The 144,179-nt window shown below is 44.5% G+C and overlaps 2 protein-coding genes across 3 annotated transcripts in view; one reads left to right on the top strand and one right to left on the bottom strand.

Annotated features, from left to right (window-relative positions):
• Positions 1–5,697, top strand: part of BMP10 (bone morphogenetic protein 10) — a 7,646-nt gene extending 1,949 nt beyond the window's left edge. The window contains exon 2 of the mRNA XM_004742104.2: positions 3,022–5,697. Coding sequence (XP_004742161.1) covers positions 3,022–3,962 — 941 coding nt within the window. The 3' untranslated portion in view covers positions 3,963–5,697. The remainder of the gene's footprint in view (positions 1–3,021) is intronic.
• A 29,829-nt stretch (positions 5,698–35,526) lies between these two features.
• ARHGAP25 (Rho GTPase activating protein 25) lies at positions 35,527–121,035 on the bottom strand. Of its 2 annotated transcripts, XM_004742099.3 has the most exons (11): positions 120,560–121,034; positions 79,176–79,375; positions 72,609–72,696; positions 67,875–67,991; positions 53,737–53,944; positions 48,313–48,445; positions 44,718–44,791; positions 43,522–43,643; positions 42,640–42,836; positions 39,361–39,893; positions 35,527–36,373 (listed from the first exon to the last, which is right to left on the bottom strand). In XM_004742099.3, exons 1-11 carry the CDS (start codon positions 120,618–120,620, stop codon positions 36,166–36,168), a joined length of 1,941 nt encoding a protein of 646 aa, XP_004742156.1. In that variant the 5' UTR covers positions 120,621–121,034; the 3' UTR covers positions 35,527–36,165. The 2 variants fall into 2 exon arrangements, with proteins under 2 accessions (XP_004742156.1, XP_004742159.1); XM_004742102.3 differs by lacking the exon at positions 67,875–67,991 and having other exon boundaries at positions 120,560–121,035.
• Positions 121,036–144,179: the final 23,144 nt, after the last annotated feature.

The raw sequence follows: 144,179 nt of genomic DNA, 5'->3' as shown, positions 1-144,179 counted from the left end.
AGTAGAGTTTACAAAGGGTCTTATTACAGGAGACCAGCAAAAGCCGGAACGGATCTGTCTGTGGACACCCCCGCTGCTCGGGGCTCTGCGGGTCTTCAGGAGGAGTGCTCAGCCCCAAGGACATGGATCCTGAGCTGGGCTGGCACTAATGACTGTTCTTGACTTTCTTTTGACTCTATGGGTCTGCACAGTGCAACTGCCTAGGAGACGAAGACCAACCCCACCTTGCCCCGCCCCTCCACCCCCAATCAAAACCAAAAAAACCCCTCCTCCCAATCTAACTAATCAGGGGAAAGCAAGTAGACTTCTAAGGTAGAAAAAACATGACTTTAATTCCTACCACTTCTAACTTCACTTTGTCATCTTGGGGAAGTCAGTCCTCTGCATTGAAGCTTGATTTCTTCTGGTGTAAGATGAACACAGTAGCAATGAATGGTCTTTATAAGAAACAAATGAAACAGTGTTTGCAAAACACTGGCATATTTAAATATGCTCAACAAACATCAGTTCCCTTGCCTAGAATGCAACACCTTCATCTACTACTTTGTATAGTTGCACATACACAGTGAACTTATTTTTTAATAGCTTTATGAAAGTATAATTGACATACAATAATCTGCAGGTATTTGAAGTATATAATTTGATAGGTTTTGGTATTTATAAACATCCACTGAAACCATTACTACAATGAACACAGTGAACACAATCATCACCACCAAAAGTCTCCTTGTGCTCCTTTGTAATTAATCTCCTCTTCCCATGACCATGAGCTTTCATTCTGCACTTTTCTCATGCATAGAGCAACCAGTCTACTCCCCCATTTTTGGTCTCATGCTCCCTGTCCAAGGAGAGGAAAGTCTCTCTATTCTTATAAGAGGGGACAACTCTCAAGTGACTTGATGTATTAAGGACCTATGCTATTCCCATAAATCAATTTGATCTTTTGTGATGTCCAGAATCATCGACTAGTCCATATGTTGAAAACATTGCCTCTGTTTAAGGTATCCCAGTAGCTCGGAGGCATTGAAGGAATTTAAGCTGGGCTCCCTGCCAGCATGGTGACTCTTTGCTTGGGGAGACCCATTCATAAAAAGAAAACTGAAATGTAAGGATGTAAATGGCAAAGCTTATAGGAGAGATATAAAAAATAAATATCAGAATCACTAAATTCTACTCCTGAAACCACTATTACACTATATGTTAACTGACTAGAATTTAAATAAAAATTTTTAAAAAGAGTAGATATTTAAGTGACCCAGAAGGCAGTGGACTTCTAGATAGGGAGGTGAAGAAGGGAAAATCCCACAAGGAGGGGTCACAACCAGAGAGGTGGAAGGGAGGGGAGAAGGCTTTCCAAGAGTCAGAAGCACAGCTCCAGAGGTGTGGTGTACAACAGGGCAAAGGAATGTTTTGGCAAATGGTGAAGATATCAGTCTACTCTAAATAGGAGGGTTTACAATTCCTTTAACCTTTCAAGAAATACAACTTGTTTGATTACAATGTTCCAGGGACTCTAGGGGATGAGTGGGAACTATGGATAGATCAAGAGGGTAAGGCCTCTTAAGAATCATGCTAGAGTGTTTAAATTCATCTCATTGACCAGTATTTCCCACTGGCAGTGTAGGAGATGATTTTAAGCGGTACCCTACAGAGAGAAAACTGTGAATCATGTAAAATTATTATACATTTTCATTAATGTGGATCAGAAAAAAATCCACATGACAACCACCTTAATCCCTTCATTTCATGAATGTTGTTGCTTAGGACAAGCCTACAAGAGACATTAAAGAGTATAAAAAATCATATAAAGCTAAAGAAAAATATTTAAGAGTACAACCTGGAGAAGGGACCCTACTAAAATAATGAATTAGGTATACAGTTGAGAAAACACTGCCAAAGATGACAGGGAACCCCTCAATTGGGTGTCCTTAGCACTCTGGTGTCATGGAATTTGGATGGATGACAAATGCCCCCAGGCATAGTCTTATGTTTACCAGGGGCAAGGGTGCAGAAACCCTGGGCACCTATAAATTCTTATGTAGGAAGTCAACGTGATAATATCTGGAGATGCATGTCTGAGACTAAAGGACCTTATTTCATAAACATTCTGAGTGATTCTTATGTGCTGAACTCCATGCCAGTTGCTAAGGGTACAAGACTAAAACAACCCATCTATCCCAAGGTTCATTTTCTCCCATTCCTCCTTGTTGAAGTCCACACACCCAAAATTCAACTGCTGTGACACCCTTGGTTTGTGGCATCTTGTCGGCCTTGTCAGACATTGGTGTCAGAGGAAGAGTCAGCAAACTCTTTCTGTAAAGGGCCAGACAGATAGCAAATATTTTGGGTTTTGTGGGCCATTTGTTGTCGCAACTCTGACACAGCAGTGCAATGGTAGCCACTGACAACATAGAAATAAATGGACCAGGTTCTGTTTCCCTGATCCTTTATTTCCAGACATAGGTGGCAGGCTCATCGTGGCCCATGGGCTATAGTTTACTAACCCCTGATCTACATGGGGGTCTTTAAGGAAGACCAGTCCTCAGCCAACCATGTGGAGAATCTTCACTCATATGAATGCAGATACGGAAAGCCATGAGCTGCTTATCCCTTAAAAGCTTCCAAAAAAGAACAACCACCCCACCTCCCATTTGATGGCCTTTTACTGGCTAGGGTAATTGGGGGCTTGCCTGCACAGTCTCCAGAGTCCCTCCCAGCTCTGTAGTTCTGTGGCTGATAAGTGAAACCAAAGCAAGCAAGACTGGGAGAGTTTCTCCCATTCATAAGGCAGCCGCTTTCCATCTCAGCCTTGGCAGCTTAAGTCAGTTTAGCATTCTGCCATTGACCTTTCAGTATTTTCTGTCGGAAAATGGTAACATTGTGTTTATTTTCACTGATGGTCCCCCTCGTTCCTCTGTATCAAGCTTCCCGCACAGACAGGCCCTCTTATTGCATAAATAAGCATCTATTTTTCTCTGTGACACACTACAAATCTGATTTTTGTCTTTTTTTTCCCCCCAGATCTGTTTTCCCAGCCAGCCAGTTTTAATGGACTCCGAAAATACCCTCTCCTCTTCAATGTGTCCATTCCTCACCACGAAGAGGTCATCATGGCCGAACTCAGGTTGTACACACTGGTGCAGAGAGATCGCATGATATATGATGGAGTAGACCGGAAAATTACCATTTTCGAGGTACTTGAGAGCAGAGGGGACACTGAGGGTGAAAGAAGCATGCTGGTTTTGGTGTCGGGGGAGATCTATGGCACCAACAGCGAGTGGGAGACTTTCGATGTCACCGATGCCATTAGACGTTGGCAAAAGTCAGGCTCATCCACCCACCAGCTGGAGGTCCACATCGAGAGCAGACATGATGGAAGTGAGGATGCTGGCAGAGGACAACTGGAAATAGACACCAGTGCCCAGAATAAGCATGTCCCCTTGCTTGTCGTGTTTTCCGATGACCAAAGCAGCGAGAAGGAACGGAAGGAGGAACTGAATGAAATGATCGCCCATGAGCAGCTACTGGAGCTTGACAACTTGGGCCTGGACGGTTATTCCAGTGGGCCAGGAGAAGAAGCTTTGCTGCAGATGAGGTCAAACATCATCTATGACTCCACAGCCCGCATCAGAAGGAACGCTAAAGGAAACTACTGCAAGAGGACCCCGCTCTACATTGACTTCAAGGAGATTGGCTGGGACTCTTGGATCATCGCCCCACCTGGATACGAAGCCTACGAATGCCGCGGGGTTTGCAACTACCCCCTGGCAGAGCATCTCACACCCACAAAGCATGCAATTATCCAGGCCTTGGTACACCTCAAGAATTCCCAGAAGGCTTCCAAAGCCTGCTGTGTGCCCACTAAGCTAGAGCCCATCTCTATCCTCTATTTAGACAAGGGCGTCGTCACCTACAAGTTCAAATACGAAGGCATGGCAGTGTCTGAATGCGGCTGCAGATAGAAGAGTCCCGGCTTATTTAATAACTGTAAATGTGTACATTTTGTGTTCCTATTTAATGAGATTATTTAATAAGAGTGTACAGATCATAAAGGCTCGCTGCCTTAGGGAAATGGGCAGGTCAGTTTGTTGTATCAAATGCATATTTTGCTAATACAGTCTCATGCCTTCCAATCAGTTTTTTTCTTTGGACTCACCGTTTTCTGGCAATGCCACGTCCAATAGCAAGTGGCAACCCTCCCCCCAAATTGTCCTCTATTTTTATTTGAAAACAACAAGCCCCAAGCAGAAACAGCGTGTTGGATGATAGATATTTGTGTCTGTATATGTGTACATAGGTAAACTTATAAAACTCTTTTGGTCCCATAGAGGTAGATCACACTCACACGTGTGCATGACTCAATCAAGTATGTATATATTAAAAACCAGTGGTACGTTCTCAGTCAACTCTTCTCTGAGTAGGATTTATGTGAAGATAATTAGCACCAAGAATTTCACCCTCCTAGGAAGGATTGCATTTCCTACATACTATTGGATAGGTAGGTGTAGCATTTATCAGTTGAGTTTGTGCCATAGCTCAGAGCTGCAGGACCAGGAAAGGGACAATGCATGTTTGAGGGAAGGGGTTATTTGATACAGAAACCAGGCAGTGGCCTGAATCCACCATAGCAAGGGATGAGCCCCATCGACCACCACTGCGCTCTAGAGGGCAGCACCTGGTCAAGAAAAGAAAATAGGGGATTTCATGATGTTCCTGAGGTAATAGGACTGCAAGGTCAAGTGTGTTGGCCTTTACTGCTGTGGAGGGTAGAGGAGGCGGGAGGGCGCTCGCAGGAGAGGAGGGAAAAGGATACAGATGCTGTCCTGGGATGTGTGTGTAAAATTATAAGCAGTTTTAACTGGAGAATTAAGTCTTTTGGACAAAATAAAATTACCCGAGATCAAGAGGAGGAAAATCAGAAGGGATCTGTCTGTTGGACTCTTCTTAATATTTTGCTTCAATTCTTACTATTTCTCCCCTGCCTCTGCACCACTGTTTTTGCTTCTTTCCACCCCTCTTCTTCCCACTTCCTCTCCTGCACCAGTGCCTCGTATCCTTCTCTCATTCCTGTGTCCCATTTCTTCACCGGTCTTCATTGACTTTGCTGTGGGTTGGGAAGGGAACCTGAAAGCATTTGCTATCAGGATGAGTGGAATTAGTGCTCTGATTTTTAGATTTCCTCCCAATATCTAATTTGATTTGATTTATGAAATATTTTGTTCATGAAAAATACTTAAATATAAGGGAAAAAAGTCCAAAAGGATATTTCTAAATGAATGAATGAATAAATAGACACATAAACAAATGACTCCAAAGCTAAGCCTGAGTTTTGAATCAGATTGGCGCCATGGTAGAAACCTTGTAGGCTTCCCAATCCCCCCATTCTCAAATCTTCCCAGTTTGGAACTGGCCAGGACTAAGGGACTGGGAAGCGTTCCTGATGGGGATGGTCCAGCGGGTTTGCCGGCAGTTGGCTCGTTGGAAGGACATGCGGAGGTTCTGGCTCTGATCTTAGCAGCCGCCAGCTCCACCATCCATGCAAGGTCACGGGCTTTGTGCGGGAAGAACCAGAGCAGTGCAGTTCTCAAACTGTTCGACTCTTCCAGGCATCTGACACTGATGTTCACAGTTCTAGGGATGCAGTTTCCAGAACATTGTCCCCCACTCACCCCATTGAATGCTTCCTTAAGAAGTCTTGCATTTTTTTTTTTTTTTTTTTTTTTTTTTTACCCTGGGAAACCATCAGCCTCCCTTTCACGAAACCTCTTGGGGTTATAAACTCCACTGGAAAACAGAGGTAAGGGAAACTATTTTGAAGGACATTTTGCCCAATTTGGACCTCTGCTCTGTACATCCACTGTCCACTGATGTCCAGAGGGCAGATCCTAGGAATTCAGTGCTCCACAAAAGTGCAGTTTCGACCATCAGTGAGTATACAGTCATTGACAACCTGAGATGGCCACGCAGCTCGGAATCATTCATTTATGAAAAAGCCTCCAGATAAAATGGCATATGCATGAGTGTGTATGTGTGTATGTATGTGTGAGAGAGAGAGAGACTGGCTTTGGATAGCCACCCTTAGAGCCCTCAGTGGGGTGTGGTACATCATTTCTATCCACGGTACACAGTGGGTGCTCAGTTACTCTATGGTACTGCTTCTCCTCTCTAAAGGACGCTGTCTATAATAGACATAAAGTAAAACCTCAGCTGAGCACGGTCGTTCTGGTTAGATAAAAATCAAGCAAAATCTTCTTTCTGTGTAAAATACGTACGACAGTGATGTGCTGGTAAATGCTTTATGGCCAGCCATCTTGATTTGTAGATTTCAATGGTAGATTTATAGATTTCAATGGTAGATTTATAGATTTCAATGTTAGATTTCACCAGAGCCTCTTTCAAACAATCCATGTGATATCAAGTGGTTTGCAAAATTCCTGAAAACCAAGCAGGGTGCTCTCAGGAGACATGTGTGCAGGCCCCCTGCTGCTCTTAGCAAGCTGATGTTAGAATACTAGAATGTGCCAGGCCCTGCTTTCTGAACGCTCTCTGCCGACATGGCCAGGTTTTGGGGAAAACCTCATGGCAAGCACTTAAAATCATTCTTCTGTTAAAGGCATGTGAAAATCTAAAGCCACATACTGGTTCTTCAAATGTTGCTAGTTGCATTGTTTTTCATCAGAAATGCAAAGGCATAAACCATAAATAGGGGACCCCTGCTCCCATCAGGCTCCTTGCAGTGTGTCCGCACCTCTTCTCCATCACTGTGTTAACGTGAAGCCATGAAATTGTCAGATCCTTAGGAAGTAGGAGTCACTGGAAGTCCTCTCTGGTCATAGACCTTGGCTGCATGCCACACCTGTCTTTTTTACTCTTTTATGGAAGAATTATCATCACTGAAGTTGACACACCTAAATGACTCTCGAGGAGGACTGTAGCAGGGGGACTTCGACAGCCAACAACTAAAATATTCATGTAAAATTTCTAGGCTTCTTACTATTTATTGATGGATATATTTATTTTTGTAATATAGTGTAGAATATCAAATATTTTATTTTTAATGTTTGTGATTCTCTCTTGAATACAATAGTGCTTTTCAAATAATGCCTTCCTTAGAGTATGGCTCCTTTACAATTTATGGCCTGTATTTTCATCTGTCTTTTTGCACCAGAATTCCCTGTTACTTTAAGAGGACTTGCAACAAGCTTGCCATCACTTTGTATATTTGTGTCTTGTAGGCATGCTGTGAACCCCCTGGCGTATTTACTCCTTTGTAAACAGTAGAGTTTTAAGTGGATAGCAGAGTTTTAACTGGATAGGTAGTTTTAACCGAAGTATAGGCCTCCCAGAAAATAATCAATAGGTTGTCATTATTCCGTGAGAGGCAAATATTGTCAGGCTGTGAGGGGCTGTGATTGCGGGTCAGTGAGTGGAGGCGGAGTTTAACTGGGGCTTTTCATTCCCCAAACTAGGTTCTTCCTCCTGACTGTACCCATTGCCACCAGTCAGAGACCCAGTTAGACAATCCATTTGTCATTAAACCAATGACTCTATAAATATTTTAAAAAATTGTTAATTTAGGGATTCCCAAGGGACTTAGCCTCAGAATGCTTGATTCTTTCCCTGTGTATAATTTTTGGTCCAAGAAATTAATGGCAAATACTTTCCCCCAGAACTGTTAGTACATGTTTTGGCTTTGTTTGGAATCTGTATTCTTCAAGTAAATCAGATTTATACAAACAGGAGTTTTACATATTACTTCTTACTGGACCCATCAACAGCCTATAAAGCCCAGATGCTTGGCAGCAAAGCCATTTATGAGTTGTCTGTCACACAGAAAGAATGTCCCCTTTTCTAAGGGAGGTGGACCTTTCCAGAGTCACTGCGGGCCATGCCTCACCCTTTGCAGTTCTGGTGAAAAAAGAACATGGCTGAGTCTGCATTTTCTCACTCCTGATGAGGACATTTGGCTTCACACGTTTGGTGGAAGGAAAGTAGGGAATGCTGTACATCAGCTGCATAAAAGGGTGTTTCAGAGCATGGAAACGCCTCAGTAAGGCAACAGCCTCAACTAGGAATGACTGTTGTGCTGGGCATGCTTGTCTCACACATGTGCGCTTGTCTTGTGTGTGTGTGTGTGTGTGTGTGTGTGTGTGTGGCTTGATCGCATTGAGGAGGTGCACATGGTCCTGCCTACCCGACCAGCCTCCACAGATGCAGGAACCGCTGAAACCACAGTTCCCCACAGCCAGCTAAAGCATGCACATTTCTCTTGCGTAAACCGTGTTCATCATTTATGTCCAAATTTCTGTAATAATGACTAGACTCAAAGGAAGATGGAGATATTTTACACTGTATTCATAAACCAAATGTGTACATTGAGTCATTGTGTTAAATAAAAATGGAAAAGTTATTTTGACAATAATTATTTGCAGCTTATTTTCCCTTAAGATGAAATGTCTTTTGCACTACCCCCTACCCCTACCATTTTTTTTTTCCACGTTTTCGTCTCACCTTAAATCCAGGTGGACTAAAATTTCTTCTATATTAGGAGAACATGGTCTGAAGAAACAGTGTCTTGGCTTTAGCCAAGAAAACAGAGAGTGAGCTTCTGTTATGTGGTTCTCCCATTTCACACAACTTTCTATAAATCTCATGAATGCAGAGACGAAATGAGCTCTTCTTGGTCCACAACCGAGAGATATTTCTTCGAATTTAGAATGATGCAAATGAAAGAGAGATTACTTTGGGAAGCCCATTTAAGCTAAGTTTCATTGAAATTTGATCATTGAACCTCATAGAATCTCAAGCTAGAACAGACTTGTAAACATATATTTTTAAAAAGATTTTATTTATTTATTTGACAGACAGAGATCACAAGTAGGCAGAGAGGCAGGCAGAGAGTGAGGAAGGGAAGCAGGCTCCCTGCCTGCCGAGCAGAGAGCCCAATGTGGGGCTTGATCCCAGGACCCTGTGATCATGACCTGAGCTGAAGGCAGAGCCTTTAACCCACTTAGCCACCCAGGTGCCCCCGGACTTGTAAACATTATTAATTGCCCCCCAGCAACCCACCAAAGTACTTTCAATCTTTTCTGCAAATATTATTAAAGAGAAGGGAATGCCTTACCTTCTTAAAGGCACCTGTTATAGTTTTAGAGGACTCTGCCTCCATGATACTCTATCTGGTGGCATAGGTCACGATGTGCTCAAGTCACTGCAGGAGAGACAAAGGTAAGCAGAAAGTTACGGGGAGCTCTTCCTTCTATGGAATTGAAATGTTTGCTCTGTCCCTTGTAACAGTCCAGGTCACAACTCTTAGAGTGACACATACACATGGAATCCATCTTTATGACAGCCTCTCAGCAGGCAAATAGCTCTCCTGGCCATCTGGGTCAACTGTTCCCATTTCCTGCAATGGTGTGCCTCTGAGCACACAGCCAGACACAGTGAACTCCCTCAGCCAGATGGAAACAGGGAGAAGGTCTGCACCTGGACTAGACCTGCCCCCTGAGTGGGTAGCAGGCATGGTGGACAGATGGCCCCTGCTGCCTGTACTGGAAGGAAGTTCATTTCTATGGCAGGATGTAGGATTTGAAGGCCATAGAGACAGAGCCAAGTGAGCTAAAGTTCCTTCTATTGGACAATCAGTGTGTACCTCTTTTGGGGAGATTCTCTGATGTCCTGGCTGGCAGGCTTTATCTGACAAGAGTGTCAGCAGAGAGCACAGCCCTTGTCCCTCAGGGTCAGGAGAACAGATGAGGCCTACACAAGAGTTTGAGTCATGGAGGAAAGAGAACTGAGAACCCAAGGTGGAGCTCGGGCCAGGGATGGACTAAGAAGGCCTGGAGAGCCGTTCTTCCGACTTGATTTTGAATTCTTTAGCAACCTATTCATTCTGTTCTGTAAATAATTCCCTCTGTGGTTGTCTCTCACAGGGTGATGCCTGGACCCATTCTCCACATGTGGTCTAACCTGAACATGGCGGCACGGGACCAGCCACTGTTATTCCAGGAGTTTATTAACTGAGACAGCCTGGGATTGATTTGGGGGAGACATGGCTGCACATCATTTTGAGGGTTAATGTGCTTACACAGTGAGAGAAAATATCATTTTCAAAACTTGGGTTATGCAATGAATACAGTTTCTGATAGAGTTCCTAATGTGAATTGGTCTGGATGGTGTTGCAGGAAAATAATGCCATGAGACGGGATGCATGTGACTCCAGTCTTATGGATGGGAGCCCACTTTTGCACCAGAAGTGACTATTTGTAAATAAGGGGCCTATTTGGAGAAGGTGAGAGCTTGTTAACTTGGGTGGTTATAAATGGATTATGCGATTATCTCCAACTCACTCACCCGAGCTGTCAGTTTACAGGAACCAGCTCCTGCCCTCTCTCAGCCTTCCTCAGACCATCAGCACAGATCCAAAGTGCTCATCTCGTTCTGAGGAGGAAGCCCCCAAACACATGGACACCTCGATCCATGCTTACTCTTAAATGTGATTCTGAGACTTACAAAAAATTCAGGCCATTCAGTTCAAATTGAGACTCTTTGGTGGGAGGCAGGAAGCACCATGGTCAAATCGGGAAAATTTTCACTCATAGGACACAGGGCCAACTTTCTCACACCAGATGGGAATGGTGCTAGAAAATTCGGTGCTAACACCTGACAAGTGTTCCTGCCTAACACGCATAACCTAACCTGACCCCGAACGCGGAAACATCACATGAACCCATTAGAAGGACATGCTACAGAGTGACTAGACTGTACTCTTCAAAAACGTCCATGAAAGGCAAAGACCAGTGGAGAAACTGTTCTAGATTAAAAGAGAAGAATAAGATGTGACACCTAAATGGAACGTGTGATCCTGGGCTGGATCCGAGATCCCTAAAAAATGGCCAAAAAAGGAAATTATCTTTTTGTTAGACTCCCTCAAGCTCAGTTGGGAGAATGTCCAACTGTATCAACTGTAGACTCTCAAATGACACTTGCTTTCAAAAAGCTTCTGCATGGTTATTGCTCTTTTTCTTTCGGAAGCTGCGAGAGGTTTGCAAAGGAGGAGTAAGTAGGTTTTTGCCCAATGCGATGTTGAAGAAGCAAGCAGATGGCATGAAAATGAGACCTTTGCCCAGTACGCAAACTCAATGGCAGGAACAGAGCCAGGGGTGTTGGGGGTGTGTGTGTTGGGGGTGGGGACACACTTCATCAGTGTGGCAAACCTGACGTCAGTACGAGCCCTACAACAACACGTTTTCCTGAAATAACCAAGCTCAACACTCCACTCCCTGAAAAGAAGCATGCTTTTCAGGCAATAAACCATCTGTTCCCAGTGTTTAGAAAACGGATCTCCAATCACTGGTAATTTAAACTTCCTTATACCCCAGTTCAATGCTTGATAAGACAAGAGTGCTAACAAGATGGGAACTGAGTTACTATATTAAGGAACCCAGACAGAACAAAAACCAGCCCTCTGTGGTTGTTTTGTTTATACTGTAGACCCATCTGTTTTAATTAACATAATATTTACATGAGAGCAGCTCCTGGTACAGCATTTGCTGCGGTGGTTGGTGCTGTGGTTTGTTCTTTGTTTTTATGAAGGTCCTGCCAAAGCATACTGAGACCTTGCCTGAATAAGGGAGATATGCAGTGGAATCCTGTCACAGCATCCTAACTCTCCCCCCAGGCCAGGTGCACCTGCTGTGTGGAGTTGGGAGCCAAGTGTCAGATTGCCAGAGAAAGCATAGATGTCCAATTAAATCTGAATCTAAGATAAGCAATCAATAACTTGCTTGGAGTAAGTATATCTCAAATAGTGCACAAGACAAATTTATACTAACAATATGTTCATTGCTTTTCTGAAATTCAGATTTAGTTGGGTGTCTTGTGCATTTATTTGTTAAGTGTGGTAACCTAAGTGGGCTCGTGCCCAGCAGGCTACAGGAGTGGAAAGAGCCAGAGGAAAATAAAGTAGCCGTCCTTCCGTTCTCACGTGGGCTGTTCAGAGGATCCTGAATCAAGCCTAAGAGGGTTCATTTTTTTTTTTTTAAAGATTTTATTTATTTATTTGACAGACAGAAACCACAAGTAGGCAGAGAGGCAGGCAGAGAGAGAGAGAGAGAGAGAGAGAGGGAAGCAGGCTTCCTGTGGAGCAGGGAGCCTGATGCGGGGCTCGATCCCAGGACCCTGAGATCATGACCCAAGCTGAAGGCAGCAGCCCAAACCACTGAGCCACCCAGGCGCCCCAAAGAGGGTTCATTTTTGAAGAGCTGCTCTGAGACTAGAGGTTGAAATCTACTTGACCGTGATACTTACTATATTGAAAACAGTAATAGTACCTAACATGTCAACCTCCCCATCCCCTGAAAATCTTACCTTTAAATCTTTTAAAGATTTCTTTATTTGTTTGAGAGAGAGGCAGGGGGAAGGGCTGAGGGAGAAGGAGAGAGAGAATCTTAAGCAGACTCCCCACTGAGCATGAAGCCCAACCTCACAATCTTGAGATCACAACCTGAGCCAAAATCAAGAGTCCGACGCTTAAGTACCGGAGCCACCCAGGTGCCCCGAAAGTCTTACCTTCAAAGGTTCTCTTTTTCATATTGACTTTGCCTGTTTTAAATTTTGTTATATTCATAAAAACAAAATTGCTGGAGAAAAGGACATGCACATTCAGAATATATCACTCTGAGAGAAACCAGCAAGTTCATCACCAAAATGTTATACAAATTCTGCTTTATTAGCTGTATACAAGATACTCTTTCTCTACAGTTTCCAGTATTCAACACTACTGCTTTTTTTTTTTTTTAAAGATTTGATTTATTTGACAGAGAGACATAGCAAGAAAGGGAATACAAGCAGGGGGAGTAAGAGAGGGAGAAGTAGGCTTCCCGCTGGGCAGGCAGCCTGATGTGGCACTCGATCCCAGGACCCTGGGATCATGACCTGAGCCTAAGGCTGACGCTTACCCACTGAGCCACCCCGGCGTCCCACTACTGTTTTTCTTAATGGATGCTGCTCTTGTTGAACTGTGCCCCCAAGTTCATAGGTTGAAGCCCTAACCCTCAATACCTCAGAGTGTGACCTTATTTAGAAATGGGCTCTTTAAAGAGTTAGTCAGTTAAAATGAGGTCATTAGGGCAGTTCCTAACCCAACATGATTGTTGTCCTTATAAAAAAGATAGATTGAGACAAAGAGATAGACATAAACATGAGGTGAACACCATGTGAAGACAAAGGCAGAGGTCAGCATGGTGCATCTTCAAGATAAGAATTCTAGTGATTATCAGCAGACTACCAGCAGAGAGAGGCGTGGACACGATCTTGTATCACAGCCCACAGAAGGAACCAACTTTGCCGACACCTTGATCTCAGACTTCTAGCTGCCATAACCATGAGATAATCCATTTCAACTTGTTACAGCAGCTGTAGGAAACCAATACAGATTCTAAGTACAATAAATATGAATACATTGAAATTTACTTCTGTAATGATTGGTGAATTTGAATATATTTGCTTATATTTTTTGACTAATGCCCTTTATTCTTTCAATAGACTTCCCTTCTTTTACCCATTGTTTATATCCTCCTAACTGATTTGTTGGCATATATTACACTGTATGTACTGTGTGCAATTAATCCTTTGTTATATGCTGTCAATAGTTTTCCTGTTTGTTGTACCCTGAACTTGGATTTCCTTCGTGAGACTCAGATTGAGTCTTTGTTCTTCCTCCCCACAAACATAGGAAATGCATGTCAAGCTCTCTGTGGGGCAGTTTGAAGCTACTTTTTACTCCATTTCAAGGGTAGGACGGGCATTCTTCCCCTCCCTTTAATTCCAAAATGCAGATACTATCCAAATGAATTCATCACCACAAAATCACATTTTGAATACACATAGGCATAGAAAATATTTCCTTAATAGGAACATTTGTTTCTTAAATTAAGTCAAATTGTGATAGGTTTTAAAAACTTGGTGACTCAACATGGCTAAACATCATGCTTAAGCTAGAGCTGTAACCTTCTTTCTGTTCTGTTTATTAGATTTTAAATGAATTCTAATTTGGAATTTTTACTGTTTGGACAAAGGAATAACAGAAAAATTAAGCAACTTAATTAAAGTCAACTAATTAGTCAGTGGCAGAATTAATCATTAAGACCTAGGTACTGCAACTTCTTATGTTGGGATTCAACCTAACAGGCAACCAAGATGTTTTTAGTGAACTTTTACCCTAAGGTTTGCTTCAATACTTGGGGTTGTTGTCATTGTTGTTTTTAATGAGCAGAAAACAAACAAAAAATTCCGGATCCTAATAGACTATCTTCTATATTTTCCAAAATTTATTAACATATTTGAGCAAAAGCCAGATTTTAACAAATAAAGACTGCCAAGCAATATTATTCATTAAGCACAGATCTACATAATGTCATTGGTTTGAGGAATTGCAAAGTGAGAAGCAAAGTGCTTTTGAAGCAACCCAGGAACATGGTGTTGAAAAGCTACATATGGAGTGCAGGAAAGGTTGGAGGCAGGGCAGATTCCCAGGGCAAGTACAGTAACCAAGTCCCGTGATCCATCACCTTTCGGTTTGTTGCTTTTTGCCATGACAACTGCTTATCTTTGGTAGATGTTTTTGGATCCACCGCTGAAGGAGGCGGCTTTTCTTAACTGGATTAACAAATGAAGACCAAGTATGAAGATAAAGCAACAGAGCCAGAGATTTCTGTATTGAGGATATGAAAGGATACGATACAACTCTTCTTTCTGAGATCACACAAGTGATGTAAAAAAGACACAAGTAGAGAATACTGGTTTCTCTGAGCTCTTGTATTCACAAGGAAGATGCAGTGAATCAATCACATTCAGCTAATGTGAGCCCTTTAGAGCTATGACTAGTGCTATTGCTAGCATAAGAACTTAAAATTGGTAATAGAAAGATCAAACTGTTGGCCTCTAATCCTTGCACCCAGGCAAATTAGAACAACCTTGAGTCCCAGAGCCATATTTCAGACTCTGTTAGGCCACCCTGAGTTTGTGTGGCCATCTTGTCATTCTGGACAATAATGGTAGAGGCACTGGGACAGCACTCACCCTTGTCTTCGTCTTATACCACCAAATGATCCCACCCTTCTCTAGAAGTGGTCTAGAATGAGGATGGCAGCCCCCAGGTCCAGGCAAGTCACATAAACAGTGAGGCGGCCTGGAGACATAATTATTGACATTATTGTTACGACAATGACTAAAAGAATAGGTGTTAGTATCAAGCACACCAGCTCTCAACTGGACCTGTTCACAGTGGCACTGGTGCAGGGCCAGACAATGGTTGCCATGGTAGAGTTTAGGCCCATGGGGTGCCAGATCTTCCAATTTTTAAGATGAGCTAGAAATCTGGAATTGCAATTTGTTTTAATGCTTCCATCTGATTCTACATTCTGCAAAGTACAAATAATGTATCTCTGTGTGCCAGATTGGGTCCACAACTTACTTTTCTGACCTTGAAGTTAGTTGAAACACAGAGAATCACAACCCCCCAACTGGGTCTCTGACATTCCCCTACCGAGCCCAGAATTACAGCAATTGTGTCTAGAACTGGAAATGTTCCTCATGAGGCTCATTCTCTCTATTTGACTGTCACCTTCTTCTCTTAGTTAAGAAGAATGAGGAATTGGGTTGGGTGCTTCCTTGCCCCCTCAGACCTGGAGAGTTTACATCTGCTCTTTGGTGATGCAAAGTCAACAGCATCTTTAGAGTCCCCAGGAGAGGAGCTAAGGTCTGCACTTGATCCTGGCATTGTTCCTACAGCTCAACATTACAATGGGACTTTCTCCAACAAAGAGGCATTCTATTCCATTAGTTCTTGGTCTACATCAGAATCATCTGAGGAATAATTTTTGAAAAAGTGTCTGGTCTTAACCCAGGAGAATCAGATGTAGTGAAACAGGTATGGTGTAGGGCAGCAGTTCTCAAATGTTTTGTCCTCAAATCCCCTTTGCATCCTTAAAAATTACTGAAGATACCAACAAACTATATGTGGGTTCTATCTATTTATATTTACTATATTTACTACTTACAGTTATTATAATTTTAAGTAAGAATATTTAGATATGTTTTTATTAATTGATTTTAAAATTAATGAGCCCATTCCATGTTAATATAAAATAACATATTTTGTGAATAACAAATATATTTTCCAAAACAAAATTGATGAGAAGATTGGCACTGCTTTACAATTTTACAAATCCCTTCAATGTCTGATCAATGTCTGACTTAATAAAAGACAACTGGGTTGTTCTATCTGCTTCTGCATTCAATCCATTGCAATAGGTTGTTTCGGCTGAAGAGATGAAGAAAATTTGACCTCCTACAAATTTGGAGTTTAAAAAAGGGAGACATATTTTATTAGCCAGTTCAGATAATTGTGGATATTCTTTGATACTATACTAAAACTCAGTGAACGATAGTTTCTTACATGTTAGTGGCAAAGTGAAATCTGAAATTGTATTCATGAACTCTGTACTTAATTGAAATCTATTGACCTTTCTGCAAATTTTTTTGGCCTCACCATTCTGGATGCCAGAAGTTCAGAATCAAGCAGAATCGGAAGGGTTGTTTTCTTCTACTTTTAAAAGCATTTTTTTTTAAGTATAATTGATACACAATGTTACATTAGTTTCAGGTGTGCAACATAGTGAGTCAGCATCTGTCTGTGTGATGCTGTGCTCACCACAGTGAACTGCCACCTGTTCCCACACAATGCTATTACAATATCACTGACCATATTCCCTATGCTGTAACTTTTATTTCTGTGACTTCTTCATTCCATGACTAGAGATCTTCTTGCACTTTTAATGGCTATCTCACCTAAGAATAATTCTATAATATTTGTCATTTGGAAAATATTTGTTTACAGATGTACTAAATGTCGACACACTTCATTATACATATACATCATCACATATCATATAGCTTCTGGAAAACTGCATTGTACCCTCCCTGAGAGAATGAAAACGAGAAAAGCAAGTATCTTGGATTGTTGGGAAAGATGGCTTTGACCTCTACGGATACTCTGGTGAATCAGGAAGAGACCTTTTCTAGAACTTTCCAGATCTACTATAGATAGCGCTACAAGCTAGCTAAGTGACCTTAAAATTTCCTCAGTTTTCTATGACAGTTTCTCAGTTTTAAAATGGAATTTCAGAACTCGAGTTGGTGTTTATTAGTGAGGCACCATTGGCATTCAAGGCAGAAAAATGTGTTGTTGTGAAGGACTGTCCCTCGTGTTATGGGATAGTTAACATCTCTGCCTCCCTCACTATACACAAGCTGTACCCCATCTTCAATCCTTGTAACACCCAGAACCTTGATGAGAACCCTCTAGGGGGCGTTATTGCCTCCACTTGAACTAAAGGAACTTCAAGAATTCGTAGTCTCTGATAGTGGGTAATGCTCCCACTTGAGCAGCTGACCTGCAGTGTGGGAAGAGAGAGCTAAGTTTTCCCTAGACTACCAAACTCCAGAGAACCTATAGAAAGCCATGAACATATCCCTTGGCCAGCTCTGCCCTCTTTCTGCTCCTGAAGGAGCAGTAACTCCTAGAGGCTGAAAGGCCAGCCTGCCTGCCTCTTACTTAAGCCCTCAATGCCTCTGTTTCCTCATGTGCCCAGTGAGAAGAATCAAGGCACGTACCTTACAGACTTACTGTGAGAATTAACTGTGTGAACACACACAAATTACTTGGAACAGTGTGTCGCAGTGGATAAAGAAGCAATAAATGTCAGCTAATGGGGTTACTAAGTAAAAGAAGGAAGCCCAACTCCCCTCTGCTGAAAATTTTGGGTTGCCTTTGAAGTTTTGTTCCCCTTACCCTGTTACATTTTTCTGTTCTTCTCTCATAAGGCTGAATACAAAACTGCCTTTATCCTACTTTTCTGTGAGCACATGTGCAGTTGGTTTTCAGAGGGGGAAACACCATGTTGATAACCCTGGAGGGTTTCCGTGAAAAGCTCTCAGGCTGCTTTCCTGAAGTTCATTCTAAGTAAAGGCAAAGCAATTTCCAGAAGCCCAATAAAGCGGGCACACCAGAATTTGGGGGGACTGGAACACACACTTTTAAATGGGGTTGATCTGCAATCGTCACTGTTGGCAACGAAAATCCCACATAAACAGGCCAACATGGAAACTCCTGAGATTTTTAGCTTTGCAAATGAGCAGTCAGAAGAAAATTCCAGGTTTAAAAGGGACGCTGCCTAGTCAGGACTTTACCACAGTAAGCATTTGGACAAGGTTGCGAGAGGAAGCCTGGGGGTCGGATCGTCTTCCTCTTCCTCCTTCAGAAAGACAGAGATTGATTTACCTTTAGCACTCTGCTCTTTGCAGAACCTCCCCCCTGGGCTCCAGAGAATTGTATTTTCACACAAACAGAGAAATGAGGGTAGTGGAGGAATAAGAAAGCATAGGCACCTACCTCTAGGGTAAATTGCGGCCCTATTTGTGACCTGACTTCTGGCTGACTCATGGAGCTCTGAGAGCAGAGTTCTGACAGACATGCACACTCCGTCAGCATTGCAGAGATAAGGGGAAGGTGATCTCACAGCAAAGCTTCTGTGTGTTTGTGTATGTTTGTCTCTGAATAAACATTCTCTGATAGAGCTTCTCGGTCTGTGGTTCTCGGGTCTGTTCCTAAGTGGCCCGAACACTTAGCTACTCTTTCCTCAGGATTCTACTAAAGACCAATTTAAGTACTTGGTGGGAAAGGTGCATTTGGGGTCTTTTCCAACTCTGCAGATGTATAGATTTATGTGTTTGTAGAGCTAGAAATGGCTTCAGAACTCATCCAGTTGGACTCTGTTTGGCCTGGAAACTTCCTGGATCAGAAATTGCAGGACAGGACAACCACAACCCTTTCTACTACTTACTCCAGGGTTCTTGAGATTGGGGTCCACGTGCTCCCCTGGAGCTATGAGCCATGTGCACGGTGCACACAAAAGGAACAGGCCACAACTTGGGGTATCCTCCTGGAGATTCAGTTTGACCCTTGAGCTAATACATAAGCAATCTTCATACCACACGTGCCACTATTCCTATTCCAGGTATCATCTGCTCCGCAGCTCCCAGAATAGCACCCAACCTAGTGGGTCATCAATCAATATTCACTGAGTGAATGACTGTTATAAATACAATATGATACTTTATTTAAAAATGTAGCTTACAGCAGCCTTAGAGACATGTCAGTGGAAATACCTGAGAAACCACAGTAACACTAAAACCAGGTGTCTCAAAGAAGCAGCTAGATTGTGGCTGTGTGCCACCTTTGAAAAATCTTTCTACATGTTACTGAAATCCAGTGTATTTTGAAATCAGATGAATACGAAAATCACTTCCTTTGTTTCTCTCGGTCATAATTCCTGCCCTTCCCACTTAACTGCATAATATTTTAAAAGATTTTTATTTACCTTTTCTTACCACATCCCCAGGGAAGCCTTCCATGACCCCCTAGACTGGGTGAAATCCTCCAGTTTTATGTTTTATTGAAACCTCCCCTCCTCCTTCGTAGCATTCAGCACACTTGATGTGTGTCTGTCTTCCTGGCTACACTGTCAGTTTCCTACATGAGGCATGGCTCGTTGTTGCTCTTACTCAATGCCTGGTATCTCTGAGGCCTTGACCAGAACCTAAAACACGGTAAGGACTCAATAAATAGTGATTAATAGAAACAGAATTGAATTTTCTAAGCTACGCATATAGTGATTGAAGATGCCTGGATTATCCTGCTCCGATCTAGAAACAATGGTGCTCGGCTTGTCAGAACACCAGTGGCTCACTTCATACCGGATACTAGACTGTGTCCCGCTGCCCCAGCTGCAGAAGCCAAAAACAGATGCAGGTCACTGACTCTTCTGACCCAGTGACCATTCACTGTGACCCAGGCTATTTTGGTTATCTCTTTCATCAATGTCATTGATGCCCAAGATTGTCCTATTTCCTAGTTGAGAATTATTGGAGGTAGGGAGGGAGTCCAGGAAGGATTTGAGGAAAGGAGAAGATGAATTCAAGAGATAATTTTGTGAGGAAATGGATGTGATTGGAACAGAGATTGCGGTGTGGAAAACCCCAAACAGTTCAGTATTTTGTAGCTTGGATGACTGGTTGGAGACACTGCTGACAAAGAATGATGAAGGAGAGGAGAATGTCTGAATGGAAAACCAAGAGCTATGGTCTTAAAATATTGAGTGTGAGACCCCCACTGCTACAGTGGGTGTGTCCAGGGTTGGGCAGAGCTGGAGACTTCTACTGGAAAACTGCCAGCTCCCACCAGCTGGCTGTTCTGTTCATAGTCTACTACCTGGCTCTCTACCCAAGATCTCAAAGTAGAGACCTCTGCATTTTCTCTCTTGATAAATGAACTTTGGATCAAGTAGGGCAGTGACCGTGGCAGCCTCAGTGGGACAGACAGGTCAAGCCACTGGACTTGGCCCAGCCCCAGTTAAAGATTCATCCCTGAACATGACCCAGAGAAGACAGGGGTTCCAGCACTATCAGGGTTAGCTCTGCTGGTGGTGTGTTAGGAGGTGGAACACAAAAGTGAAAATGTAACAGAAATACATGGGCATTTGTCAATCTTGACAGAAAAATGGACTCTTGTGAACAATTTTTATAGATACAGACATGCCTGGCACATACATGATAGTCAAAACATACTTAAAATTCAATCCAGAGCTGTGTTATTGCATATCTTTCCAAAATCTAATTCTCTATATTTTTTTGTTATTGTAGAAAACTCTTACTTCATGCTTACCAGTATGATTAATATCACACACATACACACACACGCGCGCGCACACACGCTTAGGTGGCAATAATGCAAAAGGCTTTTTTCGGTGAGATGGTGCCTGCTGGTGACAAGGACTGCATGCTTCTTGGAGACTACTGGTTCTTCAGGGCTTTGAGACAAAGCACATTTTCTTTAAAAGCCCTTCCTTTTGTAACTGCTGGAAGCACCCTTTGGCATTCCATTCTAGGTTTTAGAGCAGGGGCCGGACCCAAGGGAACTACCTGCCCTGTAACCCATGTTGGGATGTATGTGAGGCTCACTCCAGCCCAATGCTCCAGACCCACTGATTAATGTCCCCACCTCCATTTACCTATCCAGGTAGGGATGATGAACTTGGAAAATATTATTTCCTCAATATTCCCTCTAGCAAAGAGAAATATTGTCTGCCATCATGGAGTAGTAGACAGGACATGATATTTTCCTTTTCTAAGAATTTTTTTTTTTTTTTTTTTTTGGTGTATCTGCCATTCAGGTCCTGCACAGATGGTTGTAGAAGGCAAGAGGATGAGGGGCCCCGAGGATGTCCAGACCGCGGCTCTCATCTGGTTACTTCCATACAGATCACCCTACAGTGAATTCAAGCAATTAAGTCTCTATGTAGGTAAAGTACCTTGGCGCTGAGAGGCCTATGTGCTCCCAGATGACTTTACAACTTCTCTGAAAAGAGCCACTGACTCTTAAGAAGAGAATTTTTGCTTCCTTTGCCTTTACGTTTCTAGAAACTTCCAGCTCATTCGGGACTGCCCCATGGAGAATGACATCAAAATGCTGGGATTTAATGGGTCTCACCTGCCTGCCTCCTGCTTTTGGCATTGGTAGCTATTACTTGCTTCTAAGTAATTTTCCTGTCTAGTAACCAAGTTTTTTCTAGAAGTTCCCCCTTTTGGCCCAGAGTGTTAGCACAGAGCACACTCAGCCTGAATTCAAAACTTGGTTGTACCTGCAAAGGCAGCGAGATGCTGGGCTAAGGATGTGGCCTCGCCCAACCTCCTTCACACCGATTGTTTGCTTATGCGTTGTGATTTAGTGAAATAGGAGTGACTGTCCCAACAATGTCTCCTTCTTAAGATTTTCTTATTAAATGGAATGATCTGTGTAAATTGTTCATACATCTAATGTACTGTTACAGCTTACATTTTAGCAATAGTAATAAAAATATTAGTTAAATATTTATTAGTTAAATAATAGTTAAAATGGGGCGCCTCGGTGGCTCAGTGGGTTAAAGCCTCTGCCTTCAGCTCGGGTCATGATCTCAGGGTCCTGGGATAGAGCCCCGCATCAGGCTCTCTGCTCAGCAGGGAGCCTGCTCCCTCCTCTCTCTCTGCCTACCTCTCTGCCTACTTGTGATCTGTCTGTCAAATAAATAAATAAAAATAAAATCTTTAAATAATAGTTAAAATGATAGTTAATCACGACAAATTACCTTTTATCAGCATTACCTTTTATCATTATTGTCATGACAATGACTAAAAGAATGGGTGTTAATATCAAGCACACCCGCTCTCAAGCCTTGTGTCTACTGCTTGCCATCTTCGCGCTCTTTTCCTCCTGTACAAATATGAGCAATGATTGCCCTCAAAAGACTGCCAAGGGGATTCGGTAAGGTCAAGTTAAAAAATAAAGATATGATAGCTTACGGCCTGGCTGATAGGAAAGTGTTCAGTAAACTGTGGGTTGCTCGAGAAGAGAGCTCAGTGGCTGAACTCTCTTCTCTTGAGGACGAAGTTCAGTGACTCTATTTCTCTGACAGGGACTTTCAGTTCATTTTGATCTATCTTGTAGGTAGAGTGACCGGGCACAGAACTGTGATCCTGAGGCCATCAGTCAGTTAACCAATGCTGACGGAGCCAGAGGCTCCCACACGTCAGTTCATGGGGCTCTTGCTTTCTCAATAAGGGCTTCTCTCATTCCTGTGCCAAAAGAACTATCGAATGGCACCATTTATTGAGTAGTTAAGTCCAAACAATCTAGTAAGTATTTATTTATTTAATAATTTAGCACCATTCAGAAAAAAAAAAAATGCACCTACATTGAAACAAAAACAGTACTATTTTTAAATTTACTTTTCAATCTCCACAGTTAGGAGCAGGCTGTGCTCTTGTTGGCCATGGCGTGCTTTCCCAAACCTTGGCATAACCTTGGACCCGCCACTCTGGTTTCCGGTTCCACACTGATTTTGTGCAACTCATGTCTTTTGTCATAGCAACAACCAAAGGCCAAACTTCAAAAGATCTGATGTCATCAAAAGGAATGCAGATGATTTCATGTTGAAACTGCACACTCTCCAGCCGGCAGTCTGCTCTGGGTGTCATGGTTGTTGAAGATCCCCGTGTTCCCCTCAGAAAGGTAAAACATTGTGGTGCCCTGTGCATTTGCTGCAGCCCCTGGGGCAGGGTGCCTCACCACACAGTTTGGGAACTGCCATTCGAGAGAATCGGTTGCTGTGGGCCAAGAAGTCCGCCAATCACGGGATCTGATGCATGAATCAGATGGACACAGTCTGAGCCCCATGATTCTTACAGGTGAGTGGATGAGACCAACATTAATCAAAGAATCTTACCCCAAAATGCATTATTACGCACTAAGGGCAGTGAAATGAAACCAGCCTGTTCCTGGCTGGACCTTGTTCTCAGGCCCGAGAGAAGAATCTGTCCTCATCTGGTTCTCAGCAGGTGTTTCCTTTGGCAGCTGCAAACCCAGAGTTGTACTCAAGTGCTGTCCTTCCTAAACAATGACTTGGACAGAGAAGAAAACTAGTATGGCTAGAGCTGGGGAATTAAAAATAACAATGTCGGCCTTAATGAGATGAATCTGGTGTGCTCAAGGATGCCCATACTTACCTCAGCAACATCTCCTTATCCCTGGTTCTCGGGAAAGATATTCAGAGGGGACTCTCCAAGAAAAATCACTTTATTTCAACAAGGCTTTTGCTAGAGATCCTACAGGTCGGGACAGGGTGCATGTCTGGGCCTCTTAGGATGGATGCCTTTTGTCCTGGTCCTGGACAGGCTGGAAGCAGGTTATTGGACATCTTGGACCTCTGTACACTGGACCCTGGCCCTCAACTCTAGAACTGTAGTTTTTATTTTTTAAAGAATTTATTTATTTATTTAAGAGAGACAGAGAGAGCACAGTAGGGGGAGCAACAGAGGAAGAGGAAGAAGCAGGCTCTCCGCTGAGCAGGGAGCCTGATGCAGGTCTTGATCCCAGGACTCTGGGACCATGACCTGAACCAAAGGCAGATGCTTAACCAACTGAACCACCCAGGTGCCCCTGAACTCTAGTTTTTAAACTCACAAAGTGTAAGTGGGGGAAGGCCCCAAGTCTTTCTTACCAAAATAATTGTGTGAAATAATGACTCCCAGAAGATAACACTGCAGGGGGTAGTTTTCACCTGAGCCTCTCAGTCCCTAGTGCCAGGCCCACCAAAGTATCTGGCCCATTTTTGGGTTGATGGAGAGACATGAATCTAGAGCTCCCACTAGTGGCAGGAGAGAGAAACCAACATTGTTCCACTTGCCTTTCATTTCTTCCCTTGTTCACACTGAGTTTAATTGCTAGGTTGATGGTCTACAAGAAACATTAAAAAACACCATCTTCACTTTTATGGGGACATTTTCCCAAACACTGTCAGTTTTCTATGGACCTTCATGGAACAATGGATGCTTCCAGGCTTTCATGAATGCTTCATTGTTGACCCCAAAAGCCTCAGCTACTAGGAGGGAAGTGTAATAAATCACCTCTTCTTCCTAGATTTGCTTTTTCTCAGGGTCAGAGTGGTGAGATTGGCAGGGGTAGGGAGCAGGCAGCAGGCAGGGTCAAGGAGACTGCTCAGCCTTGCCAGAGTACAGGGTGCAAATCCACCTCTAACCCAGTTACAAGGGGCCTGGTGCTGCCACAAGGTCCAGCCCAGGTCACTGGGGGATTAAACAGTAGTTTGGACCCAAACCTTTGCAATAATAAAGAATGCACTATTGTCTGACTCGTCTTCACAAACCCACCATCGTAAAACCTGAGAGAGCATAGGTTCAGCATTCAGGGTTCCTGGGTCAAGTGAGATACTGCCTCATTACAGCTAACTAATAAAAACATTAATAATAATTATAGTTTAATACACAATCAAATTTCTCCTCATCTAAAGTCACGTTTCCTCGCCCCTATCCAGTGTCCTTCTCATAGTACCCATGGGTCAGCAAGATTTTAGAGTACTGATGTTATTGACCTTCTGTGATAGAACATTTAAAACAGGGGCACCTGGGTGGCTCAGTGGGTTAAAGCCTCTGCCTTTGGCTCAGGTCATGATCTCAGGGTTCTGGGATTGAGCCCCTCATCTGGCTCTCTGCTCGACAGGGAGCACGCTTCCTCCTCTCTGCCTGCGTCTCTGCCTACTTGTGATCTCTGTCTGTCAAATAAATAAATAAAATCTTAAAAAAAAAAAAAGAAAATGTAAAACAAAATGCAGCAATAACCCTGGTTTCAAGTTTGAAGATATTAAGATATATACAGATTTGCAGAAGAGATTCTGAATACAATGATCTCTCTTCATTAGAGATCTAAGTGATGAGCTTATTTTGATGATGAGTATTTTGAGCTTAATTGTGCCTTCTTCTGGAGTCCCAACCCCCAGTATCTCAAAACATTAATTATTTACAGAGATAGGGCCTTTAAGAGGTGATTAAGGTAAAATGAGGTCATAGGGGTCATTGATCATAATCCAATATGACACCGTGTCCTTTTAAGTAGAGTAGATTAGAACACAGACACAGAGGAAAGACCATGTGAAGACCCAGGGAGAAGGCCGCCATCTGCAAGCCAAGGAGAAAGACCTCAGAAGAAACCAACTCTGCCAACACCTTGGTCTCAGACTTCCAGAATGGTGGGGAGATAGTTTTCTGTCGCTTAAGCCATCCAGTCAAGGGTACTTTGTTATGGCGGCCCTAGAAAACTGACACATCAAGGTTGGGAGTTTTTCATCACCAATGGTGATGCCAAAGTCAAAGCAGTAGCACTGAATAGAGTAGAACTGGGTTTGAAATTCAGGTAATTCTCTCTCTGGGGACTTTACATCTATGGTGAATGTTAGTCATTGTCCACCATGTGGGGCTGCTTTGAAATGATGACTTTCAAAATCATAATTTAAAAGGTTATTAAAGAACATTTAGGGGAAATGGTTTTTTGTTTTGTTTTGTTTAAAAAACTGCTTTCTAGGTGGTGTGGAGGAGGGAGGAGGAAACTTCTGTGTGCATCTTGGACTCTTCGAACATCTGCCCCAGCACATGAGGCTTCTGGTTGGAAACATCAGTCTGGTTTCGGCATTTCATCCAGATGTTTACTCCATGCCAAGTGCTCTGGTGTGAACATGGTTCCTGGAAAGCAAAAGCGCCATCCCCGGGCTGTGTGAGCACATGCCTGCATCAGAAGTTCCTCATGGGCACACTGGGTCAAGGACTGGAAACTTCCTCTTGTGATTTTTACATGCGTCAACAGCTTGCTTTCTCAGGCTGCATCGGGAGGCCCAAATGCCTTCACTGGGGGCCTGGACCTTCATCCTCAAGCCCCAGGTACTCAGAGGAGCTGGGGAGAAAGTCTGCCTTGCTGGGAGACCATGGCCGGGTAGCGAGTCTTGCTGTGAGAGCCAGCATATCAACAACCACATGGGGCACAAAGCCTGCTTGAAGGAGAATTCCTTGTTCTGGGGGGGTCATGAAGTGCAGTGGTATATGTTACTACTACTGAGTAGTAGTAATACTATTCTAATACTCAGGCTACTGGCTCATGTGTGTGCACACATCACCCCACTCGGTCCTAATGGTCGTCTTGTGTGGTGGGCAGCACACGTCTCCCACATTATCCCAGGTCACAGGTGAGGAAGGTGATGCCTCACAGGGTGACCATGGAGGAACACGAAGACCAAGGGTGTATGCATGCACAAGCGTCCCATGTTCTCTAAGTGCCCCCAACATCGAGCGAAGGTATTTGAGCTGGTGCTGCTGCCAGCAAAGGTTTATAAGGCAGAGCGGTGTGGCAGCACTGTAAGACGTTTAGGACCCCTTGAGGTAAATAATTACAACTTTGGAACGACTCCTCTGAGATAATACTCCTGTTTAAACTTGACTGGTACCGTCCACCACCCAGACTAGCGAAAGGAAATCATTTTAGAATGGGAAGTTTCAGCCTACTTGTTCTCTCCGTTACTGAATCTTTTTTATATCAACTCTTTTTAAAAATTTATTTATTTATTTATTCAAGAGAGAAAGAGCGAGAGACAGAGCATAAGCGGAGGGGGAGGGGCAGACAGAGACGCAGACTCCCCGCTGAGCAGGTAACCCAACTAGCGGCTCAATCCCAGGATGCCGGGATCATGACCTGAGCCAAAGGCAGATGCTTAAACGACTGCCAGGTGCCCCAATATCAACTCTTTTATCTATAAAAAGAGCTTCTCATCTGCCATAAGTAATATTAATAATAATGACAGCTTCATCTACTAATAAAGAGCTATTTTAAGATGGACTTCTTGGGAAATCTCTTGAGATCTAAGAACCCTCTTATCTCCTCTGTCTCTGAGTTCCTTGGAACAAGGGTGGCATGCCTGACCTTCCTCCTCCTCCTCAGGGTGCTCCGCTGCCATTTCTGCCCCACTGTGACCGTCTGTTGGAGAGTCCCCTGGCCACCTCTGGCTCCTTGGAGTAAGCTGAGTCCTGTTCACTTTGGGCTGTCAAGGCCCTGAGGTTCTGAGTTTAGTGAGCTGACTGTACCTTCGTGTGGAGGAAAGGTCCCCCTTCCTTCGGGTGAGAAGTCAGAGCACATGGCTCAGGGGAGTACAGAGGGGCTGTGCTCACCCCCTTGGCTGTACAGCTGCACATGGCAGAGGCAAGCGGTGCTCACCCCCCATTCCTCATGGTGAACTCCCTCTCCCTTTTGACCCTGTCTTTGGGGTCTTTGGGGACCATTGCCCCATCCAACCCCCTCCGCCCCAAGCCAGGCCTTTAGTTCAGTGACTCAGGACCATGCCTCTGCCTTGCCCTGATGCTCTTCCCATCAGGTGTGAACTTTCTTACGCCCTCGCCTCCCTCCGCACTCCACCCTGGTTTCTAGTAAATCTGTTTCCCGTTGGCCCCATCGGCGTGGTTATTCATACGTGAAAGCGGACTAATTTGTCAAAAGCCAATTTGTCACAGGAGCATTTCACCCAATTACTGGAGATTTTCTGAAGTGTTAGCGTTGCCCTAAACCTGCCCCAGCTCCATCTTTAACCCTAGAAACTGTCAGAAAAATGTTTTCCTCTAAACGGGAGACAATGAGCAGAGCCACAGTCAAAGGCAGGAGCAAAAGCAGAAGCAAATTGCTTTGCTGTGAAAAGGGGATGCTGCTATCTAGCTGTGAGAGATTTGTTAGGATTAACTCTGTTAATACAAATAAAGCACTTAGAACAGTCTGGCAGAAAATATTCAGCGCCCCATAAATGTTAGCCATTATTGCTGTCATGATCATTGTTAACTTCAAATTTTACACATGCATTTAAATTATAGGAACTAAACCATATGCTAGATGAAAAATAAAAATAACGACTTAAATGGGAATGCTGGGAAAGAAGATGGATAGCAAGAACTAGGACCGACTCAGTGGTCCATACATTTGGTCTCGTCATTTACCTGTGGAGGGGGAAAAGGGCTGGAGACTGAGTTTAATCACCAGTGCTTGATGCCTTGATCAACCGTGTCCACGTAATGCCACCTCCATAAAACACCAAAGAATGAAGTTTGAAAAGCTTCCAGGTTGGCAAATACATGAACATGTGGCCCGAGAAGCTCCAAGCCCTCTCCCCATATTTTGCCCCAGGCACCTTTCCATCTGGCTGTTTCTGAGTTATATCCTTTTACAACAAACCAGTATTCTAATAAGTAAAATGTTTCCTGAATTCTGTGAGCCACTCTAGCAAATTAACCAAACCCAAGGAGGGGTGCAGTGAACTTCTGATCTGTATCCAGCTGGCCAGCAGCATAGACCCCGATTGGCATCTGAAAGGTTGGGGCAGGAGGCGTTTGTTGTAGGACTGAGCCCTTAAACTGTGGGGTCTGATGCTGTCTCCAGGTTGATAGTGTCATAGTGGAGTTAATCACTTGGTTGCGTTGGGAAAAACACAAATTGGACATACTAATTTCAAAAGTGTTCAAATGAAAAAAAAAAGATCTCTCAGAAAGAAGATATTAACTATGAGTCTAAGCAAATGGCTTAACCTCTTAAAGCCTCCATTCCCTCATCTGTAGAACAGAGGTAATACTAGAAACTTCCTCATAGCTGGCTGTGAGAATTAATAGAGATATTGCAAGTAAAGCAGAGTATTTCATGCTTAGGGAACAGGAAGCCCTCAACAAGTGCATTTTTTTAATGTCCTTATTCAAGTGTAGTTCTTCTAAAACACTCAAGGGCAAGAGGAAGACTAAAGTGTTGCAACATTTTGCTAAATCTTGGGTTCAGCTTACATGTGCTGCAGATATCATTGTAGACACAATGTAAACACAGTAAAGCTACCATTGGCAACACAACTGTCTATATTATCACTGCACAGAGATCAGCTTTCTCAAGACTGGCATGACCGCTGCCAGATGCTGTGTGCGCTGCCAGATGCTGTGTGATTTACAAGTTTGTGCTTGTCCAGTAACCCTCAGATTCTTTGGGAGATAGATTCCAACACTCTCGGAAGAGCAAGAAAGACATACTAGGGTGACTGTCAGTGACTACATAAGTAGCATGAATGGCAAGACACACCACTGATGTGTACCTACTTGACTTCAGCGGAGTCTGTGAAACCCAACATAAGAAATCTTAATGAACATTATGGCTGGAATTTTGAGGGTATGAGTTTCACATTAATAAATGACCAGCATTTCAACAAGGAAGCAAACTCAGTATGGTGGAGCATGGTGTTTGCTTTTTCTGACTGGGGTTGGATTTCCACTGAAGGTAACATCCAGCCTGAAAATAGACACAATACCTAATCCAGACCACCTGCTTCCTGGTGATCAGTTCAAGTTCCCACAGAATGTGTCTGATGTCTACCCAGCCAGCTGAGCTAGACCGCGTGTTCCCCCAGCTTTTTCCCTAAAAGGACACTGACAGGCAAACCGCTGCCCTCTCTCACAGTCAGGAACAAGTGACTTCGAAGGGAAATGAGGGCTTTGTATCTTAGCTAAGAATCAGGAATGGTGAAATGCAAGAGGCAGCGGGCAAGTCTAAGTAAGTGCATCATTACACAGGCCCTGCTTCCCAAGGAGTCACGTATTGATCCTTGCTCCACTCACCAGTCCCCTGGGAGTGCTATGGAAGCAATCAGACCGCACGAAGCAAGCTGAAGATATTCTGTGCCTTACACTCAGAAGCTGCAAGCCTCTGGGCAGAATGAGCTCTTTCCGCCTGTAAACATCCACAGGGCAGAGCCTGTATTTAACTTACGACACGTCTTAAGTTGAGGAAAGGATGGGAATTGTGTCCGTATTTCCTCCCACCAACACCACCCCACTCATGCAGACTCCCTAAGGTTTCTACGTGGACTAGGAAGAGGGTTTTTACTCTCTCTAAAAGGACTCATGGGCAGTACGTCCTTCAAAGTTATCCAATAAGCCCACTTGAGGGCTCCCTTTCAGCTCATGCAAAGAGATAAGTTGTCTCTAAATGGAAAAGAGAGTGAAGGATGTGAGAAGAGAGCCAGCAAGGGGGTCTGAGACACTCCCTCTGCAGCACTATGGAGCCAGACACTCTTGGGGGACCCCGATCCTGGAGTTACTCCCACGAGAACTTTCCAGTGTAGAGCTCACAACGTGGGACCCTAAATGGGGTAAAGGCCTGGCGTGGTTTGTGGCCGCCAGCCACCCTCAGGACGAGCAGGCAGGTGTGACTCGGGGCAGTGGGGAAGGCATCTGCCTGCTGAGATTTCTCCACGTTGATGCTGAATCAGAACAAAATGAGGGGCCCTTTCCTGGATTTGTACCAGTATTCTTTATATTTAAAAAAAAAAAAAGTCCTTGGAAATTTTATTTTAGTTCATCACCACTTAGAGATAGCTTTCTATTCTACATTCCTTCCCCACATGGGATCAAGGCCGACATAGCATCGAACGAACTGGATAGACTCGGGCCCTCGCTCTGCTACATTGAAACCTCAATTTCCGTACCTGTGAAATAAGTAGAGTAGCGCGTAATCCAAAGAGCCTATCACGTCACGTACAGAGTGCTTGGCACAGCGTCTGACAGAAAGCAAATGGTGTTTGTTGCTTATGAATGATAGTTAGCAGTTATGATATTGATGGTGGTACTAATTAAGGACAGAGACCGGAAAAGGAGGTCTGAGGGCCAACTTTGACCAGTCTTCAGGTTTGCTTGAGGGCAAACCAGCTTTGCAGGCTGCTACTTAAATCCCCCTTTCCCCTTTTAGGGCCCTGTCCCCACACCCCACCTCAGACTGTGTGCTCTGTGCTCCCCCCCACCAAACTATTCCCTCCACCCACAACCATCTTACCCACCCAGGCTCTCATTCTCCCATGACACAGCTCTTTGCTTGGAACCAGGTAACTAATATAAAGATGGTATTAATGATTAATGGAGGCTTCATGGCGGTCTCCCAGATATAACACATTCGTGGTTAATTTCCCAAAGGTTCCTGATAGAGCTTTCTCAATCTGAGTTTGAAAGGAAGATGGTTTTAATCAGAGCCATGCTTGGGACTCTTTTAATGAAGCTGTCAACTGCTGACCTTCTTAAAGCAAGTTCAGAGCATTCCCATATATAAAAGAAATCTCAGGCTCCTTGAATTTGTTCATGTCTAAACTACTGTTATATTGAGATTTTTTTAGTAACAACTTTGGGCTCAGTTTTACTCTTCTGAAAAATGGGTATGTAATGAAGATCCATTTTACTTTCTCTTAAGCATTTCTTATTCTAAATGAGTGAACACAAGATAAACCAGCAAGTAGGGAGGACAGAGAATGTGTAGTGTTGACTGGGGATAGAAAAAAGGAGTAGCTAGGGGTATCTGGGTGGCTCAGTGGGCTAAGGTCTCTGCCTTCAGCTCAGGTCATGATCCCAGGATCCTGGGATTGAGCCCGAATCGGCCTCTCTGGTCATCAGGGGAGCCTGCTTCCCTCTCTTTCTCTGCCTGCCTCTCTGCCTACTTGTGATCTCTGTCTGTCAAATAAATAAATAAAATCTTTTTTAAGAAAAAGAAAGAAAAAAGAAAAAAGGAGTAGGTAAAAAAAAAAAATCTTTAAAAAAAGGCGGGGGGAGCAGATCGCTTAGTTGGTTAAGGGTCTGCCTTCAGCACAAGTCAGGATTTCAGTGTCCTAGGGTTGACCTCTGTGCCAGCTCCTTGCTCAGCGGGGAGTCTGCTTCTCCCTCTCCCTCTGCCCCTTCCTCGACCCCCATCCCCCTTCTCCTGCACACACTCTCTCTCTCTAATAAAAAAAATCTTATTTAAAAAAGGAGTAGGTAGATTTAATATTATCATTCATCAGGACTTGTGTCAAACTTAGCAGTTTTAGAACCATATTTAACAATTCTGTCTGCATATTAGAATTAACCGGAAGTTTTTTTAAGGAAAAAATTCTTAGACTCCACCCCCCCACAAAATTCTGATTCAGTTGACATGTTGACATGGGGTAGGGTTTAAGCATCACAATTTTTTGTGTAAATCTCCTTAAGGTAATTCTATAGTGCAGCCAAGACTGAGAACCACTGTCTTAAAACAGCATCAGTCATATAAAGTAGGTGGAAATGGCATCCTGGGAGCCAAGCGTTGGTTGTGACCGAAAGGTGAGGCTGGGTCTCTATCCCGGACAGACTCCGCAGGTGACATTCAGTGGGTTTCACCTTGTGGTCATGGCCTGGGGGGAAGAACTCCCCGACAGAAGTGGAGAATCACTAGATAGTGGGCTAGAGGAATCCCTGAGTCCCCTAACTTTAATCCTCTTCTGCACTGATATGTGAGCACCGGCAATTCAGCTTGCCTTCAGGCTGCAGTTTCCCTAGCCCTTAAATGAACAGATTAGATAAGATAAGCCCAGGGGGGTTTCTAAGTTAGTTTCTGCGCCTCCAAGGCAAGATGCATCTAGGCGTGGGCGTTCTCCACGCACCCCTCGTCTGAAGCCACCCTGGAAAGCTTACAGATCCACCGGCCCTCCAACTCCAGTTCTTCTGCCGCCGTCCAAAGGCCGGCCTGGCTTCCTCCAGCAGTAGCTGGAGGAGACCTCCACCCTTGGGGCCTCGTCCAGCGGGAGGAAAGCCCAGGTGCAGTTCTTGTAAAGGCAGCGTGTTTGAATTGCAGGGGCGGCCTCTAAGTGATCTCTCTGGTCCCCGGCAAGCCGCGGCCTGACCACGGACGGTATCTGCAGAGGAAGTGGTGGAATGTGGAAGTTTACACGACGTCCGTGTGCGCACATCCCCTGTCTTGAGCCCTGGGAGCCCGGCCAACAGCCGCAGTTCCTTGGGGCTCCTCGTCTGCCCATCTCCACAGCCTGGAGCTCCCTCAGAGTCTCCAAGCTTTGAGCTTTTTAAAATGGAATGACTAGGCTGTTGAGCAGGGCTTAAGGAATTGAACAGAACAACAACAACAATGTTTGGTGCTTATATCCTTTGCCCAGGCTCTGCGTGAGGAGGGTTCCACTCCAGGCCTCAGACTCTGACCCAGATTCACCAGAAGGGAATTGCTGTGGTCTCAAGGTTTGCGCCCCGACCCCCAATTCCTGTGTAGACATTCTAACCCCCAGAGATGAAGGCATCAGGTGGGTGGCATCCTCCTGAACGGGATGAGTGATGGAAAAGAAACACCACCGAGATGGCGAGCCCCTCCACCATGTGGGGAGGTGGGAGCCAACAGAACACAGATGACGCAGGTCTGTCTCTGTGAGCTGCTTTCCAAAGACTGGCTTCGGAATCCAGACCAAGCCGAGAGCTTTCCCATGCTCTGCCTCACACGGAGCCTTTGGGGCACAGAGGCCAGTGGCATCAGACCCCAGATCTTTGCAAGCCCTTCTATGCCCTCACAGGGTCTACGGTATAGAGAAACTCCTGCTTCTTGTATTCCCCTTTTATGGACAGCGGCAGAGGAGGAAGCAGGGCCCCTCCAGCCAGCCGGTTGCCCCCTCGATCATGAGGAGGAACAGCCACTCCAGTGGCTGCTGTGTTCTCTCATGGCCCTGGTGGAAGGAATAGAACAAGAGGTGTCATCTGGCCAGGAGGAGCTTGGAATTCGAATGCAGCCCTTCTGCTCAGCCTGAGTGCCTGCTCCGAGCCCCAGCAAGGTCCTGCCACACTGACCTCCAAACACAGACTTCAGGTCCTCCTCTTTGCACCTTCGAGCAAATGTTCCCTTTAGAATTCTGAGGTTACTTCCGTCCTCCGCTTGGTTTCAGCCCCTAGAGGGTCAGTGTGAGGAACCTACGCCCGGCAGAACTACAGACTCTCCTCGGTGTAAATTAGGTGTTCAACGAGTGTCTCCATGTTTGCCTCTCTGTAATTAGGAAACAAGCCCCAGGAAATCAAATATTTTATTGCTTTACTTAATGAGGTGCCAAATCACCCCCTTTCCTTTTCCCCCCAGTCTTCTATAAACTCATCTCCCAGAGAATGTGCTGGGTCTTGCCCCTGCCCTCCAGCAGTCTGGCGGCTGGTGGTGGGTGTGGCAGGACTAAACCACACTGACCCTCCTGTCTGCACCTTTTGCTCTGTGGGTCATGTGTCATGGCCACAGGGAGAGGGACAGAAATAAGGAGAGCAGAGGAAACAAAGAGAAGAAGAGAAAACAAAAGGATAAAAAGGAATAAGGGAGGAAACGTGCGCCGGGTTACTCTCATCGCAGTAACCTTTGATCTCAAACCTCTGAGGAAGCCAGGTGGCTTCAGGAGTTCAGGTAAACGTGTGGCAACAATGGGATTGACACCTGGACACCGAGCACAGGGAAACGTCTGCTGGGAAATCGGACTGGTGGCCTCCAGAGCACAAGGCACCTTGGAGAACATCTATTTATATGTGTTTCTGTCTCATCCTTATTCAAAGTCTGTCCTGTGTGTGTTTTCGGATATGTATGATAGAGTCGTGTAGTAGTACCTGTATGTGATTTCTAAGTAAAGCAATCTATTAGAGGGTGTCTGCTCAAGTATTTTCTTCCGATGGAGTACATGGTCAAAGGAGCTTGGCGATCACCTGATTAGAACAATGACAAGTGCCATGAAAGAGCCCTCTTTCCTACTTAGTGAGGCGTGGGGCCTCACCAGGGCCCTCAGCTAGGCTCCTTAATGTAGGAGGAGAAATCAGCTGTCTGCTCAAAGGCCCCTCTCCCAGCTGTTCTCTAGGGCCTCTGGTCCCTTTCAGGAGTGAAATCGTTTGCATTTCAGTGAAACAGGATATTATCGTGATTATTGCTATCTAAAACCCCCAAACCAGCCTCCAAGGAAGTGCCACCATGGGGAGAAGGCCTCTGTTCACAGGCCCACAGTATACAACTGTGGCCATGGAAAGGCAGGACCGGAATCCAGCCCAGGCCCTGCTCACCCAGCCATGTGCCGGGAGAGGAGTGCATCTGCCTCAAGGAAGGGGCACCTTTTACTAAGGCTCTCAAACGTGTCTGTAAGGTTTACCAACAGCCCTTTCTTTCTTTCCTCCTTCACTCTCTCTTCTTTCTTTCTTTCTCTTTATTTGAATATGATTTCTCATCAATTTTGCCTTCATAAATACAAAGTTTATTGCTCACTTTGTCTTAGTCTAATAATAATTTTGACTTTCCAGCCCTAGAGAGTGGGCATCATGGAAGGGGGTACAAAATGGGGCCTTGGTCAGCAGGTGAAGCCCCCAAAGCACAGCTCACCAGCTCACCACAGGTGAGTACAAGAAAGCTAAATGTCATTTTCTGTCCCTGTGTCTCAAGGCCATCATGAGACCATCTGATTAGATGAATTGTTCCCCAGAGGGGGAAAAAAAAAGAACTAATGCCTCAGTCCAGCCTTGGTTGGGGCCAGTCTATTGCCAGGTCCTGGGATGTGGCCTGCTTCAAATGTCTCCATTGGACATAGTCACCCAGCATGGAAAGTTCCATTTCACTCGGCCTGAGACTACAGTGGAATAATGCAATCCTTTTGAATACAGCCACAGAGGTCATGGATGTCCTCACACGTCCCTGCTCACCCTCATCTTCCTGCCAATTCCATTGGTTTATTTCACCAGGAAAAGTGATATTTCTCCTCAAATGCCTTCTCCCTCCTAGGGAGTAATTTTGCCTCTCAGTCATCAGGTAGCACCGAGAAAGGGAGTGTGTTGGGTGAGCCTCTGTAGGCTGCCTTCATGGTATGGTTGGAACCCTCAAGCATCAGCTTTGGGCTCTTTCATCGATTTGACAAATTCTTTGACTTCTTCTTCCAGGGCCTTGTTCCTCCTCTCAACATCCTCCCGGGAGCGCTCCACATTGCGGAGGCTGATTTCCAAGGCTGCAGATTTCTTCTTCTCCTTCTCCAGTTCTTCATTGAGCCTCACCACCTTGGCCCAGACATCATAATTTTCCTTCTCAAGGCTACAAGGAAGGAAATAACAGAATGAAAGAACGGGGCATGAGCTCTAGACTCTCCCTTCACCCTTGCTCACATACTATCCATTTTCCTTTGTACCTCCCAAGTCCTATATCCAACTTCCACCCCCCACATGAGGACTTCCCAGTAAACCTGAATACCCAGGGCATGTCTGAGCCCCCTCTTGACATTTTTTTTTTTTTTTTTGACAGACAGAGATCACAAGTAGGCTGAGAGGCAGGCAGAGAGAGAGAGGAGAAAGCAGGCTCCCTGCTGAGCAGAGATTCCCCATGTGGGGCTCGATCCCAGGACCCTGGGATCACGATCTGAGCCAAAGGCAGAGGCTTTAACCCACTGAGCCACCCAGGCGCTCCCCCTTGTCATTTAACACGATCTTATAACATCTTCTGTGTTGTTGTTTTTCATGTTGTTCTATGTTTTGTATCTTCTATTGGATAATTAAGTATTTGAAAGAAGGAACCACTATCTATATCATCTATATCTATATCTATATCTATATCTAAATTTTTTTTCCACCTCCACAGTGCCTTGCACATGTCCTGCAACAGAAATGCTGATAGGAGGTTGAAGCTCCATATTCCAGATTCCCAACACCTGTGCACACATGACTGCCTGCCCATCCTGCTCCCAGGGAGAGTAGCAGTGCTGCCTTCTCCTCTTAAGACCTCCTCGGGGAGGAGATTTGGAGAACTTCAGGAGCTTCCCTTTGGGAGCAGGGGCCATGGCAGCCCCACCCTCATTTCTGAATCTGCTCCAGGTGAAGAATCTGTTGGGTATCTGAATTCCTGGAAGTTTCCCTGTTATTAGCCCAAACCTTAGTCTAGTCACAGGTGCTCCCTGCTCTTCCAAGCCTTGCTGAATTAACTCCTACGAATGAGTACAATGCCATTTTTAAGCTCAGAGAGGAAATTTCAGGACTGTGGGGAGATTGTTTGATTGGAAATTTGCTTCAGAATTTCACTCTGTGAAGCGTTACCTCCTTGTCCAGCACCCAGTCCCCACCCCAAATGGCCTATTTTTTTTTTTTTAGTAGAAACCTGAGTTCCCATTTGACCCCAGCCTGGCTCCTGTCTTCAGGGGCTTCGGCTGATTCTCCAGGTAATGGCCCTTCTTTGGAACCTTGCCTTCCCCTGCCTATCTCTTCCTACAGCTAAATTAGTCTCGTTCCTTCTGGCCCTCTCTTACAAATCCAGTTTTCTTCTCCAAGGTTACACTTGCTTCCATCTTGCTTTGGGAGAAATCTCAACTGAGAGAACTGCTGCTAGATTTTGACCACTGCTGCTGGTGGAGAGGTGGAATCTGGGTGGGCTCAGGAGCCTGACTGACCCGGTTCAAATCCCAGCCCTACTGATGATTAGTCGTGTGCCCCCAAGGAATCTTTTTATACTACCCGAGCCCCCATTTCTTCTGTATAATTATCTATCTCACAGCATTGCTGTGGGGATTACATGAGAAGGTGTGTCTGAAACACGAAGCTCACAGCAGGCGTTATAGACTGTTAAGTCTCCTCTCTCTGTTGAGGATGGGGGACCCCTCTGATGGGTGAATTCAGAGGACTTGGTTCCATGCAGGAGGAAAGGCCCCTCCATGGCAGCTGGGCTCGCCCTACCCTGCCAGTGACATCACGTGACAGCGCAGTAGGAAACTCCTCTGGGACGCTTACACCACAGACAAGATGGCACTTGAGGGTTGTCGTCCTACAAATTACTGATTTCACGTCCTTAGACAAAGGTTCTCCATTTTGCTTTTAGACGGGCAGCCCTCTATGTAGGAAACAAGGAATCAGGGCTCACAAAGTCTTCCTTTCATGTGTCTGAGCCTTAATGGACTGAAAAAGTACCCATAATTTGAAAGCCCCACTAGTTCGCATTTTACTACGTCATGATTTGTGTTCATATGGGCTAAGCTGGATTGAGCTTACGTTCATGAAAAGTCAATGGTGTGAAAAAGATTTCAAGAAAATAGTTTATCTACCCCGGAGGCCACATTTTGTCCAAGCACCTTAGGGATGTGCATGACAGTTGTGGCAATAGCCTCCGTGTTGGCCTTCCATTCACCTTGGGGCGGGGGGGGGGGAAGGTGAGCTCAGTGAGAAGCCAGTGATTTGGTGAAGGTTTAGTTAAGCAGATCTGGCTGGAAGCTCTGCCTCACACAGGCTTTAAGGTGGCTGGCAAGGCCTTCTGCCCTCATCTGCCCTCTCTCCTATCAGCTATTCCCCACTGTTCCAGCCCATTGCCACTCTTCCAATGCCCGAACAGACTGACCTGCTCCCTTCCACACCCTCTGCATCTCTACTTCTCCCTACCTGGCTTGTTCTTCCCCCACAAATGCCCTCATCTCTTCAGGCCTTTGCCCTAGTGCCACCTTCTCAGTGAAGCCTTCTTGACTATCCTGTTTAACATAGGAACCCACTTTTTGGACCTCCCAAACTTCTGCCCTGCTTTATCTTCCCCATAGCATGTTCCAGCATCTAACATAGCATATATTTTAATTACTTATATATATATTCTCTGTTTCTGATAGAAGGAAAACTCTATAAGCACGGAGACTTTTGTCTGTTTTGTTCAGTGCTCTTCCCCAACAGCTGAGATGGTGTGTGGCACACAGTAGGTGCTCAGTAAACATTTTCAGAAGGGATGACTCCCATTTCTATGGAAAAATTTAAAGTTCCTCTTAATTTTTAGAGCATGTTGACCCTTAAAGAATCATGATTTGGAAACTGTTTAAGCTGCATAAGCTACACACTTCACTTTTTCATGAATTTAACCTAAAACTTAAAAGAGTTTTTACTACCGCAGTCATCTCATCATTCCCTCTACCTCTTTCCTCAATTACACCCAACTGCTATAGATTACTGCATTCTCTAAACTCAAGATTTCTAACATCACTTCTTCAGCAGAGGAGAACAATTTCTGTTGCTTCTGAAAATGGAAGCTGAGTGATTGCCCAAGGCCCCTCACAGGTGACTTACTTTTTAATCTGTTCCTCATACGTTTGCTTCTGTGTTTCTATTTCCTTTTGCAGCTCCTGGACCACCCTCTGCAAGGATTCAAGTTCCTCTTCCCCAGAGTTCTTTTTTCCAGGCCCAGTTTCAGAGGTGGAGCTGGCAAGAGTTTCTCTCTTGGAATCACAAGCTTGGTAAGAGCTAGCAGCTGCCTCATCCCCAGGGGTACAGGGCGGGGCAGGGACATTATCGTAGGTGGAAGTCCGCTGGGAGTCTGGGCAGGGGGGCACGCCTTGAGACATCGTTCTCCTGTGCCCTTCCCCGGCCTTTACCTCTGAGGAAGGTGACCAGAACTCATTTTTAAAGATCTCCACTTTGCTGCTGTTGGCACCTTGAAACGCTGATGTCAAGAAGCATTTCCGATTAGGGAGTGTCTGAGTCCTTTTCCGTGACTGCAGCTTCCAATCACCTAGCTTTTCCCTGGGGGCTTTACTGCTCTCTTCCAGAAACCCATCATTCGGCCGTTGTCCGGTGGGGCTGGTTGTGTCCGAGTCGCTGGTCTAGAAAGAAATGGCCATGGATGTCACATGGGTTTTTACCATGTGTCAGGTTCCCAAGATAAGGATTAGCAACCTGAAAGAAAGAATCTCCAGGCTGCACACCCGTGAAACTCTTAATGAGAAGACCATCTCTTAATTCATCACATTATTGATTATCTGCATGGTGTTTTTTTTTTTTTTTTTTCCCGAAAGGATATTGCACTGAAAGGAACTAACTCATGCTCTAAAAATCAATTGTCTATTAGTGGTAAGAGAGTCTTAAAGTAGGATTTTTTCATAGCTTTAGGATGAGGAGGCTTTTCTAACTAGAACTCAAAATCCAAAAACCATGAAATACAACTGTGATAAATTTAACCTACGTAAGTTTCCATGACTCCCCAAATTAAAAAGAACAAAAATAAAACAAAGAAATCACCATAAATAAAATAAAAAAAGAAATGACACACCAGCAAAAACATTTATAATACATATCATGGACAACGAGCTACTCTCTCGTATAAAAAGCTCATAAAAATTGACAAGAAAAAGACCAACAACCAACATAAAGATGGACAAAGGATAAGATCAGACCATCCACAGACGGAAAGAAAAATGCAACGAATCCTTACACATAAGAAAAGATGTTCAACTTCTCTCATTGTTTAAAAAAAAAAAAAACCAAATCAAAATTAAAATTACTGAAATATCAGGGTGCCTGGGTGGCTCAGTTTTGGACTCTGGATTTCAGCTCAGGTCATGATCTCAGGGTCATGAGATCAAGCCCCACCTTGAGCTCTAGGCCCAGCTGAAGATTTCCTCCTCCCTCTGTCCCCCGACACCCTCTTACATATATACTTATGCATTCACTCTCTCTCTCTCTCAAAAAAAAAAAAAGTGAAATATCAGTTCTCATCTATCAATAATACACCTCCCCAAATCTGAAAATACATTTTGTTAGTGAAACTATAAGGAAACAGGCTCTTTTGTGCATTGACGGTAGAAATATAAAATGGCACAACCTCTATTTGACAATTTTAATAAAAATTACACATAAATCTACTTAACCTCTGACTCAGCAATCCTTATTCTGAGAATTTATCCCAGAACTACATCTACTCAAGTATAAGATGAAGCATGGTCAAGGTTATTAATTGCAACCTGGTCAGATGAGGGGTCTATCCATGTATTGACATAAAAATATCTTCAGGATATACTCTTACATGGAAAAATGCAAGATAAAGAGTAGATGTATGTGTGTGTGCGTGTGCACGCTTGTGTGTGTGTGTGTGTGTGTGTGTGTGTGTGTGTGTGGAGAAAGAGAGAGCAAGAGAATATATTTGCATAAAAAAGTAAATAATTTACATTCATATCTGTTTGCATAAAGAAACACTGGAAGGATAAATACGAAGCAAATAAAGGTGAGGAAGGATGGAATGGATGGAGATAGCAAAGGAAGCAAGATTTCTTAATACATAGTTTTTCTCATTTTAATTTTTTTGAACCATAGATATATAAATTAAAAAGAAAAAAAGAAGATAAACAATGAGCCCTAAAATCAGAAAATCAAGGCCTAAGCTCTCCTTCTAATCTCTCTATCACCTGCTTCCTCGACCCTACCTGGAGACAGAAGCCCTGGGGCCTCAAAGTGAGCGCTAGAACTAAAACCCACTCTGTAACACCCTAGTGCTGCCATTTTCCGCCCACTGGTCAACCTCCCTGAGCCTCCAGTCCTGAAAAACAAGACGTGGATGACAAATTCTGCCCTACAGAGTTATGGTGAGGACCCCAGAGGTGACCTACTTATGTTTCCCATCACAGTGTCTGCCCATAGCTGCCCATACTGTTACAATAAACAGAAACCTATCAAATAAGCATAACAATGTCTACTCCCAAGGACCGCTAATTGGATTTCATTGTATGAAGTATGAGCATTTCTAAATATTAATTTGAGGGTGTTGGTAAAATGCATCATGTACAGACATCACCTAAGAAAAATCATAACTACTACCACTACCTATCCTTTTTTCATACTTTTTTAATTATCCTCAGGATTAACAGTACTATAGACAACTTCATTACCAGGTCAACCAGAAACTTTAAATTTATCTCTTGGTCACATAAAAAGAATCAAGCTGCTACAAAAAGTTCATGGCTGTTTTTTTTTTAAGTATTTGTCTCTAAAAATACATAAAAATATTTGAACTTTGTAAATTATTGGCCTCAACTACTCTACATTTCAGAGGTTGCAGAGTTTTTTGACATTGGGAATGTGAGCCACGACCTTTTAGTACAAATGAGGGGAGTGACATTGCTGAGACAGCTTATCAGGGAATGAGAAATATTACATGAACACATCACAGAAATCACGTTTCATGGATTAGCGGGAAACCAGTTCTCTCTGGACTTTGACCTGGAATTTTCAATAACTCTTGCTAAAACCCTTACAATGTGACATATAATTTCCCCTATTGAACTTTCCTGGACTGTGTTTGGAAAGGCTTCCCTTTTAGAGTGGGCTTTAGTGAGTATTCTCACTGCTTAGTCACTGGGAAACTGGCACACGTATCACTAACCCCACCTCTAGGATGCCAACAGAGACTAGATTTTGAAAGAGGTCAGCTTTCAAGATGCATTCAAATGGCTCTGTGTCCATTGTCATGGCATCCTCTAAAACTGCTCAAACCTCCACCCCAGACTAGCACTTACATGGAATGACTTGGACTAAAGGAAGAGTTAGAGGGAAGGAAGAAATTTCTCTGCACCTTACCACATTACTGAAGCTCTCTGTCCTAGAAATTGGAGGGTCTTCAGTGGCATCCCAACCCACAGAGCTTCGAGCTACTGGAGGTTTCTTAGGGTCATTTTTCTGAGCAGGGGGTGACAGGGGTGCATCCTTGGACTTGGGGAAGAGGACTTCGTGGTCTCTGATCATCATGGTCATCACTCTTTGGATCTGAGGAGTCCCTGAAAGAAGAAAGAGATTTGTAGACCTGGACCATGGCAAGAGGTGGGCAGTCCTCACAGTCTCCACCCAAGGGATGTCTCTAAATTTGGCTCTAAAACCACAGGGCCCAAAAGGTCAGTCTTTGATCAGAAACTAAGCAATACAGTAGAGAAAATGAAGACATCTTTCTCCCCTGATGTGGTCCTCAACATGTCATCTCATTTCTTATTGCACACACAGTAAATACGTGCCAGGTGTACTGCCTTCCCAAATGCATGGCAGACATCAGTACTCTATGCCAGCACTTCTGTTCACCAAATCAAGACACAGCCACAGAAGCTTTTTCAACACAACTTCACAAGTAATCTTTTGTGAGTTATCTTATACAATCAAGCTTGCTTTCTCTATTCACTGGCAAACTTGCTTTCTCTGGCTAAGGTTATTTAAAAGTTATACAAGACTAAAAAATACTGTTTTTGTGCTAGCCTTTTGTACTGTGTGACCACTGGCTCAATTTTTCACCATTCTGCTCAGCTGAGATCTGGAAAATGGACATAACTTCTGCCCTGCTCCTTTCACGGGGCTATTTCACAGTAGGGACAAGGGAATCAACTGAAAATGCTTGGAAAATTGCAGTGCCCTTTGATAACTAGATAATTGTTGTCACTTCCTCTGCACCTGCCTTCCCCACGGGACCAGCTATACCTCTCATGATCACAGCAGGGTCTTCGACCTTCGACCTGATGAGATTCACACCAATCACGGTAGCCAGGTTATCGACACTCATCTTGTTAACACCACAGTTGAGCTGGATTTCATGTAGGAACCTGTGGGCAGCCAGGAAGTCCCGTAGTAGGAAATAGAAAGCTGCCAGAAGGAAGCACTTCCAGATACCACAGAGATCTCAGAGATGGATCCCATCTCCTTCTTTCTAGTCTCAGGAATGGGACTATGATTACAGTGCCAAGCATCTCAATTCTCAGTGGGTAATCAACAGCTAGAAAGAATTTTTACTATAATTCCACCTAATGGAGGCATGAAGCTCTCACCTTCCTTATTAAAAAAAAAGCAACAACCACCAAAAAAAAAACCTGACAATATTGGCAAAGGAATTTCTAAATACCTTCTCCAAAACTATTTTTAAATGGATAGGCTGAAACAACTTAAAATTCCAAATACATAGAAACTACCAAATAAATGGTGGTGTTTTCAAACGAGGAAACATTATGGAATACCATAGTCATTTATAATTCTATTTTATGACATAGGGAAATGCTCAAAATATAATATTAAACCAAAACCAGTAGGATACAAATACATACAAAAAATTGTTCCCCAATAATTTATATTGATATATGTAAAGATCTTTCATAGAAAGAAAAATATCCAGAAGGAAATATGCCCAAGCAGTAATAGTGACTTTTGCTGAGTGAGGACACTATGTATTATTTTTATTTCTTATTTATAGTATGTTGTATTTTTCTGGTTTCCAAATCAAGCATGTATCACTTTTATAACCTGGATACTACAACATGTTACGTGTTGCCATGAATGTCTCCAGGACACTAAATTATGGTCCCAGAGTCGGGAAGATGGGAGATACTGCTAGAAACATTATAAGGATTTTGGGTGTTCCTGCATGTCCCAGGACTCCAGGCAGCCCTGGGGCAGGCCTAAAGGAGGAAGCATGTTCACTTTGCTTGCCAATCAGACTTGGAATGGATCCTTGAAATTATCTTGTGGATAAAGGGAACTACTTCAGTGCTGCATGAATATGGCTGACCTTCCCAAGGTCTGGACCAGAAGCTGTGAGTTCAAAGAGACCCCCTTTCCTCCTCTAACTGGGCCTTTTTTTTTTTTTTTCCTGATACACCTAGAAAGTGATGCCAGGGGACTTTTACCTGCATATGTAGCTCAGGAGGCTATAGTTGTCTCGAGGAAGGATGGACAGCTGCTTCACCAACTCCTGCTGAGCCTGGGAAGAGATTTTACACTGTAAACCAGCCTGCTCCCTTTCCAGCAATGAGACTCTAGAAGATGGGGAACATAACTGATGTATCGGTACAGAAGCAGCATGGGCAGTCACTCCTGTTCCATAGTTTTTGTGTGTTGTTTTTTTTTTTTTAAGAAGTTTTCACTTTGAAATAATTATAAATTCACAGGAAGCTGCAAAAAAAAAATAGTATGGAGAGGCTACGGATATTTTTACAGCCCATTTTTAAAAATTTGTCATATCCTCTTCCCCAACTCAGAGCTACTCTAAGGCAAGCATGATTTGACAACTCATACTCTTTTTTTTTTTTAAAGATTTTATTTTTATTTATTCGACAGAGAGAGATCACAAGTAGGCAGAGAGGCAGGCAGAGAGAGAGGAGGAAGCAGGCTCCCCGCTGAGCAGAGAGCCCGATGCGGGACTCGATCCCAGGACCCTGAGATCATGACCTGAGCCGAAGGCATCGGCTTAACCCACTGAGCCACCCAGGCGCCCAACAACTCATACTCTTAATAATTGTTTGCTTAGTGAATGCTTGAGATCTAACACTCCAGTAAAGAACTGGATCATAACCAAATACCCCAAGCTATTTGGTATTTAAAACCAAATACCCCAAGAGAAGAGAAGTGAAAAAAAAAATCAGTAGTGAGAGAATAAGGAAGTTTCTAAGAAGGGTTTTAAGCAATATGGCCTTGCTGAGACCTGCTGGGACACAGGATAGGCTGACTAATCTGGGGGCTGGGGGACAGGTAAAGGTCAGAATGTTCTAGCTCCATGAGACCATCATACAAGGAATGCATGTGCCAGGGAGGGGAAGGAGAGAGAGATTTTCTTAGTTCTTTTCATCCGCAGCTGCCTGTAGTGTCTGTAGTCATTGCCGATAACGTCGTGATTATAAAAGCGCGTCAGTTAACATGAGACACACGTCATGATTATAAAAGTGCGTCAGTTAACATGGGACACACAGGCTCCCTCAACCCTGAGCAACTCTCCTTTGCACCCTAAGCCCTGTCAGCCTGCGCGCAGTGACTTGGTGCAGACTCTCTGTATCCAGGATGCTTGCTTCATACTGGGATTCCATCCTCTTCAGTTTAACAAGCCAATTCTTCACAAGGCTGATGTCCTCTGCCCTATCCAGATGAACATTACCCCAGATTAGAAACTTAGAGATGTTGAGATGGAGGAAAGTTGGGAGAAGCAGGTCCTAAGTGGGGAAGTTCGGTGGGCGTGGTGGGGGGGGGGGAGTCTTACTGTCAGATCTGCATCTGTGTACCTCCTTTGTTTTCCCTGCAGCCAGGGGCTGAGAGGTTGCCTGGCCTTTCTAGCCAACTTTTAAACCTCATTCCAAAAAGCGTTGTTGCATTTATTCTTCTCCCCACTTAAGCCCCCATGTTGCATCGCCACAAAGAGGAGCTGATGTGCCTATATTAATTAAGATTTGTCATGTCCTCGTTTCACCCCCCACAAAAAAAGTCATAAATCCTGCCCCAAATCATGCACTCAGCTACTCAATTTAAAGTGGTTTGAGGGGGCGCCTGGGTGGCTCAGTGGGTTAAGCCGCTGCCTTCGGCTCAGGTCATGATCTCAAGGTCCTGGGATCGAGTCCCACATCAGGCTCTCTGCTCAGCGGGGAGCCTGCTTCCTCCTTTCTCTCTCTGCCTGCCTCTCTGCCTACTTGTAATCTCTCTCTGTCAAATAAATAAATAAAATCTTTAAAAAAAAAAAATAAATAAAGTGGTTTGAGGTATTTGATTATAGTCCCATTGTGCATTGGATTGTTACATCCCAGGAAGGTTGACACCACGATTGGCTTTATTTGCGTTTTGTTGCTGAGGAAGATCTGTATGAGATCACGCAACCTCACTTTTGGGTCGGAAAATAGCTACAACAGCTCCAGCGTATTTGCTTCACCTGTATCATCTCTTTCATTTCCTTATGTTGAAATACAAAATCACCTTTTTTCTTGTGCCAGGATCCTCTTAAATGGTGAAGCTCTTTGCCCTGAGTTAGGAGAGAAGTTCTCATAGTTTACTCTTTCTACCCGGTCTAGGGTACCATTGTTCTGTGGTTTAAAAATGACAACCGGGTGTGTGTGTATGTGTGTATACATATAAAATATATATCATGATATATGTGATATAATGATATGATGATAATGATATAATATATTATCATATGATACCTTATATAATATATTATATATAATATAATGATATAATATATAATGATATATACCATTATATATATGTGTGTGTGTATATATATATATAGTTTTCTTGGGGTATACTATTTAATAAATTCTAAAATAGAGAATAAATCTCTCCTTAAAACAATCATTTAAAAATATCATTCACCTACCTCATATCTCTTGTCCTCAAAACAATCCTAAGTATAGCAGATGTTATTATGAAATTTGTCTCAGTTTGTGCTGTCCAGTACAACAGCTACTTGACATAGGTGACTATTTAAATAAGAAAACAAAATAAAATTAGGAATTTGGTTCTGTAGCTGAACTAGCCACATTTCAAGTGCCCAATAACCACGTGTGGTTAGAGGTTATCATATTGATCAATGCAACTATATACCAGTTCTGCCATTATAGAATGTTTTGCTGTAAATGAACTCTAGTAGAAAATGCTTAATTTGCCTAAAGACAAAATCAAAGTTAAATCCAGGTCTTCACTGTAGGCTTTTCTGTGCACCATTTTGCCAAAGAGAGCTTTAACACAGTAGTGCTAAGAACTACCCACGCCCCCAAGCAGGGACTTAGACCCTAATTATTAGCAGTATTAATAAAAGTATTTCTTAGGCATTTGATTTTGCAAATCCTGGTTAAAAACCATGAAGATCTTTTTATTGTTAGATGGGTTTTCCTGGTTTCTTTTGTTGGTTGGTGTGTTTAATTAACATGAGTCCAGGGTAGTGACTATTGACTATAAGACCTTTCTGGAAATGATTTACATAAGATCACAAATCCTGCAGGCAAACACGATGCCTTCTAACAAGAAGGCATCCACAGACACTGACCACAGCCCTGTAAGCAGCTGCAATGGAAAAGAACAAAGAAAAGCTCCTTGTCCTTCCTTTCTCTGTCAAATGCATCCCTTGTATGTCTATGCCTGACACTCATTCACCATGGAACTAGAACATTCTCACCTCTCCCCTGACTTCCAGTGTGTCAGCTCTGTCCTTGCGTCCCACGGGGTCTCAGCAAGGCCATATTGCTTGAAACCCTTCTCAGAAGCTTCCTCTGTCTCTTATTAATTTTACAGTGACTTGGGTGTATTCAGTGATATTCAATTCTGCATTGGATTGTTACATCTCAGCAAGGCTGTCACGATGATTGGTTTAAATTGCCTTTTGTGCTGACAAAGTTCCAGTTTGAAAAAGTATCTCACTCAAAGTTATGGGTTCCCTGACCCACCGTTGCTTGCCCACCAGAATAGTTCAATAAACGACACCTTCTTCCAAAGCAGGACAACTAACTTCAATGAGATACAGACCTTTGCCTCATCTGCATTCATGAGCTGCCCACAGAGCAGGAACCCCTCATATTGATTCCAGGGAACCACGGGCTCTGGGAGGTCACGGAGGTAGAGCTTCAACAGGGAGGCCACTGTGTGCACGTCTGTCTCTCTGCAAAAAAATATGCAATGTTCTTTGAAAGTGAAACTCCGGAACATTCCTCACCTCCCCTTAGTGATCCACTGAATAGAACCTCAGGTTCCAAAAGGGAGTTTTGCCAAGGAGTAGAGTCTGATACAGATGTATCTGAACACAACATCTTTACTAATCTTCTGGAATAATGACCCCCAATACTTCTTCCTTTATCTCTTCTACCCAACTACCTCAAAGGTAAGTTCAAGGTCTATCTTTTCATTGATCCTATTAAATTATTTTTGTCTTCATCTCTTTCTTTGTTCTCCAAGTTCCTTAGTGCCTCACAATTTTGCATTCTCTACTTAGTCTCTAATTTTTCATGCAATAACTCATTTATATCTGTGGTCCATGATCTCGTTTAAGCCTCAGAGAGCTTAAAACGTTTCTGGGATTCATTTACATATTTGCACAGTCACGCTTTCAGTCAGTAAGCATTGACAGAACCTACTAGGTGCAAGATACTATGTCAAGCACTGCAATTTCAGCGGGGACCCTGAGGGATACACAGGACACCCAGCCTCATTGAACCATAGAGCTGTGCAGACTCACACATTACCAAGTCATTACAATATTGTGAGGTTAGTACCATGACCAGGAAACCCAGCACCTAGGACTGTATGAAAGTATGAAAAACAGGGACACCCAGTGGAGAGTTGGGGAGCCATGGGGACAATCTGAAGAGTGACAAGAAGTTATAGCAGGGGGAAGGGAGAACATGGGGAAGGGAGGGTGGGGAGCAGAGGTCCTGCTGCAGACACATAGATGGTATTCTGATGGCTACCTGTTAACGAGGGAGGCTCGGGTTTTTCCAGTACAGCTTCTCCAGCTTACAGCAGGAGTGGGTAACCCTTGGCCCAGGAGTCAAATCTGGCCCACTGCCTGTATTTGTACAGCCTTTGAGCTAAGAATGGATTTTATGTTTCTAAATGGTTGGGAACAAAACTCAAAGAAAGCTTATTCCATGGCCTGTGAAAATATGAAATTTGAATTTCAGCCTCCCTACAATGTTACAGGAATACAGTCATGTTCATTCATTTTTGCATTGTCTTTGGCTCATTTTGTACAAAGATTCTGCTAAGAGCTGAGCTGAGAAGCTGCAGCAGAAACCAACTGGCCTACAAAGTCTCGATATTTCATATGTGGCCCTTCATCGAAGTCCACTGACCTTCTGCATTTATTCTGCAGTTCCGTAAGAGAAAATAAGTCTGAGTCTACCATATGCTTGAAGTTCATTAGTGAAGAAATTATTTGCTTCATATAAAAAAAATCAGTATTCTTAAGCAACTGTCCAGGTAGTATTTTGAAAAGCTACAATGTGGTAAGAGGTTCACACCATGTGAGTGTCTCCTTAGTTTTAGGGATGGGGAATATAGAATTGGCTGGGAGAAGAGCTTCCTGGAGAAGGGGCAGAATGGGTCAGTGTGGGCAGAAGGAGGAGAAGGGAGGCATTGGAGGGGGCAGAAATGAGAATGTCAGGACTTGACATTCTGTCTTGACCTCCCGAGTAAGTATTTTTTGTTTGTTTTAATAGCCAGTGTTCAGAGCTGTCTCCTGAAAAGGCCCCCCTTTTGCAGCCTCAAAATGAGACTGTAAACTGGCATAGAGCCCAGACTGTGGTCCACTGTTGCCTCAGGAAATTGAGGGTGGGAACCATTCACTTAAGGTGGGGATTCTGGAAAAGCCTTCCCTGCTGACTCACTGCCTAAAAATATTCCTGGGCAAAGCCCTCTTGTCAAAATACATGAGAAGTTCCCAAGAAAACAGCAGAAAGACAACCTGCTGACACACATTATCCGAAAGTCCAAGAGTGGGTCCTCCTCATGCCCCAGCACCACAACCATCTCTATGGTCTTAGTAAGATCCAGGGCCTCTCCCTCACTCCACATCCAGTTAGCTTCCCAAGCCCCTCAATCCTACCCGAATGTCATTTGAGTTGCTCTAAGTCCTGCCCCCCACCCTTCACTGCTCTATTTCAGAAGGTAATGGCCTCCTGCCAGGATCTTGCCCCAGCTTCCTCTCTGGCCTCCTGCCTCCACGGTTCCATTCTCTGACATTCTGTCCACTACCTGGCACAGTCCCCAACACACAAATTACACCCAAGCAATGAATGTTGCCAACAACAATTTGAAATAAGAAAGACAGCATCAATGATACATTAAAAAAACAGAATCTTTCGAAGATAAATGACAATAACAAAAACCACAAACTACTAGATAGTTCAATCAGAAGAAACTATGATAGCAAAAATATCTAACATTAGAAAAAAGAAAGGGTTATAACCATTGATATAGTATAGATGCTTCAAAGTTATAACCAAAGAGCACAATTATCTATATAAATCATCTGGGAATATTTAAAACCAGAGGAAGCTTCCTGATTCATTTTACTGGGGGAAGATAATTCTGTTTGTCCTGACTAACCCCTCGTGCCTCCTTAGTGTGTCTGAGTGTAAATGTCGTTTCTCTTTGGAGGGTCTCTGTAAATCCACCAGAATATGCCAAAGGCTCCTATTCTGGGGCACCTGGGTGATGCAGTCCATTAAGCATCCCACTCTTGGTTTCAGGGTTGTGAAAGTGAGTCCTGGGTTGGGCCAACTACAAGTCCATTTAAGCTGAGATGCCCTTCAACAGACAAATCAATAAAGAAGATGTGGTCCATTTAGACAATGGAATATTTCTCAGCCATCAGAAAGGATGAATATCCAGCATTTGTGTCAACATGTATGGAACTGGAGGGGATTATGCTGAGTGAAATAAGTCAAGCAGAGAAAGATAATTTTCATATGTTTCACTCATATGTGCAACATAAGGAATAATATAGAGGACATTAAGAGAAGGAAGGGAAAACTGTAGTGGGGGAAATTAGAGGGAGTGATGATCCATGAGAGACTGTGGACTCCGGAAAAAAACTGAGGGTTTCGGAGGGGAGGGGCAGGATGGGGGGATGGGTTAACCCAGTGATGGGTATTAAGGAGGGCACGTATTGCATGGAGCACTGGGTGTCATATGCAAGTAGTGAATCATAGAACATTACATCAAAAACTAATGATGTACTGTATGGTGACTAACATAATAAAAAAAATTTTTAAAAAGACTCTCTCTTTCTGCCCTTCTCCCCCACTTTCTCTCTAATAAATAAATCTTTTTAAAAAGGGGGGAGGCTCCTGCTCTATGTTCTCAGAGTACCATCCAGTTTTCAATTTTAGCACTTAACACAATGGAAATTATGCAATTATTTCAGGAAATTTTTGGTTTAATATCTGTGCCCCCATTGTAACAGGGTCAAATCAGTTGTCACAGTTATAGTCTAAATTTCCAGCATGATTTTTCCTGATTTTGCTCTTCCTTCAACCCAATGAAACATCTTTAAATTATTATTTTTTAAGTCAAGGACAAGGGCAAATCAGGAGCCAGGTGACTTCTGAGTTCAACCCCTGATCCCCCAGAGATTAGCCCAGGCACCACGGATGGCTCTGCCAATCCTTCCGTGGTAGCACGGACCTTAAAATGTGGCACGTCTGTATGTGTCTCAGAGAACTACAGCTATCAGAAGCCCATTAATTTTGTGGATGGCAGAAGCTCAACAAAGAGATTTTTAAATGTACATGTATATGTTTAATGAGAATCTGATCTAGGTGCTCTAGAATCTACCAAATAAAAACTCCTTTGTTTCTCTTCATTCCAGTGAGACAATTTGGGGGATCTAGAACCACACGTATGACCAATGTAGGTCTGGATGAGTACCTACAAGGTTTACGTAGACCTAAGTCTCGGCCCTCTTAAGAGCCCCCAGGCGACCCCTCCTAGTTCTCATGTGTAAACTCTACTTCTTAGTTCTGGGGATGGAAGGGTCATGACAAGCTGTGAAACTTTCCTTCTTTCAGCCCCAAATATTTCCCAGGAATCAAAGACTATGACTCCACCACCCAGGCTGACTTTATAGGTCCATAAAATCAAGCCCAAGGCAGGTTATCTGACAAAACCCTACAATCACCTCTATCCCTCCTGGCTGAGTGTTCACATCCCTTTAGCAACAACTCACCTTTATCTTTTGATCAACTCAAAGCTAATTAAAAACATAAGAAGAAAACAGAATACAAAGTTGGTGAGCTTAATTGAACAGCTGTCTGATAATGAAATGCAATTTATAGTGCTGCTGAGAGGTCCGTAAATTTGATGCCCATAACCCACTACAGTTACTGTAACAACTCCACCCATTGCTTTCCTGTAAAAATACAGTGCTCTTGATAAGTTAACCTACTGCACACCGAGGGCAGCAGAGATGGACATGTGGTGGGTCAAACTCAGATAGTGGCCGTGAGACTGGAGAGAACAGGTGGTATGAGAGATGCTTCAGGGAACAATGGGCATTGCTGGAGATGGGAGAGGATATCAGGGAGAGGGACCTAATGGCATGTAGCTGTTCATGGTTCTCCCAGGATCAACCCTGTTCCTAGGTCATAAATAACCTCTTGGGGAATTTCAACCTTTGGAAACTGGATAGAGTTGAGGCCTGTCTCCCCAAATCTTGATTTATGGGCTGCTGATTTGGAAAGAACAATAGCTCTTTCTTGCCAGCAGGACAAGAACACACAGGCAACCAGGGTGAATATTGCACAACAAGCGGAGAGCGTCCAATGTCGGGGTGGAGGGTGTACCAGCTGGCTGCGGCAGAGCAGGAAACCTTGGCTAGGGAGCAGCAGGAGGTTGGGCAGGCAGGCGATGGTGAGAAGAAATGTCACTACAGCTGGTAGGCCCCAACCAAACCCGGGAAAGCTCCACAAGGGAGACATGGGGGCATGCCAGTCTGCTTAGTCATCATTATGTACTCTCTCCAAAAAGGCTCAGAACTAAGTTGAGAGGTGGACGCTACTGCAGTCTTCCAAACTAACAAGAAGTCCTGGTTCTGGCCATTTCCGGAAAGCTGTGGAAGAACATCAGAGCCCTTGGGTATAGAGACAGTACGTTCTCCACCACGCTGAATTGAACCGTAGAGCCAGCTCAGCTCTTCCACAGTCCTCATCGGCCCGGCATTGTGGGCCTCAAGCTAGGTCCCCTCCCACCATGGCACTCCCCCTCCTGCTACATCATCGAGGCCCTAGTTCTAGTTCACGTCATTCCTCCTGTAAGTGATCAGCAAAACAGAAGGCTCTCTTTACCACCAGCCAGGGCTGTGGAAGCAGCTGTGCAAGTCCCATAGCTCAGCTGGTAGAAAGAAGTGTCCCTGCCTGAGTGAGGCAGGGGGAGGGTACGCTGAGGACAGGGTACCTGTCAAAGGAGGGCCGCTCCCCAGCATCAAAAGCATCTCTGAGCTGCTTCACCAGGTTGTCCTGCCCAGGCAGTCGGAAGATGCCCTCTTCATTCAGACCATGCTGGAGGATGAACTCTGCACACTTCTCCACCAGGATGGGCACCAGGTGGGGGCCGAATTTCTGCTCATAGGCTACGGTCTCATCCAAACGCTGGCCAAACACAGCTGGGAAGAGAAAGACAGGACCTGCTCATCACTCTGACTTCCATTGAATGAACTGGTAGGTCATAGTGCTTTGCCCAGATCTGGATTTCTTTGTGTTGCCTGTAACCTCAAAAGCTGTAGTGCAATGATACTAGATGAAAGGCAGGAGACAAGTCACCCATAATATTTCCTGGGGCTATACATTTGGGGCAGTCTCTGTCAGTCTTTCTCTCTTGACCCACATTCTTACAAATTTAAAATAACAACTCACTTTTACTGAGTACATGTTGTGGGCTAGAAACTGTGCTAAGCACTGTGCATACCTGTTCTCATTTAATCTCTACAGTAACCCCACGAGGTAGTAGAGTCGTTTTACTCACCTTACTATGAAAGACACTGAGCCTCAGAGGCACTAGTGAACTTGCCAAGGTCAGGTGCCAAGGCATGGTAGTCAGAATTCAAGCCCAGGCAGTAAACTCAAGGAAATGTGCTCTTAACCAAAGCAGAAAACAGGCCATTTTGAATTCTGCTTGTGTCATATAGCTTCAAAATATAACAGTCTATCACATGGCTGTCTCATATTGTATGAAACCATTGCAGCATTTTTAATAATTTAGATTGTTTACTATGTTTTACTACTTTTATTTATTTATTTTTTTAAGATTTGCAAGGAGGAGCAGCGGGAGAGGGAGAAAAGCCTTAAGCAGATTAGAAGCCTGACCCAAGGCCTGATCCCGGGACCCTGGATCGTGACCTGAGCCTAAATCAAAGTTGGTTGCCCAACTGACCGAGCCACCCAGACACCCCATATGTTTTACTATTTTTAAAATTGCCACAGTGAACATGCTTATCCACCAAGCAGAGTTCCTGGAATATATTTGGTGCAACGTATAATTTCTAATTAATTGCTTAATTGATAAATTAACATTTGGATGGGTGAACATAGGCTTTTTACTCTTTTGAACTATTTCCTTAGGGCAGATTCCCACACGTTGAATTACTAGGTCAAGTGGTTTGAACATTTTTATGACTCAATGGTATGCAAATTGTTGTCCAAAAATATTTTTCCAGATTACACTGCCTCCAGCAAAGTATGTGTGGACCAGCTCTAACCCAGCCCTGTCAGTACTTGGCTCTATAATTTCCCCATTCCAGTGGTATAACAAGGTTAGTTTTTAAGTCGGGATAATCGTTGGCTACCCATTCTCCTACCAGGTACCCAGGCCCTTTGGTTCCTGGAAGCTCAGAAGACAGGTCATGGCTTCACCTCCGCCTGATTTTCCCTCTGTCATAATTAGGCCCCTGCTACAATGACCATTTCAACTACCAGGACACTGCTTCCCAAAGTCCTTTGGTTTTCCCCATGGGACTCTCTCTTTCAGGTCCGCTGTATCCAGTCTCTAACTAATGTGGATTCCACCTGGGAAAAGCTGTCCTGAGCTCTTGAATCTACTGTGTCCTCTGCACTCCTAGCCACTGCCCTAAGGCAGACTAGACTACTCTCTCACCTATGACAGCTGTGGTCTCTTCCCTTCTGACGTCTTCAAAACTCTCTTGCTGCTTACCTTTCTAAACCACCTCCAATTTACCTAAGCACATTCCCTTGCCCCCCAACCCTGCTCTTAATAGTCATCTACTTCTTCCCCAATTGTCACAGTGGCATTTTCCAAATTACCCCCTCAAAGTCCTAGGGGCTTCCTCTGCAGCCCCTCATCACATCAGGTGTTGGGAAGTGAAGGAGGTGAATCTGGGAGGAACTGAGCATGGGGTTGTGGGGGGGGGCGGTGGTCCTTGTACGCCCTACTCCCAACCAAATCCACTGGACTGTTGTCTGTTTTACTTACTGCATTTCAGTGAGACCGTTTGATGAACTATTTTTGTAGCTAGAGTCTGATAGTTGGGGCTAGCATTGCTTGGGTTGGCATTTGACCTGACCCCCCCCACACACACACCCCAGTCTGACTTCAGATCACGCCCCCTAAGACGCCTCTCCCTGATGTTCCCCAAAGCCACAGCACTCTCCAGTCATCATGCCCTTGGATGGTCTTCTCAATTTCCAGTCTGTTCATCTCTCCTTCCTTGTTTGCTGGAATTCTATTTGTCTTCCTTGGCCTGACTCAAATATCATCACATCTGCCAAGCTTTCCTTGACCCTAGCCTGAGAGACTTTGTCGCTACTTTGTGTACCTGTATTCCTTCTCAAATGTCACAATCCCTTTTGACATTGTATGGTAATTATTTCTATGTGCCCATACCCTCTGTATGACTAGGTTCCCCACTTCTGGAAATATGGAGATGCTCTCTTTTCATCCCCAGTGTTCAGCCAGGCATAAGGTAGATAGAAAGTAAGATTTGCTGAATTACTTAAAGAATTATTTCTTAAGCAAGTGCTTTCCCTGATTAATGACAACTGTGGTGTTTCTTTAGTTTAGGCACTGGTAGAGATCTCCTTGGTGAAGAATTCAGCTTCACACTAACATTTATTGAGTGTCAGCAGCAGGCCATGTGGAATGAGTAATACAGACAAGAGAATGTAGGATATGGTTCTTGCTTTCAGTAAGATTGCACTTGAGTCATGGAAATGAAAGGACAACATGCAATATAATAAGAAACAATTAGAGAATATCAACAGCAGTATAGAATTTGGTTCCTATATGTCTGTAAATGATTGAAATAATCTGACTTAAAACAGACCACATGGCATTTGTAAAAATCCCTTGAGGGGCACCTCAAAGAGGGAGGCAGATGGGTTTCAGAGCAGCTGAAACTCAGGCTGAAGGGGCCCCCTGGACCCTGACAAGGAACCATATCCCAAACACGATGTGGGGATGTACGTGGAGACGTCAGTGCTGTCAAATGGGAGCTCTATTCCCGAGGTCCAGAGGCAAGAGCTCTGTTTGCAGATGACCTGGAATCCAGCTCCTTCTTACAACCCTTTGGGTAATAAGTCCTGTAATTTTTCTCCCCAGGGGAGATGTGCTCATCCTCTATCCCTTCCAGGCCCTGCTCTCAATCATTGTGATGTCACTCTCGCCAGCAAACCCACATCCCAACCCTCATCTCTCCTCCATCATCTCAGCTCTACTGATTCCCAGTACCCTCTCCACTCCTCCATCTGGTCACCCAGTGCTCCCAGAGCTCCCAGGGCACACAGCATTCCATATCATGGAAGGTCATATTCGCAATCTCGGTAAAAACTTGGTTCCAAATCTTCCCCACTTGCCTTGCACTCACCACCCCTTCCTTCCCTTCTCTGTCTCAGCAGATGACCTTGGCTCCTCTTTAACTTCTCTTCCTAAGTGAGGACATGATGATGATGTCCTCATCCTCAGGCCCTGACTTTCTGGTCCCTCCTCCTCTGCCGGTCTGTCTGTTCTCAGAGGAAGAAAACAACCCTGTGCTTTCCTCTAAAATATTGCTTTCTCGGCCTGTGGGTTCCATCTTTTCTTACCTCTTCTAGGACTTCACTTCTTTTGTATTTTAAATTTTTCTTTTTTCAATTGAAAGAGCCCACGTGAGTCCAAGTCTGCCAATTTATTAAACAATAACTTCCTGTCCCAGCTCTCAAACCACCACTACTTGTCTTCCTGTCTTCATCAGTATACTCATAAGAGAACATGTCTACTTCCAGCCTCACCGGCTCTACTTCTTCACTAATCAACCTCTCAGCCTCTCAGCCCATCCCAGTCTGGTTCCATTAGCCTGAGTCTTTCCATCCAATCCACTCAATAAAATTTCCAGTTCAGAAATGGCCAGGCATGGCCTATGTCCATTCCACACCCTGCTGGTCTTCCCTGAAGACCCTTGATGCTGTTGATTCTCCTTCCTCATCAAGACTTTATCCCTATGTGATGACAAAGCCATCTGTTCTCATTCTATTCCTATGTCCTTGCCGGCTTCTCTGCAATCTCCTTTACTGTGCTCCTTCCTCCACCTGCTCCTTTATTTAGTATGTCACTTCCTGGCATTCCAACTCAGCCATCTCCTCCCTCTAGATATTCTCTTTGGCAAGGTCCCATGATTCTGTACATTTGGATATCGCCTATAGACTGATAACTTGTAAATCCACATGTCTGGTTCAGAGCTATCTGTCTATCTATCCATCCATCCATCCATCCATCCTTTCCCGTCAAAAGTCTAATGGCAGTCCCCCCAGTGTCTTCTCCAATCTCACTCTCATCCCACCCCCAACATTCCCAAATCATTACTTATCCTGTAGCCTTCTTCCCAATAAATAGCATTCAGTCACTCAAGCAGTAAAGCATCAGGCACTTTCCTAGGCACAGAGAGTACAAAGCCATCAACACAAGGTACTTGCACTCAACAAACCTCATTAGCTGAAGTGTGAGTGTTAGGATTGTCTGCAACACCCTCTCTTTCCCTCGAAACTGATCAGCACTTTCTAAATTAAACCATCTCTCTTCTCTGTCCTTGCTGCTATTGTCAAAATTATTGTGATGGTTTCTTTTGCAACCCTGTTTCTTGTAAACTCCTCCCACTAGAATTCACAAAATCATTCAACAAATACAAACTGAGTATCTGCTGAGGACGAGCCTCTCTGGTAGCTGGAGATTAGGATAAAAAGAATGAAAAAAAAATGTCTTTGCTTTTGAAAACTCTGGAACTAACACCCTTCCTCCTTCTTTCCACCTGGGAACCTGATTTTCCAGCAGCAGGAGTTCCAACTGTCTTCTCCTCAGAGGGAACTGGTCCCTCCCTTCTCTGTCCTCCCAGAGCGCCCATAGATAGCTCTATCCTACCATTTCTCAGGTAGTTTAGTTTTAAACATGTCTCTCTTCTTCTGGACTGTGGACTCCTCAAAGGCAGACAGCCTGTCTGGTTTACCTTCTATTTTTATTTCCTGGAGCAGAGCCTGGCACATGATGGACCAGTCCTTGAAGAGCTTTCACCGGCGGTCTCCCATTGCTCTCGTCCCCCACCCCTTCTCTTCTGAAAGTACTCTGATCAGCACTTCTCCAAACTTGCTCTTGTCAAAGAGATCAATGGCCTTTACATTTTTGAAACCAAGAAGTCAAATTCTCAGTCTTCCTCTTAACTGCTCTATCAGCACCATGTGACAGAGCAAATCACTCCTTCTGGAGACACTTATCACATGGTTTTTGGCACTCCCACTTGGTTCTCAATTTATCTCACGGGCCACACTTCCTCAGCCTTCTCAGATAATTCCTCCTATTCTCCCTGTCCTCTAAATGTAGGAGTGTCCCGGGCCTTCCTTCCCTCAACCTCGTGTGTTTCCTAGCACTCCCACTGTTTTCATATTACCCATATAACAAAGACACTGAACTACATGCCTCCAGCCTAGAAATCAGTCAGAGCTCTTCCCTCCAACAAGAAATGGCCACAGCAGACTGTAGATACCACAGGACCAACAGAAGAGGAAGAGCATCCTGGTTTTCTTTAGTTTGTTTCAATCAAGCTTTGTCACTCTCCATCTCCAATCACATACGAGGAGTCTGGAATAGAAAACCTTCCTTGGACTCCAAAGACCCAATCCTGAGTCACACCTACCTCTGACTTCTCAGTCCTGATCACTACCCTTTGATTCTGGGTGGACATGAAAGAGCCTAGACCCCAAGGAAACGAGGGAAGGAAGAAGACAGCAGACAGTGGGGTGGGAGGCACTTGAAGACCATTCTCCACCTCGGGCTCCCCTGCCTCTCAGGCTGCCCCCACTCCTTCAAAGAACTAGTGCCCCTGCTCTTCCTGCCCTTGGCCAGCCAGTCACTCAAAATTGTTCCTCACTCCGGTCCAGCCACTATTAATAGAGACATTGCCATCTTAATGGGTACAAATCTTAATTGATTAATTCTAATAGAGTGTAATAATTGTAATTATTAATGCATTTAATTAATTAGGCTAATTTTATGAAGACATGCCCTAGAAGGTGTCGTGTGCGCTCTCACTTAGTCCTCATAAGAACCTTACAAAATGTGGTGCAAAAACAATGAATATTGTTACGCTGAAAAGGAAAAAAAAAAGAACTTTACCAAAAAAAAGACATTATTGTTCCATTTTACAGATGGATAAACTGAGACTTAGATTAGGAACTTGTCCACTGTTGTATTTACCTCATGATTCTAAATTTAATACTTTAATCTTTCTTGTTTAAAGCCAGTGGAATACAATTGTCTAGGTGAAATTTTAAACATCATTAAGTCTCAAGGGGAAGAAGAAAGGGGTAGGCGGCTTCCTAGTCTCTGTCTGTGGCCATCCTCTTTCACCCTTTACTTCTAAGCTTCCTCCTCAGACTTGCTAGGCAGCCCCAGGATACTGAGTTGCTCTGGGGAAGCGAAAGCGGAAGGATTATCTGTCAACTCCTTTCTAACCTCATCCCTCCCTTTCATATCACACATACATTCCTGGGTTCAAGACAAGAGCCCCTCCCCATGCTGCCTCTGGTCCAGCCCAGAGGGACTGCCCCGCCCCGTCCCCTTTTTCCCACTGGCCTTTTGTGGTTTTTGTTTTGTTTCTAAGATTTTATTTATTTGACAGAGAGAGAGGGATCACAAGTAGGCAGAGAGGCAGGCAGAGAGGGAGGGGGAAGCAGGCCCTCTGCTGAGCAGAGAGCCCGATGCAGGGCTTGATCCTGGGCCCTGAGATCATGACCCAAGCCAAAGGCAGAGGCTTTAACCCACTGAGCCACCCAGGTGCCCCCCACCCACTCGCCTTTTGACCCAGCCCTGGTACCTGCTTTCCAAGGGGTCAGTTCCAGGAACAGTCCCATCTCCATAGGAGAGGGAAGGGGAGCTGGGCAGAGTGCCTTTTAGTGGAAGAGTTGAATCACAAAATAGGGAAGAAATACCTTTCTTTCGGAGCTTGGGGGTTTTCCTCCTGAAATTCCAGCAAGAGAGCAGTGCCAGGGCAGAAAAGCCACAGCCCAGGTCCCACTGCGGCATCCTAAGAACATGAGGCATGATGGGGTTCGAGGAATCACAGCCTCTGCCGGGGCCAGCCTAAAGCCTTCCCTCCTCTCCAACCTGGAAGAACCATCCTCTCTCGCTTCCAGATCAGCACATGCTTGTAAATACTGCTCAGGTTCTGACTCCAGCGCGGAAATCATGGGATCTGTCGGCACCTGCCCCAGGCCCTCCCCCACTCCTTCCCACACTACTTCCCCTCCCCACTCACCTTTACACACATGAGTCTTGGCTTTTAAAGAGTGAACATAAAGCTGTCAGGCCCGCAATAAAAATAAGTGCCTCCTTTTACTTAGCAGCTAATTGTCAACTGCCATTCAAGGGATAGAATGGAGGTGGGTTAAAAAAAAAAAAAAAAAAAAAGAAAGAATTCCCCGCACAAGCCCTTACCAGCATTGCCCCATATATCAAAGTGTCTGGCAGGAACACAGGATTTCACTTAGTGTTGATGAAGCCAGCCCACCCTTGTCTGAAAATGCTCTCAGAGTTGCATGTGGCTCAGTCAAGCCTTCAGAGAGAATGATCTTGGAGGTGGGTTGTGGGGTAAGCCGAGACGATTCCCCCCTCCTGTTGAGAAGATTTGAGCAAATACTGCAGCAACCCTGCCAGACATGCCCAGGAGACTGGGAATGGACTCTCAGCATCATGAGGGGACAGGTGAGAGCAGGAGGGATTGCCAGGAGGAGTAATGCGATGACTGCCCCCCTCCCCCATCGGTGTTCATCCCTCCATTGGCTCATAGGCTGGGAATCAAAGACTCCATCGACACCACATTCTCCTTCCATGCCACATTCATGCCCATGTCGTGGCAATGTTGCCTTGGAAACATTCTGCACACCTGCTTACTTTTCTCCATCTTCACCACCACCACCCTCATGCAAGCTGCCTTAGGAGGAGGACCAACAGCTTTAGCAAGGCTATGTCCACTGTTCTCACCTTCCTCTCACTCCAGAGCCTGTTCTCCTTTCTGTCACAGGACCTTGATATGTGCTATTCCTCTGACTGAGATACTGTTCTCTTCTCCCTCCTCTGCCTACTTAGCCTCTACTAACCCTTCAAATTTAAGCTTAATCATCACTAGTTCAGGGAAGCTTTCCCTAAACTTCTTGACAAAGACATTTCTCCCCATTGTGCATTATGGGTTCTTCCTTCATGGTACTTTTCCCAGCTGTAATGTTATGGTTTGGGGGTCGATTCATTTCTGTTTTCTATTAGACTTAGAGACTTAGTCTTTTCTCACTGGGGTATCCCCAGGGATAGCACAGTGCTTGGCTCATGCTCAAGAAATATTTGTTGAGTAAATGAATGAATAAGTATCTGTCTTCGGGTGCCTGTGTGGCTCAGTGGGTTGAACGTTCAACTCTAAATTTCGGCTCAGGTCATGGTCTCAGGGTCGTGGGAACAAGGCCCGTATCAGGCTCCACACTAAAAAGGGAGTCTGCTGGAGATTCTTTCTCTCTTCCTCTGTCTCTCCCCCAGCTCATGCTCTCTCTCTCTCTCTCTCTCTCAAATAGAATAAATAAATCTTTAAAAAAAGAAAAGAAAATGGTATCTGTCTCCAGGGATAGGGGGACTACTGAAAATAAGGAAAAATCAACCTTTTGGGGGAGACGGTAAAAGAGAAAAAGAAAGAAAAAAGCCATCCTTCTTAATATCCAGTTTATCTAAAGAAAAAGAATCAGAACACACGGAGTAACAATGAATCACAGAGATAGGACACGCCCACGGGCTAACCCTGCTGTAGATTGTGAAATCATGTTCTGAACCATATGGACAATTTAGGAAAGAAGAGGAAGAAAAGGAACCCAAGGCATGTAACAACCCACTGTTCATTTACTCTATGCCTAGTGTTGGCAAACACACAAATATGCTTAAAACACGGGACCTGGCCCGGGCCTTACAACCAGGTTGGTCAGAGCAGAACTAGGCACGATTTCCAACCAATCAGCATTTTGCAATGTGGCCTGCCTGCTCCCTGGGGGGTGGGGCAGACACCTGGCTTCAGGGTGAGGATGCAGGCAACACAGAGCCCTCCAACGGAGGGAGAGAGAAAAAGGGACTAGTCACTCAAAGCCCAGATGGGATCACCTCCCTTCCTTTTCTTCTACTTAATTTAGGAAAACTTGGAATTGCATCCAGAGCTTTTGGGAAAAAAAGTGAATCTAACATTTCCAGCCAGGCCCTTAGGAAAGATTGGTTCAGAAAAAAAGAGATAAATTGGCTGGCTAGGAATGAAAAGCCTAGAACCCCAAGGCACATCATGGTGCTGCTTTCCAAGGAGTGACGTGGTGATTTACTATAAGAAATATGTTTTTGGTCTTTCAGCCATTTCTTGCAATAGAGCTCCTAAAACTCGTGGCATTTGCTTCGAGGAGAAAGATAAAGGTATCTTTTGTTATGTTAGGGAGGCGAGTTTTGAAAAGCACCTTGGATGTGGGGGGGGAATTAACAATGGAACCAACCTAGTGATTACAGGATTAGAGCTTTCTGTCCCATCCACTGACCTCCAAAGAAGGGAGAGGAGCTGGAGATTAAGTTCAGAACAGTCAATGATTTAATCAATCATATAGATGCAATAGTCTCCATAAAACCTAAAAGGCTATGGGGTTTGGAGAATTTCTGGGTTGATGGATACCTGAAGATTTCCGGGAGACTGGTATTCCTTGAGATGGTCTTTGCCACACCTTGACCCATGCATCTCCTCCATCTGGCTGTTCCTAAGTTAGATCCTTTTATAATAAAGGGGCGGTCTATTAAGTAAACTGGTTTCCTCAGTTCTGGGACCCCCTTTGGCAAATTAATTGAACCCAGGGAAGGGGTCATTGGAACCTCCAGTCCACAGCCATTGGGTCAAAAGCACAGGTGACAATCTGGACTTGAAACTGGGACCTGAAATGCATGAAAGGGGAGACGTCTTGTAGGACTGAGCCCTTTGCCCGTGCAATCCGATTCTATCTCTAGGCAGATAGTGTCAGAAGTGAGTTAAATTGCTGGACATCTAGCTGGTGTCCAAGAATTTCTGGGATGTGTGGAGACGTATTGGAAATGGTCCCAGAATGGGACAAGGTGAGAGGAATGTTCAGAGCTGCTAGGAGGCAGGAGGAGCCAAGGGGAAAAAGCTGGGCCTGTCATGGGAACCACGTGGGCCTTCTTTTTTGTCAAGGCAGCACGGCAGCCAGAAAAGAGACTGGGGCAAGAAAGGCCTTGGCTCTGCAAAACCATCATGAGAATAACTTCTAAAACATAGTTTGGACTCCGTACCTGGGTAGTACAAAGGGACCCTTTTTGGGGAAGAGCTTCCACAGCTTTTATCAGATTCTCTAAGGGATCTACAAACCATGAAGAGTTTCACCAAAGCTCACCATTAACACACTTCGAGCGAGATCATTCTAGAGGCAGCAACCCATTTTCCAAATAGTTTCCCAGGTAAGCTGATGGTCACCAAGCAAGGAGGAGAGCCTACGGGAATAGAACCCCGGACCACCACGGGAAGAGAAGGCCATTTCTTCACATCCAGTGCGTCAGGCACTGTTTCGATTCTGGGATACAACACTGAGCAAAACGGAGAAAGAGATTCCTGCCAAGTAGATTGAAGGTTTCCTTCTAACCAGGAGAGACCAACTACGGACAGACGAGTGAAATATTTAGCGAGCTCCTGGAGGATAGTACTGACGAGAAAAATGAAGAAGGAAAGAGGGAGAGGAAGGGTCAAGGGTGGGCCAAGGGAGGCCTTCAGTGTCAGACGGGATGATGATCACTGATGTCTGAGCAAAGACCTACAAAAAAGCAGAGTACCAAGCCACACAGCCACACTGGAAAGAGGATTCCAGACAGAGCAAATAGCGATGTACCTGAGGCAGGAACATACCTTGGGTATTTGGGGAAAAGCAAGGCAGCTGGTTTGGGGACCACTGTTGTAATTCAGATAAGATGGTAGGGCAACTCAAGGAGGATGCTGGTATTGGAGATGCTAAGAAGAGAGCTTTTCTGGGTGGGAAAGGCCCATAGAAAGTATCAGGAAGAGCTGGAGAGAGGCAGCAGCATCTCTCAGTGACTTTCCAGTGGTTGAGGGGTATGCCCTGCAGATGGAGTGGGTCCGGCTCAGAGGCACTTTCCGAGTGTCTACTGTGACAAAGCTGCCTATGGAGGCAGGAGCCCCGGCCCCACTCCTCGGCAGCTGGGCCCCTCGGACTAATCATCTACTTCCTGAGGACGGAAGTTTCCTGACTTACAAACAGGAAGAACAAATGTCAGGCTTGCTTCATGGCCTCAGACTGGACCCTCTGTTGCCTTAAAATGCCTTCTCCTCCCAAGATCTAGCATTCAGATGCAACTGGAGGCTTTGGGAACCTCTGAAATGCCACGCCAGGGACAAATTCTGTTCTTTGAATAAATAAATATGCTGTACTCTTTCTTTCTCGCCCCTTGGACTTTCCCTGGCCTGCAGGATTTACGCTCGACTGGCTTCTCATGTGGTAGGGGAAAGAAGAAATCCCCACCTGGAGTAGGACCCAGTAGAGCAGCTCCCCGTGACAAGGCTAAGCTGAGCACCATATAAGGCATGGGGGCTATTCATAAGGCAAGCACTGAATGTTGACTCGGAATATGTGCAAAATTAGGCAACATCCACTACTCTTGTCAGCTTGCAGGCTGTCTAAAGCGCCGGGCTGGGGAAAGCAGGAAACGGTCCACAGGACTCGGGGCCAACAAGGAGAGTCACCGCTAAACCTCCCCAAGCTGAACAGCAGAGAAGAGAGCTTTAATCAAAAATCTCGTCCTGGACTGATTAGCATAGCAAAAATGAAGTGTCTAGGAACTGGGAAATGGGTAATGGAAGCACGCTCCCCTTTCTTTAACGGGATGCAGCTGTTCGGACAATGGTGGCAGGCACTCTGGAGTTTGGGTGACCCATCAGTAACTTTTTTTCTCCCAGCCCCCTGCTAGGCAGGTCGCAGGCTGCAGGACTGCCTCCTTGGCCCAGCTCCTGAGTCTGCAGGGGGTCTCCTGACCCCAGCTGAGCCAGGTGGGTCTTCTTTCTCAGGAGTTTGGAATGGGGTGGTGGAGGTTGAGCTCAGCCTCTGCTCTGCTTGAGAGAGAAGTCCAGGAAAGCTGGCACAGCTGTCTGGGGCCACGGGCAGGAGGAAGTCCCGGAGCACTGCGAACTTACGCAAACCCAGGCAGGCACGCGGAGAAAAGCAGAATGCGACGCTGCACTGCCCCAGAGAATCCAAAAGGATAAGGTCTGGGCCCATAGTCCAGTTCTTGGCCCCACCCTCTTGAGTCCTCTTGGCAATTCTCCCGTAGTCTCTGGGTAGCTACTATCCCAACCCAGTAAATCCCTCTTTGTTTACCATCGTTGCATGCGATTTCTACTTTTTGCAACCAAATAATCCCTGAAATGAATCGATATAACAACATGGGAAAAAGCCTTTAGCTATAAAATAAACGGTATTGTATATATTCCATGCTTCTGGGGAAAAAAAAAAAAAGGAACGTAGATATGAATATTACCTAGAAGGAAAGCATAAAAATTCCTCTGCTGGTTGTAGGGGTAATTATTTTCCTATATTTTTTCAAATTTCCACAAAGTTGTTATGGTGCTCCTAATTTCTAAAGGCGCTCATAATTTCTAAAGAAACCATTGGGCAAGCCAATAAATATTTAATATTGGAACTGTAAAAAGCTCCCCACTTCCAAAATAATAGGCGGCACAGTTGATAAATAATTATATACGGGTATCCTGGAGTTGACAGAAAGTGTGCTCCTAAAAAGCTGACAGAAAGTGCTCACTCGAGATGGCCCACATCAGTTCCTCAGATTTTTATGAAAGGAAAAACACATGCTGGATTCACCTGTTTTGTCAATTGCAGATGTTTTTGTTTTGTTTTAGTTTTTTACAAATTTCTATTTAAATTCAATTTAATCTAGAGTTGCCTCTTGTTAAATTGAATTTAAATAGAAATTGCACAAGTTAACATACAAGGTATTATGAGTTGCAGGGGTAGAATTTAGTGCTTCATCACTAACGTAGAACACCCAGTGTTCATCCCATGACGTGCCCTCCTGCCTGCCCGTCACCCAGTTACCTCATTGCCCCACCAAACTCCCACCCAGCAACCTTCAGTTTGTTTCCTAGAGTTAAGGGTCTTTTATGGTTTTCCTTCCCTTCCCCTATGTTCATCTTTTTTGTTTCTTAAATTCCACATATGAGTGAAACCATAAGGTATTTCTCTTTCTCTGACTTTTTTCTTTTAGCATAATACCTTCTAGTTCCATCTGTGTCGTTGCAAAAGGCAAAATTTCATTCTTTCTGATGGCTGGGTAATATTCCGTTATATTTAGGTGTGTGTGTGTACACACACACACACACACCTAATACATATCTACATATATATGTATATATATCACATCTTTATCCATTCATCTGTCAATGGACATCTGGGCTCTCTGCCTATTTTGGCTTTTGGGGACGCTGGGTTAATTGCAGATATTTTTTTCACAGTTTCTCCTCTAGTGTGGACCCAACACCCGGGTTGCCAGAAAACTCAAACACATGAGTCCTGGAGCCCAGAAAAGTGCTCACCCTGAATTCTCAGAGCATGTGGGAGTGGGGACACAGTTCCTGAACCTCCCCCCCCAGTCTGACCACCCCAGTTTCGGCCAGCCGTTTCACTTTCTTGTGCTGATCAGCCTCCCCCAGCTTTCGATATAGATCTTGCCATCACCCTCCGGCCCCACGACCCCATAACCGGGCAGAATCCTTGTGCCACAGAATGTTGTACACATCTGCCGCTGCGGTGTGAAGGGCTGCAGTCCGCCCAGCTAATCTAGAGTTGCCTCTTGAGCTCATGCAGGGAGCGAAGCTAGATACTTGGCAACAAGCATAACCTCAGAGTTGTCCTCTCATGGTCTCTGTTGAACACCGTTCAGGGAGGAATCGTGTGTGGAGCTACTAACTCCCCGTCTTTGAGCTGTCACAGATACCTGCCCAGGAAAGCCTGCAGAGTCCTTACCTCCAGAGGGTGTGCCAGCGACTCTCTTAAGGAATTTAACCCACTCCTCCATCTCGGCCTGAGAGCTGGCCATGAGGACATAGGAGTCCTGTCCTGTGCGACTCTGGTCCCATGAGGCTGGAGGAAAAAGTAATAGTAATGAAAGTCTTCGAGTGGTGAGTGGCCGGGACGAAGGGAAGCGAAGGGAAGCTGAACCTCGGTGGCTTCCTTGGTTCAAACAACACAAAAGCATTATCTGCTTATCCTCAAGGGAACCAAACATCGATGCACCCGAAACCCTAATTCCATACATAAACCACTGAACACCCGTGGTTTGCAAGGAGGATGCCTTGGGCTAAGATCTGCTCCTGTGGCGGAGAGAAGCCATTTCCTACCAGAAAAGAAGAGAAGTTCAGGGGGCAGTGTCAGTGTTAGAGAAGAGAGGCTCAGCCCATACAATTCTGAAGACTTCAGTCCATCACACCGTCACCATCAGCTTCGATATTTTCCTAAGCTACTCATGAGCTCAGCTATTGGGGTGCAGAGGATAACAGCAACTCAAGGAGCACGTGTGGGCCTTTCTCACAAAATCAGTGCTTCCCATTCAGAATTTCTACTCTCCTACCTGCACAAGACATTATAAACGGTAGGTTCTTAATCCATAGTTGACGGACAAATGAAGTTTGTTAGGACTTTCTTTACCATTTAGACTTTAAGCCCATGATTATGGACAGACATATGTAACGTTTCCTGGGTTTGTGTTGTCAGACAAAAGGGTGGCAGAAATGACAAGGGGGTGGAGCAGGGAGAGGATGCCAAGAGAAAGAATGAAAGAAAGCGACAAAAAGAAAAAGCGGGTCAGAGAAGGAAAAGAGAGGGAGAAGGAAAGCATCAAGCACAGGTCTTAGGAAGGACAAGAACATAATAGCATTCCCTTTCGATTACAAGTGGCTATTAAATTTCGAAGTGTCTGTGTAAGCACCAACTCATTCTTTTCACAACGTCAAGGCATTTCTCTCAAAAAGAGTTTGTTCTAGCACCCCAGTTGTGCCCAAACCTGTCTTTTCTTGCAGAGCAACAAAAGACCTTCAAAATCCCTTTGGTTCTGATCTCTTGAACTTAAATTACTATCACTACATTCTTTTATGCTTTGGGACAGCCCGATTCGGAATCCATCCTATCCCTGGGTCCTTAGCTGTTCTGACCAGAAGGGTCAGTCCATGGAGATCTGACCACTCCTGAGATCTAGGTGTTTCCAGAAGTAAAATGGGAAGTAAAACGTGGTCAGGGTAGAACTAAAGAATCCTGTAGGAATCACAATATCATTTTGAAATAGAAGGGGCTCTAGTATCATTTCCTCTCTGTAGCTCATGGAACTCAAGTCCAGAGATGCAAAGAGACCTGCCCATTGGCACCCAGGCAGTTACCACCACACTCAAGGTTCGGCCTCTGATCCTTCTGCCAATAATTGCTACTAGCCCCTATGGCTTCCAATTTGACCTTGGCCGAAATTTATCTGGCACCCTTCTCCCCCATGCTTATTCTCCAGTCTCTTGTGTATCAAAAGCATGCCTTTTCAGTTTACCCTGACTTCTGGGAGGTCTTTTAGTTTTGCCGTTAGTTGTGTCTCTCAACTCCACTGAGACACACCCAGCTCTCAAGATACTCCTGACTGGCCAGGGCTTTGATGGACTGATCCTTCTGATCAAAAGCCAATGACCTGATGACAAGAAGGATTCTAAATCAGGTCATCCCAAAGGGTAAAGAAGGTGAAGCTCCACGATATTAGATAGGTTCAAGAGATCAAAAGCAAAGGGAATTCAAAAATCTTTTGCTGCCCTACAAAACAATTAATGTGGGGCACATTGGAGTGTCCGCTCTATTTAAAATGGTAAGTGAGGGGCACCTGGGTGGCTCAGTTGGTTAAGTGTTTGCCTTTAGCTCAGGTCATGATCCCAGAGTCCTGAGATGGAGCCCCAATTTGGGTTTCCTGTTCAGTGGAGAGTCTGCTTCTCCCTCTCCAGTCCCCCTCCTCTGCTCATGCTCTCTCTTAATATCTCTGTCTCTCTCTCAAATAAATAAATAAATAAATAAAATCTTCTTTAAAAAGTAAAAAATAAAATGGTAAGTGACCAGCCACTATCTCCACCTCAACCAGAATTTTTTCTCTCTTTCTTTGCTTTCATTTTTTCCACTACACTCATTCCATCATAAGCAGCCCACTGTCAGTCTCCCCCATTAGACTATCATGTAGGCTTGTTCTTTTCTGGATTCCCGGTTCCTACAGTAGTGCCTGGCTCACAGCAGGTACTCAATAAATCTGTTGTTACATCTCACCAGGCAGTATGAGAATGAAATGCAACAAGAAAAATAACTCTCTGTATCCTTGATGACTTCCTTTGGGTGGAAGGAAAACAGATAGTTATGGGACACCTGGGTGGCTCAGTTGGTTGAGCAGCTGCCTTCGGCTCAGGTCATGATCCCAGCGTCCTGGGATTGAGTCCCACATCGGGCTCCTTGCTCCGCAGGGAGCCTGCTTCTCCGTCTGACTCTGCCTTCCACTCTGTCTGCCTGTGCTCGCTCTCGCTCGCTCTCTCTGACAAATAAATAAAACCTTTAAAAAAAAAACAACAGATAGTTATTCTGCTAGAGGTAAGTAGGGAGAGCAAGGCTTGCCCTGAATTTTTGCCTGCTCTAAAGAAAGAAACACATAGCAGAGCTACAAGGAAAGGCTTCTCTCTGGGTTTTGTGGCAGTGACACAGGTGATCACAGAGAGAGGGCCCTGAATAGGAAGGACATTTCTCAGGGCCAGCGTCGGTCCCTGAGAATTGTCTTGCCTAAGATCATGACAAAAAGAGGAACTAAAAAGTCTCTAAAGTGAGGCTTGCCTCACTTTAAGTTGACTGAAGACTTGAGAATGATGGCTCCTTTAGGAAACCTTTAGGAAAATGGTTCCCTACCTTATTACTGCTTTAGAATTGTTGTTTGTTCTTATGAGACACGTGTGGGTGCAAGCACTTGCACAAGCACACCCAGGGGCCTACAAGTGTACATGATAATGAGATACCGTAGCCTAGCAATCTTCAAGGGCACTAAGCTTTGGGTGCAAAGCCCACAGTGAATCCGAAGGAAGACCTCTCAGTAGGGTTACCCATAATGGAAAATTTAGGCTTGGGACACACATTACCATGGATGGTTGTATCCCATGAACTGTGTTGGGAAAGGGGTCCTTGGACTAGAGGAATCTTGTAGGAAGAAGTGGGGCTTTCTCAGGGAAGAGAGACTAAAAAACAAACTATTCTTCTGAGGAGGAAGAGAGATGGATAGAACTTCAGATTTAAAAAAAAAAAAAAAAAAAGGAGTGCCCACTAGGGAGGAGGCCCCAGAAAAGGTGAACTTTAAAAATTGTTTTTCTTTGGGCGCCTGGGTGGCTCAGTGGTTAAGCCACTGCCTTCGGCTCAGGTCATGATCTCAGGGTCCTGGGATCGAGTCCCGCATCGGGCTCTCTGCTCAGCAGGGAGCCTGCTTCCTCCTCTCTCTCTCTCTCTGCCTGCCTCTCTGCCTACTTGTGATTTCTCTCTGTCAAATAAATAAATAAAATCTTTAAAAAAAAAATTGTTTTTCTTTGTTTCCTATAGCAGTAGCAAGTTTCAGGATAGATTTCTACCTTATAATTTCCTCTAGTTATCCCCAAATGTCAAACACTGACTTGGCACTAACTATACACCAGTCACTATACCAAATGGGCCAAGTCGATTTCATTGTGCCAAATCGAGTTCTTTCTTTCATTCTCACTATCCTCTTCATTGTCTCCACGTCACAGATAAAGAAACAGAGGCAGGAAGAAATGAAATAACTTGATCACAGCTACCCAAATAGAAAGTGGCAGGGCCAGAATTCAGAGCAGGGCAGGCCAGCTCCAGACCAGGCACTCTAACTAACCTCATGGCCACGTTGCCTTCTTCATGATGTCTTATGCACACGCTGCCCTGTGGTAAGGAGGAGGTTAAGGGAGGAGTGCATGCTTACCAGTCAGGGGACTGGTGGCCTCCCCTGCTGTGTGGAGTTTCTGGCTAGGCTGGGGCTGGCAAAGGAGCCCGAGACAAGGAGAAGCAGCCTCAGCGTGCCAGGCTCACACAAACACCAATTCCCCTTGAGACAGAGTGGACCAACTCCCCTTAGCCCAGATGCTCTTGAAGAAGGGAACTCTACCCTGGGCAGAAGCCGCCTCCAGTACACTGCTAACATGCACGATACAGGACTTTCAGCACCTGTCATGTGTTAAGCGCTCAGTAATTCCCGGCTATCATTTCTTATTAGGTTGTGTTGAACCACATGTGACTGTTGACCTCTCTGTAGCTAACAGAGACCATTTTTGACCTACCAAAATGGCAATTTCACAACACTCGATTTACACTGTAACTGTTCATTTTAAGGTCCCACTCAGCTTTGAAACCGGGCTCCTTTTAGTGAGCAGGGCTGATGTACTTTCCAGAGTAGTGAGCCAGCGTCTAATGGAAAACGTTGACTCCAAGAGCGCCCTCATGAGATGCTTTCAGGGTCGAACCAAGTGTGCACCCACTTAGTTGGCTGCTAGATAATCAGCTAGTATAGGTTCATTAACTACATCCAGAATGATGATGCATTCTTACTCGGTCAGTCGGTTAGTTGGCTGACAGATTCAGCCTTGACTTCTAGGATCCAGAAGTAAGATGGGAATATAATGTAGCTCTTTCCCCACTGTGGTTGCCTACCTGGAATGACTTCAAAGACAAACTTCCCCACCTCTTCTGGGTTCGTGGCGATCTCCTTGACTGTACTTCCTGGTAGATACATGCAACCCTGAAAGATCAAAAGTTGGCCCTTTAAGGGAAGCAGCAATTTTGTCACCTAAAATTCAGCTGAAGGGCAGACAGGATTAATGATGGGATGGGAGAGGAAGACAGGTAGGTGGAGAGCAACCTGGAAAGCTAGCATATCACTTTCATCCCAAAACAGTAAAAATAAAATGCAAAATATGTTAGTACCATTCATCAAACAGTTACTAGGCGCCAGGCTCTGTGCTAAATGCCCTGAATATTTTATCACAATAAATCTTCCTAAGAACTCTCAGAAGGACAGACTGTTATTTTCCCCACTAGAGACGTGAAGAAGTAAGGGTCAGAAAGGTTAACTGGCTGATCTGAGATCACAGCACTAGTTAATCAGAATGCTATGAATCAAACCCTGGTCAGTGGATTTCAGAATGACAAGGAAGGCTTTACTTAAAAGTCCCACTTACTCTGGGGGAAGAAGTAACCATTAGAGTTAAACGTATTCACACCGAGTCATAAGTGGCAAACTGCAAGACCTTCCTGAAATGAGCACAAGAGGCTTGGACATCATAAATGAAGAGAGGAGAGAGAAAAGCCGTAAGAGAGACAGTAGTGGAGGCGGGGACACTGATGGGAAGGGAGGAATGGCCCCGGACAGGGAAGGGCACCAGCGGCTGTTCTCCCCTACATTGCAAGTCAACAGGGGTGGACTCTGTACAAAGATGGAAGGAGGAGGTCACGTGTCCTCCAACACTGAAGCACGGTGGATAGCCAGGGCGGTGGGGTGCCCCAAACAGAGGCTCGTAAGAATGAACTGTCACGCTTGCAAGAACAATGTGAGCCCGTTGTTAAACACAGCCGTTATCAAAAGTTTAATGATAGAAGCTTGTGACGAAATATTTTATATTAAAAATAAAGGTAATGATACTCAGAGTTCATCACTTCCCAGTCACTTACTGTATTTTACTATTATTTCTGTTCATGTGTTTATTTACACCTGTTCTATCTGTGCGGTTATAATACTATAAAACACTGTGCTTTGTGTCCTTTTTCTCAACTCTGTTCAGTGATGTCATGCTAGAGGCCCGAATCAGCCACGCTGGGGTATTTACACTACGGATATTGGCCAATGCTACATCATGATCGGCTCGGCCACCAGAGAGCAATTTGTGAAACACTTCCCAGCCACCGACAGTCAGCCACCTGCGCTAAGGTCCCAGAAAAGCAGGGAGATGAGCCAAGGGGACAATGAAGGAGGATTGTCCAGAGTGATCATTCTAGCAGGAACTCGAGGGCAGTTTCCTGAGGTTCTGGTTTAAACAATTTCCCTGACAAAGAACCTTTTGGAATGAGTTATATCAAGCTAAGTCAAAGATTTACAAAGCATTAGCCTGTTAAAGCTGGACAGACCTTACTGAGACCTCGGAGGGAAAAATGCACAGACTGCCTTCTGTCGAGCCCCAGGCTTCCTGGGAAGCAAACACGGGAGTCCATCAGACAGAGTTCCATCATTTATTTAATCATTCTCCTTTGTTGGACATTAAGTTCAAACGTTCTCATTATAAACAGCACTGCATGTATCTTATTTCTTTTGGACTATTTCCTAAAAATAAAATAACTCCATATCATAAGTGTATGATATTTTTTTGGCTCTTAGAAATCCGGCCAAATGGCTTTCTAGAAAGATCGTACCAGCTTCTATACATATCATCTGTGTACCTGAGGGTCCTTTTCACCTGATTGCTCCAAAATTACTGGGGTTTCTGTCTGAGATTTTTTTTAAGGGATAGAAATGTGTGTGTTCTTTTTAAAGTTATAACTAAATTATACCTTATAGAAAGACTGGAAAATGAACAAAAAAGAGGAAAATTAAAAATTGTGTGAAACTCGTGCTCAGAGGAGATAACCACTATTAACAGGTCCCCCAGCTGTTTTCCCATAAATTCACATTCATTCGTTTTTCCTTCAACAATGGGGTTAGTTAGATACATCACCCTCCATTGTAAACAGGCCCTTTTTTGCTTTTGTTTTTCAAAGCAATATTATGGATAGTTTTCCATTTCCAAAAGTATTAATTTAGGGCATTACAGCAGACTTGTATTCTGTTGTTTAATGTACAAAAGTTCCTTGATATAACTTAGCCTCACCACTGGGCATTATTTTCAACATCGCTATTATAAACAATACTGTAGTGAAAACATATACAGGTAAATTTAATTATCTACATCGGTCTTGGGCCACCTTGGTGGCTCAGTCAATTAAGCAGTTGTCTTTGGCTCTGGCATGATCTCAGGGTCCTGGGGTCCAGCCTGCATTGTGGGCTCTGCTCAGCGGGGAGTCTGCTTCGCCCTTTATCTCCCCAATCTCCCACCCCATTTATGCTCTCTTTCTCTCTCTCAAATAAATAAACAAAATATTTTAAAAATTTTATCTACACCAGTCTTAAGCAGTCACTTTGGTTAAATTCCTAGAATTAGAAATACAGGGTCAAAGAGTTTGTATTTTAAAAAAAAAAGCAACCTGGAAAGCTAGCATATCACTTTCATCACTTTTATCACTTTCATCCCACCCTCCAGAAAGGTGGCACAGATTTTCATTTCCATCAGCTCTGCATTATAATAATTCCTATTCCCTGTCCTTACCAACATCAAAATTTCTAGAAAAGCACTGCTAGGGATGGTGATGTCTCATTATATTACATCGCACCGCCTTAATTGTTACTGAGACTGAAATATTTATACATATACTGGGGATTACATTTCTTTGGTAAGTTGTTGGTTTGCATCACTTGCTCACTTTTCTATTGAGCTATTTGGATTTTTTTAATAGGTTTGAAAAAATACCTTGAATATTAAGAATATCTGTTTACCATTTACACATATACAATACTTTTCTTCTTGTTGTTTGCTTTTTCACTTTATGATGTTGGCTTTTAAGGTACAAGTAGTTTTATTTATGTAATTAAATTAGCCTTTCCCTCGTACTGTCTTTGTTGCTTATACTATGCTTGAAAAACACGTGCCTTCCAAAGATTATGCAGATAGCTACATTTTCTTCTCAGACTTTTATGAACTCAGTTTTTTGGGTTTTTTTTTTTTTTTTTTTTTTTTTTTTTACATTTAAGTCTTTAGTCCATCCAGAACCATGAATGGTGTGAAGCATAGCATAGAAATATGCCTTTATTTTTTCCCAAGAATTTAGCTCATGTCGGTAACTTTCATGTCATTTCTTTTTTTTTTTAAGATTTTATTTATTTATTTGACTGAGATCAAATAAATAAATAAGACAGAGAGGCAGGCAGAGAGAGGAGGAAGCAGGCTCCCTGCTGAGCAGCAAGCCCGATGTGGGGCTCGATCCCAGGACACTGGGATCATGACCTGAGCCAAAGGCAGAGGCTTTAACCCACTGAGCCACCCAGGCGCCCCCATTTCTTTTTTTTTAATAATCATATTTTCCTTTCTTTTTTAAAAGTTGTATTTATTTATTTGAGAGAGTGAGAGAGCACAAGAGGGGGTAGGGTCAGAGGGAGAAGCAGACTCCCCACTGAGCAGGGAGCCCCATGCGGGACTCGATCCCTGGGCTCCAGGATCATGACCCAAGCCAAAGGCAGATACTTAATCAACTGAGCCACCCAGACACCCTCATGTCATGTCTAGATGTTTGCAATATCTACGAATCCCAAAACAATGTTTAATGATAGCATAAGAAAGTGCTTTATTTTTAACAATTTCCTTTATCTTAATGAAATAATTACAGATATATAAAAAGTCTACAAAGATGTCCACTTAACTCTTATTTGTAATAATAGTATAAAAATATCAGCCCAAATTCTCAACTTATTTTCATTAGAAAATTAGTTAAATAAATTAGAGAATGTCCATACGGTAGACTATTCTGCCACCATTAAGAATAACATTGTAAAAGAATATTTGATCATCATAATAACAATTCATAAATTGTTAATTTTAAATTAAAGAATATTATTATATTAATTTGCATTTAGACTAGCTGAGTTCCTAAAGGTATATGTATAGAAAGAACTGGAAAAAGTGAGAATTTAGGTGCCTATTTCTTGCTAATGGGAACATTTTCATTTTCTGCTTTGTTCTCTTCCACATCTTCCAAATTTCCTACCATGCATCTTTTGTAATCAAAGTATCCATATCTATATACAGTAAAATCTTCTTTCTAATACATTATCATTTCATCCCTAAAAGCTTTTCAAAAGCCTTTTTATATCTGAAATGAGTATTGGATTTTATCAAATGCTGATAATTGTGGTTGAAACCACAATTTAGGGGTTGTGCAGTTTTTCCTTACTTGACTTATTGATCTCAACCTACTGATCTGATGTATTATATTAATAGATTTCCTTTAAAAAAAAAAAAAACACAAAGTACTTTCATCCTAGAAGCTTTGCCTAATTATCTCAGGCTACTTTATCCCTGGAAGGATTTTGAGTTACCTCCTTCAGAAGCAAAGGAGAGAAGCTAGGACCTCTAATAATTTATTTAATCATTGGCATCAAGTTTATGCCTTCACAAAACGTTTTTTTTTTTACACATGCTTCATATCGTTGGAGCCTGTGAGAAGTGCAGGCCAGATACGATTGTCTTATTCCACAAAAGAAGAAAGAGGAGCCCAGAATAATTAAATAGTTACCTGGCCAGTCTCCTGGGAGAAGAGCCAGGGAAAGAATACAAGCTTGGACATGTTGTACCTCTCACCGTCTATACCTTGGGGAAGTAAACCCCACTGAGCTGTCCTTCCTGCTGATGGGGGAAGGCTAATGCCTTGGTGCCACCTCCCTCATTCGTGGATGGGAAGACTTGCTGAGTCTGCTCCTCACGCACCAGTCACCACCATCTTGGCCTATAACTGCTTGGCTCTGATAGGGTCTGGGTTGTTCATAAAGTAAAAAGAATTCTGGTTACCATGCATGGGTCACTGAGCAAGAACACAGTCTGTGGTGGGGTCTCTGGCCCATCTTTAGCCTTTGCAGTGACAGACAACTCGAGGGAAGGGCCTGGTTAACCAGGTGCTGTGCTAATGTGTCACAGATCCCCAAGCTTATTCTTAAAGAGATCTGTCCTCTTCCAAAATTACTGTCTTGTTTCTTTACATTCCCAGCCATCCACCCTCAATATTCTTACTCTCCTTGAGGCTTTTTTTTCTGGATCCAGAAGGTTCTAGAGTCTATCTTCCCTAATAAGTTCCTTCTGGCAAAGCCTGTTCTTCCACCATCACAGACGTGAATCTGGATGGGTGGCCAGCCGTCTTGGATGCTCCAAGACATGGAGTTTACACCTGGGGTCCCAGGGTAATTGTTAATAGCACGCCTTTTCACCTTCATGTACCATGATGGCCGGGAGGAATCACTAGTTCCAAGATTAAAGACCAAAGTCTTCTCAGGCCCCATCCACTCCATCTGGAAATCCTGTTTGCTGTACTTTCAAAGTATACCAGGAACCTGATCACTTTCCTCTAGCCCACAACCCCCCACTGACATTCTAAACAATATAACCTCTCCCCTAGGTTACCCTCGTGCCTTCTTCCTCTGGCCCTAAATCTATTTTGAACATTGTAGCCAGAGCCATCTTTTTAAGCATAAGCCAAAGAAATGTCCCCTTTCTGCTAAGAACCCTGCAATGCTTCCCCATAGTCCTCGGCATAAACCCTCAAGTCCTTCAGTGGTCTTCTTCTTTGCTATCTTCACTGTGATCCGAGACCCCGCTTTCCCCTCACTGACCCCATCCGCTCTGATACCCTCCTTCTCTAGCTCTGGTGCTCCCACACTGGCCTCCTTGGTATTCTCAGCGCTCCCCAGACATGCTCCCCCATCGGGCCTTTGCACTGGCTTTCCTCTCTGCCTGAAGTGCTCCTTCACCAGAGATCCTTCCTGGCTAACTGCCTCTCCTTAATCATACTGCCCACCCTTTGTAAAATCATATCAACTCCCAGATGCTGGATCTCCCCTTAAACCATTCTTTTTTTTTTTTTTTTTAATCTCATGGAACTAGTTATTTTTTTAACAAACCACATACTCGCCTTATTTATTATTTTCTGTCTGCCCCCTTATTTTCTAAGTTCCACACACAGAGACTTTTATCTGTTTTACCTTCTGGTTGATTTCAAGTACCCCAAACAATGTCTAGTACATATTAGATGCCCAATAAATGTTGGCCAAACAAACAAACCAATTTGCCTGAAGGCAAACCCGCTGTCTCGGAGCCTTCGTGCTCAGCGTCACCATCAAGACAGGATCACCAGCCTTCACCTCAAGGCTGAGTTTAGGAAGCTCCTCAGAGCTCCCCTCAGGGCTTCCCAGAGGAGGAGCCCTCTGTCCTCTCTGCCACTCAGTTTATGGATCTAAAACCCGGTGGGAAGGAGAGAGGGGATGCCTCTGGGATAGGCACATCTAGCCTAAGGAGAAGGCCTGCAGGTGTTTCCTTCACCTGAGCGCAGGCTGACAGCCCTGCCGGTGGGGACCAACAGCCTGGCTGGTACCTGCGGCTTCGTGTCCTCTTCATCCTTGTAGAAGAAGAGTTGCTGCGCCCTCAGCACGAAGTACCTCTGCTGCCAGTTCTTCACGATGGACCTCTGCTTCTTCAGCCAGCCCATCTTGATGGGCCTCTCCAGCGGGTTGGGGGCAGACAGCTGGTGGAGGGCAGCCATCTGCTCGCCGGTCATCACACTCCTGGACCGAGCTATGGAGAGGAACAGACAGGCAGGCTGGCTCAGGGACATGAAGCTGTGTGCGTGGGAGGAATGGGGGGGTGGCGCCAGGGCCACGGAGGAAGCCCCAGGGGGCCAAGAGGCTGGCTGCGTGCACCCCAGGCGAGCCGGGCTCAGGGGGCCAGGCCTGCAGGAGGGACGAAGGCCCGAGCGGCCGAGAGGCAGCCGAGCAGCCTGCTCCGGGCACGGGTCGGCCAGAGACCGGGAAGCCGGTGGCAGCCAGAGGCCCGATGCACACGCAGTCCGGCGCCCGGCGCTGGCCCCGTCATTCTGCAAAGAGAAAGGCTGGCTGGAGCCTTCTGAAGAGGAAGTGGCCGCAGCATCTGACAAAAGGTGCTTCCTTTTTCCTGCGTGGGAGTCGGTATCTGACAAGAGAAAGAGAAAACAGTGCACGCTCGGAGGGCTCGGGGAGTCCTATGCGGCTGCAGAGGCAGCCGGAAGCTGACCGGGCACTGGCCCTAGAGCAGGAGCTGGGGCCGCCTGACGTCCCTCTCCCGCGGAACCCGAGCCCCCCGCCCGCTCCACGCCCCCACCGTGCAGGAGGCGGGCACCTCCGGAAGGCTCCTGCCCAGTGTCACCCATTGCCACTCTGTCCCCGGCCCTCTGAGAGTGTTTACAGCCCTTTTGCTATATACCAGGCGCCATGCCATAGCTGCCTTCCGACCACGGGATCAGTCGGGTGGGCTGTTCCCTGAGCTGACGACACACAGGGACCAAAGGAAACCATACCTGCCAGCAGAACACAGAACGGGAATTTGAATCCAGACCCCCATGTCTTCACACCAGAGCACTGCCGTGTCTGGATGAGGTCCAGGTTTCCACAGCTCGTCTCCAGGGCAACTCCCAACCAGGATAACTGTCCCCTCTCCTTCCCTCCACAGCAACAGATCTGCAGGCCTGTGGTGTGGCTGGATATATCCTCTGATCCTCACCTGCTTTCTTTCCCTGCCAAGTCTCCAACGCCCTTCTACAGAGGTCCACCACATCGAACACCAGACCCTGATGATGGGCCACCCCCCACCCCCAGCACCCACACTGCGTTCTTGCTGGAAGAAGTCTCTGTCTTACAGCCCCTTTCTTCAGCCTTTGTGGGTCCCCATTCATGATGCCGCAGAACGCAGCCAACCTCACTCTGACCAGTTTCTCCCAGGCTGGCTGGAGACCGGTCATTCCTTTCCTGGTTCGTGGGCCAGTATACTACTTCTCTGAGCCTCTCAGTTTCTTCACTTGTTAAACTAGGGCAGTAACAGTCCCTACCTGCTCTGTGGAATCACAGTGGAGATTAAACAAGCTAACATATATAAACACATAGAACTTGGACATATGTAAGTGGTCCAAGATAAGCCAATTACTTGTTCATTTTATCAAGAGGTGCCTTTGCTTCCACTACAAAGCTGGAGATCATCTCTGAGAGCTTCCTAAAACTTCCCTGTGCATTTCAAAAGGTCACTCCTTCCTCAAGCTTCCTCTAGTCCTTCACTTCTATCTTTACTGTATTGAATTGATAACTTTTCCCTTTGCTTTTGATTTTCAAACTTTATTTCTGTTCATGCCATACTTTTAAGTACCAGAATTTTATATGGCATCTCAGACTAATCGTATTCAGAGTGATCACTCTATTTATGTGTTTTACCCTTGAGTCCTACATGGCTGTCTGAAGACAACTATGCTCCTTTGATCCTCACAAGGAACTTACGTTCCTGTCACATCCCTGTAGCTTGTAGTCACCGTCACCTCCCACCAAGGACTGGAGAGGTCATACTAGGTTGGACACTGGGACAAGGCAGTTGGTTCAACCTCCTCTTGGGCGGACATCATTGTAACGGTGCATAAACTCGATTGTAGTAAGAGGTAGTTTGACATTTTGATGGCAATTTGGCAGAATGCTTGCAAAGGGTTTGCTTTATATCACTGTCTTCTGGCACCCCAGTTAAGAATTTTATCTTAGATCTTGTTCCTCAGTTAACCACCATCTTCATGATCTTCCACCTATAGCTCAAACAACAGCCACACTGAGGCTAGTCACGTACTCTAAGGCAGTGTACATGATCTAAAGGGGTAATAGGAGTTTCTCGGCCGGAATACACTGGGAAAAAAGCATTTGAAGAACCAGGTACAGCTCTGTGTCTCTCTGGGTCGAGACTGTAAGTTGTGAAGACTCCTGTCTGTCCTAGAAAGAGGGCAGATAGTAGATGACAAAGAATGGTTCACACCCACAATCTTTAGAGAAAGTGGAGGAGGGAGGCATTCTGGCAAATTCGGGGGTTCTCTCCTTCACCTCAGTAGACTCAGCATAGCCAGGCCATTCGCCTGAAGTTGCACCACACTTGAGAGGGAGACTTACCATTCTAACAGGGCCATAATGAAGAAGCATCCCTTGGCTTCCAGGCTGATGCCACCAAACGAAGCCAGCCGAGGAAAGGAGAGAAACAAGGAACAAGAAACAGGCGGATGCCACATGATGATTATGAGGACTCGGGCCTCCTGAGCCACCCCCAGAGACCCAAAGAAATTGTTGGTGGGGGAACCATGGTGGGAGAAACTAAAGGGGGATGGGGGAGACAGAAGTCAAAAAGACACTGTAGAATTAACTCAAGCATGGAACTTGGTTGCTGGGATATTTTTCTGTGGTCAATTCTGCGAAGTTTTTATGCTTTGTTGTGGCAAAAACGATGACAAAAACAAATACAAAAAAACAAAACCTCCTCTAGAAACATCTGTGCATTGTAGAATGGCCTGGCAAAGGCAAGAGGAGGCCTGAGGGTCTTTTATTCTTGGACCTGGCCAACAGGGGCTTGGATGTCCCTGTTAGGGGACTGGACTGGTAGGCAACCACCTTTTCTGCCTACATATGGTCAAAGCTTTATCTAACATCGTTCATGCTCCAGAAATTATTCCATTCACTCCTACATCCACCCAGTTTCTTGAGTACCTATTATCATCCTCATTGTGGGTAGTTTGACTATACACACTGGGTCATGCTTACAAGTTGGAGTGTGGATGGCCTCGTATAAGCCTCCACACTGCCAGAAGTAGCCCCAATGTCACTGGTAAGGTGACATTTGGGCCTCCAGTGAGCCAGTGACTAAGCAGGGAAGCTTTCTGTCCCACATCAGACCCGTCTCCCACCTTAGCCTTCAGCATTGCTCATCAGTCAGACCTACCCTGAGATGATTCAAGTATCAGGGAAGGAAGCCTGGTGGGCTTTGCGTTTGACTTGTTTTTGGCTAAGTTTCCTTGTTAGTGCCTTTGAACAGTCTCTCCTCTTTGTGGGTGTGACTTGTTCCCAGATAAAGTAAACAAAGAAATCTGTTACTATTAATGGAGCTGTTTCTCATAATGAAAATAATAACTGAGATAAGCTTCACTTGTGAGCCAGTCACTGCACGAGTGCACGATCCCAGCCCCGTGGGAAGGAGATCTGAGCCAGGCTGTGGGCTGGAGAGGGGGCTGGAGAGGGGGCTGCAGGCTGACCAGAGAAGGCAGGAAGTCAGAAGGCAGTTGCTAAGCATTTACAGAACACTCTGGGGAAGTGGGAAGTGAGGGCCTCAATAAAGTCAGAAACCCACCCTGACTTAAGGAGAGAGAGAAAAAAGAAGCTCCTCAGACTGTGCTATCCAAAACAGTAGCCACTTGCTATGAGTGGCTATGTACATGTAGAATTAAAATATGTTCCATTTACTTCCTCAGTCACATCAGCTACATTTCAAGTGCTCAATAACCCCATGTGGCTCATGGCCACAGGACTGGACACCACAGATAGAGAAGATTTCCATCATCACAGAAAGTTCTATTGGTCAGCACTTCCTGCAATCGGAGTGTTATCGTTACTTAGCATGAGACAAAAATGGTTATAAATGGTGGGGCAGCATTTCATCAAATAGAAAATCAAGCTAGAGATCCCCGAGAAGACACGGTTTCGGGTGGCAGAACGAGCAGCCAGCCTTGATCTGAGAGGTAATATGAAGCCACTTGACGTACCTTGGCAAGGGAGGCCCAGAAGAAAATATAGACGAGTTCTGGAATGGTTCTGTGTATACTGAATTTTAGTCTGCAGTCTGGGAGGGCACCAGAAAGAAAAGAAGAGAAATGGGAGAAGTACCACATGCCCAGAGGATCCTGTTTCTGGAGTAGAAGTTAGCTACTCTCTGCCCCCAAATTAGAACAAGAGAAAATTCAAGAGAGAAGTATAAACAGAGAAGTCAGCTTGGGAGGCATTGTCGCTTCCTTTCTTCATCTTCCCTTCTTCTGACCCCTAATCCCCAAAGTAATCAATCACAAAATCTTCCATGGTCTGCTTTTGAGATATTCCTTCTATCTGCTCTCAGCAACACTGCAGTTTAGATTCCATTTAGATGGGTCCAAAAGTATGGGTGAGATGCTGATAGTTCATCCAAAGGTGGGTATTTTCTCAATGTTCATACGAGCAAAGCATTAGTCTGGGAACCATGTTACATGGCTTCGAAAAGGGAGTAGATAATACATGCTTTACCCCCCCAGAAACCTGAGCTGCAGATCTGTCTGTTCAACTGCCTACATATACTTCAATGGGAAATCTCAAGGTCACCATGTTTCTAGTGAAAAGTACTACCTTCCCCTGTTCCCTCCACCGTTCCCTTCACCTTACACCCACAAACACACCCAAACCTAACCTGCTTTACCTCCACAGATCTCCATGATGTGCTGTGAGGGAGGTCTTCCCAGCCAGCCAAACAAAGTGGAAAGTTGCCCCATTTCACAGTCGCCACAGTCAACAACTCTCAGATCCAGCCTTCCTCTCTACCCACCCACCTCCCTGCTTTTGTGGGCCCTTCTCTTCTCCCCCTAGACTTCCACAAGAGTTCCCTGATATGTCTCTTCTAGCAGTCTCACTTCCAGTCCATTGGTGACATTGTCTATGACATGGTCCCTCTAAAACACAAATCTGATCATGTTATTCTCTTGCCTAAAGACTCTGATAATCCTCCAGCACCCTCATCGCTAAAAGATACAAGCTAGTCCTTCAGTTTTCCTCCTGCATTTCCTGCTCCTTCTCCACACACATACTGCCCTTCCTTCATGACAACACACTTTTCTCTCTGTTGGAATATTCTCTCTCCCCAGTTTGATCTCTTGGAAAGCCTTTTCTCATCCTTCAAGACTTTCTGCAGGCCACATCTCCCGTGAGAGGCTTTCCTAGCCTAGCCAGTCTCGCTCCCTGGGCTCTGTTCCCTCCTGACTGAGGACATGTCTATCAAAGCTCTTCTCATGCTGCTTGGTCCTTTCTCTGCCTCCCCTCCCCACATATGCTCTAAGGAGATAAAGGGGCTCTGCCTTTGGCCTTGCTCATTCTTGTACCCCCAGCAGCTAACACAGTGCCTGGAAGAGAAGGTAGGCTGAAGTGGCAGAGGGCACAGGCTTCTACGTGTGTAGCGTTAGGTGAGTCATGTTCTATCTCTGGGGGTTGGTTTCCTCCTCCGTGAAGCTGTGATAATGATATGTACCTTGTGGGTGGCTAGTCTATAAGAATCACTATGAATAATGGTAGGTGGAGAGGCCTAAGCTACTGTCTGCTTCTTAGAACATGAGCATTAAAGGGAGGCTATATCGAGGCCATAAAATGGACATAAATGAGAGAAAAGACAGAAGAGATGAAAAAGAGAAGGGATCAAAGGATGGAGAGAGAGAGAAAGAAAAGGAAAAAGAGAAGACGAGCTGGACATTATACAACATTCCACGTGCTAGTCCAGATGTCTAGTTTGGACGGTGACAGGGCAGAAGGACAGACTAGGGTAGACAATTGTAAAGGAACCCTCAGACAAGGAGGAGTGGGAAGCAAAGACTCATGTGAGACTTGGGGTGACCTCAGGTAAGGCAGCCTTCTCCATCCGTTTGTTTGCCGTACATTGGCTGAGCACACATGTGCACCAGGAACCATGTCAGGTTCTGGAACATAAGATCAACTGATGTAATCCTGTCCTCAAATAGCTCATGGGTCTGGGAGACCTGTCCATAGAGGCAGAGAAGGCGATCAGAAGACAAAATGGATTTGAGCAGGCAGGGGAATCCCCTCTGGGCCTGATTAGATATAAAGCTGGACCAAGAGCTGTGGACTTCACCAGAGTTCTGGTGTTGACAGGTGAGGCCTGGAGATTAAGAAAGAGATCAGAGGGAAAGGTGCAAGTGAAAACTGGGAGATGGGAGTTACGTGAAAATCTCAGATCTGAAAAGTAACGCAACAGAGGTTCAGAAACCAAAGAGAAGGCTGGGCACACAGGACACCAGCACAGAGAGAAGCATTTTTAACTTGAGGCTATGGAGATAAACTTATATATGAGATGGAAGACGTTGCTATTTTCCTTGGGCCCTTAAAGAGAGCTTACGGCAGATCTAAATATGGGGAAGAGGAAGCAAGAAAATCCATTATCACCAAGAGTTTGGGGATGGACCAGGGGCTGCTACCTGGAAGAGCAAAATCAGAGAACAGAGGTTGTCATCCTGTGGTAAGCAAAGATCCAGGGTCAGTTCAGGCCCATTTCACATCCCTGGCCCAGGAACTGTCCTTGGGGAACACATGGGACCATTGAGTGAAGAAATAGGTTCCTCTGCCTCTGGTATGGGTAGATGCAGCCACACAGCAGGGTAAGAGTTTGATGAGAGAAGCACCAGTGGGTTTCAGTCCTACTCAGGCTTTCTGCCAAGGCCCTTGTACAGTGTGCTCTTATACAACCTTCCACGTACGGCAAGGGGTTACTTAAATATATAAGGTACCATTCAAAAGCAAGACGTTCTTTTAAAGGAGTGTTTGAGTCTCTGATCTCAGTTTTCTCTCTCAGAAAGGTATACTTGACTCCAAAGGTGGGCTGAAAGCCCCATAGCCTCAAGGATAAACATCTTTGAGCTTTTATTGCATGTTGGCAGGTGATAAGTTGCTAGAGCTACAAAGAGGTTTTTGAGAGCAAGAAGTACCATGTCTTATTCATTTGAGTATCCTGAGCACCCTCACAGTGTCTGACTCAGAAAAGTTAACTGCGAGGAATGAAGAAATGAGAGGGGTGTATGTGTGCATGTGTGTCTGAGTGTGTGTGTGTGTGTGTGTGTGTGTTATGGAGAGAAAATAATATTGTATAATGCTCAAATAAAATATTCATAACATGGATTCTTAACCAAAAACCTAGTCTTTCTCTCTTATCTCATTTATTAACCAATCAGAAAAATTAATTGGGCATTTCTTATGTGCAGGGGACAGTGCTGGATAATGGGCAGGGTTTAAAAAAATAGAAGAAACTCTCTAGATTAATGAACTTGAGATTTGTGGGGTTTCGAGTATTTATTGTGCACCCCGGCATACAAAAATGCATTCTACCACCCCCTGTTTCCCCAAATCCAGTCCCATTTCTTGATGATTTCAGCCCTGTCATACTCCCCTTGTATAAAAATAGGGGGATTCCTAATCAGTCATGAATCACAAATTATTAAAGGAGCATTTAGTTGAGGCTTTCTTTCTGGTAAGATCAGAATGAGAAAAGAGTAACACTGATAAGCAAATTGGAATGGAAGCTCAGCCATCAAAAAGTAGGGTTCCAGGGGCAGGGAGTTCAACCAACTTCTTCACCAACCTAAACACACCTCCTAGAAGAGCATCTGGCCAATTGAAGTTTCCTAATAAATATCTATTAAGTGAATAAAATCAACATTTTAGTATGAATTGCAAGCCTCTATCAGGCATATATGCAACAAATATTGGCCAGTCTACCTATTCATGGGATTTCTAGATGTGTTCGCATGTGTCCACTCAAGCAGAGTGACCAATAAAAGATTTAAACCCTGATCTAATAATGATGCACATCAATAGTGATAGATTCATTAAATATTTATCATGTGCCAGCCACAGTACAAACACTTCATAAATCTAACTTCATTTAAATCTCATGGGAGGGCGCCTGGGTGGCTCAGTGTAACCCACTGACTTCAGCTCGGGTCATGATCTCAGGGTCCTGGGATCGAGCCCCACATCGGGTTCTCTGCTCAACGGGGAGCCTGCTTCCTCCTGCCTGCCTCTCTCCCAGCTGACTTGTGATCTCTGTCTGTCAAATAAATGAATAAAATCTTTAAAAAAAAAAAATCTCATGTGAACTTTGTGTGGGAAACACCATCTGTCTTACAGACAAGGTCATCTCCATCTTTCAGACAAGGAACTGAAGTTCACAAAAGTGAAATGATTTGCCCCAGTTTTACTGCTAGAAGTCTGATTTCAAAGCCCAATACCACTCCCTAGGCTACAGCGCCCACAGAGAAGCATGTATTCTAGGGGTAAAGCGAGGCACCTAAACTGGGAATCAACATGTAGTAGTTGCCAGGTTCAGATGGGTAAGTGGGAAATGGGCAAAGGACCTTTGCCTCTGGGTAAGGGACCAAGGCCACTATTCCCAACCCATCACATGCGATACCTGCTTTAGTCTCTACCCATTTTGCCTCCATATTATGCATAAACAGTGTTGTGCTACTTTTCCTGTACACGGTAGGCTCTGCAAGCCTCAATAGGTCTTGGGGGAAAAAAAAAAAAAAAACAGTGACAAAAAAATGGTACTGAAACCTCCAGCCCATCACTGAGGCTGTGTTGACACCCTGACAGGAAAATGAACATATTAGGTAGTTCTGCCATGTCTTACCAGTGCGCCACCCATGCTCACTACAGGAGACCTAAGGATTCTTGACCAAAGGCCAATGTGGCCAAGGTGTGGAAGGGAGGAGCTAACCCACGCCAGCCCAGCACTCAGGCCCACACCACAACCTGTGGCTGGCAGCCCAACCCGGCTGAGGATGCAGCTGCTGGGGAGCTGGGCAAAACACCAGCCTCCCATCATCACTAACTCCCTGATGAAGAGGGATCTGTACAGCCTTCCTTAGTCCCAGCGCACATGCATGCGCACATGCATGCACACATGCATGCACACATGCGAACACAGACTTGCCTGTCCCATTGCCAGACCATGGGAACACGGCCCCCACTAGAAAATAGGTCTTCTAACTACAGAACCTCCAGGCTCACTTTCTTTATTCCTTTTCTCTTTTCCCTCTCCAAGGCAAACTGCTCTCCATTTTTTTTTAAAGATTTTATTTATTTATTTGATAGAGAGAGATCACAAGTAGATGGAGAGGCAGGCAGAGAGAGAGAGAGAGGGAAGCAGACTCCCTGCTGAGCAGAGAGCCCGATGTGGGACTCGATCCTAGGACCCTGAGATCATGACTTGAGCTGAAGGCAGCGGCTTAACCCACTGAGCCACCCAGGTGCCCCACTGCTCTCCATTTTAAAGCGTTCACTATTCAGGGACCTGGGGAACTTTTAAAATCTTTTCACTTTCAAAACCTGACATTTAAACTTTAGGAAAAATGTATCCTGTGATTACTCTCCTGGATTTTTCTTTGAATTCTAAGTTTCATTTCTAATTTTAGTATGAAAAACCGGGCCACCTGCAAAAACCAACAAGACCTAAGACTGAGGGCAGCCAAGGGGATTGCTCTGTGCACTTGAAAGTAAGTCACACGGGCTTCCCCAAGACACTCACTCATGAGACAAATTTATAAAACCTCATTCAAAGGGCGATCTTAAAGTCATCTTCTGAACACCTGTCTCCAAACCCAGGAACTGAACAGGTTGACTCTTCCTATGTCCCATAGCCTGTAGAAATGCCCTTCACTGGTTGACAAGTAAAGATTTTGCCCTAGAAGAACAAATTCTGTTTTGGAAAGACACTTAGCCCAGATCACTGTCCTTTGCAGGAAGAGGTTTAAAATGTGGTCTCACTAGCAATATAAAGGAGAGAGAGAGTAAGACAAGAGCAAGGTGGGGGTGTCAGTGAGAGGGAGAGAGAAAGAGAGAGAGAGAAGGAGGGTGGAGACGGGGCAAGGGAGGGAAAGAATCAGCTTCCTGTTTCTTGGGCTTGCAAGGTCTTCTGCGCCTCCAGATTCTCTCGGCCAAGGCCACCTTTTCAGGGCCACTGCTCTGGTGTACACATTTTGGAGCTTGGCATTTCTTAGGAATTGAGAGCCCAGTTGCCTCCTGGGGGTGCATGTCTCTATCTGTTTCAACACTTCAAGCTCCCCCCCCCACTTCTATCTTTGCATAACAGGAAGCCAAGTGTAATAACAAGAAGCTTGCAGAATTGTGAATGCTTCCTACTCAGCACTGCTGGGGCTGCCTCTTCCTCAGCACAAGGCGAAGTGGAGATTTGGCAACTGGGTGGTAAAAGTATCTTGGGTTGTTTGTGGATGGACGCTAATTGCCTTCCCAGACATCAGCGCCAGGAAGGACTTTGCATCATGTAGGACTGTGGGACAGCTAGCAAAGGAGTCTCTGCTGGGTGCTCACATGGTGTGCTGAAGCAAGAAGGGCCTTGGGAGAAGTAGTGACCCTTCCATTCTCACTACTAGTCATTTTTTTCTAGTAAAGAGGTTTTGCTTAGTCACTGGCATTCATAAATAAATAACTCATTCAAATGCTTGATGTATTTGCATTTTATGAACCCAGATGAATCCGGGGCTCCCAGTGTTTCAACGCAGCAATCCAGCAGGGGCAATGCTCAAGACTGGCCCCCAGGACCAAGCACAAGGCTACCCATCCCACAGTCTGTTCCATTCTGTTCCCACAGCCTTCTTCCCCCGGCCTTCAGGAGTAGTGATATTTAACCTTACAATCCTACTGTGAACAACAAACAATTCTTGCAGTAGGATGGACCTGGTATACAAGTCACGATGTATTTCCCTTATTCTACAACCTGATAAAAAGACTCTATTCAAAGTTGAAGTGAGGGGCTCCTGGGTGGCTCAGTGGGTTGAAGCCTCTGCCTTCGGCTCAGATCATGGTCCCAGGGTCCTGGGATGGAGCCCCGCATCAGGCTCTCTGCTCATCAGGGAGCCTGCTTCCTCCCCTCTCTCTGCCTGCTTCTCTGCCTACCTGTGATCTCTGTCAAATAATTAAATAAAATCTTTTTAAAAAATTGAGGTGATTAGATTATGGGTAGGGGAGAAATGATACCAATAAATTATTAATGAGTTTTGCTAGGTGTGATCAGTCAGCACGGTTAGGAAGCAAAATGTTGGGGCACCTGGGTGGCTCAGTCATTAAGCAGCTGCCTTCAGCTCAGGGCCTGGGATCGAGCACTGCACCGGGCTCCCAACTCAACAGAAATTCGGCTTCTCCCTCTCCCACTCCCCCTGCTCGTGTTCCCTCTCGCTGTGTCTTTCTCTCTGACAAATAAATAAATAAAATCTTAAAAAAAAAAAAAAAGAAGGAAGCAAAATGTCTGTGTTTTAGAGATGCATACTGAAGGATGAGGAATAAAGGTCCATAGCATCAGGGATTTGCTGCTTTAAAAGATCTCAGCAAAGCAAAGAAAAAAAGAAAAAACAAGGGATGGCTAAAGCAAATGTGACAAAATCTCCAAACTGTGTAATTTCAGTAACGGATATACATGGGGCTCATTACACTCGCCCTCCATATTGGTGTTTGAAATGTGTATATAATAAAAAATCTTTTTCAGGATTCTATAAAGTGTTTATAAATACATTCTATGAGGCTTATTTTTTTTCTTTCACGCATCAACTATTGCCCTGAACTTCAACTTGCTCATTTTCCCAGGCATGCATTTCCAGACCTGTTAGTTATTCCTCTGAGCACAGCAGGATGATCCTACACAGATGTCCTACCACACACGGACACATTCTTCCCGGACAGATCCTGCCCCTCCGTCCCCCTGCGCTGTCATTTTATCACTTAATGAAGGCGAAAAACTGAGGGACTCCTGATGCTCCCAGTTATGGATAGTATTTCCTGTAACGTCAACTTTTCCCCAAACTGTTAGTGGTGGTGTTGGTGTGTGTGTGTGCATCTTCACACAGTATATGTGTGTGAGCGCACACGCGCACGCACACACACATACTTTCCCAGCGTAGGGAAAGGAAGAATGGACAGCCCCCCTTTGAAAAGCAGCTGTGGCAAGGATGACAAGGTGGCTTCATCTTGTGTGACGATTCCTTCTAATGGGGACTGTGCACAACATCTGAGACGTACCACAGGCTCAATGGGAAAAATGGAGTGACTGATTATCAGTGTTTACGACGACAGAAGTTAGGGAAGGTGATAGCCCATGGGCTTTCCCTGCAGCATGGTAGATGGCCGACTCCATCTTAGCTCCCCTGGCCCTGTGGCAGAGAGGCAGGTAGCACAGTGTATCAGAAGGTATATCTGACTGGCTTCACAAGACCTGGGTTCAAGTTCTAGCTCAGACACAAACCAGCGGTGTAATTCTCTGGGCCTTTCTGAGTCTTTGTTTCCTCATTTATAAAATCAAAGGATGGAAACGAACCATCTTGAATGCATTTTTCAGCTCTAAATTTTTTTCCGATTAACCTACAGAGCATCTTTCAACTGCTTAAGTTGTGTTGTAATCCTATTTTACGTGCGACAGGTCTAAATCTGCCAACTCAGGCAGGACTCCAGCTCTATATCAAGAACATGGGCCTCTAGCAATGCACTTATTTAACTGATTGAAAAAAATGGATTTGGCAAAAAACATATTCTGGGCGGCTTTAATTAAACACAGATGGTCTGGCATGCTTCTGGTTAGAGTGTTCGTGAATTTCACCATTAGGCTACAGAAGATCCCCTGAGGAGTCCCAGTGACAATACACAGTGGGAGGTGCAAAGACAAAAGCCCCCATGACTATTGCTCAAGGGCTGACAGCACGACAAGCTGTGTGGTCGATCTCTTCTGGAGTATTATCTTAGCTCCCAAACATTATGGACCCATCATCTTCACGTATATCTCCAACTCGAAACCAGACCTAATATATCAAAAACTGCAAACACATCCATGCTCTTTCAACCAATGAAAATGTCTAGTAATTTAGTTAAGGAGATAACAACGTTTGTCTATTAGGTTTATTTATAAGGATATTCACTGCAGTACTACTGTTTAAAAAATGTAGACCACTAAATGTTCAAAAACATGGAATTGGTTGAATGAGGTATGGGATGCCTATGACATAAAATACTAAGTAGAAAGATGATGCTTTTTTGGATGATAATGATGTGGGAAAATGTTGAATTTATGTAGACGAATCAAATATTACTTATTCCAAAATAGTACAGACAAAGCAACTCCATTTTGTTAAAAAAAAAAGTACACATTGACACCCATCTAGGCACAGTGTTCCACTGGAAAATCGTAAATACAAATGTGGTGTAACACAGAAAAACATGATAGCAAGAGTCACACCAGACTGATGTGGGGTTTAAGATTATTTTCCTGAGAGGTGGGTGTGTGGGTAGTCCTTACGTCTTCTCTTTGTGGTCATTTTTTTTTTTAATTAAAAACAACAATAACAACAAAGTTTATTTTAACAGCTCTGTTTTAGCTTTCTCTTCAGGGACCTCCCTCTTCAGTGAGTCTCCCAAAATATAAGTTTTAAGACTAAAGTAAGTGAGTCAAGAAAGAGATATCAGTAAGGAGAATCTGTCCCATTTGTAGAAAGAATTTCCATAAACTAAACCCTTGAAAATTCCAAAAGTTTTAAAAGAGAGCATTTCAGGAGCTAGCTATGTATCTTAGGTACCTTACCCTGCCCTGCCTCATGGGATTATTTGCCCGCAGGATACAATATATAAACGATCACTTCTGAAAAGCAAAGTGAGTATAGATTTGCTTTATTATTATTATCACTAACAAGAAGAACTTCTGCAGAGTTTAGCTGCTCCATATATAAAATGAAGTGGTTTAACAAGATGCTTGCTAAGGTCCTCCTTGGCCCCCAAATTCTTCTATTCTCTGTTCACTGGCAGTTTCTACTAAGACCATAATGTATGCAGAATTTATGATTAGAAAGAAAGGCAGCAAGAATGAGGGTTTCATTATTTGGGAAATTAAAAAAGGAGAAAGCGCATCAGTATAACTTGAAGCTGCCAGCCAAGACGTCATCAAAACCATAGAACCTGGACAGGGTCTCTGGGGCTTAAACAGAGGCAGTCCTTGGGAAGAGAGAAAGGGCAGTGGGAATGCTGGAGAGAGCACAAGGGGATGCTCTGAAGGAGCTCAGGAAAGAAGAACCACCTAGAATTTCAGATGATTTAACCTCATTTCCAAATTTCCACTGCATTGACAAAAAATTACTTTGGTAAGAATCTGGGAAAATGTGAAATGAAAGTAAAAGTAAAGAAAAACGCGACCAGCATGCTATTTGCGGGGAGGAGGATTTCTGTACAATGGAGGAAGGCAGGGCGGACCAAGCTGCAATGCAGTGCTGGTGGAGGGAGAGCCACCCGCCCAGAGGGGAAGGTCCCAGGAAGAATCTGCACCAGCTCCGAAGGGCAGAGCAGTAGTGCCAGAGATGGGGAAAAATGGAGACCCCCCAAGAGCCACTTCTGCAAGTGCTCAGAGAACAGGAGCCTGGCTGGACCATGTCATCTTCAGCTTATCCCAGCTGCTCAAAGTCTGGCCAGAGAAAATTGATGGCCCTGTCCTACTGGCCCTCAAACAGGGTCATGGGACCAGTGAGGGGATGGGACACTTTTCCAACTCCTCCAGGGCTACCATAAAGAGGGGGGAAAATTTTTAAAAAGGAAACTCTTCAGAAGAAGAGCTACTCATCCTAAACTGGATGGTTTTTAAAAAGGTACACCTAAGCTTACCCTAGTGCCCAGCAATTCCACTTCTAAGGTTCAAAGCATGAGAAGTGAAAGCGCCAACATTCTTGTATGCAAATGTTCCCGGCAGCATTATTCTTCACGGTTGAGCTGGAAACAATCCAGAGTCCACCAACTGGGGGATGGATAAACACAAGGAACACAAAACAGCCATCCACGGAATGCAACATTACTCAAAAGTAAACAGAAATGAATGAAGCAAAGACACATGTTCCAATGTGGCAGACCTCAGAAATATTGTGCTCAGTGACGGAGATGGAATGCACCAGATGGCATGTTCCAACTCCATATATGAGAAATACCCAGAAATGGAAATGACATGGAGACAGATGCAGATCATGGTTGTTGGGGGCTGAGGTGAGGGCAGGAAACGGCTGTAAATGGACAGGAGGAAACTTTCTGGGGTGATGAAAGTGTTTTATAACAGTTGCGCTAATTGCTGCACAGCTCTATAAATTTCTCCCAAATCACTGAATTCTAAACTTACAATGAAAAAAATGTTACAGCATTGTACCATAAAAACTACGAAAGAAAAGTAAAGCTACGAAAGAAAAGATCAAGAACCGTAAATATTTAATTGCCACACACACACACACACACATACACACACACACACGGAAGTACTGATGGCAGAAAAGTCTCTGCATAGAAAAATAAGGAATCATTCCTAAATCATTTTATAAAAATCATTTTAAATCAACCACAAGCTCCACAAAGTTAGAGGGTTGTCTGTTTTGTCACTCGTGTATCCCAAGGATCTAGAGTACTCCAGGAATGTAATAATACTTCAACATTAGAAAAACTACTCCAATAGTTTCACAATGGTTCATAACATCAAGAGGACCAGGACCTAAAAAGCCATATGTTCTCAAAAGACTGTGAACTTGCACTTGGTAACGTTCAATACTGAGTCATATGTCAAGAATGGAAGACTATTTCTTAGGTGGTAAAGAATGCGTATACATACAGGGGACTGAGAGAATACTCTGTGTTGCTGAAAAGTCAGCTACTGAAGATTGGAAGACGCATACATTGTTGGGAATCAGATCAAGTGTTTGCTGTTTGGGCTGTCTAAGGACAAACGATATCATGCAGGTGAGGCACATCAAAGAAACAGAAAATGACATAGCAGAACATTTCCACACTTCTACTGTGTCGTATAATTGAGGGCTGTCGAATGGATGAAAATTTCCATTGCCATGATATTGTGCAATGCTGGCAAAAAAAAAAAAAAAAAAAATTCAGGGTTTGACAGAAGAAATCGTTCTAAAATTCATGAAACACACACAAAAAATTCCATAAAAACATCGATGTCAATGTCTTGCTTGGAGCTGCCAACTTGTGAGGAATGATTGGGATTTCACTTTTTCCTAAAATGATGTCCTTTACCAGCATTTCTATCCATTTCAGGCTGCTTCACAGTAGTCAAGTGAGGCAGAAGGCAGAATTTCCCCTGTGATACTGCCACCGACATCCTGCAGTTCTGTTTCCGCTTCAAAGCTGTCAAATGTTATCAGCTGTCTGAAAACAAAATGCTTTGAGTGGGTTTCTCTTTCATCGCCCAAGGTCCTCACAAAAATACTAGGATTTATTTTGTATGCATCTGTGAGCAGCCATAGTACGTCTGTCTGAACTGAGCTTTCTTGGTGGTCAGATGCAGACCTTTGCCCTAATACATCCCTGTGTGGTTGGCCACACTTGATGCTTCTCACAGCCTCTGTAACACGTCTCTTGTTGCCCACAGAAGAACTAGAAGAACATCATTCTTCCTCCTTTATCCATTTGTTTGCTTTTAGCCAATTTGGTCACTGAAGGAAAAACTAAGATTTAAGGTTCTGGGTGCAGAAGCCGAAAAAGCAGGAAGCACCAATGGACAAACAGGAAGTGGAGGAAGGGGAACCATGAATGGGTGACTTGGTGACTGACACCATGACAGGCAGAACTCACTCCCAATTCTGAGGTCCCCTGGCCTGGCGCATCTTATAGCCTAAGAGACCTTTTCAGGATGAAAAGTAACTTGAAATGTTTGGGTTGGGTTTAAGACAATTTCACTAAACTCAAGGTAGGCACTACATGGAGAGTCATTGAATAAAAATAACCGAATTGTCTTATAATAAACTGGCATGGGGCGCATTTCGAAAAGAAGTGGTAAAGATTTTAATGTAGAATTAAAAAATGGAAGAAAGGACTTACTTCATGTGCTCAGGAATGAATCATCCTTTTCCTCTTCTGTGCTTTAACTCCACCCTGCCCCCCCCCACCTTCCTGCATTCCCTTATTGGAGCAACTGAGAAATGGCCGGCTTTGCATTGGACGGAAGTGGGAGGACACTGTACTCAGACTTAAGAGCAGCCCCTGAAAGCATCTGTTCCTTTGAACATATGAGAAGTTTAAAAAAAAAAAAAAAAACAAATAGATAAGCATAGCTAATCTATTGATTGAAGATTAAAGTCCATTGATCTGTAGCATGACTTTGTTACACCAGGGTTGGATGTATTTTTGGGGAGTGGGGTGGGAAATGAGTTTCCAGAATACCATTTCTATTTGCATGATTTTGATAAAGGGGATCCAGAATGACATTCTGGAGTGTTTGGCCACAAAAAATAGCATGGACCATTCCAACCTTCCAGCACTTTCCCCTGCTTGATTAAAAAAAAATTACTTTGGAAAATGTGACTTTTGTGATCTTTGGGAGGAAGCCTGGAAAGGGTGGGCTGAGGGTTCCGCATGACACAGGAAATCTGTTTGTAATGCTTAAGTGTGTGGATGTGTTCATGTGGGCAGTGCTGGAGAAGAAAAATGAAAAAAACCTTTTGCAGACAAGAGCTGAATGAGAGACTCAGAGAGTCCATAACATTTATAAAACATATTTGATGTCCACAGAATATCCTGGGTTGAGACTATCAAAAACAACTCGACATCAAAAACACAATCTGTAGAAGAACAATTTGACATTGGACTTCAACAAAATTAAAACCTTTTTCTCTGTGAAAGGCACTAAGAATCAAAAGCAAGCCACAGATTGGGAGAAATTTGCAAATCACATACCTGACAAAGGAGTTGTATCTCGAAGATACAAAGAACACTCAAATCTCAACAATATAAAAACAAACTGATTTTTAAAGTGAGCAAAATATTTGGGCAGACACTTGAGGCTAAACATCCTTAGTCATTAGATGAACATAAAATAAAACCACAATGAGATGCCACTACAAACATATAAGAAGGCCTAAAATAAAATTTTAAAACAAATGAACAATATCAAGAACTGGTAAGGATGAGAAGCAACTAGAATCTTCATTCATGGCTGAAGGGAACACAAAATTGTTCAGTTACTTCAGAAAACAATTTGGAAATTTCTTACAACATTAAACATACATTTGTCATATAACTCGGCAGTCCCACTACTTGAAGTTTACCCAAGAGATATGAGATCTTATGTTCAAGCCAAAACCCACAGGCACATATTTAAAACAGCTTATTTATTATCTCCAAAAACTAGAAGCAACCCTAATGTCTTTCACTTGACAAATGGCCACATCCATACAATGGAATACCTCTTGGCAATAAAAACAAAACTACTGAGACAAGCAATAGCATGAATGACTCTCAAATGCATTCTGCTGGTAAAAGAAATCAGATTCCAACAGTTCCATACAGCATGATTCTATTTATAAGACATTTTGGAGAAAGCAGAACTATAGGGACACAGAACAGATGAGTGGTTGCCCAGACCTAGGGTTGGTGAAGAAGAGTTGACAAGAAGAGACAGTGGAACGACAGTCTTTTTTATGATGGAGCTCTTTTTATCCTGATTACGGTGGTTGTCACAGGACTCCAAGCATTTGCCAAAACTCATATAATTGCAGACCACAATGAATAAATTTTACTAGATGTCAATTTCAAAATAATCCTTTTCATCTGCTCAACTTTGTTGCATGCTTGTTACACAGTACTATTTGGCATTCTCACCTCCTTCTGACCTTCAAAAGTTTCCAATACTAATGTGAGCTCTGAATGGAAAAAAACAGTTATTTCTACCATCACAGTGGCTTGGGTGAGGTGAGTGGCCTCAGAAAACATGGGAATGTGGGGAAGATCAACACGTCAAGCTAAATCTCTCCAGATAGGATTAGGTTCCCGGGTTGGCCACAATGCCCGTCATTAAGCTTGTCTCTGTCGTGGGTGCTAAGGAAGATCATGACATGCCATTTCTAGCAACAAACCCACACTCCTGTGAGGAAAGCTTGCACAGGACCCTCATTCAGATTCTTCATTTTGGTGTCCCAAACAAATAAGAAATAAGCCAGGGTGTTTTCTTCCATATATATATAATCTCTTAATTCTGGTGGTACTAGGTGTTTAGTGTAAGGGAGGGCACAATGGTAGGCAAGCTGGTGGGATCAGAGACCCTGCAAAGAAGTCCTCTTGAGGAGAGCAGTAGGTGGGTGATGTTCAGGTCATGTTCAGGAGACCTCATATTTAGTCCTGGTTTTGCTGCTAACTTGTTAAGTTCAGATTTGGGAAGTCCACAGAATTTCTCCCATGTTTCTTCACTGTCTTAGTCAATAATGTTTTGGCTATAAGAATCAGATTCTGAATCAAATAGGTTTAAGTTAGATAGATACATAGATAGATGAACAGATCATTCCATCAGTGGTTCTTGGTTTTGGCAATGTCTAGAGGGGATATTTGGCAATGTCTAGAGATATTCTGGCTGTCACAATGGGGAAGGGTACTACTAACATCAAGTGGATATTGGCCAGGGATGCTGCGAAATACTCTACAATGGGCAGGACAGCCCCACAACAAGGAACTGTCTGGCCCAAAATGGCAAGAGGGCCAAGGTGATATAAATACAGACACACGGGGCGCCTGGGTGGCTCAGTGGGTTAAGCCTCTGCCTTCGGCTCAGGTCACGATCCCAGGGTCCTGGAATTGAGCCCCACATTGGGCTCTCTGCTCAGCAGGGAGCCTGCTTCTTCCTCTCTCTCTGCCTGCCTCTCTGCCTACTTGTGATCTGTCTCTGCCAAAGAAATAAATAAAATCTTTTTAAAAAAAATTAATACAGACACACAAGCGCATCCTTAAATAAAGCGTGTGTGTGGATGTGTATATAATTTTTAAAGGATAATCTTATTTTGAAACAAAAACTTAAGGAAATTTCAGGAAAAAAATTCATCACTCAGGAAGGGTAGAAATCAAGGTAGATTTTGTGAGTTTTGAGCTCTTCGCAGAGCTCAAGGACTTTCCTCTTAGTGCCCTGTGACTTGCAGGGTTCAGTTCCATATGCCCATTCTCCATCAGCCTCAGACAGAGAGAAAACCAGACAGACGCAGCTTAACTCAGCTATTCATCCTGTTCCTGTCAGTTCTGTTCAAGGGGGCAGGGTTACAAAGGCCAAGCCTGTGCCACCCATGGAGATCTTGTTGGAAGCCCTCCGAGAGCGGGGAGCCGGGAAACAGCCCCAAGGAGGCCTATTATATTTATCAGGAAAGTGATAATAATGCCACCTAGCCTCCAGAAGCCTTCAGTTAAATAAATGACTGGGGGCCTCAGGTCACTTGAAAGCGGAAATGGTAGGTCTCTCCTTCAAATGGTCTCTCCTTCTGTTCTGTCTTGAAGAATAGTTTGCAATTTTTAAGCCGCCACAGAACGGATGTTTGCCAGTTTGCACGGCTGATTGCATGAGCTGTAATAAGTTCTGCATATTTCAGGCTGTTCCAAGTTCCACCTCAGAGCTACCAGGTTGTGGAGGGTCATTTTGCTACCTACCCCTTTTGATAGGAGGACGATAAACCCCTGCTCAATACAATACGTGGGGTCCGAAAGTCAGTTATGGGCTCCACAGGGTCACGTTATTTTGAAGCTAACGAAATGGCCGCCAGGAACCGGCTCCGTTTACCGGCGACAGCTGCCGGGGTCTGGCGGCGCCCTCAGAGCCATCCCAGTCCGGGCAGTGCGTGTTGCCCCCTTGTGGCCACGGTCAGCTTCAGTTTACAGGGCGACAGGCGGGATGCGGCTCCTTGGCTGCCCAGGACCTGCCGTTCGGCAACAAGAAGCAATTCTAGGAATTTCCCTGATTGTAGTCACCCTCATGTTGGGCCAGGCCAGGAAGAATGGGTCAGGAAAAGACCGTGGACCGGGAAAACCGTGTGCTGTTTCCCCAGTCAACCTTTTCTGTTTCTCCACATCTCTCTATACGCAACACCCAGAAAATACTTTTGGGCAGGAGGGGCCAGGCAGAGGACAGGAGTCAAGTGTCCATCACAGTACACCTCATGATCCCTGAGTTCCTCTCTGAGATGCTTTCCTGTGCTTGGAAAACAGAAAGCAGTGACTTTAGTCTTTTAAGATTGCAGATATCTTTGAAAATCTGCATGCACAGGGGCGCCTAGGTGGCTCAGTTGGTTAAGCCTCTGCCTTTGGTTCAGATCATGATCTCAGGTTCCTGGGATAGAGCCCCACACGGGCTCTCTGTTCAGCGGGGAGCCTGCTTCCTCCTCTCTCTGCCTGCCTCTCTGCCTACTTGTGATCTCTCCCTGTCAAATAAATAAAATCTTAAAAAAAAGAAAGAAAGGAAGAAAGAAAGAAAGAAAGAAAGAAAGAAAGAAAGAAAGAAAGAAAGAAAGAAAGAAAATCTGCATGTACATATATATACATTTACAACTTTGGGAATGTTGTGAGCTTACTGAAGCCAATCCATTGTCTTCTCTCAAAGAGAGAAGTGTCTTCTTCACAAAGGGAAAGGCACCAAACACGGGCCTGAGAAAGATGTTAGTTAACTATTAAATGTATAATCACAAGCCACTCTGAAGTCATTTGAAACAGAAAGGAAAAAGATATCAGGGGTAAATTTATGCTCGTGGAAGGATCTGAAGGCCCTTTCTGTCTTGTAGAATGTGTCAACTGCCCATATGACTCTCAAGCCATATTTACCTATGCTGTGTCTCCTCCACCTTCCCCCGTCATCCTTAACAATGGGTCTCTGTTTACTTATCTGGGTTTCTCCTGGCTTTCCCCATTCCCTCTGGTTTCTGTCCAGAGTTCCTGGCTGGGATGAGGCCAGCACCCCAACTCACCCAAGTGGGTGTGAGCGAGTCCCCCACCCTCTCTGGGCTCTGACTGAGGACAAGCATTCCTTAATGCCTTTGGGGATAAAAGAGACACTGTGGACAAGTAGAAATCATGGAATGAGAAGCAGCCTGCAATTTCTGAGTCTGCCATAGTCTTACAAAAGCAAGTCCTCCCAGAACACTCTACGGGCCATGCATTCTTTGAGTAGATGCAACGTCCCTGGGCCTGCCCTTTGGAAGCACTTGTGACAATAGATCTTTGCTGTGTAGCTAGTCCCATAGGAGCTTATAATAAATAATCCAATCCCAGACCACACCTCTGACACTTAAATCAGTACCTCTGAAGGGGAACCTAGGCAGCCAAATTTTTTAAGATCTCCCCAGGCAATTCCAACCGACAGCCATATTTGCAGAGCAGTGACTTAGAGGAGGAGAAGGGGAGCCCCCCCAGGCTGGATGCCCCCTGCACGTGGTTTCCGTGAGCTATGGTGGTGCTTACTGTGATCACTGAAACTAGGGACACAGGCAGGCACTGGGAGTTCAAGGGAATGAATTAAAGATCATGAAAACCAGAGGCTGGACCAGGCTTAGGAGGTTTGCCTTGTCATCTGGGCCTCAAATGGAGAGAAGACAAGAGGGTAGATCTGTGATACAGACAGTCTGTATCTGTGATACAGACAGACAGCCCAATAGACTGATGGGCATGACCTGGAGAGGTCAAGGTCAGGGGTGGGCTCAAAGATGACCCAGTTTTCAGATTATGAAGTGAAAGAACATCAACTATATAATTTGCAGGGTCCAGTGCAGAATGAAAATGTGCAGCTCCTCATCCGAAAATGACTGACATTCGGGGCGCGTGGGCGGCCCAGTCGGTTAAGCATCTGACTCTTGATTTTGGTTCAGATCATGATCTCAGGGTCATGAGACTGAGCCCCATGTCGGGCTCTGTGCTCAGCAGAGAGCTGCTTGGGGATTCTCTCCCTCTCCCTCTGTCCCTTTCCTCCCTCGCTCACTCTCTCTCTCTCAAATAAATAAATAAATCTTTAAAAAAATTATTGACTTTCAAGATGGCAAGAGCAGAGCCCTAAAACACACTCAGGATTCTGTGAGCATGGGGCCGCGTGCAAACACACAGTTCACGTGTCCACACAGCCAGCCCTGAAGAGGGAATCTTGGCCACTTGTAGAGCAGGGAGGCTGGAGGAGGGGGGTACATGGAGAGAAAAGACCAGAATGGAAGACCACTGGACTGATGATTTTGTCCCTTGGAAAGAGTCACTGAAGTGCTAGCTGGGGGTATTAGAGGAGACTAGAATCTTTCTCCTACTCTCCATCTTCCTTCCTTTCTTCCTCTCCCTTGCTCATTTTAATCCTTAGATCAGCCATCCATTGTACTAACTAGTTGTACAACTTTAATATACAACTTTAATATTTGCATTTCCTGAGTAAACTACCTTGCGTGTGAGTTAGGAGCTCCTTGGATGCTAAAGAGGAGAACTGGTGTCCAGTTAAAGAGAAGAGGGAAGGAAGCAGGCCTATGAACGTGGCTCCCAGCCCCTGGAGTCTGAGCTCTTCAGTGAAGTCAGACCCTGGAGTCTGAAATGAAAGAATTCGTTGACCACACTCAGTCATCAAGAAGATTGATTAAAGGGGCAAGAAGTATCCCTTGTGAACTCACCCAGCAGGCTGAGCCCTGTGATCTCTCTCGAGAATAGGTGAATGCTCTGTCCTCTACATGCTGTCCAAATGAGCTTCAGAAACCAAGAGTCCTACCTCTTTCTCCACAAGAAACTCCGGTCTGCCTCTCTTCAAACTGTTCCTCAGCAATCAAAAGGGAGGCAAAAAAACATGCATTGGTCTTATTTTGACTTTCTTCATCTCACTGGGATAGAAGAAAGCCAACAGGCCACAAACCAGTTCCTGGCTAGCCCACAAAAATCCCTTGATCAGCAGCTGTGTGTCAGGCACTGTTGTTGGCAGTGGTAACATCAAAGGGAACAAAACAGGCGAAGCTCTGCCTTCAGGAAGCTTACAGTCTAGAGGGGGTTGGAGGCCACAGACGCACAAACAAGTAAATACCATTTCAGGTATAAAAAGTGTTAAGAAGAAAATAAAATCAGATATTGGGATTATGACAGACTGGAGCAGGAGGGCCGTGTTAGATACTGTGGTCAGGAAAGAGCTCTTCGGAGAGCCAATATTTGAACTGAAACTGAATGGGGTAGAGGAAAGACCATGGTGAGATCTGGGGACGCGTGTTTCAGACAAAGCAGCAGACAGGCCACTCGAGAGCCTTGAGCAACAGCGTGGAAGGAACTAGAAGGTGGGCTTGGCTGATGGGAAGTGTGAGAAGAGCCAAGGAATGACAGATGGGTGGGGAGAGAGGGGTGGGGTTCAGATACCATAGGCAGGGATCCTTAGATTAAAGTTCATTCTACATGTTTGGAAGGTTTCATAGAAGACATAGCATAACCTGATTTCTCTGTTGAAGATATTGAGTCTGGCCGCGGTGCAGAGAATAGATGATATGGGACAAGAGTGGCAGCAGGAAGACCGGCTAGAAAATGATCTCAGTAGACTCAGAGAGACATGTATTTCTAATACCCAAGAGATAGAAATAATCAGATAGGGGGGCTTACATGGGAATGAATCCAAAAGTTTTCTGTAGTGGATTAGATGCAAGGTAGGAGAGAGGAAGGTGGACTGAAGAGGTCTGTAGATCTGGAGTCTCTGCCACCTGGAGCCTTTATTGAGGTCAGTGTACCGGGTGGGGAGGGGCAGGAACAGAGAGACTCACTGGGAGAGAGAAGCCCACGTGACCTCCACGGGAGTAGTGAGCGGTCTAGAGCCCAGTGGAGAGGTGGGGCTCTCGTGAAACAGTGCAGAAGGAAGGGAAAGCCATGGAAGGGATGGGGTCACGCAGCTAGTGAGGGGAGAGTCAGGGCAAGGGAACTGAGCCCTGGGAGCAGGGCCACCTTCTTGGTCACACAGCCTGTGCAGCAGCCCTCCTGGGCCCCACGCTCACCCCGTCCCTGCGCTTGGTTTAATGCTCCGCCGTCACCCTCTTGAAAGTCTTACTAATTTGACACAAGAGAGTCCACATCTTCATATTGCTCTGGGCTCCTCAAAGGATGTGGCTGGATCTGCCCGGGACACTTCCGAGTTAAGAGTTCGGGGGAGTGGAAGACTCCATCACAAAGACCCAGAAAGAGTGGCTAACGAGGCAAAAGGAAGCCGGGGAGTGTGCTGTCCAGGAAGCCGTGCCGGTATCTCTGGGGAAAAACGGCTGAGCATGTCAAATGTTGCAGGGCAGCCAAGTGAGACAAGGACAGAGAGTTCACCCTTGTCGAGACAAGGTACAGAGATGAGTGATTTCAATGACGACCTTCTTGGTGGAGTGGTGTGCTCTGATGCTTAACTGGCTTACTGCAGAACAAGACGTGACCGGATCCACCGCTGAGAACACAAATGGAGGCCTCGTCGTGTAGTCCACGCCCCTTCTCTCTGCACCAGACTCTGTTTCTCACAGGGAGGGGCCTCATACACGTGCCTGGGGACATGTCAGCCGGACATGCTGGCTGTGCTGTGGGCCTCCCTACAATCAACCACCCGGGGTGGGGGTGGTCCCAGGAAAACATTCCTGAGTGTCTGGAGACAGCTCTGGCCAATGGTGTAGGGAATTTTATGGCCCCACGTGGACCCAAAGCAAACAGGGCATGTCCCCTTGGCCAGGCTCCTTGCCCCAGGAAGAACACAGCTGCAGCGGGGCCAGAGCAGGGCCCTCCAAGAATTGGGCCTCCAGATGGGAGCCCCGAGGCCCAACCCTAGCTGTTATTGCTAGAGGTGAAAGCACTGAGTGGTGGGAAAAGGAGGGGGTTTTCACACTGCTGCCCATGTTTTTTCTCTATGAAGAAAAACTATAGAAAACTATTTTTATAGAAAACTATAAGAAAAACTATTTTCTCACTACAGAAGTGAGGGTGAAGGCAGGAGGAGGTGATAAAGTCTTGAAGAGAGGGAAAAAAGATTTTGGGAAAAGGGAAGTAAATCTACTAGGTAGGCATGGTAGGTAGGCCTGGCTGGCTCTATTGACTATCCACCAGATATGACTGGTCACAAACTGAAGTAAATCTACGCAGCACAGTTTGATCCTCAAGCTGAGGATCAAAATCCCCTAGCTAGCAATTAGTAATGGTGGGATCAAATTTAGGCAGTCTGACTCCAAGCTAGCTTTTGAATTTACCACACCACATCTACAGTTGGCTCAGTGGTCTCTTTCTCCTCAGCCACGTTCAGCTGCCTAGGTACAGGCACCCAAAAAGGGGATCATTGGGTTTAAACAGGGTTAGGGGATATTCCCTGTGGCAATGACAGTGGGAGAGAGACGGGGGGCTCAAGGACATCTGTTCAGCAGTGAAAAAGTGGTAGAACCAATGGAACAGTAGCTCATTGAGGTCAGAGAATTACTGAAGGGTGAATTGGGCACCACAGCACTGGAAGCCTGAAAGTAGGCTTTCAGGGGTGGTACAGTTGTAGGGGATGACATGGTTTACTTATGACTAGGAGCAGCTGAGCTGGGTGGAGAAAGTATTATTAGAGATGAGACCATCAAAAGAGAGATACTACCAATAATAAAAACACCAGTTCATTGCCAAGTGACATGTACACACATTATTTGATTCTTAAAACGGGTCTATAAAGTGAGCAGGATGACTACCCCCATTTTTCAGATGAAAAAACTGAGACACAGCGAGATTAAAGCTACTTGCCCAAAGACTGACTTGGACATCAAATCCAGGCTTATTTGACTTCAAAGGCTGTGTTCTTTAAAAAAAAAAAAAAAAAAAAAAAAAAAAAAAAGCCCCTACAGCCCCCTGCTCCAGCCCCCCTGACTACACTCAGATCTGGCTTCTTAGTTATACTGAGTTGGTTTGTGGGTTTTTCTTTTTTTTTCTTTCAAGAGACAGTTTTTACCTGGAACCTCACTTTTTATCTGTAAAGACACAAACGGGGCTAAATTACCATTTACTTTCATTCTAATGCTGGGCATTTCAGGTCACTGAAGGATAAAATATAAAGACAACACTGTGCTGCCCAGAGACTGGTTAAATGTTCCAAGGCTTTCTGGAGAGAAGCAGTAGAAACCAAGTTTAGGGGTAGAAATGCAACTACACTGTCTGCGAATGCCCTCTACTGGCGGCCAATGAGAAAGCAGCCTGGGATTAGAAACTTTATTTGTCTCTTCTTGGAAGACAGTAGACTTGAATTACCAAGTGAAAACTTACCCCTTGTAGATATTTTGGGGCTGTGGTTCAAGTGGGGCAAGGAAGCTTTAGTTACAGAAACTTTTGAAATTTCACAATCGAGGGCGCCCGGGTGGCTCAGCCGGTTAATCTTTTGCCTTAGGCTCAGGTCATGATCCCAGGGTCCTGGGATGGAGTTCCGCATCAGTCTCCCTGCTCAGCGGGAAGTTTGCTTCTCCCTCTGCCTGCCACTGCCCCTCCCCCTGCTCATGCTCTCTCTCTAGCTCTCAAATAAATAAATAAATAAATAAACGAAATCTTTAAAATTTCACAATCGCTGTTATTTCACTTAAGAACTTCTGATTCTCCCTGGGAAGGGTATGTGCTATGGTGAGTGCTGTGAAGTGTGTAAATCTGGTGATTCACAGACCTGTACCCCTGGGGCAAATAATACATTATATGTTAATAAAAATAATTTTTAAAAATTATGCATGGGGGGAAAAAAAGAACTTCTGATTCTCTTTAGTGGGAGACCCCTGCTTCCCTCTGAGTGTCTCCCCATTGAGACTGCAAGCTACTTGAGGTCAAGACCTTAGTCTTTTTCATATTCTTACATCATGAGCCTAGTAAAGTGTCCAGCACATTGTAGGCATCCAATAAATATGTATCAACCAGAACAGAGGAAAGTGGACAAAGTGTTGCAATTTCACAGAACGTGAGGGACTATTCCACTTGGGCAATTCAGGAAGGCTTCCAGGAGGAGACGGGTGGTGGCTATAGTGATGGGGATGAGGGAAGTAGAGTCAAAAAGAAAATCCAGAAAGTAGAATGACAAATCTAGGGGGCCATATACAGAGACCCACAGGACAGAGATTTTTGTGTGTGTGTGATTCTGAAAGGAAGTACCTTGCCATATGGCTGACAGGTGAGGTTCCCAATCCTTCCAGAGAAAGTATGAGCAAGAATTTTAAGTTTCATAAAAATAGGTAAAAAAAGCTAGTATAGCAGTTGCAGGTAGACTAAAGAAAGAATTTGGAAGGACTTCTGACTATGGACACTAAAAAAAAAAAAAAAAAGAACAATTCAAGGTTTAAAAAAATTTTCCTATAATTTCATTTTTACCCTAAACTGTGTGACAGCACCAAAATTCAATTCGATAGCTATACAGAGCTCCTTTCACAATGGTCCCCAAATACCTTATTTTCTCAGACTGAGCACTAGGATCAGGGTGCCTTTCCTGGTTTTCATACTGAGTGTCTTACAGCTGAGGAACCCTGAGTTCCAGACAAATCAGGACAGCTGGTCATCCTAGCTGAGCGTGAAAAAGCAGGATGGTTCACAAGGAGGTCAGTGCTGAGTGAAGAGGAGGCAGGTTGGTGGCAGGACATAGCGCAAAGGGCCTTGGCTGAGAAGGGGACCACTCTACCCTGTCCCTGTTATCATCATAACTCTGGGTGGTGTGCATGGTGACATTTTTCACCCACCAGCAAAATAGGCTTCTGAGCCCTAACTCACCGAGCACACAGAATACAATGCAGAAGGATATCAGAGGGGAGGAATACATACAAAAACCCTTGGGTTGCAACAGTAGAATTGAGGCCAAAGGAAAATGGAAGCCTCATTTTGAAGGTCCTGCTGTTTCCTCATAAGCACACCTAAATAAAATAATCTGAAAATGAATGGTAGGCCACAATAGCAAGATTCTTACAGTAAACGAAAAACTTGCCTGCTGCTGCTGCTGTAAACCCCATGGAAGTGCTCACCAGCACTAAACACGGACTCCAGAGAGGCCCAAACAAACAACTTTCAACCTCACTTTTGTGGCCAGGGGCACTTATGACAGCAGCAGAGGTTAGCAGCTTTGGAGGAAGTGGTGCCTCAGTAATGGGGGAGGGTCTACCAGGCCTGGCACAGCTCAGAGTCACTCTTTTCCTTCCCAAAGTAAAGGGAGTCTGAGGAACATCTCCTTTCACAACAGCCCTGGGACAGTGACTTAGCACAAACTCCCCATTAGGCTTCCTGGAAAGTTATCACTCAGGTACTTTACAGGTTTAGGAAATAGATGAAAAAAATAAAAAGGAAAGAAAAGCAAGAAGAGAAGCACCTGGGTAGCTCAGTTGATTAAGCAGCCAGCTCTTGATTTTGGCTCACGTCCTAATCTCAGGGTCCTGGGACGTGACCCAAGTCAGCCTCCTTGCTCGGCTTGGATTCTGCTTGAGATTCTCTCTCTCCCTCTACCCCTGTCCCCACCTGCACTCTCTCTCTCTCTCTAAAATAAATAAGTAAAATCTTGAAAAAAGAAAGAAAGAAAACAGAAAAAAGAAGCTATGTAAACATAAGGAAGGGCTCTATTTTCAAAGATTGGAGATAAAAGGAGTTAAGAAACGAAAGACAGCTAGTCAGCAATAGCCCAGCTTGGTTGCCTTGGGACTGGGACCAACACTGAGCAGGAAAGTAGATCAGCAGAGGTTACAAAGACTGCTTATCTAAAGAAAAGACAGACAAGGGGGCCTGGGTGGCTCAGCTGGTTAAGCGTCTGCCTTCGGCTTAGGTCATGATCCCGGGATCCTGGGATCAAGCCCCACTGTGGACTCCCTGTTCAGAAGGGAGCCTGCTTCTTCCTCTCCCACTCCTCCCCCTGCTTGTGTCCCTCTTTTGCTGTGTCTCTCTCTCTGTCAAATAAATGAATAAAATCTTTTAAAAAGAAAAGAAAAGGAAACGAAAGAGAGAAGAATTAAACCGGATCAAGACAAACAAAACGCTAGCAGTGCTGGCCGGACCTCTCAGTGCTGATTTGTTAGGAGTTAGTATTGTACCTACAGTGTTGTAATGCCTGTGCAGTGATGGTGACAAGTGATATTTATGCAACACACACCAATGCCTGCTATTTTCTTACAGGTTTTGCAAAGATCATGTCCTTTAATCCTCACAATAACCATATTGGTTAGCCCTATGATTGTGCCCATTTTACAGATGAAGAAACTGAGGATCAAAATCCCCTAGCTAGCAATTAGTAATGGTGGGATCAAATTTAGGCAGTCTGACTCCAAGCTAGCTTTTGAATTACCACACCACATCTACAGTTGGCTCCTTTTAAAATATTAAAAGAATTCTACATAGCCTAAAATCTTTATACTAAAGCACTTCCTCTTTCACTTTGAAATTCCCAAACCAACAAGGAAGCGCACGACTGGTTAAGAAGCCACAGGCCAGGGTTCCAGCAGTAGAGAATCACCAGCCCCGTCTGGAACTAAGATCTGTGTGTACGCATTTGGGGGTGGGGGTGGGTAGCACAAGGAGGAAGCAAAGAAGTGAAGCAGCTGTCACCTGAGTCAGTCACAGTCCTGGTGACTGACACCTCACAGCTTATGGAGAAAATGTGGTGGCACCAATGTTTGAAAACACTTCTTTTAGAAAGATGAAGGTGTGGGTGAGCGTGTGTTATCAGTGTGAGGAGCACAACATTGAGAATGCTCTTTGCAAAGGACCTATCATATTGAAGTCAGCAAATAAATGTTTTATGAATAAATGAGAGACATGACCGGACCCAACGTACTGAGGACATCACCATTTCCCACAACTCCAGGGGAAGAATATCAGCAGCCATAGAGTTGCATTTTCACTTATAAACTAAAACAAACAAACAAACCTCATTCTCAGCACTGATACTCTTTGAACACCATTCTTTAAAAAATTGTCATGCCCAGTTGCTACTGATAAGTGGAAAACCTAGCCACAGCATATTTGAGGAATTGTGTGCTAATACATCACCTATGATCACCCTCCTTTCCTCAAAGGCTTAATTGTCTTCTCATGTTCAAACAGAAAGCTCATTTACAATGAACACGTAAATTTATATCAAAGACAAAGGAAAATATACGTGTGTGAAGTGAATAGGTAAAAGTTGTGATTGAGCTTCAGTTTAGCTCTGAGCTTCCTGGCAGCCAAGACAAAAAGAGAAACAATAATTTGCACAACTATGCAGAAAGGAGAAAGAGCACCAATCCCTCCAATGAGACAAAGTATTTCCGAGCACTGAATTCTCAGTGGGTTTTCTTTTTTTTTTTTTTTTTAAGATTTTATTTATTTATTTGACAAACAGAGATTACAAGCAGGCAGAGAGAGAGAGAAGGAAGCAGGCTCCCTGCTGAGCAGAGAGCCCATGTGGGGCTTGATGCCAGGACCTGGGATGATGACCCGAGCCGAAGGCAGAGGCTTTAACCCATTGAGCCACCCAGGCACCCCTTCTCAGTGAATTTTCTGACACAGAGTTTCACATAGGTGTCAATGGCATTGTCCATTCCTCGTTCTCATTTTACAACACAAACCTGGGGCAAATTTCATGAAGTCATTACTTGCAGTAAAGATAAAAACTGAGCGTGCAATAATGAAGCATAACTCAGTGAGCTCATCCTGTGCGGGAACCAAGTCCACGTAGTCCAAGTTCAGCCCCTAGTTTGATCTGAGTTGGAAATGAGATTATCTATAAAGAAAGGAAACAGGTGTTTGCTGAACACCTAAACATGTGCTACGGGCACGACATATCTTTTTCCTCTCAACATACATATCATTATCCTATTTGATAATTAAGTAACTTGCCTTGGGATTCACAGCAAATTAGCAGAAGGATCTTAAGCACATGAATTCTTTTTTCTACCATACACCCTCCTACCCACCTCCTATCACACACTCTAATCAAGAAAAGCCAATGAGCAATTCGTCCCTTAGACAATTTTTACAGGCAATTCGAGTTTGTTCTCTCCAGGGAGGGCCTAGAGCACTGGTGTTGTGTATTTCAGAGTAGGACAGATTTCTGTGGTTCAAAAACCCTAGGTGGGTGGAGTTGACGCATGTAGGCAAGTTCAGGAACATTCACCTCAGAGGAAGTCCACAGTCTCTAAGCTACAAGCCTTTCTGTTTGAAAAGCTTGAGAAAGGATTCTTTTACTCTCCTTCCAGTAATTTGCCAACTTAGAGTCTCTGAGAAGGCAAGATGTCTATGTTATGACCAAAGCATGGTAGGAATTGGGTTCTACAAAGGCAGCCCTGAGTAGGGAGGGGCTCCAAGCAGATGAGAAAGGTCAGATACAGCTGAGGTCTGGAGTATGAGTCTGTGTGTGTGCCTGGGAGGTAGGAAGGCAGGGGACACACGGGCAGGTGAGCAGGGCCAGATCCTAAGGACTTTGAGTTTAATCCCTTCGCCAGGAGAAGCTACCCAAAATTACAAAGCTTTTTTCTTCTCCAAAGAAACAGAAAGTAGTACAGAAAAACCAGCCTGAGAAAGATGGCAAAGGCTGCAACTTGCTATAGATAGCACACATCCGTATCTTAGAGAAAAGAATGGCAGCGGGGCGGTGGGGTGGGGGTTGGGGGGGCTAGACCAGAATTCCTCTCCATAGGCACCCTCCTCTGGCTCCCATGGCTATTCTCACCACAGGACTTGTCTTAATATTGTCTCCTTGTCTGTGCCCCACTAGCCTATAAGCCCACAGGAGCAGAGGGCAAGACTGTCTTTGTATTTGGCTACCAGATCTATGGGTATAATTTTGTTTAAGTGATACTTGGTTTTTTAGAAAATGATCAAAGGGAAAAAATTTTCAAGGAGCAACATGGTGAAAAGTAAAGGATAGAACAAGAAATGTAAATTATTTTCTCTTTTTGTAACTTCCATATCTCAGTTCCTGTCTGGGAACTCTACAAAATTTACATGCCGTCCCCTGGAAAGGATCCCTCAGTTGGTCTGTGCTGCCCCAGGGATGTCCCCTGGTGTTGCCCCCGGTTCATCACTGTTGTCAGCGGGTCTTGCCAGTCACTGTGGCCACAGCCAGGGTTGCACATCGGCTCTTCACACACTCCCTTCTCTTATATCCAGTTAGCCAGCCGTGGGGCTGCTCCATGAGAGGTTTTACTATTTTCCTTCCAAACATCTGGTACGTGAAGGGTCATCATCACCAGCTTCTTCTTCTCAACCATTCCCAGGATCTTTCCAAAACCCCATAATGTGCATTCCTTACCCAAGGTACCACACTCCAGCTCTGAAGCGGACACGCCGAGTCTCCACATGGTTCCCCACTGGACACTGTGCAGAGGCTTTGTAAATTGCAAGCCAGAGACAACAGTAGTCCCACGACTGGAAGACACTTGTGGCCGTGTATACCATGCGAGGACCACGGGGTATCTCACTCAAGTCCCATTTTCTGAGATTCGAGCTCACCTCTGCCAATCCAAGCATACTTTAGTTCCTGATCTAACACAACATCCAAAATCTAAATCGACCTTGTCTGGCCTCTGCAGGGAGGACTTTGTCAGTGAGTGAACAGAAAACAAGATTTTGACTCCCCGTCACCACTCAAGTTGAGCCTCACTCCACTGCTGTTTAGAAGAGCATCAGTCTCTCTTCCCCAAATGGCCAGGAGGCTCTCGGCCTGGGCAGTAGGAAATGTGCACCTTGTGGAAAGAATTTGATGACTAAAGGTAAGTCGATGACAACAGAGGGCAGGCTTTTTTACTTGAACAAGGAATCAACCTGGGCACCTGGGTGGCTAAATCAGTTAAGCATCTGCCTTCGGCTCAGGTCATGATCCCAGGGTCCTGGGATTGAGTCCCATGTCAAGCTCCCCACTCAGGAAGGAGCCTGCTTGTCCCTCTCCATTTGCCCCTCCCCCTGCTCATGCTCTCTCTGTCTTGCTCTCTCAAATAAATAAAATGATAAAAAATAAAGAAAGAAGAAAGAAAGAAAGAAAGAAAGAAAGAAAGAAAGAAAGAAAGAAAGAAAGAAAGAAAGAAAGAAAACAAGCATCCACCAAAGCTGAATGCGAAAAAAACAGACCAGCTCACCATGGGCTTCATGGTCTTAGCATTCCCAACCTGGGGATCCGATATATCTCTGTTCATTCAAAATGAGAAATATGCTCAAATAGGGAGGCCTGGTGACTTTGGGACCTTGTAGCTCTTCCAAGAAAACCCTCTATCCTGGGTCTAGAGGTGCAGAAAGTCTACAGACAACCAGCTGTGGGTCCTGGCTTGTTCCAACCTCTGCAGTCAGATGGAGGCTTTGCAGCTGCCAGCGGATCACCAAAGAGCACTTGTAGCCTGTAATACCTTCTGCCAACATGCTTGACCAAGCACTCTGGAATTTGTTTTAGCTTTCGTCATTTTTCTAAAGATTTTTTTTTATTTATCTAAGAGAGAGTGAGTGAACAAGAGAGCACAAGCAGGGACAGAGGGAGAGGGAGAAGCAGATTCCTTTGATGAGCAGGGAGCCCGACTTATTTATAAAACACTTACAAAACATTTATAAAATAATAATACAATCCCTATAAAAATACAAACAGCATTTTTCACAGAACAAGAACAAAAAATCGTAAAAATTTATTTGGAACCACAAAAGTCCCTGAATAGCCAAAGCACTCTTGAAAAAGAAAAGTAAAGGCATCACAATTCCAGACTTCATGTTATATTACAAAGCTGTAATAATCAAACCAGCATGGGACTGGCACAAAAATAGACACGTAGATCAATGAAACAGATTAGGACACCCAGAAATAAACCCGCAATTACATGGCCAATTAATCTTTGACAAAGCAGGAAAGAATATCCAACGGGAAATAGTCTCTTCAGCAGATGGTTTTAGAAAACAGGAAGCCATGTGCAAAAAAATGAAACTGGACCACTCTCTTACACCATACACAAAAACAAGTTCAAAATGGGTTAAAGACCTAATTGTGGGACCGGAAACCATAAAAATCCTGGAGGAGAACATAGTCAGTAACCTCTTTGACATCGGCCATAGCAACCTCTTTCTAGATATGTCTCCTGAGGCAAGGAAACAAAAGCAAAAATAAACTATTGGAACTTCATCAAAATAAAAATCTGCCCAGTGAAGGAAACAATCAGCAAAACTGAAAGGCAACCCATGGAATGGGAGAAGATATTTACAAATGATATATCTAAAAAAGGGCTAGGGGTGCCTGGGTGGCTGGCTCAGTTGGTTAAGCGGCGGCCTTCGGCTCAGGTCATGATCACAGGGTCCTGGGATCGAGTCCCACATTGGGCTCCTTGCTCAGCAGGGAGCCTGCTTTGCTTCTCCCTCTGCCTACCCTGCCACTCTACCTGCTTGTGCTCTCTTTCTGACAAATAAGATATAGAAATTTTTAAATAAATAAATAAATAAACAAGGTCTAGTGCCCAAAATATATAAAGAACTGATAAAAGTCAACATCCAAAAAATATAATCCAGTTAAAAATGGGAAAACATGAACAGACATTTCTCCGAGAAGACCTACAGAATGGCCAACAGACACATGAATGATGCTCACCGTACCTCATCATTAGGGAAATGCATATCAAATCTGCAATGAGATATCGCCTCACATCTGTCACAACGGCTAACATCAATGACAGAAGAAACAATAGGTATTAGCGAGGATGTGGAAAAAGAGGAGCCTTCTTGCACTGTTGGTGGGAATGCACACTGGGATAGCCACTATGGAAAAAAGTATGGAGATGCCTCAGAAAGCTAAAAATAGAACTACTCTACGATCCAGTGATCACACTTCTGGGTATTTACCCAAAGAATACAAGAATACATGCACCCTAATGTTTATAGCCAAGATATGGAAGTAGCCCAAATGTCCGTCAATTGATGAACAGATAAAAAAGAACACACACACACACACACACACTCAATGGAATATATTATTCAGCCATAAAACAGAATGAAACCTCACCATTTGTAACAACATGGATGGAGCTAAAGAGTATAATGCTAAATAAAATAGGTCGGTCAGAGAAAGACAAATACCATATGATTTCATTCATATGTGGAAGTTAAGAAACAAAACAAATGAGCGAAGGAAAAAAATAAGAGAGAGAAAGAGATACAAATCAAAAAACAGACTCTTCACTATAGAGAACAAACTAATGGTTACCAGAAGGGAAGAGTGTGGAGGGAATAGTGATGGGGATTAAGGAGTAAATAATAATAATTAATAATAAAAATACATAGGTGTGTGTATGTCTCACCTATAAATCCTTCACTAGTTAACTACTATTAACAAACTGTACATCCTTCCAGATTTTTGAGGGTTTAAGCAGGTGTTCATTTCTTTGATCATTTTACTTACAATAATCAAATAAACTCTCAGGTACCTTCCACTGAGGTTACACCTTTGAAGCTTCTCAGATGCATTTTCCCTTGTTTTCCCTCTGGAAGTAACCATCACCTGAGTTTTATATGAGTCAGCTCCTTGCTGCTCCTTACAGTGAATCCAAGGACAGACATGGTTTTTAACCTGAATATACATGACTCCCATTCTGCTCTACTGCGCCTCTCCTTTTCTGCCGAAGTTTCGTTTTTGCACAGGTAACTATAATTTCTTTCTGGTCTTAAGCAGCATTCCATTTAATAAAAATACTGCAGTTTCCTTTTCCACCTGTCGCTGTGGCTTACTTCCTGCCCCCTCTTATTATGAGCAATGCTACTCGGGAACGTCCCTGCCTCTATTCTGATTCCCACTCATGGGACCTTCTCCAAAGGACTGTCTCCGAGCAATGAAATGGGCACTTCAGAGGGCTGGTGCGTCATCAGTTTCACTAAGCCATGTTAAATTGCTTTTCCAAAAATGGTTGTGCCTTCAGCATAGGAGAGTTTCTTTTGTTGCATGTCCTCAAGAGCACTTGGTATTGTCAGACTTTCATTTTAGCCAATTTGCTGGGTGACAAGTTTGTTGTGCTTTTATCTTACGTTTCCTGATTATCGTGATTAAACCTATTTCCATATGTTCACTGGTGTTATCATTCCTCTTCTGTAAAATTCCTCTTCGTGTTATGTATTTTCTTTTATCTTTTTTATTGATTCATAGTACTGCTTTGTATATGAATTCTATCTCTGTGTATCTGTGGATCTGTTGATGCATCTATTTATCTAAAACTATAGTTTCAGGGGCGCCTGGATGGCTCAGTCCTTAAGCGTCTGCCATCAGCTCATGTCATCATCCCAGGGATCTGGGATCCAGCCCCTCTTTAGGCTCCCTCCTCAGTGGGAAGCCTGCTTCTCCCTCTCCCACTCCCCCTGCTTGTGTTCTCTCTCTCACTGTGTCTCTGTCTGTCAAATAAATAAATAAAATCTTTTAAAATAAAACACTATACTTTCAAATAAGACTTCTTTTAACAGGAATAATGACCTCCATTGCATAAAAACTTGGGTTTTATAAATTGGGTTTAGTTACAATAATCTTAAGGAACAAAACGTTTTCATTCCCTCTACTCAGATTTTCTAAAGGGCCAAACTAGACAAACTATATCAGACAAATAATGATTTATCAAACAGAAGAAAAAATTAATTAGGGGAAAGAAGCCCCACCATTGTCATTATACCTTTTACTACTTGGGAGACTAGAATAATGAAATTTTGTTTCTCAATTGTTTCTGATTTCGACATTAAATTTCAGAGGGGAGAAGAAAAATTGAAACACCTTGCCCGCAGTACCTTTCACTATGGATCTCAGAGCCCATATGCTCTCTAGGGTCTGCTTCCCATTTTAACTTGGGGGAACCGAGCACAAAATAAGAAGGACCTGAGACAAAAGGCAATACAGGCAGTATGGAAATTGACAGGTAATCTTCCCACTGAGTGCTCCCAACCCACGGGGCAAAAAGGGGGCTTTCCCTGGATGGTCAATGCCCTCTGCATGCTGGGCGCTGGGGATGCCAGACCCCTGGACTGTGTGCAGGAGAAGATGCTGAGCCCTGGAACCTGCCCTCTGAAGCTTACGATTCAGTGAGAAGGACGAACAGGTGGAAAAGGAGATTTCACTCACAGAGCAAGAAACCAGTGGAATGGTTCCGTGGTTTTCATTGTTGAACTAAACGGAAGATGGTAAAGGATCAGAGAAATGTGTGCTCTGGGCTCCACCTGAAGTCAAATATGTTTGCTCTCCATTCCCCTTTCCTCCAGGGTGGTCCACTAGGATCACCAGGCAGAGGTAGGCTGGCCTGGGTCACATCCTCCCAGCACTGTTGGGCCCATGCTGGTGGTCTCTGGGTCAGCCCTGCCAGTCAGTCCCCATACACCCCCACACCCCACTGTCAGCCCTCTGAGAGGGATACTTTCCCCCACTCTCACAGACTTTCACTTTCACTCCAGCCCAGACTCCGCACTCACAAGGTTTAGGGGAAACTGGAAGCACAGCTGGCAAAGAGAAATAGCTGGGATCCCCCCCTGTGTCACATCATGTGTCAGAGCCTTGCTGTTTCCATAAGCAAGTGCTGGTTCTGGTATCTGCCCTAGGCCACCGCTCAGCCCCCTGAAGTCACAGCTTATGAAGGGTCTCTTGAAAATTGACCCAGGCAGTGAATCGTAAGGTAATACTTGGGTTCCACTCTTTGGGATGATCTTCTTCTCCAGTGGTTCTCAACTAGGGCAGGTGTCTCTCCCCAGACATCTGGCAATGTCTGGAGACATTTTTGGTTGTCATAGCTGGTGGGAGTAGGAGAGTGCTGCCATCATCGAATGGGTAGAGGCCAAGGATGCTGCTAACATCCGCTAAAGCACAGGAGAGGCCCCCATCACTAAGACTCATCCCGCCCCCAAATATCCATAGTGTGCAGGTTGAGAAACCCTGACCTACCCCTCCTCACTATACAGAATGGCCATTGACTTCCCTGACATGACTCCCCATCCCACACACCTTCTTAACAGCTGTGGGATTCTCTGATAGACCATTAAGCCAGTTATTATAGTCGACCTGGACACCAGATGCTGGAGAAGGGACCAGGGATCCTGTGGCTGAGTCAGTGACTCTCTCTCCTAGGAGAACTCAGCTTGTGATCTGAATTCTCATCAGTGTGACACTCATGAAAGATATTCTGGCTGGGTCCAGTCTCTTGGGGGGTGACAAACTTGTAAATGACATGGATAGTGAGAAGGGCTTCTTTATATTTCATGATGTAGTTATTATTTTCTTCATTATTCATCAGCTTATAGTCCATCATTCATTTAGTCAACAAATGTTTATTGTGTGCCCACCAGGACCAGACACTGTGTTGTATGCTGGCTGAATGGTAGTTCTTCAAGTCTATTCCTGTAGAGCATACATCCTACAGCAGAATTCCTTCATCAGATGGGTTGGAGCAAGGGGCGCTTGCGAATTTGTAGGTGCATGAGCCCCCCCTCCAGATATTCTGATTTCACAAGTCAGGATCATGCCCAGAAACCTGCATTTTTAGCAAGTGCTTGAGGTGACTCTCATAGAGGCTATCCATGGGACCATGATTTAATAAACATTGGTAAAATTATGAAATTTACCCAACCTAATCCCAGGTCTGAGAACATGCAGAACTGAGCTCTAATGTGGTCATTTCCTATATAGCTGGGGGGGAAAACATCATGTAACCATTTAATCATTAATCTCACGTTTCTTTTTTTTTTTTAAAGATTTTCTTTATTTATTTGACAGGGAGAGATCACAAGCAGGCAGAGAGGCAGGCAGAGAGAGAGGAGGAAGCAGGCTCCCCGCTGAGTAGAGAGCCTGATGTGGGGCTCGATCCCAGGTCCCTGAGATCATGACCTGAGCTGAAGGCAGCGGCCCAACCACTGAGCCACCCAGGCACCCCTCACGTTTCTTATTTTTAAGCAGGAGAGTAAGACCTGTTCAAACACCGATGGTGAGAGATTAGAATGACCCCAGGTAGAGAGAAGCCAAACACTTAAAAAGGAACAAAACCATAGAAGTTTTACTTTTAAAAACTAATTTTTATGACATATAATAAAATGAGCATTCACCAACTACACTGGTATCAACAGTAGTTAGGAGAAAAAATCTCTTGCTTATGTAAGAGGTGTGCACACTACCTATTCTTGGAACCAGCCTCAGCATGCAATGATTCCTAGCTTGATTAGGGACCATGAATCCTCCCTGGATACCAAGATTAATGGCTTCTCTGATTACTCTCGATTGTTTTTCAAATCTCTTCTCAGATCTACATCATTTACTCTCTGTTATGTGGCTTTGCAGTGGACCACTTATTTTAGGAACATATTAACCACCAGTAAAAGACCTCATCTAAACCTCATTCAAAACAAAACTTTTCCAAGCCATGAGAAACCCTCCCCCCGCCCCAACTTATCTAATGTCAAGGAAGTTAGGTCACTGTGCAGATGTGATTGTAAAACACAGGGAAACTACTTTCAGCCCAACTTCTCTCCCCCAAATTACTGTGATCGATTACATAATAGAAGAAACCCATATAAAGAAACTTGTGATAACAGTTATATAACAGATTAAAATCGATGTGTCGGGACGCCTGAGTGGCTCAGTTGATTGGACAACTGCCTTCGGCTCAGGTCATGATCCCGGAGTCTCTGGATCGAGTCCCGCATCAGGCTCCCAGCTCCACGGGGAGTCGGCTTCTCCCTCTGACCTTCTCCTCACTCATGCTCTCTCTCACTGTCTCTCTCTCAAATAAATAAATAAAATCTTAAGAAAAATAAATAAATAAATAAATAAAATCGATGTGTCACGATGATCATTAATAAGAAGCAAAGATTAAAGGCCAGAATATCTCAGACAACATGCTATCATCTTTTAATTAATCTACAATGCATTTCTCTTTTTCAGCTTCGCTAGGAATTTCCTCCCATTCTGTCCCTTCAACTAAGTGTATTATACCTTCAACTGTCTCTAGGTTCCTATCTGGTCTTGTTTACTTTTTGCCTCACAAACAGGACCCTCTGAGTTTCTTCACCAATCAAGCACTTCAGAAAGACTCTACTCTCTGTGATCCTAGGAAAGACCACTCAAAATACGGACAAATGTCCAAACAGGAGGGAAATTATCCTTCGTGAAAAATAAGAGAAAAACTCTCAGTTTCGTGTGTGAACTGCAGACTTAGCCCATCCGAAGTGCCCCGTTGTGGCCTCAGCCCATCACAACGCAAACAAGCTCTATTCCGACACCAGCTCCAAACAGAAAAGAACCCCCCTCTCCCGGTTTGGGAACTTTGAGCCAACATATCAATTTGAATGCAAATTTCCCCCAAACTCAGATTTTCTGAGAGATCCATTTTTAAGTAGATTAAGCTCCCTGTAGACCAACATGCAAATGCGGGTGTTCAAGTATAAGAACCCAAGGGTAGCAAAAAGACATTGACCATACCTATTTTCCCAGCCTCCACTTTCAGGTTGAAGTCCCAGTTTCTTGGTAACTTCAGGGACATTTTGCTCCCTCTTTGGGTGAGTAGCTGCTGAAGCAACAGGTCTGTCACGATTCCCGCCCTTCTCGCTTTCTCGATGTTTCCCTCTAGGTTTTGTGTGTGTGTTCCCCTTTGTGAGTTCTTCACAAGCAATCCTGGGTTTGGAGTTGATTTGCCAGCATGAGTCCTCCTTTCTTTCAGAAGAAAGGTCCATACATCTGTTTGTCACTTTGGGGATGGCACCCGAATCCCCCCAAAGCCTCCAACAGTCCCACAGGGGCTGGTGCTTCCTGAAGTGTGCACCTTGCTTTTTCTTGCTTTCGGTTTTACCAGAAATATCCCAGTTGATACTTCACTCTGCGTCATGAGAAGCAGAGCTCCAGTTCGAAAGAATCTCAGGCCTCACGGAGGCGAGGTCGTGATCAACAACTGCTGCCTCTCGGCTTTTTTTTTTAACTGTCTGCTTCCTTGCATTTGAGGAAGTGGGTGGCTGGTCGGTGTAGATGATGCATTATGAGCACTCTTTCTTGAGAAAATGGTTTTTGGAAATGCTCGTATAAGTAGAATGAGTGTTCTTGTGATCTAAGGCTATAGCTTCAATCAAAAGAAAAAGAAATACAAAATTTCAAGCGTCCCACCATGTACCTCTAAGGCTTCCTCCCAACTGAGTGGATCAAGCATCCAAAAATGTCAGTGAGACAATCTGCGTTCTCCCACCCCACAAAGTTTTCTTCTTTTAAATTCTCCCTGCTGTTAGGACCAGAGAGTAAGTTCTCCTCCTGCTTGGGATAAAGCCTCATGTGGGGAGGGCTCTGAGGTACTTAGCTACTAAGCTGATTTTAGCTGGGTAGACTCACTTGCGTGATATTATGGTTCTTTGGCATTATGTACAGGGTGTGGGTTTAAGAATCAGACTCACCTGGGTTCAGAATGCAGATCCTTAACTTCTTAGCTCTGAAGCTTTTCACAAACAACTAAATCTCTCTGGACCTCAATGTTCTCAGGCAGTAAAATGAGGTCGATAAAAACCATGACTGGAGAGAGTCATGAGGCATCTTGTACAGAGCTTAGCACGCGGTGGTTGTACCACTGACGCTAATTCAAACTTTATCTCATTTACTTCAGCTCTGTGACAGGCTTTCATATATTTAACTGGCTCAGCTTAATCTAGTGATTAAGTATTTGAGTCCAGAGCCAGACTGCTTGAGTTCAAATCCTGGTTCCATCACTTTTTTGCTGTGTGACTTTGGACAAGTTTCTTGACCACTCTGTGTTTCAATTTCTTTATCGGTTAATGAGGCAAAAAATAGGCCCTACTTCGTATGTGTGTTGTGAGGCTTTATTAGTAGGTAAAAGTGCTCACAGGAGTCACTGTTAGCCAGCATGCAAGCTACACATCCTTGGTCCATTCAGTCTTCAACCCTCTTGGATGACTTGGTCATACTATCTTCATCATCTCACATATGCTCATTCTCTGTTGACGACCTTACTTCCTCTTTTATTGAGAAAAGTTGGTACTAGAAGAGTACCAGAGAATGTCTAGAAGAGAATGTCTGTATCCTACTACTATGTCTAAGTCCTACATGTAAGTCTGTACACTCAGCCTACTCCCAGTCATAGCTGATGAACCTATTATCACTCCTCCATCTTTTTTTTATCTTTGAAAAATATTTATTTATTTATTTATTTGTTTGTTTATTTAGAGAGCATGAGCAGGGAGAGGACCAGAGGGAGAGAGAGATAATCCCAAGCAGACACTACGCTGAGCACAGAGCCTGACATAAGGGCTCGATCTCACCACCCTGGGATCATACCTCAGCCGAAACCAAGAGTCGGACAAACTTAACCCCCCAGGCTCCCTTATCATTCCTCCATCTGAATTATTTTTCTCTCTCTCTCTCTCTCTCTCTTTCTCTAGGATCAGCATTCAAGCTTGTTTTAAAAACAAAAACAAAAAACTCTACATTCTACTTCCTCCTCCTGCTACATACAGCCCTATTTCTTTTCTTCATTTTGGAGCAATGCTTTGTAAATGCTTGTCCTATTATTCCCTCCTAAAACCTTTCTGTTGATATTTCTGCCCTCAGGACTTTACGGAATACGTTTTTATCAGGACATTGATGGCATCCCTGTCACTAAATCACTGCCAATGATGGACCAGTGATAGACTGGGCTACATGTCAACCCAGTGACCTACTGGCAGCTTTGGACACGCTGATCACTCTCTCCAACTCTGAGCTCTCTCTCTGCTTGGCTCCCATAATGTCTCACTGTTCTGGTCGTCTGCCTGCCTTTCCAGCTGCTCCTTCTCTGGTTCATTGCTGGTTCCTTCTCATCTCTCTGACTACCGAATATTGGAGGAAACCAAGACTCACACAGTGGATTTCTTTTCCATCGGTACCCACACTTGGGTGAGCTCACCTATCTCAAGGCTTTGATTGCTATGCATCTGCTGATAGGGCCAGTGTAGATCTTTAGCCCAGACCACCCCAAACCCCAAATCATACACATCTCTGCTTAGATATCACATAACCATCTCAAACCAATCATGTCTAAAACTTATATTCAGGGGACCAAGCTGAAGGAGCAATGGTGACCTGAGGTATATTCTCATTGTGAATGAAAGGAATGTAAGAAGGAAGAACCATATACACATTCTTCAAGCCTCTGCTTGCATCATGTCTGCTCATATTCCAGGAGCCAACACATATCACATGGCCAAGTTCAAAGGCAGGGATATAGGAAGTACACACAGCCCTGAGGTGGTGGGGGAGGGGAGAATGGAGTGATTATTTGCTGATCAAATCTCCAATCCATCACACTAACCCAGTGCACCTAGCTACTTTCCAACTTCCCCAGGGATACTGGGGTGCTTTGCAGCTGACTCAGCCTACCAGAGATTTTGGAGCCCCAACTCTGCATTTTGGCCAAACACCATTGCTCTTTTTTTCTGTCTTGGCTTGGAGGGGAGGAGCAGTGGTTAACCATCCTGAGCCCTAGCCCAGCAGCATCCCCATAGGGAAGTTGACATGATCCGAAGTTCTAGTACTGGGACCTTTAACTCAGGAACTCTGAAAATATTTTGAAGGTAGCACTTAGAAACATACAGAGAACTTCCTTTGCTCTTTAGGGTAGGTTCCTGTAAGTCTTGGAAAAACTCATGACTGATGGGGAAGTTGGGTATGAATGCTTGGAAAGGCAATCAGATGAAAAGCACCCCTGGAAAGGCCCAACCCAGCAGCCTTCCCTCTGAGGAGCCCACTTGGGGTCAGCCAGTGGCTGGACAGGGTTAGAGAGCAGCTGTCTGTGCTGGGGCTTCTCCCCTTCTTCCTAACCTTCAGGGAATGAAGAACTGGATGTCTTGTCTGGCCCCAAAGTTTAAATCAGCATTTGCAGAAGCAAAAACAAAAGCAAAAATCCATTCATCTATTTGCTGACTGAGTATTAACCATTTCTTGAGTAAGGACTTCATTTTTGCTAGACTTTGGAGGAATGTCCAAGAATTTTGTTTCTGCTTTCATATTTCTGCTCTCAACGGTTTGCTGAGAGAGAAGAGTTATGTTGGGAGTTATGGGAGTTTATATCTGAGGTGCCTCCCAGGGACCTGGGGAGTAAAGGAAGGTTCCTGGGGAAAATGTCTTTTACGTTAAGGCTTGGTGAAGGACTTAGGGAGGCGGGAGGGTTGGGAAATGCTTCCAGACAAACAAAGGGCATGCAAGAGGCACAGAGGAAGGAAAGAACTCATCAGGTTGCTCTGGGAAAGGGTGTAAGGGGTAGGAGGGAGGAGAGATGGAGAGATGGTTGGATTGGGGATGGACCCCTGGTAAGCGTCTGTAAGAGTAGTGACTTTACCCTAGAGGAAAGAGAAGCCATGTAGACATTATTATTGGGGTCCGGATGAGGGGCGATGGCAGACGGCCAGGTGAGAGCCAGGGAGAGGGAAAGGTCAGTGGCAGTGTGCAGGCAAAGAAGGGAAGACGAGGTGAGCCATTCTGGCGGTGGGATTGACTGCCCAAGGGAATTTCTGTAGGAAGAAAAGAGATGTGCATGGTCCTGGCTCCAGTCCCTGGAGGTGGATGGGCTCCCATCACAAGGTCAGAGCCTGCACCAAAAGAGTGAGGGTTGCTGACGAGGTTGCTAAGGACGAAAGACTAGCGAGGAGTCAGTTGCCAGAGGGAGAAGCCAGTGGGCTCCGTTGGAGGCAGCTGTGAAACCCTGGAGCACAGCTGTCCTGAACCTAGAGCTCAGCAGTGAAATTCACTCGTTCATTCACTCATCCACTCCATAAACACTTATCCAGAACTGGGCTGGACTCTGAGTAAGCAAGGATGATTAAGATCCTAGCCTAATTCCCAAATGACTCAGTGAAAGGGAGAAGTGTAAACATAACGGCAGTGCTGCTTGAGTTATTAAAAAGAGTGCATGCACAGGGTAGGGTGACAGCAAGAAATGGTGGGCTCAGCTTGGGTAGCCAGGGATGGCTTCCCAGGAGAGGTGACTCAGGGGAGAGCAGCCAGGTGCGAAGGAAAGCGGGGGAGCGGGAGGAGGACGTCCAGGCAGATGAAACAGCAGATGGCTGCTAGAACACAGAGCCATTCTCAGGGAAGTTTGGGAATGGTGCACCGGAACAAGGCTGAGGGGGAGACAGGCGGACCGGTCGGGCCTGCTGGACCCAGGCCTGATGTGCAGCCTGAGGGATTGGACTTCACTCTGAGGGGACGATCTTTGGAGAGATTTTTTAAACATCCTTTTTATTGTTACTTTTACCATTACAGTCGTCCATGCATAATCTTCAGAGATTTCAATAAGCATAAAGAACATAAACATCAGGACCCCTGGGTGGCTCAGTCAGTTAAGCATCTGCCTACGGCTCAGGTCATGGTCCCAGGGTCCTGAGATGGAGCCCTGTCTGGCTCCCTACTCAGTGGGGAGCCTGCTTCTCCTTCTGCCTGCCTCTCCCCCTGCATGTGCTCACTCTTCCTCTCTCTCTCTGACAAATAAATTTTTAAAAAAAATTTTTTTAAAAAGAACTCAAAAATTACTGTTAACCATTTAATGTGTAAGGGGAATTTTCCCGTCTCGATCTCCATCACTCTTTTTCTATTTATGTGTATATATAATGTGTGTATATATTTTAAATTTAAAAATTAGTATATATGCTATTTTATAAGCTGTTATGCTCCTGTGACAAAAATGAAATAAGGCAAAACACATAAATAGTTATCTTATTAAGTGTTTTCTCAAGACATCATTCATGGCCTCATAGTCTACAATTACATAGAGATAGCAAAATTTATTCAACAAATCTCTGTATCACTGAGCGTGTGAGATGTGTACAAATTTTCATAATATTCTTGCAGCTCAATGTCTGGGGAAAGCCATTCCCTCTCCAGAACCCCTCCACCCCCAGGTGGATTCTTGGAGGTGGAAATGCTGGGAAAATGGATGAGAAATGTTCAGACTTGATATGTCTAAACTGTTCTCCAGAAGGTTCTACTTGAATCCACGAGAGGCGAACTCCCGCCTGGCCTCACTAAGAGCTGGCATTTTTACTTTGTAAACAAACCAAACCAAACCATTGCCAACTATTCAAGCAAACAACTCTAAGTGCGACTCAAGTTATTTTTGAACGTGCTTATGGGCCATTTGTAGGGGTCAGATACATCTAGGTATCTGTGTGTCTGAATGATTCTGCAAGGAATCAACAGATGGGGGGCCGGGGAGTCTTAAACCTTTATTTGTGACCTTCAGGCTCCTGGCTTCGGCATCTCCTTCAGAACCTCTAGGTATCTGCATGCTAGCCATCCACTTTGTTGCCTCCTCGTCTTTCATTTTGTCACCCGGCTTACTAACCCTCTGCGTTTTGAGATAATTTCTCATGTTTGTACCTCACCTCACTGGTTTTGTGTTTTCATAGCTTTATTGAAATATGATTTACATAACATACAGTGCACACATCCACAATGTATAATTCAATGATTTTTAGCATATTCACAGAGTTGTGCAACCATGACCACAATCAGTTTTAGAAACTTTTTATCACTTAATCCCCCCCCAACCAAGAAACCCCATACTCATGAGCAGCCCCTTCCCATTCCCCCACAGCTCAGTCCTGGGAAAATCCTGGTCTACTTTCTGTTTCTATATATTTGCCTATTCTAGACATTTCATGTAAATGGAATCCTGTAATATGTGGCACTTAGCCTTCTTTTTATTCACATAATGTCTTCAAGGTTCATCCATATTATAGCAGGTGTCAGAAATTTATTTCTTTTGATGGTTAAATAATATTCCGTTGTATACATGTAGCACACTGTACTCACTAGTTGATGGACACTTAGACTGTTTCCACTATTTGGCTGTTATGAATAATTCTGTTTTAAACATTTGTGTACAAGGTTTTTTTTTTTGGTGAGTGTATGCTTTTGTTTCTCTTGGATAGGTACCTAGAAACGGCATTGCTGGGTCATATGGTGACTCCCTTTTAAACCTTTGAGAAACTGCTGGAACATTTTCCAAAGTGGTTACACCAGTTTACATTCCCTTCAGCAATGAGGGTTCCATTTCTTCCATATCCTCCAACTCTTGTTATCATCTGTCCTTCTCATGTTAGCCATTCTAGAGGGTATCAAGTGGCATCTCATTGTGGATTTGATTTGCATTTCTCAGATATCTAATGGTGTTGAGCATCTTTTTGTGTTCTTATTGGCTGGTTTGGTTTTCCAGAACCTAAATTCTGCTTCTTGGACTATCCAAAGATGTAGCCACAGAAAATCTGCATTTCTACAAGGACTGAATTCGGCTAACACTCAAGCCTCCAATTTTTACTTACATTCTACATTGTTTTGTTTCCTTTAAATACTTCCTTAGGGAAAGCCCACGCACACTGTGCTAAATATCATCCCAAATTTCCAGCTGTCATTTTCCTCTGTGCTTCTGTTCCAACTGAAGTGTTATGTTCCCCTACCCCCTGCCTGGATGCTCTGCATAAAAAAAGCAGTCACACCTTCCGGGCAGCAGTGATTAGATTTGTTGGAGAGACCCACTGGCCATCACATCTCTCCCTTTGTCTCCCCATTGTAGTTGTTACCAACATCCTCATCACCATTTTGGTTTGAGCTGCTGTTTTGCAAGGATTCGTAAGGATCCCAGAGGGGACAGAAGAACAACACACTAGCTGCCTCAAGGATCAGCATCAGAGAATTGCGTGGCAGAGAAGCAGAGTTCAGTTTTCTGGATTCTCCATTATCTGAGCATCTGAGTAGACTCCAAGGGAGTCACAACTTGAGTACCCACCTTTGTCAGGAGGTCTCTGTTCATGAGACAAAGCCAGGGAGGTTTCTCTGGGCTGATGTCCTGGTGCGGTAGGACGATTCCCTGTAATCGGTAAATTTGTCCTTACCAAGAACAAAGAGGACAACTGTTGCTGGTGCCACCCAAGTGATGTTGCTGGTGCTGTTTTTAATAGAACTAACTGTATATTGGAGGAGGGGCACAAGCAAAGAAGAATCTTGAGCTTACCCGTGTTGGAGCTTAAACAGAAAGGACTTTCCGTTTTACTATTTAACCAAGAAAACTCTTGAAATAAAGAGAGGCAGCTGAAGTTTGGGTCCCATCACATCTGTCTCCCACAGTCCTTGAAGGGTCGCTTGGTTAAATCTGAAGTCCCTGACCATGGCGGCAGTTCCTTGAATCCAGTGTCTTTGTCAGTGGCAAGTGTGCAGTGGGGGAAGAAGGGAAAGCAATGGGAAGGGCCTGCCCTGATCAGGCCGCTGAGTGCATTGTCTGCAGAGAATTTTAAAAGTATAACAAAACTAAAAGCCACCTACTTAAAAAAATCATCACCGTGCACAGTACTTCTAAATAATGTCTGTACTAAACACTCCTCCCCTTAGTTGACTAGTTCCCATCCCTACCCCCACGGTAGGTCCCCACAACCTACCTCCTCCATGGGGAATTCTCTCCTTGTCATGGAACCTGCTAGTGTTGTGCACTTTGATTGATTATATTACCCACCTGCAACGTGCACACCATGCCTACTCCTTCCCACCCCAGCTTCTTAAGTATTTGAACTCCTATCCCAGCCCCTACCCCACTTTCCCCTTTGGTGGTCTAAGAAATCCCCTCTTCCTGTGAGCTTTCCCATGAGCCTTGAATCTGAATTAGATGGCTTGGTCAGAAAGTCTGCAGGACGCTATGCTAAAAAGAAATGCACTTGTGATAATTCCAGGTATCGTATGAAAGTGTTGAACAACTGAATTGTACGTCTGATACTGACATTACACTGTATGCTAACCAACTGGAACTTAAATAGAAATTTTTTAAAAAATGAAAATAAAAATAAATGTCTTAGGGGCACCTAGGTAGCTCAATCAGTTAAGCACCTGCCTTCAGATCAGGTTGTGATTCCAGGGTCCTGGGATCGAGCCCCGCATCGGGCTCCCAGCTCAGTGGAGAGCCTGGTTCTCCCTCTCCCTCTGCCTGCTGCTCTGCCTACTTGTGCTCGCTACTTTCTATCAGATAAATAAACAAAATCTTTTTTAAAAAATAAATGAATAAATGCCTTAAGACTGCATCTTAATGAGCTTATCCTGACTATTGAAGTGGAGCACCCATTTTTTTTAATTAATAGACTTCATTTTTTAGGCACATTTAGGTTTACAGAAAAATTTAAAGAAAAACAGAGTCTCCGTATATCACCTCCCCCCAGCCTGCTACATGCTCTGCACTTCCCCTCTTATCAACATCTTGCTTTAGTGTAGTACATTTGTTATAATCGATGAGCCAGTATGAATGCATTATTCCTAACTAAAGTTCAGAGTTCACATTAGGACTCGCTTGTGGTGGTGTATACTTTATGGGTTTGATGCAATATGTAATGACATGTGTCCCTCATCATGAAAGTGTTGAACAGAAAGTGTTGTACAGAAGAGTTTTACTGCCCTGAAATTCCCCTGCTTGGAGCACCTACTTTTTAGATACCCCTCTCCCTGTCTGTTTACTCAGGTTGTTTTTCTTCATTAGAATTAATTGTTTGGTTTTAAATAGGAGAGTCACATGAGAATGCAGGTTTCTGGCTTCTTGAAACAATCAGTGACAGGGTACTTGTGCCCCCATAAGATCATGGCCAGCGGAAGCTCCGCCGAGGCTCACTGTCTTCAGCCTCGGCGGAGCTTTGTCTGGCCATGGTCCAGCTAGCCAGAACACTTCCACTCCCCAGAGGCAGGGACAGGTATCATTGGGAGGCACATGTGTACTGTTGTTTTCCTTCGAACAGACTAAAGAAGAAAAAAATGTAAGCCATGGTACCCAACTGGGTCTCATTCAAAAGGGGGGAGGAAAAATACTACTCTGAAGTCACAGAAGTTGGGAGAAAACATGTTTCTCTGTGGATGTGAGCCAGCCAGTTTCGCTTGCTTCTATCCCCCACATGGCTCCCGCAGCGGCTGGAGTTGAGGCCCCGCTTAGCAACTCACTCCTACCCGCTAGTACTCGTGGCTGATTCACCAGCATATGTGTCCTGGAGGGTGGTATTTGCAGACACCAAAAAGAAATGTGCTTTTCATTTAGATTTGAGTAGTCTATATCTCTAAGAAAGCTGAATTTAGAAGGCACAAGTTTAAAGTTTGATTCCCATTCCCTTGGCTGTATGGGGGGAAAACAGACAACAAAGGCAAAAACAAAAAACTCTGGCAGAGGAAGAGACTTCTGTGCTCTGCGCACTCTGTTTGAGTTCAGGGACCAGGTACAGGAGTCTTGGCTCAGAGCCTTGCTTCTCTGGGGCCTGAGCAATGAGGTGGACGTGCCTTATTACTGTTCTCATCTCTGCCAAGGTCCCTGGTGTTGGTTCTGATGTCTGGTCACAGTTTGATAGTCTATTAACCTTTACTTTGTCCCATCATAGCTGAAGAAAGAAAGGGGAAAAAAAAAAGAAAAGAAAAAAATCTTTCTAACTCTGAAGGCCGAGACTGCCATTGTTACTGCCAACGCTCTAACTAGAGGAAGACTGTTCCCTGGGTCATGGCATGAGAGAGAAATGTCTATTTAAACGGGAAAGTTTTAACCACAAGATTATAAATGGAACCAGAATTTTTTGAACCAGAGCACACAAAACAAATCAGGAGAAAATGCTCCCCCTACATAACACCTCCTTCGGGCCAGTTAAGGGTTACATATTTGGTTGAACCACATGAAGTCACTATATTTGACCACTTTTGACCTGAAAACACAACAGTTTCATAGGGTTCAGAGGACCACTCTGTTTCCTGCCACGCATTCACTCAACAAATAGCAAATGAATTGTACACCTGTTATGTACCAGGCACTGTCCTGGGTGCAGAGAATGTAGCCAAAAGCAAGAGAGACAAAAATATCTGGTTTGGTGAAGCTTATATGAGAAGAGACACCCATGCACACAATAAACAAATAAATGAAGTAAGTATAACAAGCTAGTTGGTGGTGAGTGCTGTGGAGAAAAGTAAACATGTCATGGGAATTGAGAGAAGAAGTAGATTTCAGGAGGGGTGTCTGCAGATTGAAATAGCCAGTAAGTAAAGCCTTCATTAGGTAGGCAACATTTGAGTAAAGATCTAAGGGGAGTGAGGATTGATCCAGGTAAATATCTGTGGAAGAATCTTCCAGCACAAGGAAGAGTGAGTGTAAGGGCCTTGCCAGAGGTGGGAGCAAGCCCAGTATGACCAAGAGACAGCTGGGTGGCTGCCTAATGACACTCTCCTTTTTCATGGGGCTAGTAAGAGAGAGGTTTTACCCAGGAAAGACCAACATGATAGGCTCAGGTGTCAAGCCGTCTGAATTGCAGGCCAGGTGTTTAGGAAACTTGGGAGGAATGTCAGCAACCTAACAGCTGGCAAATGGGAGGCCCCAATATGGTGGGAAGTTGAGGCCCGGAGAATCTCAACCTTCCCCACTGGAAGAAGGAAATCACCCCCCCCCCCGGTCTGTGCAGAGGGTTCCCCAGTCACTCATTGGACAGTCCTGCCCGCTCACCATCTGGCTCTTTGACCCCAGAAGCTCATCCATCAGAAGCAAAGCTCTTTTGTATCTGGATTAAGAAGAGGGAGATTATTGACCCCACCCCACCCACTTGCCAGTGCTGGAAGTGTCCCCGCCCAACCAACTGGGGTCTTTCACTTCTGCCAAAATGAGCCAGATTCTTAATCTCTTCGGAGCAATAAGCTCTGTGGGGATCTGGGAGTCCCCATCCTGCCACTGCAGATGACTCCAGGGACCAGAGAGTGTGTTAGTAAAAATCACCCAAAGCACATCGGTACGTTCAGTTCAGTCCATCCCAGACCGTAGTCAGTAGGGTGTCTCTCTCCTCCCCCGCCCCCATGCTCAGGCACATTGGACACCGACCTCCACCAGGGGAGGTGAGAGCAACCTGTGCGATGACCTGGGCCAAGAAGGCCAGGTGAGCAGGGGCGTGGACGCACAGCTTCTCCCACCTGCCATCCCTCAGATCTCCATGCTCACGGGTCTAGGAGTCTCCTTATGGCAGAAGAGTCTAGGCCTTCTGACTGCCCCCTCAGCAAGCCCCTGTACCTGCTTTCTGAAGCACTCAGCTCACAACAGATCCCAAAAATAGATTGGCATGGTCAAGATGCCAATATTCAGGTCCCCTTTCTTTCCCTCCAAGCCCTTGGAACCTACGAGAGAAAGGGGGATTGCCCCCTGATGTCTAGAGGGAACCCCAGAACAAGAAGGGAGCCCTTGGGGTGCCTGGGTGGCTCAGTGGGTTAAAGCCTCTGCCTTCGGCTCAGGTCATGATCCCAGGGTCCTGGGATGGAGCCCCGAATCATGCTCTCTGCTCAGCAGGGAGCCTACCTCCTCCTCTCTCTCTCTCTGTCTGCCTCTGCTTACTTGTGATCTCTGTCAAATAAATAAATAAAATCTTAAAAAAAAAGAAAGAAAGAAAGCAAGCCCTTGTTGCCCGTCTTCCTCCTTGACCATGTTCTGGATGGTCATACTCCTTATAATAATTGCTCTAGGTTTCCATCTACCCCTTTGTACTCCCTCCTAATGATTGCAAACCGCCACAAGCAGGTTCCCAATAAATGTAGTTCATTCCTATAATTTTCCAAAGGCCCCTCCAAGATTTGAGATAGCCCACTGGCTATCTGTTTTAAGCTGGTCCTGCAGTAGTGACAGACCTGAGCAGCTGCCCAAAAGGCCCAGTGTGGTCAGTCCACCGAATACCTGTCACCCTGAATGACCAAATCCCCCTTCCTCACCTTGGCTTCACCGAGCCTCTTTTACCACTAACCAGCAGCCACAGTGCAGACCCTGAGCTGGCTGCCTACAGGCTCTCAAGCCCAGATTTGTCCTCCTAGCCTTGAACATAAGCCCATTGCCCTGTGCAGTCCAACCAAGCCTAGTGCCCAGAGGGACAGCACTAATGTGCATTTGCCTCAGGTCTCCTCAGCTCCTGCTGAGCCTGGCTTTCCCTTTTAGACTTTCCATATTGTCCCCTGGTTTAAGAATTAGATATTCCTCCATTTCTCATTTATCAAAAATGCTGGTAGCCATCTTGCTTTTGGTGAGGGGTGTCATGGCAGACACGCACTTCCCCTTTCTGGAGCTTCCTCTACACTTCATCTCCTAACTCTTTCCCAGGTGGAGACCTGGCAGTTGTACCCATCCTGTCTGGGATCTTACAGTATGTAAGGCTGAGCCTTCATGGTCCCTATGGTCTTAAAAGGGATGTTCAACTTCACATCCGGGGTCTCTGGGAAGTTATTTACTCCACACAGATATGCAGACTTGATCACTGGGAGTCCAGCCCAACATGAAGGTGGGAGTGGGAAGGATCCCTGATACACGGCTAATTGGGGAACACTCATTCCACATCAGCACACTCCGCCATAGAAGGCCCTGGTGTCATCACTGGTGCAGACTAGACCACGGGTTGGGGGGTCAGTTGGTACCCACAGACCCCTCCACTCGGCTACAAGTGTAGGGCTATGCTCCAGGAGAGACCATTTCTGAAAAAAGCATCTGGAGTGAAAAACCCCGCAGAGGCTTCAGATGCCACAGCCATCACGGTGTAGCCCCCCAGGCCACAGAGTCCTACAGGACCGCTGCTCACAGTGAGGAGACAGACACCAGGGAAAGAGCCACAAGGACGCTATCAGACACTGAGAAGCACTGCTTGCCAGCTATGTGAATGGGGATTAATTCTCTGATGCGCTAGCCTGGCCCACAACTAGCAGATTAACTCTATAAGCTCCCTGCTCCCCAAGAGAGGGCTTCATTTTCTTGAACACGTTCTTGGGGCAGGAAGTTGCCACCTCTCGCAAGTGGGTAGCCACAGACTGTTAGATTATATTTGACCTCCTTTGTCATCTGCTGGGAATCTCTGACTACAGGAACCCCACTTATGACCACTGCCTATCAGTGGGCCCAACATCGTGGAATTTGCTGGCTGCTCCCCACTCCTTATCAACCACAGCCAAAGCATCTAAATGAGCCCAGAATGGCCAGCCCGAGAGCAAAGCATAGCCACTGTCACAGTTGCCCCATAAGAAGAGAGAACAAAGAGGAGAGAGAACCCCTTTGTTGGGGTACAAGCCCACGTGCACCCAGTGGAACCCAGACCAAGCTCACCTCCTCAGTCTGGGGAGCGGGGAAAACCTGTGCCTGTTGACCGCCTCCCTGAGGGCGTCGGCACCTAGTGAAACGTGCTCGTGTTTGCCCTGAGTCCTTCACAGTGCTTGACAAAGCTGTCCCCGAAGGCTCATGTGCCCACAGCAATATGGAAGCGTCAGGGAGCTCAGGAGCCTGAACTGGGCTGACAAGCATTCCAGGGAGCAGGGATCCCAGAGCCAGCCTCCTGGGTTTGAATCCTACCTCCTCCACTCCACCTGTGTGACAGTACGTATGCTGACTAACCTCTTTGGGCTTTCCTCTTCTCATAGGCTAAATGAAGGGAATTATATCTCTCCCATAGAATTGATGAGAGGATCAGAGAAGACTAACACATGGAAAACACTCAACATGGTATCGAGCATGTAGTGAAGCTCTTAGTAAATATTCGAAAAGAAAGTCTTTTCCACTGGTGAGATTACATGTCCCTTGAAGCTGCATTTCATGTGACTTCAGAAGAAAGTAAGCAGATAGCTAACAACTTAAAATATGCTACATCTGCTTCAATCCGGAGTACAGGAGGGACCTGCCCTTTCCTGTTTCAAAGGCTCGTTAGGCTGCAAAGCCAACTTGGGCCAGTTGGGGAGGGGCATAGAAAGTCGTGAGGGAGGCCGCCATCTGTCCACAGAGCTCTGTGGTGCTGAGATGCTGAGGACAGAGACCAATCCTGGACCACAGGTTTGTGGTTTGGTTTAAAGAGTCCTTCCCGCCCGCCCAAAAACCTGCACCTGCGCACACAATGACACACCCAGTTTTATCAGCTTGGACAAACTGGGAGGAAGGAAGTGGTGTTGTGGAGAGAGGTAGGTAGGAAGCGAGAGTTCCAATCTGCACATCCAGAACAGGGAATGGGATCTAAGCTGCAGACAGGCAAACCTGCCATCTTCCGTCCACCTAGGGATTCGCTGGGAGGAAATCTGAGCCAACAGTCTGGAAACTATTTTTAAGCCACGCCTGGAAGGCTCTGCCAGCCCTGCTTCTATGCTCCTGAGATCACGAGATGCTCAGCAGGGTGCTGCCAGAACAGGAAGTGACAAAGGCAGCTGATTTCACCAAAGATACGAAACCCACAGTTCACATTGAATAATCACACAGAGCCCTTGAAGCTGCATTTCATGTGACTTCATGAAAGCCAGACCCCGCTGGGACAAGAGAAGAGACAGTGCGAGCGTGTAACTTCACTTGAAAATAATTCCATGCACTGGCAAAGAGAACACTTTGACTTCCATACCCATGGCAAATCCATTTGCCCTTCATGTAAATGGGGCAAATATTGTTTATCAATTTTATGGATAGGAAAACCGAGGCATGAACCGGCAAGGCAATTTGCTTAAGAACCAAGTCAGAAATCTGTATTTTGTCCAAGAGTTGTTACAAATTTTTTTTTTAGATTTTATTTATTTATTTGACAGAAATTGAGAGAGAGAGCACAAATAGGGGGAGCAGGAGAGGGAGAAGCAGGCTCTTTGCTCAGCAAGGAGCCTGAAGCAGCCTCAATCCCAGGACCCTGAGATTACAACCTGAGCCAAAGGCAGATGGCTAACTGAGTGAGCCAGCCAAGGGCACTGCGTTGTTGCAAATCTTAATGGTTGTTATAGAGTGTACAGTATAACCCTTGAATAAAGTATAAGACTCAAAATAAAGCAATGAATTAAATTCTGATTGTTAGTTCTTATGGCAAAAAGAGGAAATAAGTTTTGGTCAGTTTCATAAAAGGAATCACCACGTGGTGTTGAACCTGTTGTTCAAAAAAAGCTTTGTTTATGAAATTTTAAGTAAGCCACTATAATTAAGACTTGCATACATTTTCGTTTGAAACATGAGAATATGCAATGTTAATGTAAAGTTGGTATTAGTTAAAGTTGTTACCAAGAAGTTTCATGACCATGGAGAAGGAAAAAAGATTGAGGAGAAAAAGAACAAGACTTTGGATCTGAGGGTGTCTCAAACATTTCTGTATTCAATCATATCTGTGACCACTGCTGGATTTCTATAAAAGTGTATTTCCTTCCAGAAAGATAATACTGGTCAAGCAAAAGTGTCTATCAAGATCACCTTCAAATATTCTAAATTATCTGGTGGGGGTTGGGGGACTGGTGTATCAGAAAATAGCCTACACATTTTAAATCTACATAGATTTTGCCCACCTTGCTAAAGATCATTTGAATCTGGGAGGTGGGAAAATACTGAAAGAACACTGTGGCCCTTCTGTGCCAACAACATGTTGTTTGGATAAGTCCAACAACAAAGTAATTCTGGCCACATCATTGAGGGGAATTTGGTCTCTGTCCATATCCAAGCTTCCAAGGCAAGCAGAAGAGTTATTAATATTTTTTTAAAAGCCATTAGAAGTATTTCCATGTCTGTGATCTCTCTTCTGACCCAGTTTCATTCCTCTGTTCCACCAAAAGTCTGAGCCACAATTTATCATAGATGCTCATCAAGGTGGCATCTCTCAAACCACCTCCTGCCAAGAGGCAGCATTTCTGCTGGCTCCTGTGATTTTAAAGATGGTGACCCTCTCTGTCTGGGTGTGTGATTTCTAGAAATGAGCCCTGATCAGTCAGCAGATAGTTGTAGGCAGTTGCTTTCCACCTTTTTGGTGGAAGGCTTTTGGTGGAAGGCTTTCCACCAAAACTATCATTTTGGTCTCTGCATTCTATTTAAAGATTCCTTCTCCAAATACCCATGGGCTTTAGATCAATGGACATTAACAGGTAACTGGACAACCATGGGCTGTCTGACACCATGCATGTTAAGTTTGGAAATAAGTCAGGTGATTATGTTGGCAACATGAGCCAGGAGCCAAGAGGCGCTCAGTAAACCTGGATGCATGAGAGCCATCCTTGCTCCATCCCATTATGATTTCTGAATCCCAGGCTCCTCATCTACAAGGACAGGTTGATGATAGCTACTGTGAGCTATATGTGTGAAGATTAGGCTCCCTGTATGGAAAGCTCCTGGCACATAGCAGGCATTGTTAAATAGTAATGACAATAATGATAAATTTCCTTTAAACAAGATTTGACAACAAGATTGGAAAAGACTGAATAATGACCCCCTAAAGATGTTCACAGCTTAAGTCAAAGATCTTAAGATATGGACACTATCTTAAATTGTCCAGGTGGGTCCAGTGTAACCACAGGGGCCTTATTAAGAAGAAAGCAGGGGGAGAATAATGCAAGTATGGAATAAGGTCAGAAATGGGCCACGAAGGACGTCTGTGTGGCTCAGTTAACAGAGTTAACGGAGCAGCTGACTCTCGGTGTTGGCTCAGGTCATGATCTCGGGGTCCTGGGATGGAGACCCATGTCAGTCTCCATGCTCAGCGAGGAGCTTGCTTGTCTCTCTCCCTCTGCCCCTCCCCCTGCTCGCTCTCTCTCATAAATAAATAAATAAAATCTTAAAAAAGAAAGAAAGAAAGAGGAAGGGGGAAGAAAGAAAGAAAGGGACCATGTGCCAAGGAAAGCAGATGACCTCTAGAAACTTGAAAAGGTAAGGTGACAGATTTCCCCTCAGCGTCTTCAGAGGGAACTCATCCTGTTGACGCCTTGACTCCAGCCCAGTGAGACCAATGCTGGAGTTCTGACCTCCAGTACTAAGACTCAATCCATGTTATTTTAAGCCACTGAGATTGTGGTAATTTATTACAATAGCAAGTAGAAACTCATACAAAGGTTATAAAACTTATTTTCTTGGACAAGCCCATAAGCTGGCTCCGGAGGCTATTTCCAAAAGAACAACTTTTCTCACTTTTTTCCAGAACAGGAGTATCACATATTTATGACATACCTATTTCATAGCATGTTCAAAAATCTGAGTAGCCAGGCTCTAGAGGATGACTTTGAAGGAAATACATTTGAATGGCACCAAGAACCTCCATTAATGGACCTGACTTTAACCAATTTCCCAAGTCTAACCAGTCCTTTGTAAAATTCCTTGATGGGTGCCCAGGGTCTACATGGGCTGACTGGTGGTATGACTGGTGGTACATCATTTACTTTCACTCCCACCACATGAACTGCACATATTATCTCGGTTGGATCTCTTCCCAAGCAAATGCATCCCAGGGTAATACAAGCTGTACTCACTACTTAAATTATATGACGAAGCTGATTACTTAAACCAGTGAAACATGAGTGCTGAGAAAAAACACAGAGCCCTTTCTATGAAAATTCAGTAAATGGATTTGGCAAGAGAAAATGTATATCACTATAAAATATGTCAAATCACATGTGGGTAAGTGGAAGGGGGAATCCTGAAACTCTCTGAACTTAGAAGGCCTTAAAATATGCCTTCAAATCTTCACTCCCATTTTAAAGAAAAAAAATTTGTCCTGTGAGTGCATTATACATAACAAACACATAGATGAGAAACACTATAAGGATATGCATCTGGTTTTTAGGTGAAAAGTTGAAGGTCAAGTAGCTGCTACCACTCTCGGTGGTGGTGACGATGTATGTGCGTATGCTTCAGACCTTTGGTTTTATTTACACAACGCCGCAGTTGTTACCTACCAGCCCTGTCAAGCCTCAGCACCACAAACCTGTCAGAGGCTGTGATTAATCTCTGACTTTTGCAGAGGAAGACTCTGAAGGTCAAAAAGAAAGGAGTGAATTGACTTCGTTCTGGAACCAGGGGAAACCTCACTCACCATGATCAGGCCAGATCATGGTGCCTCTGCCAAGCCGTACCCTTTCATGGGGGTGGAGTTAGAAAGAGCATAACATATATTTAACTGTAAGATAAGTGGTCAGAAATACACATAAGGCAACTGCTTGTAAACAAACAGAATGTCACATTCTGACATTTCAAGAGGGAGAATCGCACATACCGTTTGATAAACTAGGGTCAAAGAGTAAAGTGAAATAGCAACTGTGGCAAAACCACATTAGGCTGAAGGAAGTTCAGGTCAGAAAAGCCTATAATAGAATACATGTGCCTATCTGAGATGGCCCTGGAGACCCCATGGTGGTTTCTCACCAATGTAAGTGCTACCTCAAGATTACATCATGTGGTTGAGGTTTGGAATAAAACTATATATACATTCTTAAATGTCCTGTTCTGGACAATCCAAACTTCAGTTTTATAGAATTACGAAGAGAAAAGGACCTATATTCTATAGCTTCTGAGTTACTTTTTGGGAGGGAAGGATGTTGGCCCAAGCTCCTGGAGAAGGAAGCAACAGCAGCAGGCAAGCTCAGGAGCCCTGCTGGCCTTCTTCATGGCCATGCTGCCTCACTGCACTATTCCTTTCTATCCTCAAGGATCCACATTTTGGGAGAAGCCACGGCATATTAGAGTTAAGAATCATTTCCATGGCATCGGTATATGGACCACAAGGATCACACGGACATTCTAGGGGAGAACTCACTGAAGAGCTCTTCTCTTTCTCTATATACTTCATCTTTCCTTCTACTGAAATGGGTGCCACATCTCAATAAAACAAACTGGGGCTTCTGAGGGAAGTAGGCAAACTCAGCATATTCTTCTCTCTTTCTCTCTGTCCTCCCCAAATCCCATCCACATGACAATGTGGTTGGACAAAGAAGAATGAAGAGCATAGAAGACAATCAGCAGGCCAAGGGTTTTCATGAATCTCTGGAAGGCAGTCATTGGGTAGAAGGCTACTGAGGAATAAACCCTAGGCAAAAGGGACATCAGCTCAGAACATGACCAAGATAAAGTTGCAAAGAACAGGGGACTTGAGTATGGAAAGTATGAAAATGAATAGATGCCTGTGGAAGAAATGGTGGCGTAGGCACATTTTCCTGTCCCCACCTCCCCCGGCCCCCTCCTGTTCCCACAAAAAGTCCAGGGTAGGATGATTCCAAGATGGTTCATTTTGGAGCTCTGGGACTTCAGGAGGCCTGCAGATTCTTTCCAGCTCTCAGGTGCCCTGCTCAGTGAGTCAACTCACCCATGACTACAAGATGCCTGCAGCACCTTCCATCCTCCCCCCAAGATGGAACAACATCTGACGCAAGGACTGGGGATGGCTCCCACTCTTCCATACCTCTTTTCTAAGAACAAGAGCTCTTTTCCCAGAAGCCCTTTGAACCAATCTCCTACCACTTCTTACTAGCCAGAACAGGGTCACATGCCCAACCCTAAACCAGTCACTAGCAAGAGGAATGGAATTTCTGTGGTTGACTCAGAACAGTGTTTCTTAAACTTGAGTGGGCATCAGAGTGGCCTGGGGAACTGGTGAAAGAACAGACTTCTGGCCACCAAAGGATCTGATTCAGTGAGTCTCAGGGTAGACTGGGGATTTTGCATTTTTGCCGAGCTCCTACATGTGATGCTGATGATGTTGGTTTAAGAATCACTAGATTTGGGGAGACAACCAACAGTGAAAGGATCCATCCTGTTTTGGCATTTTGAGTGGTTCTAACGTGACTTCCTGCCCACATGTTTCAGGCTAAGCCTTCTGGTGCATGCAGCCCACCCTCATGCTCAAAGCTTAGTCATCCCTCTTATTCAGGGAAGTTATGATTATAACCATCAGAAGAACTAAAAGCAAAAATGGTCACAAGTGGCTATCTCAGGGAAGCAGGTGCAAGAGGAGGGGAAAGAACTAGAAAAGACCATTAAACTCATGTCAGGGAGCAAATATTTCAACCTTGGGAAGCTTCTGGATACCTGGGAGGCTCAGAGCTCCCAAGAAGGAGCTGTCACTCAGAGATATCTTCCTGGGAGAAGCGGCGGTCTAGCAGTGTCCAGAGTCACCTGGGCAGAGGGCTATAGACCAAAAACTGAATGTGTCCTTCAGACAGAACAACTCAGAGCTCCTAGGCCACCATTAATTGACACAGAAACCAGAAAAGCCAAATCTGACCCATCGTAGACATCTTTCTGAGTGAATGAATGAAGAAATAAAAACTCTATAGCTGTTTTTAGCCTGATTCACTCTAAAATCATTATTTCACTCATTCTCCAAAGAATAGGGGCTGTGATTCAAATAATACTTATGTTCCATTTCGTTCTGGACATCATTTCCCACTAATACCCAGGAAACAATCCGAAGTTCTGCCACTAGTGCAAACGTATTGTTATTATTCCATTTGCTCAGGAACGGAAAGGATTCCATTCGTCAGCACATTTCTTTTACAATTGGGGTTTCATGGGTTTTTAAAATTTTTTTTTTTCTTAAGTATCTCCATTTCTCTTTGCAGTTGTAAAGCTAGGTCGAATTATTGTTTTTCCCTCCCTTTCTGTGGCTGAGTCTCCTTTTCATTTCCGTATTATCTCTTTGACTCACCTGCAGACTAGCAGAAAATCAACCTCAAGCTCTCTGTCTCCAGTCATTAGCTGTTTCCTTTATGGTGCAAATGGAGGCGCTTGTCGTCTCCGTAAGGCCTCTCTCAAAAACAGTAACACGATTACCCTAAGGAAAACGATTCTTTAACTTACTAGAAAAAAAAAATCTGAAGAGAAATGTATTGGTCTTTTTGTCCTGTAACCCAGAGCCCAGTGTGATTCCGCTGTCTTTGTCTCCCTCCCGAAGAGGATCATAAAGATCATAAGGACGTCCACACTGGCCCACAGGGGGTTACCTGTGTGCTTTTAGCCCTCAAGGACAAGAACAGCGCGGCTGGCTCTGGCAGACAAAGCGGGGCTGAAATGCCAGGCACACTCGCTTGCCAAATTGCAGGATTTTAGGATCCTGGTTTAATTTGCTCCAGATTATCATCTGAGAGAAAAGTACCTGTTTGTCTACATCCCATATCCACAGGAATGCGAGGCGTGAGGAAAGCTTGCTTCTCGGCTCCCTCTGCTGGCCTCTCAGAAAACGATCCGTCCCCTCACTACCAGATCCCGCCCGGTGTGGACCTAATGGCCCGACTTCCGGCCAACCAGAGTCTCGAGCGATAGGTAAGTTCCGGCCGGGTGGACTGGGAAAATCTCTTCAAGGAACCCGGTGCTCCGAGCGATGAAGACAGGAGAGGAACCGACCCAGTGGCGAGTCCAAACTAAAATGCTGATTCTCGGGGCGCTTGGGTGGCTCAAGTTGCTGGGCGTCTGGTCCTGATGGATCCCCGCAGGAAGCCTGCTTCTCCCTCTCTCCCTCCCCCTGTTTATGTTCCCTCTCTCTCTGTGTCTCTCTGGCAAATGAATAAAATCTTTAAAATATATATATATATAATAAAATAAAATCATAAAATCTAATTTAATTTAATTTAATTTAATTTAAAAAATGCTGATTCTCCAGCCCGCCTTACAAAGAAGGAAGCCACAGAGGGAGCCCAGTTCTGTTTATTCTGAAAGAGAATCCCTGAAAGATCTCTGAAAGAGGTGATTCTGTGGCACCTCCTAGTTAGGAACCACAAGTCCTAAAAGTTCTGTTTTATATTTAATGTGTATATTCTGGCTCCTACAGTTCAAATTGGTATCTGTTGTACAGGCTTTAGGAGTAGGGAAGAATGAGCATATTAACCCCACCCAATATGCTTGGTTATTTAAATGGCACCTACAGCCTTGCTTCCTCAGGGTAAATGAATGAGTGAATGAATGAATGAATAAATAAATAAATAAATAAATACTAAAGTCTGCTTTTTTTTTTTTTTTTTTTTTTCAGTTTTTATCCTCTTGGAAGATTCTCAGGAACAGATATAGCAATTCAGAGAGGCCTTCAGCATTGCATGCACTCATGTTTCCAAGCCTTGTTACTTCTCATCTTTGGTTTCCTCATTTCTTCTTCTTAAGTGTTTGGCTAATGTCAGTGCATTCCTTATGAAGCTGGTGAGCAGCTACTCACTGACAGGAGGGTCAAACCTCCCACAATGTTCATGCTATTTGTTGCACATGAGGACAGGGAAGATGGGGCAGGGTGCTGAATGACACACACAGCATACTGACCCCGTATGACCCCATATTCCTCGGGTCTACACATCAAACCTACCCCTGGCAAGAGAAGAGGTCATGGCACACCAGCTGGTTGACTAAGGGATTGCTTCTCACTGGCCAGGGCAACACTCAAATTCTACATACCCCAGTGAGAGCTGCTCCAAGAAAAATGGTTTCAGGTTCTAGGCTATAGCCATGACCTTAGCCAGACACCTTATGTGTGGTCTTGGCTATTTCCTACCAAAGGAGATAACTCGGAATTTGTACCAAATAATCCTGGGTCAGTCGAAGTACATGCAAGACAACAGAACAAAACACAAGTTTGTTCTAAGAAAATATTATACAAACACAATGTAATACTTTCCTATAACCCTTCGTTCTTTACAAAGCAGGTTAATGGGTGTTTTACAATCAAGTTTTATAACCACAAATGTGTTGCCTTATTACACTAGTCTTTCACAATTGATTTGTTTGTGTCTCTCTGTGTGTATATGTGTACATATGTATATATATGCATATATATTTAAGTATCTATATATTCTTATACACATATTTTATATGTTTCCACATAAACCTATAATTTTTTTAAAGATTTTATTTATTTATTTGACAGAGATCACAGACAGGCAGAGAGGCAGACAGAGAGAGAGAGGAGGAAGCAGGCTCCCTTCTGAGCAGAGAGCCTGATGCGGGGCTTGATCCCAGGACCCTGGGATCACGACCTGAGCTGAAAGCAGAGGCTTTAACCCACTGAACCACCCAGGTGCCCCTAAACCTGTAATTTTTAAATCAGAAACTTTTTTGAAAAAATACGTTAACTTCTTTAAGATACACTCCTTGATTATTGAAGATAATCTTTCAGTTTTAACAAATATTAACCCAAAATATCTGTAATATCTATAAATATCTGTAACATTGTGCCATTAATATCATTTAATGGCACAATGCACAAGCACTCTAATTTAATCCCTTGAGTGAGTGCCCTTCTGAAAAATGCCAATACCAGTACATTGAAATGATCTGGGTTCTATGAATGGGAGAAGGAGTCCTAAGATAAATATAGATAAAGCTCTC

The sequence above is a fragment of the Mustela putorius genome, unplaced genomic scaffold, assembly GCF_011764305.1.
Source record: "Mustela putorius furo isolate JIRA1106 unplaced genomic scaffold, ASM1176430v1.1 tig00000224_pilon_pilon_pilon, whole genome shotgun sequence".
Lineage (NCBI taxonomy): Eukaryota > Metazoa > Chordata > Mammalia > Carnivora > Mustelidae > Mustela > Mustela putorius.
This window is presented reverse-complemented; position numbering and strand designations above follow the sequence as displayed.

Bases quoted from the DNA above. Each gene is read 5' to 3' on its own strand.
- ARHGAP25 (XM_004742099.3), bottom strand. From the start codon at position 120,620: ATGTCCCTGAAGTTACCAAGAAACTGGGACTTCAACCTGAAAGTGGAG. The intron at 79,376-120,559 runs GTATGGTCAATG...TCCTCTCCATAG, and splicing joins AGTGGAGGCTGGGAAAATAG to CTCGGTCCAGGAGTGTGATG. The intron at 36,374-39,360 runs GTAAGTCACCTG...CCTTCCTTGTAG, and splicing joins TATGAGGAACAGATTAAAAA to CCTTGAGAAGGAAAATTATG.